The sequence below is a fragment of the Sus scrofa genome, chromosome 5 (genome assembly GCF_000003025.6).
Source record: "Sus scrofa isolate TJ Tabasco breed Duroc chromosome 5, Sscrofa11.1, whole genome shotgun sequence".
NCBI lineage: Eukaryota > Metazoa > Chordata > Mammalia > Artiodactyla > Suidae > Sus > Sus scrofa.
The window spans coordinates 41,391,367-41,535,545 of record NC_010447.5 but is presented as its reverse complement, the minus strand read 5'-3'; the positions used below and the strand labels follow the sequence as shown (position 1 = coordinate 41,535,545).

General features: G+C 38.6%; 1 protein-coding gene and 1 long non-coding RNA gene across 2 annotated transcripts; one reads left to right on the top strand and one right to left on the bottom strand.

Moving 5' to 3' along the window:
• Window positions 25,956-110,859, bottom strand: PKP2 (plakophilin 2). The gene is made up of 13 exons (XM_003126396.5): window positions 110,414-110,859; window positions 96,997-97,109; window positions 95,689-96,371; window positions 87,839-87,974; window positions 70,923-71,130; window positions 58,056-58,233; window positions 44,868-44,985; window positions 42,903-43,067; window positions 41,843-42,016; window positions 36,029-36,182; window positions 31,399-31,588; window positions 28,317-28,404; window positions 25,956-28,164 (listed from the first exon to the last, which is right to left on the bottom strand). Exons 1-13 carry the CDS (start codon window positions 110,634-110,636, stop codon window positions 28,096-28,098), a joined length of 2,499 nt encoding a protein of 832 aa, XP_003126444.4. The 5' UTR covers window positions 110,637-110,859; the 3' UTR covers window positions 25,956-28,095.
• Window positions 111,017-119,272, top strand: LOC106507506. The gene is made up of 3 exons (XR_002344052.1): window positions 111,017-111,126; window positions 118,886-119,005; window positions 119,258-119,272. It is a non-coding gene; the product is annotated as an uncharacterized LOC106507506 (long non-coding RNA).

Below are 144,179 nucleotides of genomic sequence, written 5' to 3'. Positions count from 1 at the left end.
CCTGTTTTCTTCCACTAGTCAGTGAGGACTGTTGGTAGTCTTAATGACTTGAATGAAAGGGAAGTATTCCTTTTTCTTCTCTTCCAGTATGATGGGGGTGTGGACTCTTCCTCTTCATAATCCTGAGTAAAAAGAGGGAAGTCTTCTCAAGCTCTCCCTATTGGGGTGTGGCTTAGTCAACCTTCTCATAAGACAAGAGGGAAGGTCTGGTATGGGAGGTGTCAGCCTAAACTCTCTTTTTAGTGCTAGAGATGGCCTTTAACAAGGGTCCTCCTGACTGTGAAAATGCAGGCTTTCAGCAGAGAGCTCACATACCCACATGTGTTATAATTATCTCTGTGTTTCATAATACAGTAGTAGAAGAGGGAAGCAGATTAGGATTTACTCTTTCATCACAAATATCCTTACATTTAAAAGGCCAATAAATATTAGCTAATGTATGGATAAAGAAAACTGCAGACAAGGACATCAGACTATTTTGTGCAAAGGGTCATAAGGAAAAGTAACAGGTGTATTTTCTGCACTGAGTACTTGTTCTGCACCCACGAGAGATTCAGAATTATTTATTACTGCTTTTGGCAAAAACCCTTTCAAGACTGAAAGCCATTATTAAGTTTGCCTCTGCCATTTCTTACAAAGCTAAATGATGCTAATTTTTTCTGGTTTTATTGAGAAATGATTGACATTTATTACTGTGTAAGTTTTAGGCATACTTCATGATCGTTTGATTTGCATGTGTTGTGAAATGATTACTATAGCTAATATCCACCTTCTCACAAAGATACAATAAGAAGAGAAAAAAAAGAAAGGGAAAAATTCTTTTTTGTGATGAGAACTCATAGGATTCACTTTTAACAACTTTCTTATATATCATAGGGAAGCGGTGCTAATTATAGTCATTATGTTGCACATTGCATCCCTAGTACTTATTTATTGTATAACCGGAAGTTTGTACCTTTTTACCACCTTCCTGCAATTTCCTTTTCCCTGAACCTCCACCTATGGTAACCACAAGTCTGATTTCTTTTCTTTTTTTTTAGGACCGCACCTGCAGCATGTGGAAGTTCCCAGGCTAGGGGTCAAATTGGAGCTACAGCTGCCTGCCTACACCACAGCCACAGCAACGTGGGATCTGAGTTGCATCTGCAGCCCACACCACAGCTCACAGTAACGCTGGCTCCTTAACCCACTGAATGAGGCCAGGGATCAAACCTACATCCTCATGGATACTAGTTGGATTCATTCCTGCTGTGCCCCAGTGGGAACTCCCTGATTTCTTTTTCTATGTGTTCGTTTGTTGTTTTTTTCAGAAGATTCCACATTCCACATATAAGCAAGATCATGCACTATTAGTCTTTCTCTGGCTGACTTATTTTACTCAGTATAATGCCTTCACTGTGCATCCATGTTATTGTAAATGGTAGGATTTCCTCCTTTTTCATGGCTGAATAATATTCCATTCCATATATGTACATCATGACTTCTTTAACCGTTCGTCTAGTGGTGGACATTAGGTTGCTTCCATGTTTTAGCTATGGTAAATACTGCTGCTATGAACATGGCGTGCAGATATCTTTTTGAACTAGTGTTTTAATTTTCCTTGGATATATTCCCAGGCGTAGAACTGCTGGATTGTACAGTCCTTCTATTTTTCTTTTTGGCCATGCCCATGGCATTCTGAAGTTCCCAGGCCAGGAATGGACTTCAAGCCACAACAGTAGCAATGCCGAATCATTAATCACCAGGGCACCAGGGAACTCCTACTAGTTCTATTTAAAAATTTTTTTTCTTTTTAGTATTCTCCATACTATTTTCCATACCAGCTGTACCAGTTTACAATCCCACCAACAGAGCACAAGGGTTCCCTTTCCTCCACATCCATGGGAGCAATTGTTATCTTTTCTCTTTTGGTGATGGCCATTCTAAATGACATCTCATAGTGGTTTCTTTTTCTTCCAGTTTTATTGAGATATATTTAACATATGATACCATGTAAGTTTAAGGTGTATATAATAATAATTTGATTTACATACATCATGAGGTGAGTATCACAAGAAGTTTAGTGAACATCCATTCCTCTCATACAGGTACAAAATTAAAGAAATAGAAAAAAAACTTTTTTATTCTTGTCATGTAAACTCTTAGGATTTACTCTTTTAATAACTTTTGTATTTGATATACAGCAGTGTTACTTATACTTATTATGTTACAAGTTATATCCCTAGTACTTATTTATCTTGTAACTAGAAGTTTGTATCTTTTGACTGTCTTTATCTAGTTCCTCCTTCCTTTCCCCTCTCTACCTCCAACCTCTGGTAACCACAAATCTTTTTTTCCGATGAGTTTGTTTATTTGTTTTTGAAATATAATTGACCTACAACTTTATATTAGCTCCTGAAACACAACATAGTGATTTGATATTTCTTTGGTGATACATTTCAAAGTGATCAACAAAATAAGTCTAGCTACAATGTCATGAAAGATATTATATAGTTATTGGCTATATTCCACACACTGCACATTTCATATCCATGTCTCATTTCCTTTGCAACTGGAAGTTTGTACTTCTTAATCTCCCTTACCTATTTCTTTCATCTCCCTAGGCCATTCCCTCTGGCAAACACCTGTTTGTTCTCTGTATATATGTTCTATTTCTGTTTTGTTATGCTCGTTCATTTGTTTTACATTTTATTGAGGTATAATTGATTTACCCTATGATATGTTTCAGGTGTACAACATAGTGATTCACAATTTTTAAAGATTGTACTCTATTTACAGATATTATAAAATATTGGCTATATTACCTGTGCTGTGCAACATATCATTATAGCTTATTTATTTTATACATAGTAGTTTATACCTCTTAATCCGCTACCCTTATCTTGTCTTTCCTCTCTCCCCCCCTTCCCACTGGTAACCATGATATTGTTCTCTGTATCTGTGAGTCTGTTGTTTCTTTGTTGTTATACTCACTAGATTGTTTTATTTTTTAGATTCCAAATATAAATTATAACATACACTGTTTGTCCTTCTCTGTTTTATTTCAATAAGCATAATACCCTCCAAGTCCAACCATGTTACTGCAAATGGCAAAATTTCATTCTTTTTAGTGGCTGAGCAGTAGAATTCCATAGTATGTATGTATATATATGTGTGTGTATACACTATGTATATATATATATATTTCACATCTTCTTGTCCATTCATCTGTTGCTTTCATATGTTGGGAATTATAAATATTGCTGTTATTATTATCATGTTATTATGTTCTTATTAGTGTTTTCACTTTTTTCAGATATATACTCAGGAGTAGAATTACTGGCTCTATGTTTTTTTATTTTTAGTTTATTTAGGAACTGCCATACTGTTTTTCACAGTAGCTGCACCGATTTACATTTCTGCCAACAGTGTAATAGGGTTCCCTTTTCTCCACATCCTTACCAACATTTGTAGTTGTATTCTTTTTGATGATAGCCGTTCTGACAAGTGTGAGGTAATATCTCATTGAGGTTATAATATGCATTTCTCTGATGATTATTGATGTGCCTATTGGCCATCTGTATGTCTTCTTTAGCAAATGTCTATTTAGTTCCTCTGCTCATTTTTAAACTGGGTTGTTTGTATTTTTGATATTGAGTTGTATGAATTCTTTGTATGTTTTAGATATAACCACTTATTGGATATATCCTTTGCAAATATTTTCTCCCAATAAGTAGGTTGTCTTTTCATTTTTTTGATGGTTTCCTTTGCTGGGCAAAAGTTTTTAAGTTCAATTTAGGTCCAGTTTGTTTTATTTTTGCTTTTATTTCCTTTGCTTTAGGAGACATATCCAAAAAAATATTGCCGCAATTTATATAAAAGAATGTTCTGCCTTTGTTTTCTTCTAGGAGTTTATGGTCTTACATTTAAGTCTCAAATCCATTTTTTTGAGTTTATTTTTGTGTATGTTATGAGAAAATGTTCTAATTTCATTCTTTTTTTTTTTTTTTTTTTTTTTTTTTTGCCTTTTCTAGGGCTGCTCCCGGGGCATATGGAGGTTCCCAGGCTAGGGGTCTAGACATCCAAGCTATAGTTTCCAGCCTACACCACAGCTCATGGCAACACTAGATCCTTAATCCACTGAGTGAGGCCAGGGATCGAACCCACAACCTCAAGGTTCCTAGTCAGATTCATTAACCACTGAGCCACGACAGGAACTCCTCTAATTTCACTCTTTTACAAGTAGCTGTCCAGTGTTCCCAGCACCACTAATTGAAGAGATCATCTTTTCTCCATTGCATATTTTGTCATAGATTAATTAAACATTTTGTGTGGTAGTTACAATATCACCATACAAAGATATTATATAATTATTGACTATATACATATATATATATATATATATATATATATATATTTTTTTTTTTTTTTTTTTTGGTCTCTTTGCCTTTTCTAGGGCCGCACCAGCGGCATATGGAGGTTCCCAGTCTAGGGGTCTAATCGGAACTGTAGCCGCCGGCCTATGCCACAGCAATACTGGATCCTTAACCCACTAAATGAGGCCAGGGATTGAACCTGCAACCTCATGGTTCCTAGTCGGATTTGTTATTCCGACACTTTATAATTCATACATATGTTTCATTTATTTTGCAACTGAAAGTTTATACCTCTTAACTCCCTTCACTTATTTCTTTGGTCACCTACCCCATTTCTTCTGACAAACATCTGTTCATTGTCTGTATCTTTGGCTCTGTTTCTGTTTTGTTATGTTTTTTTTTTTAAAGATTCTATATATAAGTGAAATCATACAGTATTTGTCTTTCTTTGTGTGGTTTATTTCACTTAATGGACTACTCTGTCAGTCCATCAGTGTTGTTGCAAGTGGCAAGATTTCATTTTTTAAGGCTAATATTCCATTGTGCATATATACCACATCTTCTTTATCTGTTCTTCTCTTGATGTGCCCTAAGGTTGCGTCCAAATCTTGGATATTGTAGGTAATGTTGCAGTGAATATGGGAGCACATATATTTTTGAATTAATTTATTTTGTTTTCTTTGGATAGATACCCAGGAGTGGAATTGCTGGATCATATGGTAGTTCTGTTTTTTTTTTTTTGTCTTTTTGCTATTTCTTTGGGCCGCTCCCGCGGCATATGGAGGTTCCCAGGCTAGGGGTCGAATCCGAGCTATAGCCGCTGGCCTACGCCAGAGCCACAGCAACGCGGCCTACACCACAGCTCACGGCAATGCTGGGTCCTTAACCCACTGAGCAAGGGCAGGGATCGAACCCGCAACCTCATGGTTCCTAGTCGGATTCGTTAACCACTGCGCCACGACGGGAACTCTGGTAGTTCTGTTTTTATTTATTTAACCCATGGCATATGGAGGTTCCCAGGCTAGGGGGTGTATCAGAGCTATAGCTAACGGCCTACACCACAGCCATAGCAACGTCAGATCCAAGCCACATCTGCGATATACACCACAACTCACTGCAACACCAGATCCTTAACCCACTGAGCAAGAACAGGGATTGAACCTGCAACCTCATGGTTCCTAGTTGGATTCGTTTCTGCTGTGCCACAACGGAAACTCCCTAGTTCTGTTTTTAATTTTGTGAAGACTCCCTACTGTTTTCCATAGTGGCTGCACCATTTTACGTTTCACCAGCAGTGTACAAGTTTCCCTTTTCTCCATATTCTTGCCAACACTTGTTATTTCTTAGCTTTTGGATAACAGCATTCTGACAGATTTGAGATGATATCCCATTGTGGTTTTAATTTGCATTTCGTGGGAGTTCCCGTCGTGGCGCAGTGGTTAACGAATCCGACTAGGAACCATGAGATTGCGGGTTCGATCCCTGCCCTTGCTCAGTGGGTTAAGGACCCGGCATTGCCAAAGTGAGCTGTGGTGTAGGTTGCAGATGCGGCTCGGATCCCGCGTTGCTGTGGCTCTGGCGTAGGCCAGCAGCTGCAGCTCGGATTCGACCTCTAGCCTGGGAACCTCCATATGCTGCAGAAGCGGCCCAAAGAAATAGCAAAAAGACAAAAATAAAATAAAACAAAATAAAATAAAATAAAACAATTTGCATTTCGTGATGATTAATGATGTTGAGCATCTTTTCATGTGCCTATTGGCCAGCTGTATATCTTCCTTGGAAAATGTCTATTCAGATCCTCTGTTCATTTTTTAATTGGGTTCTTTTTTTTGACATTGACTTTTATGAATTCTCTATACATTTTAGATATAACTCCTTACTGGATATATTATTTACAAATATCTTCTCTTATTCAGTAGGTGGCCATTTCCTTTTGTTGGTAGTTTCCTTCACTGTGTAACGGCTTTTTCAATTTGATAAAGTCCTATTTGTTTACTTTTGCTTTTGTTATCTTGCCTGAGGAGACATATCTAAAAAAAGTAATATTTTATTATAAAATATAAATATTTAAATAATTTAAAATATTTAAATAATTTAATATTTAATGTAAATATTAAATAATTTAAATTAAAATAATTTTAAAATATTAAATAGAAATAATATAAGATACTTTATATTAATATTTTAAGACCTTACTACCTTGTGTTTTATTCTAGGAATTTTAATGTTTCAGGACTTACATTTATGTTTTTAATCCATTTTGAGTTTATTTTTCCACATAGTGTGAGAAGTAGTCAATCTGATTATTTCGTATGTAGCTGTCCAGTTTTCCCAGCACCACCCACTGAAAAAGCTATCTTTTCCCCATGTATGTTCTTGCCTCCTTTGATGTAGATTTGGGTTTATTTCTGGGCTCTCTATTCTGTTTCATTGATCAATGTGCCTGTTCTGTGCCAGTATCATACTATTTTGATTATTGTATCTTTATAGTGGAGTCTGAAGCCAGGAAGCATGATACCACCTGCTTTGTTCTTCTTTCCAAGATTATTTTGACCATTAGGGGTCTTTTTTGTTTCTATACAAATTTCAGAATTGTTTGTTCTAGGTCTGTGAAAAATGCTATTGGTATTTTGATATAAGTGGCACTGAATCTATAGATTGCCTTGAGTATTATGGGCATTTTAACAATATTAATTATTTCGATAAATGAGCATAGTATATCTTTCCATTTCTTGTGTCATCTTCAATTTCTTTCATCAATGTCTTATAGTTTTCTGAGTACATCCTTAGATTTACTCCTAGGTATTTTATTGTTTTTGATGGGATTACAAATGAAATTGATTTCTCAATTTCTTTGATAGTTTCTTGTTAGTGTATATAAATACAACAGATTACTATATTAATTTTGTATCCTGCAATTTTACTGAATTCATTGATGAACTGTAGTATTTTGTGGCGTCTTTATGATTTTCTATATAGTATCATGTCATCTGCAAACAGTGACAATTTTACTTCTTCTCTTCCAATTTGGATGGCATTTATTTCTTTTCCTTGAGTAATTGCTGTGGCAAAGACTTTCAATGTTATGTTAAATAAAAGTGCTGAGAGAGTTTGTCTTGTTCCTAATCTTAGAAGGAAGCTTTAAGATTTTCACTATTGAAATGGTAGCTTTGGGCTTATCATATATAGCCTTTATGAGGTATGTTCCCACTATACTTTGTTGACAGTTTTTATCATAAATGTTGTTGAACTTTGTCAAATGCTTTATCTGCATCTATTGTCGTAATATGGTTTTTATTCTTTAATCTGCTTCTGTGGTGTATCACACTGAATGATTTGTTAGTATTGAATCATTCTTGCATCCTTACGATAAATCTCACTTGATTATTGTGTATGATCCTTTCAGTGAATTGTTGAATTTAGTTTTCTTTTTTCTTTTTATAGGGTTTGTTTGTTTGTTTGTTTGTTTGTTTATTTATGTCTTTTCTAGGGCCGCCCGTGCTGCATATGGAGGTTCCCAGGCTAGGGGTCTCATCAGAACTGTAGCCGCTGGCCTATGCCAGAGCCACAGCAATGCCAGATCCCAGATGCATCTGCAACCTACACCGCAGCTTATGGCAACACCAGATCCTTAACCCACTGAGCAAGGCCAGGGATCAAACCTGCAACCTCATGGTTCTTAGTTGGACTCATTAACCACCAAGCCACGACAGGAACTCCTTTTTTTTTTTTTTTGTCTTTTTAGGGCTGTACCAGAGGCATAAAGAAGTTCCCAGGCTAGGGGTCAAATCAGAGCTGTAGCCACTGGCCTATGCCTCAGCCACAACAATGCAGGATACAAGCCATATCTGTGACCTACACCACAGTTCATGGCAATGCCATCTTTTAACCAACTGAGCCAGGTATAGAACCCACGTCCTCATGGATGCTAGTTGGGTTTTTTACCACTGAGCCAAAACAGAAACTCCTGAATTTTGTTTTCTAATGTGTTGTTGAGGACTTTTGCATCTGTGTTCCTCAGTGATGCTGGCCTGTAATTTTCACACCACAGCTGGATCCTTAACCCACTGAGCAAGGCCATTGATCGAACCTGCAACCTCATGGTTCCTAGTCAGAATCGTTTCCATTGTGCCACGATGGGAACTCCAAGATAAGCATTGTTAATTCCCTCCCCACATTTTGTGTTTTTGATATCATATTCTACATCTTCATGTTTATGCCTATAATGATTACTGTAGTTTTAGTTGATTTTATATTCTCTTGGTCTTTTAATCTTTATACTAGCTTATTTAAGAGGTTGAGCCACAGTCTTTTTTATATATTTTTGCCTTTATCTGTGAATTTTTCCTTTTTTATGGATCCTTACTTCTTATTATAGCATTTTCTTTTCCACTTAGAGAAGATACTTTACCATTTCTTTTAGGTAAGTTTAGTATGGATGAACCTTTTAATTTTTACTTGTCTGAGAAGTTTTTTCTCTCTCTTTCAGTTCCTTTTTATTTTTGGCTGAGCCCACAGCATATGGAAGTTGCTGGGCCAGGGAGCAAACCCATGCTACAGCAGCAACCCAAGCCACTGCAGGGACCACCTCAGATCCTTAACATACTGCACCACAAGGGAACTATCTCTCCTTCAGTTCTAAATGATAATGTTGCTTGGCTTTGGCTGTGGCAGGTGCTGGGGTAGTCTCAGGAAACTGGCCGGCATCCTGACCTCTATATCCTGTTTAGAGATTAAGCATGTCTGTGCTCCTGGAGTCCCAATAGCCTCCAACTAGCTAAAAAGACCTGTGTTCCCAGTGCCAGATCCCAGGGTTGGAGTGCCTAATATATGGCTTGAACCATTCTCAGCCCAGGAGGATCTCCTCTCGTGCAGTCAGCCTCCTCCTCTCAGTCTCCTTCCAGGGGCACAGGTCCCAACCTGCTCCTTCTCTTCCCTTACTACCTGAATCTGTGTAGAACTTTCTTACAGTCTTGGTTGTACAGGAGACTTTTTGCTAGTCTCTAGTTAGTTTTCAGTGAGAATCGTTCCACATGTAATGTAGTTTTGATTGTTCAAGGGGGAAGGTGATTTCCGCTTCCTCATACTCCATCATCTTGATTTCTTCCCCAGTGGGACCATAGAGCTTTAATACAATAATTTAAACAAGCTAGTCAGCCTGAGGTATCTGGGATAGTATGACCAAAATTTGAGTAGCATCCTAAAGGTTGAATGGGAGTTTTTCAGGTGAAGAAATGGACAAAAACTCTTTCAGGTAAGTGGCACTGCATGAGCAAAGAAATAGAATTATAAAAGGATGTGGAAGGAAAATTTGGAGAAGTTACTATGGCTATAGTTAGAGGACTGAGAGTGGTGGCTGCTATTATATTGGCTGATCATAATTCAATTGTTAATAGTTATAACATGTTACTTCCATTTATGATAATGCAAGACTGGAATGTAGGTTGAGAAACAGTGAGAGAGAAAATTTCTATATATGATAGAGGTTATTAAGATAAAATAAGGAGAAGTTCCATAGAGAATGATATAACCAGGTTTATTATTTCCAGAGTTTAAGGAAATCTCTACAACTAAGAGATAGCCAAATGGATTATTTCTCCCTGAAACAGCAGTGGGGAGTGCTTTTTTGAAGACCAGATGAAACTCTGAGAAACTGGAAGCAAAATATCATTGAATAAACAGAAAAATTTGTGCAATCCTCCCAGATTTTCTTTTAAAGAATATGTCTAGGGAAAAGAGTATGGCATTTGAATTTGAAAATCAGGTTTGAATTTTGGCTTTGCAATTTACTAGCTGGTGGCTGTGGAAAACTATCTTCCAGAAGCCTCGGCTACTTCACTTGGAAAATGGGGACTGAAGATGTGCCTTGCAGAGATAATGCAATAAAAGGCCTAGCACAGTTCTTGGCTCATGATGTGAACACTCCAATAAGACAGTTGTTGTTGCTGTGATCTCAGGGGTATTGCTTTGACATATAACTGAATTTGCTACTTTCTTCAAAATAGCTCTAGAGTAAACACTTTGAAATAAGCTATGTTCACCATGAACCATCTGTGTAGGGGAGTTGTATTTGGAGGATGTTTGTCTATGGATATGTGAACAACTGCGAATGAATCTGGGATGAATACATCTGTTGAAATTGGCATTCGATGTTTACTAATGCTTTGACCTAAGATCTCTACAAGTATTTGCTTGTATTTTACTTTTGTGGGTGGTGTTCGAGCCACCTGGGACAATCCTTGTCAGTCCAAATTCTTCTTTCAGAGCACTTTTAGAAGTAGACCTTCTTTTCTTTAATTTTTGTAGCATTCTAGGCCAAATAGCAAATATACGGAGTTAAAACTCTCTTGGGCTGGTCGTGAGTATATACATTCTGCTTCTTTAGCTGTGGTGCCAAGTTCTTCAGGTAGAAACTAAGAGCAGTGCTGGGCCCATCTAAAATGTTTAAGAGAGAGTTTTTCATTAAAATAGTTTTAAAACAAAGAAAAGGAAATTCTACTTTACACAGTGGGTGAATGTCAACTATGACGTGAAGCTTTTTACCACTTGATGTTATATAGTGACTGCTAATTCTTAGTGAAGTCACAGATGCTGTAAAATATAAGCCCCACAAGGGCTGGGTCATCTTCATCTTGTTCATTGTATCCCTCCTGCTGAGCACTGTATCTGACACATTGCAGGTGCCAAATAAATATCTGTTGAAGGAGGAAAGGAATAGTATTGAATGGTTCAGTATGGTGAGCCTTAACATAACCCAAGGGAAAGTTGATAAGTATTTTGCAGATATACTGGCTTCTTTATGTTGATGCTGATGTAACAACTGTCATACCATCCCACTAAATATTCCTTAGTACTATTTTCAAAGAGAATATTTCACTGGATATTTCATCCTTGAGCAGACGAAGTTCTTAGAAATTCCAGGTGGGTACATTTAGAGTTTGCATCTGAATGGACATGGTTATACAAAAAGATTGAAGGAAGGAATCGAAATGATAGTGAGGCTTTACACTCCTTTGACATGAAACCTAAGAGCCTTCAGACTTCTGTACTCTTTTACATTTTCAGCCACAATAGATAGATTCTTTCTCCATCTCTCAAAATTTCCCATTTGTTGCCTAATTTAGGAGCCCCCCTCAGAGCTTGCCTTGTTGTTAAGCAGAAATGACCAAAGGTGATTTTTTTTCTGTTTAATGCAGAGCTTGGAAGTTACCAATTGATCCACAAACAGGGCTGAAAGACAAATGCTGGCATCATTTTCAAGATTTTTTTCCCCGCCTCTAATTCCTGTCTCTAAATGTTAGCCTTTCAATAGCAGCCGGTTGATAACTAAGGTGGGATCATGTGCATTGGTAATATTTCTTTAGAAGACAAAATTAGGCTTTTATATTTTGTTTTCATGACATTTAAGAAAGAATGCTTCACATCTACATAAACAAATAAATCCGGAAATTCCATCTTGGAGTTTCCTATTCAAAGTGTCATGGCATCTTTTTTCACTGTAAGAAATCTCTGATGAAAAATACCTCTGCAAATTTAAGAGGTTCTGGTCAGTATGCAATTTTGATAACATCGTTTTCTAGAATGACATCTGTTTTCAGTGATATTTCATTGTCAATTTTCTCAATCTCAAATATATCTTACATAATGATTTATAGCATGTTTATATCATCGCATTTAAATTTTATGAGGGGCAAAGGATCTGTGGATATGGGCTTTCCTGGGGAAGGGGGTGTTACTTTGGGTTTATGGCTTTCTTTAGCCAAAGGCAAGTCCCAAAGAGGGACTCAGCCAAGAGATGTTGGTTGCAAACCTGCCAGGAGCCGGGAGTGTGTGCTTCAGATTCAGGGTAGGGGATCTTGCTGGCAAATCATGGCCTCTACTAGAGATGGAGGTGAGGAAATATGTTTGACTACTGATAGCTCTGGCCCCTTTCACTTTTTCTTTTTTCTTTTCTTTTTTTTTTTGTTTTGTTTTGTTTTGTTTTTTTAGGGCTGCACTCATGGCATATGGAGATTCCTAGGCTCATGGATTCGTTTCCACTGAGCCACGATGGTAACTCTCCTCTCCACTTTTTGATCATGGCAGCCCATATTTAATTTTAAGTCAGTAAATCCCGGAGTTCCCGTCATGGCGCAGCAGCAATGAATCTGACGAGGAACCATGAGGTTGCAGGTTCGATCCCTGGCTTCGCTCAGTGGGTTAAGGATCCGGCGTTGCCTTGAGCTGTGGTGTAGGTCGCAGACTCAGCTCAGATCCCACGTTGCTGTGGCTGTGGTGTAGGCTGGCAGCGGTAGCTCCAGCTGGACCCCTAACTTGGGAACCTCCATATGCAGTGGGTGCGGCCTAAAAAAAAAAGTAAATCATGACATAAACATACTAGAGAACGTATAAGACATGTATAACCAATAGACCATTTCCAATACCTTGGAAGCCTCCACGAATCTCCTTAATTTTTTTCTTTCCAGAGGTAACTGCTAAGTTCAATGTTAATCATTTACTGGCTACTCTGCTACTCTTCATAGTTTTTTTTTTTAAGATTGGGTTAGAGTAGGCGTTCCCGTCGTGGCACAGTGGTTAACGAACCTGACTAGGAACCATGAGGTCGAGGGTTTGATCCCTGCCCCTGCTTAGTGGGTTAAGGATCCGGCGTTGCCGTGAGCTGTGGTGTAGGTCGCAGACATGGCTCGGATCCCGAGTTGCTGTGGCTGTGGTGTAGGCTGGCGGCTACAGCTCTGATTAGACCCCTAGCCTGGGAACGAACCTCCATATGCTGAAGGAACGGCCCTAGAAAAGGCAAAAAGACAAAAAAAAAAAAAAAAAAAAAAAAAAAATTGGGTTAGGGTATACAATTTAGTCTACAACAAGATTTTTTCTTTCTTACAAACATCTTTGTTACAAGTATTCATAAACACTTCTCTGCATGCATTACAGATGGGCTGTCACTTCCATTCATGATATAAATTGATGCAGCAAGCAAGTAGCTCTCCTACAAACATCTTTTTCACGTGTTAAACACTTCTCTGCATGTTTTCTTTTTATAGCTTTTTAAAGCCACATTAAGTATCTATTCCTCATTAATATATTTTTAAATTTAGTTTAGTTTTTGAACTTTATATAAATGGAATCACCCCACTGTATGTTGTCCTTGTAAAGCTAGTCTTTTTCTGCTTAACGTGATTTAATTAGGTTTATTTTCATGGATGCTTGTAGCTGTTGTTCATTATTATTTATTGCGTATCATTTCATTGTATGATGGTTTATTATGTTCTGTCATTGATTTGTTTCATATGGCCGCCTGTTGTTGATTGGACTTTTGGTGTTACCTTTCCTATGGAAGTTTGTATTTTAAGAGATTCTATGTATAACCAATGCCTTAATCTGTAATTGTTGACTTCCAGGCACTGTGACAAACCAGATATAAATTTCTTATTCAAGTAGGAAACTTTTTAGTAGAAATACCCTTAATCAGACTCCTCTGGCCCACAAAGGATGGCTGGTTTATGTCAGGTCACAGTTAACATTATAAAATTCAACACTTTCAACTGTGACTCTACAGTTGAAAGACTCTATTAGGTTATACTGTTTTTTAAAAATGAGATCAAAAGGGTAGCAAAGAGTCAATCAATAACTGTGGTATATAAAAAAAAAAAGCTTTGTGTATGGGCACCTCATGAACAACTCTGAACATCATTTCTGAGTTTTATTGCTATGATTGTCAAATGTTTGGTCTTAGCCCAGAGCACATCTATTCAAAATAATGAATCATGGGCAGTGAATCAAGAAATGTTGAACTTCAGCCCACAGCTCTAAGAATGAGGAATTCTGCTAATTGCTTGGGTTTTTATATTGTACTTGCCAAGGTTAACATTGCTGGAAATGGCCTTTCTGTATTGATTTTCCTGATGCAGAAGAAATTCTGACAGGAAAACTTGGCCTTCAGTGTAATTTCCAATAGCTAAAGGCAGAACAAATTAATGGCTTTAATTACCTGGTCACCAAAATTTAATCAAAACTTAAAAGCAAAACCCCCAGTAGGGGCTTGTTCAAAAATGATTTTAAACCTCTAAAACTTCTAAATATTCTTGATCCAGGAAAATCTTTTTGAAGTAGGATATTAAAAAATATATACATCCTTTATAAAAAAAGTAATAAAAATTTATAATTTAATTTAATTTTTTATTAAAAATTTATATTTTTAAATAAAATATTAAAAATAAAAATACAAAAATATTTTAATAAGTAGGATATATACCTTTGATTTCCCATGAGCTCAACTCTAGTAAGCTCTCGGGTACAATGGTTTTTACTCAGGAGGAAAAAAGGAAAGCTTTTTGTTTTGCTTTTCCTTTTTTTCTTTTTAAGGAATATTGTTCTCTAATTTTTAATTATTTTAAACTTTTTAAAAAAATCAGGGCCAAAATTCAGCAATGTCTATGTGATTTTAAAAAAGTATGTGACTATGTGACAAAAAAAAAAATCGTGGCTAAGGATAGAGGTAATAGAATAAAGCATAAAAACATTAATCACAGAGTTCCCGTCGTGGCGCAGTGGTTAACGAATCTGACTAGGAACTATGAGGTGGCAGGTTCGATCCCTGCCCTTGCTCAGTGGGTTAATGATCCGGCGTTGCCGTGAGCTGTGGTGTAGGTCGCAGATGTGGCTCAGATCCTGCGTTGCTGTGGCTCTGGTGTAGGGTGGCAGCTACAGCTCGGATTCGACCCCTAGCCTTGGAACCTCCATATGCCATGGGAGCAGCCCAAAGAAATGGCAAAAAGACAAAAAAAAAAAAAAAAAAAAAAATCACTATGTATGTGTTTCCTTACAGAATTCAATTAACTGTAATCAGGCAGGAAAGAGATTTGCAGTCTTGCTTGGTGTGCATGATTGTGTATGTGTATGAATAAAGAATTCACCCCATCTAAGATAATAAAATGTTAGAAATTGGGTAATGGGTCTAGGTAGCAAGAAAAAGCATGTGCTCAAAATTCCTACACTCTAAGAAGGATAATCTGTGAGAAAAGGCAGGGAGTGGTAATCTGTGGTCTGTGAGGCTTGGGTGGAATCAAATGGAACCAGAGCCCGGACTCCTTGTCTAGATCTGGAATCTCTAACTATAACCAGATTAGAGATGGCATTTTGACCTCAAATTTCATACCAAATAAACTGAGCTGTCTTGAAATGGTAACTCTGCTTTTCTTAGCTGCATAAGTGCAGAGACTCAGAAACTAGCATAGAAATGATGACATAAATCAAAATATAATTTTATACTTTAATTCTTCTATGTGTACCTGGAAGTAAATTTTAAAATCACCATTATAATCTGCCTATATTTTCTATTTAACACATTTAATCCATTTAAGAGAAGCTGACATTTTTTACTCATGATTTTTAAAATAATTTTTATGGCTGCACCTGCAGCTTATGGAAGTTCCTGGGCCAGTGATTAAATCTGAGCCTCAGTTGAGAACTATGCCACAGCTGTGGCAACACTGGATCCTTTAACCCACTGTGGCAAACTGGGGATTGAACCTGCTCCTCTGCAGTGATCTGAGGCACTGCAGTCGGATTCTTAATCCATTGTGCCACAGCAAGAACTCCTATACTTGTGATTTTAATTTGAAATGTTTAATTAATATTAGTCTTGTGATTTTTATGAAAAATATATTTGTTTTATTTAGTTTATGCATTGTATTTGAATGTTTAAAGAAATCAGATATTTTAAGTCTCATGTCCAGGTTTCTAAGCACCGTTTAACAGCTTAGGAAAGTTTAGTTTGCTAAATATCTAGGTCTACCCTGTTAGATATATGGAGGCCCTGAAATACATTGATATTTTGGGATTACAGTTTACCATGATTAACTAAATATAATTAATTAAGGTGTTAATTAGTTGGGATTAATTATTCTATTAAACGTATTAGTCTTTAGAATATTAATCAAAAATCAATTAAATGCTTATAGAAAAATTACTAGATTTATATTGAAAATGACCAAGATATTTAATTATTCTTATGTTTAAGAAATACAAATCTGGAATTCCCCGGTGGCTCAGCAAGTTAAGGATCTGGCATTGTCACTGCTGTGGCTTGCGTTCAATCTCTAACTCGGGAACTTCCACATGCTATGGCTGTGACCAAAAAAAAAAACAAAAAAAACACTTTGATTTATGACATACACTTTTAACATTCAGCAACTCAGTTGACAAAATTAGGCTCTTCTGGAAAATGAATTCCCCCAATTCTTAGAAAACTAAGTGATTGGAATACTATATCAGGGTTCAGTTCAGAAAACAGAATTCACTCTAGCTATTTGAGTAGAAAGGACTTAACACAGGAATTTAGGTATTTATACAGTTGTGAAAGAGCTGGAGGAACAGAAATCAGGAGACCAGCTGCCATCACATCTGTTACTGTCGGAGCTGCCAACTCATAAAGTGGTGACTAGACACTGGTACACCTGCTAGGACCTGCTTGACCACAACAAGAGCAACTGGAAAACATCTCCGCCTTCCTGCCCAACTATATCATCTTGTAGAACCTAAACTGTATCCAAAATCCTAGCTATAAGAGAGTCTGAAAGATGCAGTTTTTTGTCTTGCAGCTTATATGATACAGGAAAGAATTCAAAAGAGGTGGGACTGGGTGCTGAGTCCCTAACGATAAGACCCATGAAGCAAAAATTCCACAAACCCTTTTGGTCTATTTATTATTATGACTTGGTAATGTTTCCTCAGTACCATGATACGTAGGTCAGAAATTGGATACCTTTCATCAAACAGAGCCCCTGTGAGATACATGGTATTAGGCAGCTGTGGATGGTTTTCCAGTTGACCTTTTAAATATGCTTACGACTTAAGTTAGGTGTCGACTTAAGGCTCTTTTCATTACTTAGAAACTGTTTTCTCTTGACATTTGCCAGCAAATACATTGTAGAAAATAGGCTTTACTAGTCAGATTTGTGGATTGTACTTCAGGCACTACATTCCCCCCTAGGCAATATGCTCCTGTGGAAATCTAACACAATAAGGTCAAGCCAGAGCCTTTATTTATTTTTCAATTGGGTAGAATTAATTCCACAAGATGGCTGAAGGGGTGTGAAGTTCAAAATTAACTCACTGAATTCACTTCCCTTTCTCTGTACTTCGTTTTTGTTTGTTTGTTTGTTTAGGGTTGCACCTGTGGTGTACGGATGTTCCCAGGCTAGGGGTTGAATCAGAGCCACAGCTGCTGGCCTACACAACAGCCACAGCAACTAGGGATACGAGCTGCATCTGTGACCTATGCCACAGCTCGTGGCAACCTTGGATCCTTAACTCACTTATCGAGGCCAGGGATCAAACTAGTATCATGGATACTAGTCAGGTTCATTACTACTGAGCCACAAGGGGAACTCTTTTCTCTGTATTTTTGCTAGCAGTTTAACCTTGTAGTTTGCATTTTGATCTAGGACAGAAGCATTTTATCTTTCAGTTTGAATTTTTCTTTTTCTTTTTTTTGGCCATGCCTGCAGCAAGCCCATTCCTGGGCCAGGGAATGCTGTAGACCCATGCTACAGCAGTGACCCAAGCCACAGCAGTGGCAACGCCAAATCCTTAATCCACTAAGCCAGCAGAGAACTCTGAAATTTTCTTTTTTAAAATTTTATTTTGCTCTAGATAACAATGTCAAGAAGTAATAGCTAGAATTAAGTTTGTAAGTTATAAAAACTAAAATAATGGCATAAACCCCAGACGATTCTATTTTTCTCTCATGTGGGCAATGTATGAATGTAAGAGATCTTAAGCTGGTATGATCAGGTTCCATTCAGGTCACTGTGCTGCCACACCAGGGTGTGGCCTTCATCCTTGTGGTCCAAGTGGAGAGCATCAGCCTTCCAAGAAGACTGGATAAGGGGGACAAAAAGAAGGCAAAAGACACATGCCCACTGACCCTTAAGGTTTTGAGGAGCTGTTGGATTACACTTCACTTACCTTCCACTGGCCAGCACTTAGTTGCAAGTGAGGCAGAGAAATGTGGTGTTTATGCCAGGTACCACGTGTCCTGTTAAAAATCCTACTGTGTTGGAAAAAGGTGAAGAAAGGTAGAGTAGGTGATGAGCAGCCTGTGCTACACCCAACTTGCATTTCCCTTTTTTTTTCTTTTTAGGGCCACAGTTGTGGCATATAGTTGTTCCCAGGCTAGGGGTTGAATCAGAGCTGCAGCTGCCGGCCTACACCACAGCCACACTGGATCTGAGTCACATCTGATTCTGCCTCATCTTAGCTTGGGGCAATGCCGGATACTCATCCCACTGATCAAGGCCAGGCATTGAAACTGAGTCCTTCTAGATACTAGTCAGGTTCTTAACCTGCTGAGGCACAACAGGAACTCCTGAACATTTACTTTTGAAGGGTATCAGAATACTGTCCAAAAAAAAATCACTTTTTTTTTTCACAGAAAGAAATTAAGCTTTACTGTTTGACTGACCTGACACATTATTTACCCTGGGTCGAACAAATTATTTTCATAGAAAAACATTCAGTATTTCCCCTTGGGTTAAGAACACATTGTCTCCTATGGCAACCCAAACAGCAAAGAGAGGAGTCGTTTCATTTTGTGCCCCTGGAGGTCTCCCCTAATTTGAGTGCCTCAGGAGGATGTAAGTGTGGTATAAAGATGGGCAGAGCAAGGGACTGTGGGTTGGGGATTTCAGGTCTGCAGAATGACTGAGCAAAAGCTGGAGGCAGGAGTAGAGGCTGGTGGGGGTACAGAGACTCAGCAGATAGGTTTGCCTTCCTCTCTCTTATACCTTCCTGTTTTACCACTACAGAATTTGCTTTCCACTCTAAGGTGATCCCTGGGACACTGTGACAAGCAGAGGAATAAAAGTGAAGGCAGAAACTGAAGCCTGGCTACCTCTAGGCAGCAGCCAGATCTACAAGAGGGAGGAAGTAATTGCTCCCTTTAAAAAAATGCCTAGGAGTCAGGCATTTTGAAAACATCTCATTTTATTCCCTCGACAATCCTGTAATCAATAATTATCAACTCCATTTTACTAGTGAGGTAATACTCAGAAAGCTAAAGTAACTTCCCAGGAGTTCCTGCTATGGCACAACATGATCAGTGGCATCTTGGGGGTGCTGGGACTCAGGTACCATCCCTGGCCTGGTACAGTGAGTTTGACCCTATATGGCTGAAGCTGTGGCTTAGGTTGCAACTATGGCTTGGACCTGAGCCCTGGCCAGGAACTCCATATGCTATGGGGTGGCCAAAAAAGAGAATAATAAATAAACAAAAACTCTCCAGATTCACACAGCTATGAGAGGTAAATTCAGAAGCCAAACTCCATTTTCTCTATGCAGCTAAACTGATATCTCATTGAAGTGACTCAACATTATCCAACAACCTCAAGCTCACTTTCTTCCAAGATAATGTAGTCAGAGAAGTACAACTCGTGTTCCATAATTAGTAGTTGAAGGTGAGGAATGGAAGATGTCAAGAGAAGGAGCTGCAGTAGTTTCCTTTTTTTTTTCTGCAGTAGTTACTGAGATGATTTTATTCCACTCCTATTGTTCAATTGAGCATCATCTTTTTTTTGTTATTATTTTCCTAGAAATCATGATTATTGGCTTAACTGCAGTTCTTAGCTCTCCCATGATTCTTTAGCCATAAACTTTCATGGACTTTGTCCTAATTGCAATGCAACGGCCATTGTAGGAAAACTTGCTCTTTCATTTGCAGCATTTTAAAGAACAGTTGTCTTTAAAACGCTGGTGAATGCCAGGTGAAACCAGTATGCTAAAAAACGTTGAATTCTTTTTTTTTCCCAAGGGTCTCCACATAAGGGCAGGCAATATGGGCTAACTATTCTGTAGCCCCCTGCCCTTTACCTTGCTCAAGAAAACCCTGACTCTGTTCAACTATCCACCATTCCTGAGTCTTACAGAAGGCAGCCCCAGCCTTGGGTGAAATATGATTTGTGTAAGAAAGTAATAGTAGTTTTGTTTTTCTCACCAGAATTGATTTGGGAATGGAATTGATATAATTCTGGCAATATGAAATGAGGGCTGTCTGACAGAGGCATCTAGGAAATTTTTCATTATTTTTAAAAGGATGGAAAAAGGAATGTTTACTTTTCTGGGCTTTAGACATGGCTCTGTGAAGATGGGATGTTTGGAGATATTGCAACCATTTTGTCAACATGAAGAAGTCAACCTGGGGATAAAACCCAATATGGTGAAGATGACAGAGCAGAGAGATGCAATGAATCTGTGTTCTTGATGACTTCAGTGAACTGCTAAAATAACCAAATCTGTGCCCAAACCTGGTGTTCATGAGATACAAGAGATAAAAACATTTATGGCCTAAGCCATTTTGAGTTGAACTTTTTGTTAGTCAAATGCAAAAGAAGCATCTTAAGTGATAAAATAAAACAGGAGAAATAGAACATGAGATGAGGAATTAGGTCACTTGAGGTATGAGCCACCAAAAGAGGGAATGTGTTAATATGCTATTTAATATATTCACACATGATTCTTTTAAAAAGCCACTTTGGGAGTTCCCGTTGTGGCGCAGTGGTTAACGAATCCGACTAGGAACCATGAGATTGCGGGTTCGGTCCCTGCCCTTGCTCAGTGGGTTAACGATCCGGCGTTGCCGTGAGCTGTGGTGTAGGTTGCAGACGCGGCTCGGATCCCGAGTTGCTGTGGCTCTGGCGTAGGCCAGTGGCTACAGCTCGGATTCGACCCCTAGCCTGGGAACCTCCATATGCCGTGGGAGCGGCCCAAAGAAATAGCAAAAAAAGACAAAAAAAAAAAAAAAGACAAAAAAATAAATAAATAAAATAAAAAGCCACTTTGACAATACCAGGAAAATAGATTACTCATATTCCTCAAATTAGGAAATGCAAAAATCTCCAATTAGAGCAAAGAGTAAAAGAAACAAATTCCTGAGGAAAATAAATTCTGTCAATTTTCTAAATATTAGAATTTTCATGCACTCTTATTACAGGCTGTCAATTCTGACTTAAGTCCTTCTGGCTAAAAGTGAAGGTATCTCCTTAATCATTCTGTTTCCCACTCTAACCATTTCTTTTTATCAGAGATGTCTATTCTGGAGGACTTGTATCAGTTGAGAGTGACTTAACCCTCACCACACAGTTCATGACTTTATTTCCTAGGTGAAACAAGGGCCAGTGTAAGCTGTGACAGTGTTGCAGTGAAGTCAGTTTCATGAAGAGCTGTGACTGCTTCCTCAGAAAGATGTATCTCATGTGTCCTCAGCTCTAGGAATAAGTGCTTAAAACATATATGGTGAAAGATATCCAAATTGAAGATGGAAATCTCTTAACTTTTCTAAAACAAGAAAACACCCAAAGGACTCATTGTTACTGGGAAGAACATCCTGCTATGATGCTAGGAAAACCTGCAACAGTTTGGGCTTATTTTTTAGTCCTTGCCAGCTGTATTGGGTGTTAGCAGCTTACAGGTGAAATTCAGGCTCCTGAGAGATTTGGCTGTGGCTTGAAGTGGGATTGATGAAGAGATCTGATCAGCCAGATGTGGGAATGTCTGTCACTGCCTCGACTTGCTCCTCTGGGCTGATACTTCCTCCTTAGTTATCATCCCATCTGCAGATGAGCAGCACTCCACGTAGGAATGAGACAAATGTTCAGGAATCAGTCCTGAATCTATTGAAGTCACTGATTTTCAGATTTTACTAAATCATGACTAAGCCCAGGTTGGTTTACTAGTAGTCCAGGCTTTAGCAGGATGACCTGGACTAGACTATGAACAAGATAAACACTTTTTGTTCTCTTGTCTGTGGCTTAGATCACTGATGATCACAGTGTTTTCAGCAGAAGCACAGTTTCAAGAGTCATCTAGGAAAAAAGGGGTTTATTGATTCAAGCAAAAGACTTGTGACATGTATACTCTTTCTCTGTTAATTTCACCATGTACACTGCATATTAGGGACTCTGAGGAGTCTCGTAATCCAGATCATTTCAATCTTTGTATAACACTATCCTTGAATTTATGTGAGTATGGAATATTTATTTTCTCTTATATAAATACCCCCAAAAAAACTTAGGTCTGAGGAAGAGACATTCAGAATCACTTGTTTCTACCTGGTCTTCTTTTACTTTTATTTTTTTAATATTTTTGGCTGCCCTATCGCATGAGTTCCCAAGCCAGCAATCAGATCTGAGCCAGAGTTGCAACCTACACCACAACTGCGGCAACATTGGATACTTAACTACTGTGCCAGCCAGGGATTGAACCTGCATCCCAGCACATGAGAGATGCTGCTTATCCCACTGAACCACAGCGAGAATTTCTCTACTTGGGAGGGATGGGTCAGGTGTGTGTGTGTGTGTGTGTGTGTGTGTGTGTGTGTGTGTGTGTGTATAAAATGGTGACCAGGGGGAAGATTGTGGGTATTAACTAAACCAACCATATCTGAAAAGAGAATTTCAAGAGATGGGTTTAAAAAGAAAAGCAAAGGCCCCCAAACCAGGGAACTCCAAATAATTTAGTCAACATTTATTTTTTTGGTTTTTGGCTGCCCCCGTGGCATGTAGACATTCCCAGGCCAGGGATCAAACCTGTGCCACAGCAGCAACCTGAGCCACAGCAATGCCAGATCCTGCACTGCAAGGGAACTCCTAGTCAACATTTATTGAGTATATTGTTAGGCACTGTTTTAAGTGCTTTATAATTATGAAGCCATTCAATCCTTAAAACCCAGTAAGGTAACACTACTGTCATTCATGTCTAGCAGATATGGGAAGCTGAGGCCGAGAGAGTAAGAAACTTACCCCATCTAATAAGTAGAGCAGTTACAACTTGAGGTCAGGCTGGCTGGTTCTAGAATCAATCCTCCTAACCATTATGTCAGATTGTCCTCTTAACTCTCCAAAGAGAGATAAGCCCAAGAGAGCCTCACATTTCCCAGCATGGAGACACAGGCCCTCCATTCCTGGCTCCCAGGGAACCCCAGTGAGAAGCCATCCCACCTGGGATCCCCATGCTATGCAACTTCGGAATGTGACTTAACCTTTCTCTGCTTCATCACATGCAAAATGGAAAAAAAGGAAAGAAAAGAAAAAGACAAAAGTGTATACTTCATGAAGAGGCTGTGAGAAGTGCTCAATATAAGTCCATTCTTATTCAGTCAAAGCCAATCAGACAAGCCTACACCCACTGACCCTGGTCTGTCCTTTACCATCAAAGGAAGACCGGGTCATCTTCTAGGCTGAGGTCTTTCAGATATTTAAAAACAGGTAACATGACACCCTTCTCTAAGCTGAAGATTGCTGGGTTCTTTAACTGTGTGTCCCAGACTTTTTACATGCCTCCTCTTGTTGTATTTAAAATAATTCCTAAGCTATCATGTAGCATTTTGGTCTCTTTCCTGAATAGATCATAAAAAGAGTTTTTCTTTTAATTTAGTCCTTAAAGGTTTGAAGTTCATTTCATAAGAGATGAAACTGTCCGCACCACCATAAATAAAATGTTAAATCTAAAGCATAATTTTACTTCGTAAAGTCTGTTTCCTTTTTTATCTGTTTTCACTCTCACAACAAATACTTTAAAATGCAACAGTTACTGAGTCATATAATGGGCCATTTACACCATCATGTTGGGCAATAGTTGAATGAATGATTGCATATTTTTCTTCTTTGTCACTTTAATAAGAACTGTCTTTTCTGATACAAGATACTTCAAAGAGGACTTGACGAGATGCCCTCTAAATTCCCTCCTAATCCTCAGTGATTTGAGGCTTCTGCAGTTTTGTTCAATGTACACACATACTGAAGTCCTCCTCATTCCAGTGCAGTGCCTTCATTAGACACTGTATTTAGAGGAAATTTCATTTGTAACTACAGTATATGTTATATAATTATGATACATAAATTATATAATCTATGTATATATAAAGATACACACATATATATATATTTCACATTTCCCTTTTTTTCCTAAGGAATTGCTTCTTCATAGGGTGATTAAATTGGTTTTAAAGTGGTTTATCTACCCATGCTGCTTATTTTCCTATTTGACATGTTAATCTCCTCTCTATCTTCAGATAACCCTTTGGTTATTTCCATCAAGTGTAAACAAAGTTTCTAGCTGATAGAAATCCAGGGCAGCAATCCGCCTGTATTCCAGAAGACCATTAAGAATTCTTGACAGGGCAGCAAGGCCTTTTGAACTCTGAGCACAAACGCATGCAAAGGCCCAGCTCAGCCTGTCTGTTCCTTTGATAACATGGGTACAGTCTGGGACACAAACAGAAAAGAAAAAAAGATTTGTGTATAGACCTGTGATCAAAACTGATTCTCAACCACATAAGGACCTCACTCAGAAGTGTTCACAGATATTCAAGTAGGTTTTTATAAACAGATTGGACAAAGCAGGACACGGGAATCAAATGTGGTCTATCTTTTCATGGTCAAAGACCCACTCAATTTACTGAAATCTAACAATGACTAAATTTGAATGTCTCTCCATTTTTACGTTTTAGTTATTAGCTAATCCCATCTTTCTTATAGAAAGTGCTTCTTGGTAAAAAATTTAGGACTAATTTGAGAAGAAATATAGGCAACTATAAAGCATTAAACCGACGGAACCAGAGACTCTCATACTAAGTGAAGTTCAAAAGAGAAAGACAAATACCAAATGATATCACTTATACCTGGAATCTAATATACAGCACAAACAAACTTTTCCACAGAAAAGAAAATCATGGACTTGGAGAACAGACTTGTGATTGCCAAGGCGGGGGAGGAGGGAGTGGGATGGACTGGGATTTTGGGGTTAATAGATGCTAACTATTGCCTTTGGAATGGATAAGCAATGAGATCCTGCTGTATAGCACTGGGAACTGTATCTAGTCACTTATGATGGAGCATGATAATGGGAGAAAAAAAATGTATATGTGTGACTGGGTCACCTTGCTGTATAGTAGAAAATTGACAGAATATTGTAAACCAGCTATAATGGAAAAAAATAAAAATCATTAAATAGAAAAAAATATAAAGCATTAACCCTTAGTAATTAAGGTGATTTTTTTTTTTTTTTTTTTTTAAGGGCCATTCCTGTGGCACATGAATGTTCCCAGGCTAGGGGTCGAATCGGAACTATAGCTGCTGGCCTACACCACAGCCACAGCAATGCCAGATCTTAGCCGAGTCTGCTACCTACACCACAGCTCACAGCAGTGCTGGATCCTTACCCACTGAGTGGTGCCAGGGATTGAATCCACATCTTCATGGATACTAGTCAGGTTTGTTACCACTGAGCCATGACTGGAACTCCTAAAGCTGACATTTATAAGGTCAAATCCTCAAATGTCATGTCAATCATACCACATATACCAAGAAAAACAAATATATCAGATATACACAGATACCAATGCAGGCAATATTTTTGCCTCATTTTGTGTTTAATATTGTTGAAGCCTCTACTAATGCCTTAAAAACACAGAAATTTCTTGAATATACATTAATTATCTGGAGGAATAAATATACTCCAAATGCTTATCATCAGAATTCTAGAAAAAGATATAATTTCTCTCTTCAAAATTATAAAAATTAGTATCTAAATAATTTCATTTTGAACTAGGTTAGTAACCTAAGCCTTTTTTATTGAGCTTTGAAAACTGAAAAAAACTTTTTTAAGTTCCAAACAAATCGTACATATCGCAACACAATAATGGGAGGAAAAATTATGCATACATGTATGTGTAACTTGGTCCCCATACTGTACAGTGGAAAAAAAACCCCAAAACTTAAGTACACATTCAAATTCAAAATGGCAATTTATTTCCTATTACACTTTTCTGGCCAAAAGGAGTTGAAGGATTTTTTGTTGTTGTTCTTACTTTTCTTATAACAAATATTTTTTAAAAAAGCAAAATATAACAATTATAGTTAAGAAGACTAAATCTATATGAATGATATGAATCACACCCCAGTTAAAATAACATTTAATATAGATTCACTTCAATAGATGATGTTTTCAACCTTTTTTTCTTTCTTTTTGGCTGCACCCATGGCATATGGAAGTTCCCAGGCCAGGGGCTGAACCCATGCCATGGCAGTGACCCAAGCCACTGCAGTGATAACATCAGATCCTTAACCCACTGCACCACAAAGGAACTCCATCAACTTTTAAACAGTATTTCTTATATCACTTCTGGATGGTCTAGACACATTTTTCTCAATATATCTTCATTTTTTTTTTCTCTAGTATTTCCTTGACTTAAAATAATGACCTGAGGAAGATCACATGAGATTTAGTGGTTCTGTAGGATTTTTTTTTTTTTTTTTTTTTTGCTTTTTAGGGTTATACTGTGGCATATGGAGGTTCTCAGGCTAGGGTTGAATCAGAGCTACAGCTGCTGGCCACAGCAATACAGGATCTGAGCCGTGTCTGCCACCTACACCACAGCTCACAGCAATGCTGGTCCCTTGATCCACTGAGCAAGGCCAGGGATCTAACCCGCATCCTCATGGATACTAGTTGGATTTGTTTCCACTGCACCACAATGGGAACTCCCAGGATTTTTTAAATGTTGGGCAAAGTAGGGCTGGTTGATAATGTAATTCATTAAAATGAGCTGTGTTTTCAGGGCCCTGGCTAGTGCAGCAGTCTGAGAGGCTGGGTTCAAAAGTAGCCAAATAGTTGAGTCCATTCTTCCACCGGCCCACTTCAGTGGCTGAAGAAGTCCAGGAAATAGATTACACTGCATGCTACTGTCAGAAGAGATTTGCATTTAATGGTGTTATAGGTAAAGCACTTCCTTGAGCAAAAATCCCATTTGCTCAGGGTTTTACAGGAAACACTGAATTTCATAACCATAGGTGCCTTAAATTTTGCTATGATCACTTTTCATTTTTACTTTTTTGGCTCCCCTGAGGCATAGGGAATTCCCAGGGCAGGGATCAGATCTGAGCCACAGCTGAGGTGGCAACACCAGATCCTTTAACCCATTTTGCTGGACTGGGGATCCAACCTGTGTCCTCATGCTGCAGAGATGCTCCCAATTCCATTCTGCCACAGCAGAAACTCCAATTACTTCTTTTCAATTTCTTTTGATTACAGTCATGCATGCTCTGTGATCTAAATTTCTTAAGTTCATTGAAAATCAGAGAAAAAAAATTCAAGAGTATAAAAACAAGCACAAAGTAAACAAACAAGGAATTCTGCCATTAAATTTTTTTTCTGGATAACTCCATAAATATTTCTTGTTGTTTCCATTCTGTTTCAGCACTGCAGAACAATATACTCATGGCTCAATGGTGAAGCATCATGCATGTGAGTGACAAAATATGGAAACCAGAAAAGGAACACAAATGAAAATCAAACTTTTAAAATCCTAGTAATATAAGAGCTTCCTTCCTTATTCATTCTGTTAATGTCCATTCCACAGTAATTCACATTTTGATTCTAGGAGGCCATGCCCCGTCAGCCCTGATCAAAAAGACCACTATTTGTAGAGGGCAAAATCGAGCCTGTTGCCAGTATCTACTGGTGGCAAACTTGCAGAAGTCTTCTGGAAGACTAAAAAAAATTACATTCTGCTTATGTGTTTTCTGGATCCTGGGGGCTATGGAAATAGAAAAGGATAGAAACAGGGCATGCGTTTTTAAGGTTTCTTGGGCTGGGCAGTAGAAAAATAGGTGTTTTCCTTTGGGGCTTTTTGGGACTGAGAATGATGAAGTTCATGTTTCTGAGAGCACTTTTTCATTCATGTTCTTCAGTCTTTCAGGGAGTGGTAGGCTTTGGCCGTCCGGCTGTTGACAAAATCTGTCTTCTTAAATTGAGCCTTTGGAATAAGCAAACAGAAATGTGAAAGGTAAAAACATTTTCACACAAGAAAATGCAGTTTTTAGTGATTTCTCACCAGGGGTCAAGTGGAACATTGTTATCTAGCTCTTTTTTTTTTTTTTTTTTTTTTTTTTTTTTTTGCATTCTTACCTTCTTATAGGCATTATGGAGCTCTGTGTGCGTCCATAGAGAATATAGGAGAACAGAGGCAGCTTTACTTGCTTTGTTGGTGGAATAGCTGAAAAGATAGAAAAGGACATTTTCCCAAGATCAGTGAGAACATCTGAGGCTTCCGGATGCTGTCTTTGGACTGTCCACACATCTTCTTTAATTGCTTTTGCTCAGGAGCCATCAATTAAGTCAAGCCACTTACCATGACAAGAGAATTAGACTAGAACTTTTGGAAGCCAGAGGCCATGGTGGCATTTTTGTTTTGTTTTGTTTCTTTTTCGGCTGCCCCTGTGGTATACGGAAGGTTCCAGGCCAGGAATCGAATCCAAGGCAGAGCTGTGACCTACGCCACAGCTGCAGTGACTGTGGATCTTCAACTCATTGCACTGGGCTGGGGATCAAACCAGCGCCTCCAAAGAGGCAAGCCAGATCATTAACACACTGCACCACAGTGGGAACTCCTGGTTTTGGTTTTTAAAAAGTTTTTTTTTTTTTTTTTTTTTTTTTGTCTTTTCTAGGGCCACTCCTGCAGCATATGGAGGTTCTCAGGCTAGGGGTCCAATCGGAGCTTTAGCTGCTGGTCTGCACCACAGCCACAGTAACGCGGGATCCGAGCCATGTCTGTAACCTACACCACAGCTCACGGCAATGCTGGATCCTTAACCCACTGAGCAAGGCCAGGGATTGAACCGGCAACCTCATGGTTCCTAGTTGGGTTTGTTAACCACTGAGCCACAATGGGAACTCCAGTTTTTTAAAAAGTCTTTTTAAGCCACTAGCCAAGTGCTGACAAATAAATAGTTTGAGAAGTAAATTCCTGATATTTATAAGGAATATATCCTTATAATTTTATAAATCCTTGAATTTATAGAATAAAATTTATAATTGTACATTTATGTTATATATTTGTAAAATATAATTGTATATTTATAATACATATTTATTGAATACAAATGCATGAAAGTATTATTGAAAATATATATATACCTCTTAGACCTTGTAACTCCATGAATATAGGAGTTATGTAGCTTTTTCAAATAAATTCTTGTTGGAGCATTTGTTAAAACAGTTTCAAAATTTCTTTATGTTTTTGTATGTAACAAATGGAAAACATGTTGCCATGACAAATCTGAGGCACAAGTGAACTTGACATTGTACTTAGTTTTTGATGCTCTGCTTTAAAATGTGTTGCAAACTTCCTATTTTTGGCTAAGGATCAGTGCTTCCTTAGAGTTCTTTCTCTTCTATCTCTTGAGTTAGCACACAGCTAAATTTTTTTTCTTTTAACAAAGAAACAAAAATTTTATTTTTCATGTCTTAGGAGTTTGTAAGCATGCAACCAAAAATAGAGGATGCAAAGCTGTATGGTAAAGCCCACACTGGGCTCATTCGTAACCTAAAAGACTTTCTCTTACATACCAGCATTGTAGGGAGGGTAAGTCAAATCAGCACCCTGTACATTTTTTAGTGCTGGAGGGACTTTCCAGAGTCACTTGCTATTAACTGAAGTACTTATAAATCCATGAAAGTTATGGGTCTCATATTCAAATTGGAAAAAGTTCTTAAATTGCAGGGGTGTTTGTTCTTAAATTGGTTGCTGAGCACTTGGAACTCATTTATTCAAAGATGAAATGTAAATGGTGATTGGTTATCAGGCTAGCTCATAAATTATGGGTTAGATATACAACACACAAGTAAGGAAGGGGTATAGGAACAATTGGTAGACTGGCTCCTTGTTGACCTTTTTTTTTTTGTGAGACAGGGCATGGGAGGACTGGCTTACAAATGGACATTCAGTACAAGAAAAAAGCAACAGAAAAGTGCACCTCCACAATTTGCTAGGCTACAAGAAGTTTCCAAAATTGATGGCATATTCCCATATGCTTATTACATCTGAACACTGGAATAATTACTTTTACTGTCTTATGGAGATTTACTTAGAAGTCTGGATGACTACTTAGAATAGTCATTTCTGCTTTGCAGCAATAATTCGCTCTTTCCACAAAGGCTAAACGACTGTTACCTGGGAAGAGGTGAATAAAATATTCCCTGTTCTTGGGAAACTTACATTCTAACTAGGGCTCCTTTTAGTCATGTGACTCTGAATATAGCCCTCCTTCCCCAGGGGCTTTGCCAGAGGGGAATTGCAGAGCACAAGGGACCTAAATTGGGTGGGGCTGTGGGGAGGGGAGGACTTCTTTCCAGAATACTAGAGATCCCACTGCTAGCCTTGGAGCAGCCAAGCACACAACTGTCTACTACAAGTGAAGCCTGTTTGCTCATTAGAACTGGGCTACAATAACATTTCTTTTAGGCTACTTATCAAACTAACTCAGGTCAAACGACTCACAGATGTATAAAGAGAAAAAATAAACTTTGTATCTCCTTCAGATCACATCACTCTAAATGAACTAATAGTAACCATTTGGTTACCCAATGTTTTTCATTCTCATCTTCACTTTTTTTTTTTTTTTTTAAATGGGGAAATTGTGAAGACGCAGAAACAGGGATGTGGAATGACTTATATGCATTAAACCTTCTATTCTCAAAAGAGAATACGAGGTGGAGGAGGTGTGATAGAGAAAACCGAGAAAACAGGAATTTCTTGTTATGCCGCCTCTTCCTTCTCCTTGGTGCTATTACCTGGGGTGACATCAGTTTCACATATTTAAGTGTGGAGAAGGGCATTCTTTGTCCACAGGACTCCAATTTACCTACATTCTTCTCTTCTTAAATCATAGCTGTGGCTCTGGGAAACATTAGGTCAATAAAGTGCTGGAATGCATGACCCAGTGTTTGCCTATAGAGTTTGACTATTGCTGGATATTTTAGACTAGAAGGAGCAGCTATTTGGCTTAGAGGATCAGTTTTTCACTTGCGGATCCCTGGATCCCCAAGGACTGGATCAGATGATCTGGTCCAGTTTTATAATCTTATTTTTGGCCATAGTACCCATGCCCACAGTACTCACTGACTGGACATTCACAACTGCATTATTTACATAAGGGACTGGTGATGGGGAAAGGGGAGAAGGCTGACAGGCAGATGCTAAAGGACTTACCTGTCACCAGCACTTATGGTCATAATTTTCTGTAGGCCTCCAGTGTTTAGAAGATCCCGTGCATTCTGGTAACTATTTTGGATTATGTTATTCAGTGTGTAACAGGCAGAGGCTGTAGTTTCAATGAGAAGGTCAGTACTTGGGACTGTGTCGGGAATTATGGAAACCAAATCAGGCAGAGTTTCTTTGGCTACAAAATGAAAGAAAAAAGAATACTTGATTAAAAAGATTATTTAAGATCAAGACCCCCAATAATATTTTGGCTAAAGAACATTTAAAAAGAAACATTTGGTTAACAAACATGGAAAGATGTAAACTCTCTACTACTTAAAAAAAAAAAAAAAAAAAGGATTTTTAAAAAGATAAGTGCACTGGAAATCTTTCCGGAAAGCAATTTGACAGAAATGTCAAAAACTAAATTTTCACAGGAGTTCCCCTCATAGCTCAGTGGCTAACGAATCCAACTAGGAACCATAAGGTTATGGGTTCGATCCCTGGCCTTGCTCAGTGGTTTAAGGATCCAGCATTTCCATGAGCTGTGGCAAAGGCCAGTGGCTGCAGCTCTGATTAGACCCCTGGTCTGGAAACCTCCATATGCCAAGGGAGCGGCCCTAGAAAAGGCAAAAAGGCAAAAAGACAAAAAAAAAAAAAAACCCACAAAACTAAATTTTCACAATCTTTTATTCAATATTTCCACTTCGAGAATTCATCCTGAAGACATAACTTGAAAAATAGAAAAAGCAGATCTTTATTATAGTATTATTTATAGTAGAAGTTTATAAAAAGCCTAAACATCCCAATAATAGGAATATAATTAACTAAAACTCATCTGCAAAGAGTACTATATACCCCAAAACATATCTATGAAGCATTATATAATAACAAGAAAATATTTGTTAAAATTTAACATATGTTAATATTAATATGAAAATAACTGATATACTTAAAAATATATACACAAGAAACCTGAGAAGAAATACACTAAAATATCAAGAGGATTTGTTTTTCTACAACAGTATTGATGGTGACCTACAAATAAACAAGAGGTGTTAATATTTGATGATGTCATTACAAATTGTCCTATGGTATATATTTTAGGCAATATGAATTTGTACCTAATATTTTACAAAAATTCTTTTCATGTGTAGTTTCTTCTTTTTTCCTCTAATTAGTTTGGACCTAAAAGATAGTGTGCTTCTATTGCTTTTGTTTTTCCTCACAGCTCTTGAATACAATGTTGCATTTACATGGTTGTACAAATACTTCTGCCTAATTTTATTGTTTCTTCATCTGAGTTTATGCAGCACCATGAATTGCATTCTCTCTCTGACACTGGATTCTAATTATGTGCCTGTCTAAATTCCAAATGGGGCTGTGAATTCCTTGAGGACAATTAGCGAACTTGTTTCTGGATTTCCAGCATTGATCGCTATGCCTAAAATAGAAAGGTTCTCAATAAAAGGGGCTGAATCATCTCTCTTCCTTTGATAACACCTGGACCTGACTGACAGGAAAGACATACCTTCTGCTTAAAGGCCTGAAGATTGCCTTTTTTTTCTTGTTGTCTAGGTGTTATAGAATAGTGTTAGCAGCTTACAGCTCAGTCTCTGAAGCTACACTTTTTTAGTTTTAGTCCTGTCTCTGCCACTTAATGGCTGTGTGGCCTGGGCCAACTTTTTTATACTGCCTTCCCCCAATCTGTAAAATGGGATATTTGGGAGTTCCTATTGTGGCTCAGTGGGTTAAGAAACTGACTAGTATCCATGAGGATGCAGTTTGATCCCTCGCCTCACTCAGTGGGTTAAGAATCTGGTATTGCTGTGGCTGTGGTATAGGCTGGCAGCTGCAATTCCAGTTCAACCCTTAGCCTGGGAACTTCCATATGCTGCTGGTGTGGCCCTAAAGAGAATAAAATGGGATATTTACTTCACAGGACTGTTCTGAGGGATTAAATGAGTTACTATGTGCTAACTACCGTATCACAGTACCCGGCACAGATGTGAGTTATTACCAGAAGGTTTTTAATGCAAACCACAGAATTAAAGGCCTTGAGAACCTGAAATTTCCTTTTGTTGCATTTTGGTCAACAGCAAGAAAATAAGTCTGAGACAATCACAAGAGAAAACGCCCAATCAATCTCTCTGCAGGATGCAGCAGTGGCTGGCTGAGACCAGGCAGCCCCCACTGACCCCACTGAGAGTTCCGTCTCTCCTCCCTCTGCACGACCAACAATTCTAGATCAATTTTAAGGTTGAAACTTCAGGCTATGTCTGAGGAGGAGTAAGAATTGGAGGAGTTAGAGACTTTAATATTTCATATATCATGTTTGTTTTTCTTAGAAAAACTGCATATATAACTGTTGACGTTGACAAAATACTACAGTAGAGCAGGGGAGGGTCTTTCAGTGTCGCTCTCTGCACACACACACACTGTGGGCCTGAACACATTTGCCTTGAGACACTTAAAATTAGATCTTTAAATATAAAATTATAGGCCCTATCTTGATATTGGAAGGTTATAGCTCAATGTCATATGGTTGAGGGAGATTTTATTTAATGCTCATGCTTGCACATATATTACATTATCTGACCCCTGGAAAAACACTGTTAGGTAGTGATAACTAACACTTGGTTTAGAGCAGTTAGGTGACTATCCAAGGTGACACGAGGCAAAGCAGCATTGTAGGATGCAAACCAATGTCTTCTGCATGAGACCTATTATTCTGTCCCCATGCTAAGTTGCCTATAATCAAATTTTTAAGAAAATATAAGTTTCAAGTTTATTTCTATGAATCTAAGGAAAATGGGATGGTCAACACATGACCTAGAAATCTCTCATGAAAAACACAAAGCATATATTTCAAACTGATTTTCATTTATTTCCAGCTATTAATACCCTGAGTCAAGTGACTGGGACACCTTGCTGTACAGTAGAAGATTGATGGAAAGCTGTAAACCATCTATAATGGAAAAAATAAAAATCATTATTAAAAAAATAAACTTATATATATGGAAAAAAAAGGAACTTTCACTCAAATTAAATATTTGACAGAACGCCCGTTTGGAATTCAAAAATTGTATTTATCTTGCTGAAGCCTCTTCTCACTATTGTCTTTAACATGAGGTGAGATTTATCAGTGAAACCATCTTCTGTAAACAGTGGGGCTATACAGCTATACTATCCCAACACCTGGAGGATGGAAGAGCCCTTGACAACTGCATTTATGCCCTGAAGGCACAGGTGTACCAGGTTAGAGTGCAGCTCCTCTCATCAGCCATGTTCCAAAGAGGGAGTCAACACTTCATTTGAGGAAAAAAAAAAAACAAAACCTCAAAGGATAATGTATCTGACTGAAGCATAGCACAGTCCATGAAAGACAATGAGGAGAACCACTTTCATAATTTTGAGACAGTGCCTTCGGCAAGGTTTCTTTCAGATTCACTGAAAAATTTCCAGGCTCTCTGTATTTATGGGCACAAAACCATTGTGTGAAATGTCCCATTCAATGCTGTGCTGTTGGCTGTTGGAAATGACATTATTAAAACATAACCTCGGACTTCTGGACTGTGTGTGAGTGTGTAGGTGTGAATTCCAAAATAATCCGATCCACTCAGAAAGGAAAAAAAAAAATTAGCAGAATTTTGTGAAAACCTTTTTTTTTTTTGGCTTTTTAGGGCCACACTCATGGTATACAGAGGTTCCCAGGCTAGGGTTTGAATTGGAGCTACAGCTGCCGGCCTACACCATAGCCACAGCAACTTGGGATCTGAGCCATGTCTGGAACCTACACCACAGCTCACAGCAACACCAGATCCTTAACCCATGGAGCGAGGCCAGGGATTGAACCCACATCCTCATGGATACTGGTCAGATTTGTTTCCACTGCGCCACAATGGGAACTCTATGAAAAACTGAATTTTAAATGGTCAGAAATGACCAATTCATGGAGCATTAGGAAGCATGATTAATTTTAGCATTATCTTCCTATTATTTCATAGTTTTAATTCACACTTAGATATGTCTAGGTACAAAGAAAGTGAATGAAGAATTATGTTACTTGATAGTGTAAAACAGTTATCATCTTTGTCAATAATATAGACACAAAAAAGAGCAAGTATGTTTGATCATATTTATTCTAAAACCATTTATACCAAATCTGCTATGTTCAGTGATTCCTTCCTTTTGTGATTATCTGTCCATCCACTTTTTTTCTAACACAACAATGGCCAAACTTCTGAAGTGAACAAACCATGTCTCTGGGTTTGAAGTTTTAGAAGAGTGGTGCTCAAGCAGGCCATGTGGAGAACACTCTGAAAGACAAAAGGCTATGCTGGATGGGCTGCACTGGATGGCACAGCTGAGGGCTGAAAAATATCCTGTTAATTATTACTGTGGTCCAATATTTCCCTTCAGAAGGAATTGGAACAACAAAAAAGCTGGATATTAAGAAAAACCCTATTTGAGACAAGGAAGCCTATCCTTGATATCTGGGTATACAAAAACCTGTTCCCTTTGTCATATGTTGCCCTTTATTCACACTTTCAGTTCATCACTGTAAACAGAATGTGATAAGGACAATGATGCATTTTCAACATATACACGTTACCTGAAGACACTTAGACTGACTTACCAATTTCATTCTGCAGAGTAAGATTCCGAGACAGATTCCTCAGCAGGGAGACTGCAGTCTTTCTCACACTTAGATCACCAACATGCAGCATCTTTCGTGTATGCTGAAGGCCATTTTCCTTCTGGACAACTGTCTGAGCTACCGATGTCGGCATCTGTTTTGTGAGACATGTCCTGTAAATTCTACTGTATTTTGCTTTGTGGTAAAATTTCTAAGTTTCTATAGATTATTAGAGATTGAGCAAGATGTTTTAAAAATTAGAGCTGTTTTCTTTAAATTCTTAGGCATTCAATTTAATTACTGGATAAAAACATTTCATTCAGTATTTTAAAATAAAATATTGCATTTGGTTAGCGACTATGATTTTGCATTTGTTTATACATAAAATGGGTCTGTCTTTCCCTTTCTTTTTATCATTCTGATTTTTATTCACATTTTCAATTCATCACTGTGAAAAGAACAGTGTTTTAAAATCAAAGTTACACTAACATCATACAGTTTGTTGAATAAGTGGTTTTCCTTTTTCTACTTTCTTAAACTATTTGTGTAATACAAGAATAATCTCAGCTTTGTGAATTTGGTAGAATTTAGCTGTAAAGTCAACTGGGTTGAGAAAAATTTTAAAGGGAGGCGTCTTTGATTACTATTTCAATGTATTTACTGGTCATTGGCTTATCTTTTGTTTTACTCTTCAGGTTTTGTAATACATATGACATTTTACATATTGTAATACACTTATTTATTTCTAAAAAGCCAGTTTATTCTGAAAAAGACATTGAGTTTTTAAAGAAAGGAATGTCTGGCTGGTCAGCTTAAGTCTGTAACCAGAGGCTGCATGGGCAAGTTGTTGGTCCAGGTCTGGGTTCACCAGAGGCAAATTTTATTCGGAATTAGGCTGGCTACCTACTTTCACGGGGTCTGAGTACCAACTAGGTACTGAGTTCCTAGCATCAACAAAGCTGTAATGATACTGGGGCCTTAGCCTGTGTCTGTAACTTTATGTATATACACCACAGCCACAGCAACGTAGGATCCGAGCCACATCTGCGACCTACACCACAGCTCATGGCAATGCCAGATCCTGAACCCACTGAGCGAGGCCAGGGATCAAACCCGCAACCTCATGGTTCAGAGTCAGATTCGTTTCTGCTGAGCCACAATGGGAACTCTGACTTTACATATTTTTATTTGATCTCTGTGCCGAAGATCCATATATTACTGACCATTCTTCAGAATCTTCTATCTTCTCTACCTCATCTAAACACTGCTTGCTTCCCCTACCTCCTGCAGATTGCTCTCCTTATATTCTCCACTGCACCTTCTAGAAAAGGGTTCTTTTTCTTTGGCTTCTTAGGGCTGCACCTGCGGCATATGGAGGGTTCTCAGGCTAAGGGTCAAATTGGAGCTATCTATAGCTGTCGGCCTACACCACAGCCACAGCAACTCAGGATCCGAACCACGTCTGCATCATAGCAACACCAGATCCTTAACCTACTGAGCAAGGTCAGGGATTGAAACTGCATCCTCATGGATACCAGTCAAGTTCATTAACTGCTGAGCCACAAAAGGAACTCCCTAGAAAAGGGATCCTTGATATTGGGTCCAGGAAAGGTTCAGGGAGGGAATGGGAGGTGCTTAAATTTTTTTTTTTTTTTTTTTTTGGTCTTTTTGCCTTTTCTAGGGCCACTCCCATGGCATATGGAGATTCCCAGGCTAGGAGTCTAATCGGAGCCATAGCCACTGGCCTATGTCAGAGCCACAGCAACTCAGGGTCTGAGCCCTGTCTTTGACCTACCCCACAGCTCACGGCAACACCGGATCCTCGTCCCACTGAGCAAGGCCAGGGATCGAACCCGCAACCTCGTGGTTCCTAGTCGGATTTGTTAACCACTGAGAGATGATGGGAACTCCTATTTTTGTGTTTATAATAATCTTTTCTCAGGGAAAGAGTCCATGATTTTTATTAGATACTCAGTGTCAGTGACTCAAAGAAGTTGAATAGTCACTGTTTTGGAATATTTGTTTTATTTGTAAACAAGTTATACATTGTCTTTCACTACTTGGCAGAACATTCCATTAGACTCCTCTCCTCTGAGAATTCTTCCTCTGTAGCCATTCTCTACAACCATTCCGTGCCCTGAACATGGAGGCAGGCCTAGCATTCCTTTCTCTTCCTAAAGACTCATCTAGGTAATCATGTCTTTCCTCATAGGAAAAGCTGTGTTCTTCTGAGTCACTGCCATTCAGCTCTATCACTCCCACAGCACTATCTTTGTCATCTCAAGGCCTAGTATATATAACAATGATCCCTGGAAACAGGAATTCTGATTCTCTGAGGAAAATGGGAGAGGCTGATGTGGAATGGTCTTTGGAATTTGCTCATTAGGAAAAATAAACAATCAAGTTTACCAAATAGAGATTTCATATTCCAGCTTTAGGGGAATTGTGAGAATGACTGTTAATTAGTCAACTATTTACAAATAGCACTTCCAGTTTATAGTGTCCTGATTATTAATAAGATTGAGTACCTTTTCAAATGCTTAATGGACATTTCTGTATTATCTTTTGAGAAAAGGGAACTCTCCTGCACTGTTGATAGAAATGGAAGTTGGTACAACTACTATGGGAAACAGTACGGAGGTTCCACAGAAAACTAAAAATAGAACTACCATATAATCCAGCAATCCCACTCCTGGGCATCTGTCTGGAAGAAAACATAATTTGAAAAGATACATGTACCCCAACGTTCATTGTAGCATAATTTAGAATAGCCAAGCCGCAGAAACAATCTAAATGTCCATCTACAGAGGAATGGATAAAGAAGATGTGGTACATAGATATAACGGATGTTACTCAGCCATAAAAAAAAGAACGAAATCATGCCATATGTAGCAACATGGATGGACCTAGAGATTATCAAACTGAGTGAAGTTAATCAGACAGTGAAAGACAAACATCATATGACATCACTTGTACATGCCAAACAGAAACAGACTCACGGACACTGAAAACAAATTTTTGGTTACCAAAGGAGACAGATGGTAGCAGGGGATGGACTGGGGGTTTGGGATTGGCATATGCACACAGTGGAATATGGAATGACTGGCCAGTGGGAACCTGTTATATAGCACAGAGAATTCTACCTATTATTCTGTTATAATCTATACTAGAAAATAATCTGAAAAAGAATGGATGTGTATACATGTGTAACTGAATTTATTTGCTATACAACAGAAATTATCAAAGCATTTTAAAACAACTATACTTCAATAAATTTTTAAAAATGAAAAAAAGTATGTGGTGTGTGTCTGTGTGTATACAATGGAGTATTACTCAGCCATAAAAAAGAATGAAATAATGCTATCTACAGCACCATGGATGGACCTAAAGATTATCATACTAAGTGAAGTAAATCAGACAGGCAGACAAATATCAGATGATATCACATATATTTGGAATCTAAAAAAAAAATGATAATATGAATTTATTTATAAAAAATGAATTTATTTACTCACAGACATAGAAAACAATCTATGGTTACCAAAGGGGAAAAGGGAGGAGAGATGAGTTTTGGATTAATAAATGCACACTACAATATATACAACAGATCATCAAAAAGTATATTAAAAAAATGGGATTCCTGCTGTGGCACAGTGGGTTAAGAATTCAACTGCAGTGGCTCGAGTCCCCAGCCTAGAACAGTGGGTTAAAAGGATCCAGAGTTGTCACTGCTGCAGTGTAGGTTGCAACTGCAGCTTGGATTTGATCCCTAGCCTAGGAATTTCCATATGCCATGGATGTGGCCATAAGAAATAAAATAAAATAAAATAAAACAAGGACCCACTGTACAGCACAGGGAACTATATTCAATATGTAGTAATAAACAATAATGGAAAAGAATATGAAAAAGTATGTGTGTGTATACTTGAATATACATATATATACTTGAATCACTTCGCTGTCCATCTGAACCTAACACAATATTGTAAACTAAGTATACTTTAATTAAAAAAAAGTAGCAACATAGATGATTTTAAAATGAAAGGATGAAAAAAAGTAATAATGCAAATAGAAACAAAAAGTTAAATCATGACTCGAAAAGAGGCATGTACTCCAATGTTCATTGCAGCACTATATGCAACAGCCAAGACATGGAAACAACATAAATGTCCATTGACAGAGGAGTAGATAAAGAAATGTGGTACATATACACAATGGAATATTACTCAGCCATTAAAAGGAAAGAAATAATGGTATTTGCATCAACATGGAGGGACCTAGAAATTATCATGCTAAGTGAAATTAGTCAGTGAGACACCAATGTCATATGCTATCACTTACATGTAGAATCTAAAAAAAGGACACAGTGAACTTCGCAGAACAGATACTGACCCACAGACTTTGAAAAACTTAAGGTTTCCAAAGGATACAGGTTGGGGGGTGGGGGATGAATTGGAGGTTTGGGATGGAAAGGCTATAAAATTGAGTTGTGATGATTGTTAGGCAACTATAAATGTAACAAAATTCACTAAGTTAAAAAAATAAAAAAATAAAAATGAAAGGATGATGAAAAGTAATAGAATAGAAACAAAAAGTAAAGGAAGAAATACTGAATTTCAAAGAAATGATAATTCAAGACAAATCATTAAGATAATTTTAAATCAACAAGTATGGTTTATAATGATGATATAATAGTCATGAACCATCTTAGAATATATAACCTTAAAATATTTCATGTAAAAAGGTGTTAGGAATATACAGATGATTTTATAGAAACAATAATTGTGGAATATTATAAAATGCTCACCTAACTAAACAAGTTATACCCAAAGGCCAGATATTTGTATAACAAAGTCAATCATTTTAAAACATGTATACATTTAAAAAATAAGTTCCTATGCACAATCACCTAAATTACTTTTGGATGTAAAATAAAATAAAATCCAAACTAATCGGAGCTGTAACCACCGGCCTACGCCAGAGCCACAGCAACGCAGGATCCGAGCCCATCTGCAACCTACACCACAGCTCACAGCAATGCCAGATCCCCAGCCCACTGAGTAAGGCCAGGGATCGAACCCACAACCTCATGGTTCCTAGTCAGATTCATTAACCACTGCGCCCTGATAGGTACTCCTCCCTGAATTCTTAATGGAGCTATTGGGAAAATAGTAGTTTCTTGTGGGGACATAGGGTTGGATAAAAGGAAAGACATAGGGTTGGTGGTTATCTTTGCTATAATAGGAGGACAACCTTTGAGAATGAATCCAACAGAGGAAAAGAGAGTCCAGAGAGAGTCATAATTATAATCATGGGGGCATCTTTATCCCACATGACAGAAGGAAGACTCACCCTGGACTTTTCAATTCTATGAGCCACGAAATTCTTCTTTTTTTTGCCTTGGCCAGTTTAGGTATGATTCTGAGACTTATAACTAAAAGAGCTCTGACAAATACTCCTAAATACCAATGCATCTTTCACTCACAGTTTGACTTGGCGTTGCAGATGCTGAGGCTGGAAGTTCTGGAAAGCTGGAACTCTGGCAATTCCTGAGAACGGTCTTGACTGAAGAAAGAAGACTTTTGTTCTCCCTTCACTGTCATTTCTGAACTTAAGATAGGTGTGTCTACAATGTCACTATTTTATTTATTTATTTTTTGGCTGTGGTGTGCAGTGGCTTCATGTGGGATCTCAGTTCTCAGACCAGGATTGAACCCAGGCCACGGTGGTGAAAGTGCCAAGTCCTAACCACTAGACTACCAGGGAGCTCCCTGTTATTATTTTTAAAAGTGGAAGAACAGGCATGATACTTACTGGTCCACTTCCAGCTGTGAGATTCTGGAGAGCTCCCAAAGATGCTTCCTGGGTGTAGTTTCGGGCGCTCTTGGCGATCAGGGACAAATACATCCGTATCACAATGGAGTGCCACAGCCACTCCACACCCTTGGGGTTGCTCTTTTCCTCTGGCATTGGCATGTCTTGGTACTGCTAACCACACACATGATTAAATCCAAAGTTAATACCTTCAAGTGATTTCTACAAATCCACACCCAAACCAAGAGATCAGAAGAATTGTCTCGTCTAGACAGACTCATAATCTACATAAGAAGAAGCTCTTAAAGTAAACATGAAAAAGCAAATATGTATGATTTCCAGCCACTTAACTTCCAGCCCATGATGATTATTTCTCTCTCACAATACCCCGTACTCAGAACTTTATATTTCATAGTGAGAGAGAATGCAGAGAATTAAGCATAGCCTGTTATAGAATAGTTTTCAGGCTGCTGTTAAGCTAAATTAGTCACAACTGCTCTGAAGATAAGACTTTTCGCTCAGAGTCTAGTGAAGTTGTCCAGGATAGCATCAGGATTCTAAATTTACCAGTTGTTCTCCAAGTCCACAAACACCATGATACTCTGAGGAGTAGGAGAGGTCACATTCCTCCAGTTCTCATGAAATGCCAGTATGGACAGTAGTCCTTCCTATGGGGTTTGTTTTTAGAATGTTTCAAGCTGAATATGAGAGCAGCTTTTAATGTGAAGAGAATGCCATACCACTAACTATGGGACATCAAGCTTATTTCCTACTCTGTAGGGCAGAAAGCAGTATGGTTTGATGGCTAACAATATAAATTGGGCCAGAATGCCTGGGATTGAATTCTATCTCCTCCACTAATTTGCTGAATCACTTGGGGAAAATTAATTAACCTTTCTGTACCTCTATTTCCTTTAATAAATGAGGGTGTTAATAATCTCTCAGAGGGTTAATATAAGGATTAAAAGAACTTAAAATAGATTTTGTCATATACTAGTACTCAGACACACACACACACACACACACACACACACATTCTTTCAAAGACCTCCCAACATACCTCTTTTACTTTCCGGCTTCGACTGCCAAAACACCCAATACTTTTGTTGTTGTCAGGCTGGATATTCCGGTTTTGAATATAGATACTCTGGGAATATTTTTCTGGGAGCTCTGCCTCCAGCTGGTAGGAGAGGTTATGAAGAATGCACACACAGTTCTCTGTGGCCTGAGAAAACAGGACATGAATACTGATCATATATATATAGATATCCCTTTGCAGGTGTATTATCACAGGACTTCTTAGGCTTTCCATCTTAGAAGGTTAACTGGGAGTTCCTGTTGTGGCGCAGTGGTTAGCGAATCCGACTAGGAACCATGAGGTTGCGGGTTCGGTCCCTGCCCTTGCTCAGTGGGTTAACGATCCGGCGTTGCCGTGAGCTCTGGTGTAGGTTACAGACGTGGCTCGGCTCGGATCCCGCGTTGCTGTGGCTCTGGCGTAGGCCGGTGGCTACAGCTCCGATTCAACCTAGCCTGGGAACCTCCATATGCCGCGGGAGCGGCCCAAGAAATAGCAACAACAACAACAGCAACAACAACAAAAAGGCAAAAGACAAAAAAAATAAAAAAATAAAATAAAATGGGAGTACCATTTAAAAAAAAAAAAAAAAAAAAAAGAAGGTTAACTGGACGTAACAGAGTGTGTCTGGACTGCAGGGTGCCTGGAGGTGTGCAATGAGCATGGCTAGAAAGGCTATGGCTAAATCATAAGTGGTCATGAGCACAATGCTAAGAAGTACAGGCTGAATTTTTTTTAGTTCACTTTTTTTTTTTTTTTTTTTTTTTTTTTTTGTCTTTTTGCTATTTCTTGGGCCGCCCCTGCGGCATATGGAGGTTCCCAGGCTAGGGGTTGAATCGGAGCTGTAGCCACCGGCCTACGCCAGAGCCACAGCAACGCGGGATCCGAGCCGCGTCTGCAACCTACACCAGAGCTCACGGCAACGCCGGATCGTTAACCCACTGAGCAAGGGCAGGGACCGAACCCGCAACGTCATGGTTCCTAGTCGGATTCGTTAACCACTGCGCCATAATGGGAACTCCTTTAGTTCACTTTTTAAAGAATGTTCAGAATGACTCTTTGTCTTAGTAGATATGTTACTTAGTAACCATGTGGAAGTGGAATATAGGAGGAGATTTGCTTATAGGGACCAGTAAGCAATCATATCTAACAGTCAGTATGAAAGATGCACAACTAGGACAGCAGCAGTAGCATTAAAGAGGAGTGGTTAAACTAAAGGGCATTTTGGAAGTGGAATGCATGTGATTTGTTGCCCAGTGGATGTGAAATGTGAAGGAAGGAGGGCAAGTTCAAGATTACTCAGATTTCTATTTTCATTTACTAGATGGTAATGATTATTAAGTAGGATTATACAGAGGAAGAGCAAGTATGGCGACGAGGGAAGAGATGAATTTCACTGCTGAACATGTAGCACTTAGGCTCCTTCCAAATATCCATGGAGTGGTTAAACAGTTCGAAACTCGGGTCTGGAAAGTAGAAAGCAAAATGGGACTAGAGAGATTTTACTATTTATAAGCATATATGGGGAATTCCCATTGCGGTTCAGGGGTAATGAACCCAACTAGTACTCATGAGGATGCGGGTTTGACCCCTGGACTCACTCAGTGGGTTAAGGATCTGGTGTTGCTGTGAGCTGTGGTGTAGGTTGCAGATGTGGCTTGGATTTCATGTTGCTATGGCTGTGGTGTAGGATGGCGGCTGCAGCTCTGCTTTGACCCCTAGCCTGGGAACTACCATATGTCACAGGTGTGGCCCTAAAAAGACTATATATATATATATATATATATATATATTCGCTGTGCATGTATATATATGCATATATGGAAATCTTAAGCCCAGCAAATGAGTTAATGAATAAAGCCAAACCTAAATAGCTACTTCAGGAATACTTGAAGAGTCTTAGTAAGACAGAATAAGTAATTAAATATGTGAGATTAATTCTTGAATCACCTTGTCATCTGGCTGGTAATCTGCAATGGTTCCTCTGACATAATGGACCAGTGAGTCAATCAGTCCTTCACACCTTCTCATCACTTTCCTCCCTTCAGGGCCAGCTGAACTCATGTTTCTATCAGGAAAAACAAACAACAAACAAAAATCCATAAGACTTAGGCTATGTCTCTAATAGGTTTTCTTGTTTCAATGCTTCTTCCAAGGGTTTGGAAAACCAGCAAATTTGTCAATATAATAGACCTGTCCTGGGGTCAATAAATCATCAATTGCCTCTGGTCACCAAATCTGGGCACAACTTGGAGTTCCCATCATTGCTCAGCTGTAATGAACCTGATTAGTATCCATGAAGATGTGGGTTTGATCCCTGGGTTTGCTCAGTGGGTTAAGAATCCAGGGTTGCAATGAGCTGTGGTGTAGGTCACAGACTTGGGTCAGATCTGGTGTTGCTGTTGGTTGTGATGTAGGCTGGCAGCTGCATCTCAGATTTGACCCCTAGCCTGGGAACTTCCATATGGTGAGGGTATGGCCCTAAAAAAAAATCTGGACACAACTTATAAATATATTCATAACACATCATTGTCTTAATGAAAGTCTTCTACTTTATTCCAAGTACCATGGTCACAGCATTATTTACTTAATCTTCACCCCATTTTTGAAAGAGTATTGAGGATAACATTTTGCAGTTAAAAGGAGAATGAATGGCACATTAGACATAGCAATACACTAGCTGTCCAAATCCCAACTAGTTCCATCCCTTAATTCCAAGTAACCTAAAGTTACTTAAATTTTCCGGGCCTCAGTTTCCTCATTTGTAAATACCGGTGTGAGACTGCAGTATTTGGAGGTTTTCGTAGGTTTCAGCATACATTGCTATTGATAAATATTAAACCAAATACTCTAAAATGTGATGATTCTATGGTTAAAATGGCAGAGAGATATAACAAAAAATGCAGTTTCACAGTGTGTAAGACCTAAGTTAAAAGCATGACCTATAAATATCTTTGCACTTAGTCTATTTCTAATTTGGCTAAGCCATGACACCTTTCTATAAACAGTGACTAAATCTACAAGTGAAAGTTGCTTCCCCATAGAGAATTGAAGCTTATTAAATACATCAAAGTATTGCATCTGGGGATCTTGTTTCAGATTCAGATCATGTTCATATTCTGGTATTATTATTATTATTATGTTCCTTTGCAGTAAGTTTTTCTTAACCATTTAAAAATATTTCCCCACCAAATGTTAACAGCTCTCTCAACAAGAATGGCAAAAGAACAATGCCTTCAGGTTTTTAGAATTTTGAGAACCACCCTTATTCCCTTTTGCTAATTTAACTTGCTAAGAACTATTCTTATAAAATTTAACAGACCAGTTCCTTTCACTGGTAGGTGGAACATTCAAAGCAAATTTAAGATAATTTGTCTTCTTGTATTTAATGTCTCAGTGTCATACTGAACATCAAAAGAACTACAACTCTGAAATTCTCTCATGGCTCAGCAGGTTAAAGATCTGGTATGTTGACAGATGTGACTCTGGTTACAGCTGTGGCAAGGGTTTGATCCCTGGCCTGGGAACTTCGGTATGCTGTGGGCATGGCCAAAAAAAAAGGAAAAAAAATTACAATTCTGAGAACTTTCTGGGTCATACTTTTTTCATCTTTAAAAGTAATATATTGCACTGACTTGAAGCCTTTCTTTCCCCAAATACTGCTTTTAATGTGTACTGTCAAAAAGCAAATGTGCCCAGCATTCTATCAAGATCTGCAGGGAGCAAGGGGGAGGTACCCAGCATTGCACTCTGATATCAGAGAGATTATATCTGTAATAACTATTTACTTTTTTTGGGGGGGGGCATTTTAGGGCTGCACCCATGACATGTGGAAGTTCCTAGGCTAGGGATTGAATTGGGGCTGCAGCTATAGGCTTATGCCATGACCACAGCAATGCAGGATCTGAGCTGCATCTGCAATCTACACCACAGGTCACAGCAATGCCGGATCCTTAAACCACTGAGCATGGATACTAGTTGGATTCGTTACCACTGAGCCACAATAGAACTCCCTATAACTAACTGTTTTTAACCTATGAAAATGCAATGTTATAACCCAACCTAATAGTTGAGGCTGTAAGACAAATACATCTAAAATTAAGGCTACACTAATAATTTAATGGTTGCTGAACTGATACAATGAATTTATTTATTTATTTATTTACTTCTTTAATCTTTTTAGGGCTGTACCCATGGACCATGGAGGTTCCCAGGCTAGGGGTTGAATGGAGCTATAGACGCTGGCCTACACCACAGCCACTGCAATGCAGCATCTGAGCTGCGGCTGGGACCTAGACCACAGCTCATGGCAACAGTGGATCCTTAACCCATTGAACGAGGCCAGAAGTTGAACCTGTATCCTCATGAATGCTAGTCAGATTCATTTCTGCTGAGCCAGGATGGGAACTCTGAATTTTTTATTTTAACAAAATCCCTTCCATGACTTTGGTTCTCATTTGATGTTTCTAATGTAATTATTCACTTCCTTATTTGATTTTCAATGTACCTGAAAGACTTTAACACTTTGTCCATTGAAAAAAGATAATAAATAGGCTCATAAACTGTAAATAAAACCTAGAGCTTTTTTCTCAAGAAATAATCATTTGAACCAAGAACCTTGATCTCTCTGAGTAGATCATGGGATCAAAAACACTTGACAAAACTGAAAAAGCATCTTTTATGGTCTTATTTTACACATGGAAAAACTGAGGACCAAGGAGTTTAAGCTACTTTTCTTGGGGAGATTAAATGAGTGGTAAAATCAGGAGAGAAAAGCTGTTCTTTTTTCTGTGCTGAGGGCAAACCTCACCTAACATTCATTCAGTCTGCCATTTGCTTAGCAAGTACCATATGTCTCCCAACTCTGAGACAATGTTATCGCATTTTAAAGCTTCCCTTTGACCTTTTCAACCTCTGCCTTGGAGAAAGGGCAGTAGTTTAGTTACTTCCCTAGTATGCCCACTACAGACCTTGCAGATGGATGACTCAGCTTTGTTTAACTTTAGGCTATTTATTTTGGGTGAGAATTCAATTTGGCAGTACTGCCTGTTCACACACACTAACTGTTGTCCTGTAGTTTGGTATTATCCAGACTCTACTGGCTTGAAATGGACTTATCAGGGGTTCCTGGCAGTTGATACCTTTGCTGACAGAAAGTGCACGGAACCCCACTGCTTCAGTATTTGCTCTTGCATATCAAAAATAGTTCCTACCTTACTCAACTACCCAGAAATATGAATAAGGGTGGATTATTTTACAGCAATACATCCACAAATAGAGGTCACTAATCAAAAGGAGTTTGTTACTGTATCACTCTGAAAATAACCACTAATTTTTAGAAAATGATACTTCCATCTTAAATACTTTTCAACCACTAATACTTGAGTTTGTGGGAATCAGAGAATTAACATGACTAATCTTAAGCAGAACTGATCCTTTTCCCTCAGTCCTGAGAAATATTTATCTGTAATGGTTTCCTGTATGCAGCCCAATAGAGGTTTAATATAGAAAATGATCTCAAAACTATACATGAAATATATCAAAACAATTTTCTTGTTGAAAAGAAAAAAGAGAGCATGCAGACCACAATAGTTACTCAATAAAAGTTCATTATCAGAGTTACCAATGACATTGGAAATGTTTAATTTAGTGTCTAGTTTGAATTTGATTAAATGATCTTTATTTCCCTGGTATGATCTAGCAGAAGTCTGAGTACATCTGTGAGTAACTTTTGGGAAATTAAAACTGCATGCTTTGTATACTGAAATTTTAAAATCAGGTCCTTGGGGCCTCAGGAAAAAGTGGATAGAGGAGGGCAAGGACTACTCTAAACATAAAGACAGGACTGTTTGAGGTTCTTCACTTCCACTGGGCCTGAGCAGGAGGATGCCAGCTGGAACTGTGGCTTGTGTTCGATATTCGCAAGAACTTTTCTGGTGATATGACTTTGAAGGTGTGTTAAAAAATAGAATCTGAACCTCTGTATGTCTCCAAACAAAATTTCACATATTTAGGAGGCTTCAGGTGCTTTATCTTAAAGCAAATCAGTGATTCATGACTCTCTGGGACCACTTATCTCATACATTCCTGCGTGTCACAATGAAAAGGAGAAAAGAAAACCAAACATTCTGGACTTTGCTGGAATTAATAAAATTGTCACTGTTAAGATTAATGACAGTGTGACTAAACCTTAAATTTATATGGTAAACTAAAGAATGAACAGTGTCAAATGATAAAAATAACTGCAATTTAGCGTATGTGCTAGACCGTTTGCAGATAATGTTTTCACAAAATTCCTGGAATTAGGATATGCTAGAATCTCATTCAGAATCCTAACCTGTGACTGTTGTTCAAAATCAGAATTACCTGCTTCTAATGGGATTTTAAATGACCCTGCCATAAAAATTTATCTGTGTGTGGCTATGTGCAGGAATACTGTCAAAATACAGCTAGTCTGCCAGCAGTGATAGGAAGTTTGTTACAATATGGAATGCCCAAACTTGGTGTAAGGACAACTGGCCTGGGGAAATGATGAACTAATATGAAATGTTTAAAGTAAAAGACTATAGTTAGTTACCAGGGCATGAGAATGGCAGGTAGTAATAGGGTAGGAGTCAAACTTTTCAAGACATTGTAGCAATAAGTCGATCTAAGAGTTAGGGTTTTTTTGTTTCTTCTTAAATGGGGCTATTTCTACTAACACACTATTTATTAAAGTATAGTTGATTTACAATGTTGTGCCAATTTCTGCTGTACAGTAAAGTGACCCAGTCATACCATATATACATTTCCTCTCTTATATTATCTTCCATCGTGGTCTATCCCAAGAGACTGGATATAGTTCCCTGTACTAACACATAATTTATATGTGCATTATATGTAAGACCTACTGCCTATGGAGCCAGTCTTCAGGGTCTAACCAGCATATTGAGATAGTGATCACCACAATGGTTTTAAAAAAAACTGTGGCTGCATCTTCACGTTTACCAACAATTAATTACAGGCTTCCTAATACTGTGTGTTGTAAATTATACCCTAAGTGGTACCAGTCAATTAAGTGCTGGGTCTGAGTCCATTCTAAGATCCAATAGGCACTTGATAAGACATCGGCCGATAAGGAGGCATCCTTCTTCCTCTTGTTATTCGAGATTTAGGTCTGGGCTTTTGTTGAACTCTCAGCTGACACATATCAAACAGTGGGGCCTTGTCTGTGATTAACCTAGAGAAAGCCAGAGGCACCCTGTGGTTGCACAAAACAAAAGAGGAGCCTCATTTGAACTGGCAGAGGAACAAAAACTCTGTGCCAAAAGAAGGGCTTGTTTGTGACTCTGAAGTCAACATCAGATCCTGCAGGTATCCGCAAATATCAGCCAAAGTCAGCTGTTCATTCTGCAAACAGAAGCAACATTGGGAGTAGAACAAAGCTCACAACCTACACGTCTTATTCCTTCCAGGACAAGGAACATTAACTGAACAGAGATATGTCAGCATCAATTACGGATTAAGACACTAGAAGGTGGAGGAGGAGAAAACCTATCCTTAAAAATCCTTCAGTTCTGCATTCCTACATTTTCAGGTCTTCCAAAAGCATTCTAAAGAGTCAGTTCAGCCAGAGATCCTCTGGTTGATAGGCAAAAGTCATTTCCTCTTGATTTAGGCTGTTCAAGGTAGAGTGCCACACTCCATTTTAAATGAATTATAGACAGCAAACTAATTTAAACAATATGCCCAGGAGCCACTGGAACTTGAGCAGACATTCTTAACAGCTAAAAGAGAAGTTTGAGATGGCAGACCATGATGGATGAAATGCTCAAGACCTAGAGTAGCATAATACTCTGTTAGGTGCTCAGATAGCCTATACCTCCAAGATAGCATACATTTTTAAAAATTTATTTTTTATTGAGGTAGCACTGGTTTATACCAGTATAGAAGTTTCATGTGTACAACTTATACTTCCACTTTTCTACTTCTATATACACTACAGTGTGCTCACCAACAAAATTAGGTTTTCATCCTTCATACAGTTTACCCCCTTTATTCATCTACCCTCCCCCATTGCCTTCCCCTCCGGTAACCACTACTCTGTACTCTGTTATCTACATGCTTGATTTGTTAGGTTTGGTTTGTTCACTTATTTTGGGGTTTTTTTTGTTTTTTGTTTTTTTTTTTTTGTTTTTTTTTTTTTTGGCTACACCCGTGGCATGTGGAATTTCCTAGGCCAGGGGTTAAACCTGAGCCACAGCAGTGACAATACCAAATCTTGAATTGCTAGGCCATCAGGGAACTCCCTGTCTGTTTTTAGTTTTTCAGCTGAACTCATGGCATATGAAAGTTCATGGGCCAGGGATCAAATTCAAGCTGCAGCTGCAACCTATGCCACAGCTGCAGCAACACTGGATCCTTAACCCACTGTGCATGACTGGGGATTGAACCCGTGCCTCAGCAGTGACCCAAGCCACCACAGAGACAACACTGGATCCTTAATCCCCTGTACCATCACAGCAGGAACTCCCTCCTTGTCTGTTTTTTATGAGTGAAATCATATTCCACATATAAGTGAAATCATACAGTTCTCTGTCTGACATTTTACTTAGCATAATACCCTTAAAGTCCATGACAGGCATAAACTTTAACCACAAGATAGCAATAAAGTCATCAGTGGTTTTATCCAAATATATCAACTCATTTAATTTTTTTTGATTATGAATTAAAAAAAATTAATAGTAGTTCCAACTATGATGAAGATAGTATTATTATTTCTTTTTGGAAAAAGACTTTGTCATAAGATATAGCTAATAAAGCACTACCTCCAATTTAAGACATGCACATAACTTTTAAACATGAGGATGCGATTAAAAAAAACCTCTTGCAGGAGTTCCCATTGTGGCTCAGCAGTAATGAACCTGACTGGTATCCACAAGAATACAGGTTTGATCTCTGGCCTTGCTCAGTGGGTCAAGGATCTGGTGTTGCCATGAACTGTGGTGTAGGTTGAAGAGGTGGTTGGGATCCTGAGTTGCAGTGGCTGTGGTGTAGACCGGTAGCTGCAGCTCCAATTCAACCCCTGGCCTGGGAACTTCCATGTGCTGTGGGCGTGGCCCTAAAAAAAGCAAAAAAAAAAAAAAAAAAAAAAAAAAAGGAATTTCTTTGGCTAAGGGAAATGCCATATAATTTCTGTGAAGTACAACTTTTAATTAGAGTCCATCTGTTAAGGGAACAAATAAGATAGTGGAAAATTTAGTCACAAGAGTGTGTGGGGGATGCTTTGCAAGGGGACTGCTTAACATTTCTATTGAGATACCCTTCAAAATGCTGGGTTCAGGGAGACCAGAGAAGGGTGACCAGGTAAGCCTGACCATATTTGCCTTCTCTGCTTGCTTTGTCTGCTTTAACAACTTAATTATTGTTGAGAGATTTAAAAATAATGACCTAAAACCCATGAAGCTTAGTTTATAAAACAATAATTTAAAAAAACCACTTCCACCTTTTAAAATTACTTAAAGAGAAATTTACACAACAATTTAACTCATTAAGCCACACATTTGTTTGTATATCTCAAATACTGAACACATCAAATATGATTATGACGGATAGAATAACATTACTAGAAATATCACCAATTCCATTATTTATGGACTTTATATTGGCTATGTTTATACATCAAATGCAAAGGGTTTAAATAATTAACCAAGTAACTGAGGCTGAAGTTGATAATTCAATTGCTTTTATATTTCTGGAAAAATCATTCTCCAGAATGAACTATTTGGATACTTCTATCAGGTTTCTCTGTCATTTTTACTGTCTTAGCTAACAGTCTTCTAGTTTATGTTAAATTATTTTCTAGAAGTACATAACCACATTAAGATTGTGGTTTTAAAAAATAAGTTCTAGCTTGCTTTTAAATCTAGCCTTACAAAAAAGAAAAATAGTTACTTGATACCAGGGGAAATTAGACCCTCATTTAATTATCAAGTTCTTAATTATTTAAATTGGATTATGCACAGAAATAGACCAAATAAATCCTTTTCTGTCAGGAGTATACAGAATAAGGGATAACTGAGCAAAGGTAAATATAATGAAAAGCATAATTAAGGAAGTACAGGTTCAGCAAAGTTCTGAAGTTTGATATCCAGACATCCATAAAAAATGAAATTCAGGAAACAATGATATGTTTTATTACACATGAATAGATAGATATAATTGAATATACTAAAATTTTACATAGAAATATTCTTTTTTCAGAGAGTAGCAAAAAAACTTGCCCTTAATGCAGAGGCTCATCAGGAATAAGACTGATAATTATAACTTTTCTTCCTAAAGGTACAAGTTGCTTCCTCTGACCACCTTCTACCTCAGCTAGATTTACAGTGATAAGTGACAATGCAAGTTTCTTTCAAGAGAGTCATAAATTTTAGTACAAAAAAATCACATCATATATTCATCAAATCATGTGTAGGGAAGAGTGAAGTTTAAGTCACTTGGAGGAGAACTGCATTACCAATTGCTTTTCCTCTTTAACTGGTATAAACTATAATTAAGAAAAAGAAATATGTTTCATAATGTGCTATAGTAATATTTTGTCATTTTGTCCTATTATCGTAAACACAACAGCAAATTCTGGGGTGGCCTTTCCAACACAGAAACAGTCTTTTCAAACCTCTTCTGTATTTCTTATCATGTGGATTGTGATTATCTCTTCCGGTGCCTTTCTCCTACTAAACCTGGAGTTTCTTTGAAATTTCCGAGATTTAAATAGTGCTTTGGATGTAGCAAGCACTTGGGGCCTGGATAGGATTGGATAACGACAAAGAGAAAAGACAGACCAGAGTAAAATCCCAAGAGGGATGGATTAGCTGCTTTTCTGATAACTGCTCCTATCACTATGGAAGAGTCACTGGCACTTAATTTCTTCAACTGAAGAATGAGAATGTAAACAGAGGTTGCCTGAGAAGAGTCTGGGGTTGGCCTGAAGTGTTTTCCAGAATTTTGAATCTCACTGCTTTGGGGGTAAACATTTCTTTCTCATTCTCTAGTCTGATAGCAACCCTGACCATAGTCTCAGAAGGTCCACTTAAGTGCCTGCCTGACCCCTGGAGGCATTTAAATTTTTGACCTCTAACCGGTTTCCACCTTTAAGAGAACAAAGAAGATTGAGGGGAGTGAAGGGAAGAAAGGAAAGAAGGAAAGAAAGAGAAGGAAATAAACTACGGGGGAATGGAGAAATAATGATAAATCTTTAGTAGAAATTTTGAACATATACCCTGATAAGGACATTTGTTTTATTTATGTCACATCCAAAAGTTTTCCAAAAATGTGGTGATCAGTGAGGAAGAACACAGAGATTTGAGAGCTAGGCCATACCAACTCCCAATGAGTTACCCATACTAAACAGGAAAGCAGGGACTCACAATAAGTGTGTGTGTAGGAGGGGTGTGTAATCAAAGAAGGCAGCTAATGCTTTTTGGTAGTCACAGTTCTCTGATTGTCACATAAATATTTTGGAGTTTGAAATATTGGGAAGAATATCCTACTACTCACAACAAATTGCTAAATATTTTGACTGTTATAATTCTTGCCCTAGGTAAACGAAAATAATTTTGAAAAAGGGAATGGGGCATTAAAATGCTAAAGCAGGTTTTTAGCCATTAAAAAAGAAAAAAAAAGAAAAAAAAAAAAGGAAAATATTGAAGCTTCCTTCAACATGATACCTTCCAAGAAAAGAAAAGAATGATTTTTTTGAAAAGGAAAAATACGCTTTTACCCTAATTATCCACATCTTGATGTTAATCAACTAGTGGAAATTCAGTGCCAGTGGTGTGTTGGTTTAACAACCAGCTTTCTGGAGGGTGGGGGAGTGGGGAGAGCTCTGATTTGCAGCATTTGCCAACTTCCATGGTGTAAATACTTTCTTTGACCATGGCTGATTTAAACTACCAGCAGGATGTCATTTTCTGTGGTGTAAATCCTTCCACCTTGGCTAATTTCAAGCTACCAGCAGGATGTCACTGCATTTTGAGGTATAAAGAGATGCTGACAATTGCTCTTGTTGGCTCCAGCACAAGCTAGAGTGTATAAATTTACACTTGATCTTAGCCAAAAGGCCGAGAAGCGATGGAGTGTATAAATTTATTTTTCCTCTCCTAATTTGGATTTTGCTTTTCCTTTGCCAGTATAATATTGTTTAATAAAAAAATTGAAACTTGCAGTGAAGATTGTTTTCCCTATTGCAAAATGTGCATCACTTATTAGTGAGAAACTTCAGTCATGAAATGTATGGAATTCCAAAGGGACCTGAAGAAAGCACCAAGGCCCACGGTAAATGCTGCTGCAGGCAAATGCTAACTAATCCTGAAACAAATAATCTGATACCTGACAGATATGGTGTACCTGACAGTTTTTGAAGGATAAGCTGTGCATGTTCTCCTGCCTGAATGTGATCTCACTGCAGCAGCCCCTAGAATGGGCAGAACTGGAGTCATTGCCACCAGTTTGTTAGTGAAACAAACATTTTACCTACAGAGCAGATTCACTTTGCACCATTGCTAAATAAAGACCAGGGAAGACCCTCTCAGAACTGATCTCACTGTCAAGTCAGTAAAGGGACAAAGTGACTGGTGATGCAGAAGTTTTACTCCAAAGCAGACTTAAGGAATTTAGATACACTAACTAGCCTAACTTAATCACAATGCCAAAACACTACTCATGTTGCCAATTCTTTATTGACTCTAAACCCAGTGGGGGAGATAATACCTCCAACGAACTTGTAGCAACCAAGATATTTGCTAACATTTATGACCTTTTTCTATAGTTAAGATTCGCTCTTATTAGAAAGTCAAAACCTGTCTTAAAATCTTTTTAGAGTAACCTGGACTCATAAATATGCAACTATTCAGAAGACAGATCTATTGTCACAGAAACAAACTATTGGATTGCAGGTTCCCTATAGGTCTTTTATTTTTTTTCCCTTTTAGGGCCACACCTGAGGCATACGGAAATTCCCAGGCTGGGGTTGAATCAGAGCTACAGCTGCTGGCCTATGCCACCACCTCAGCAACACCAGATCTGAGCTGTGTTTGTGACGTACACCACAGCTCACAGCAACACTGGATCCTTAACCCCCTGAGCAGGACCAGGGATTGAACTGGCATCCTAATGGATAATAGCAGGGTTCCTTTCCACTGAGCCATAATGGGAATTCCCAGCAATAAAATATTTTTAAATTAAGGTATGCATATTGATTTTTTTAAAGATATAATTCCATTGTACACGTAATGGACTGTAGCATAGTGTAAACATACTTTTATGTGCACTGGAAACCAAAAAACTCATGTTACTCACTTTAATGTGATGGTCTAGAACCAAATTCACAATATCTCTTAGGTTTCCCAGTAAACAGAAGGAGACCAAGGGGCAGGGATGCTTAAGTTTTTGTCCCAGTCCTTGAGGCCATAGTTGCTGGTGCACTTCTTTCACTTCCACAAGTGACTATCAACATTTCAGCCATATGAGCCACTTGGATTAAGCAAGTTTTGTTTTGTTTTTTTTTTTTCCTTTTTTCTTTTCTCTTCTTTTTTTTTTTAGGGCAGTACTCGTAGCATATGGAGGTTCCTGGACTAAGGGTTGAATTGGAGCTACAGCTGCTGGCCTATGCCACAGCCATAGCAATGCAGGATCCAAGCTGAGTTTGCGACCTACACCACAGCCCATGGCAACACCAGATTCTTAACCCACTGAACGAGGCCAGGGATCAAACCTGCAACTTCATGGTTACTTGTTGGATTTGTTTCCACGGTGCAACAATGGGAACTCCTGGATGAAGCAAGTTTGAGTTGTGTATCTGCCATTTTCAAATGAAAGAGTCCTGACTGATATATCTGCCACACTAAGATGCACACGGTAAGTTACAGAAAAATTTTAAGATGCAAAATGTTTTTAATGAATCAAAAATACATTAAAAAGCAGTTCCAGTGCACCGAACAGCAGATATGTTTCAGGGGATACCATTTAGAGAATTTCTGACTGTTGAAACGGTCCACCAAGGCCAGTTCATTTGGCACCTTCGATCCCACTCAGCTGGCATGAATGGTCCTTTGTTCTGCATTTCTGCAGCACTTTACTTGTTCCACTGACGTGTGGTCCTGAAACTTCGGCATGCATCAGAATCACTTAGAGGGCTTGTTAAAACTACGTTGCTGCGCCCCACCCTGAGAGCTTCTGATTTAGTAGGTCTGGGGTAAAATTCAAGAATTCTAACAAGTTCCAGGTAGTGTACATGCTATTGGTCTAGTGGCCACTCTTTGAGAACCACTGCTCTAACATATTTCATTGTACTCTGGTTCATTTGCTCATCTGCATCCACTGCTATATTGAAGGTTCCTTAAGAATCTTCTTCATAAAACTCTCATTGGCTAACATAATGCTTTATAAAACAACTGGCATTTGATATGCATTATTGTATGATTAACTATAGAGACAAGATAAACATTTAACTATAATGAATTCCCTCTGTTATCATCCAAACAGATTCCCTCAAAAAGTGAACTGTGTAACAAAAAGAAAAAACTAATATTTCTTCCTCCTGCATGTATTTCTATTTCCTCTCAGTTTAGCTGACATTTGACAGCCCAGGGGAGGAAACAGTGCAAGTATTTTTTCAACCCAGTATTTAGAAATGCTGATCAAACTAACTTCTTTTGTAGAGGTACTTATAGAAAGACATTCTGTTCCTTTAGGCTTTCTTGTCTAATTAAAAACACCAGGTTGCAAACTATTTTTTAAACCACATCATTAAATTATATTTTTGTGAACTAAAAAAGCATGAAACCTGGCTTAAACCCTGTGAGATGGGTAAGGCCATCTGCATGGACTTCTAAGTATTCAGATTGGATTTCTAGTTTCTCTATGGGAGCTGACATGCTGTCTCTCACAAGCTAATGTGGATGCCTTCTGGAATCAAACATGTCTGGAGAAAAACACTCCATTGACATTTGACCTTTCTCATGGTGCTTCTAGTATTTAGAGTGATCTTTATAATTCTTACAATATCTCCAGGTAATTGGGTAGAGTTTTAGACAGAACTAGCTACAGTAGTTCAGGCATGTAGAAAAAAGGTTGGGGGTGGGGGTTGTAGAGTATTACCTTAGGCATCCTGTGACATTGTAGAATATATCGAAATCAAGCAAACCATTCGCTTTGGGGTAGTCTCCTTCTGGCCATCCCGAAAAGGGGATGATGATATTCTCAGTCATGGTAAGCAAGGCTTCTGTTATCATGAGATTCTTAAGTTTGTCGTTAGAGGACAAATTCCACAGCAAACCTAGAAAAGCAAAGAGTATCATCAAAACAGTGCATGGTTGGGTCAAAACGACTGCCAAAAGATCAGTTAAGACTATCATTCTCAGAGCTATGCCTAGTTATAGAAAGAAAAAAAATAAGGAAGGGGGAAACAGCTCTTTTTTCAGCAGAAGGAACGCACTTGTATACATGTGTGTATATACACACACATATATACAAGAGAAGAAGAAAATTTACAATATAAAGCTATGCAGGTTTACATTAATCAAGAATGTGAATGAACACCAGAAATCCTTATTGCTGTTTCTCTTAAAAGACCCTACCACAAAGCTGACCTCATTGGTATAATAAATTCTGGGCTCACCAATAGGAAAGCTTGAAATGATCCTACTGTAACTAAGACTTCAACATTTTTTCTGGCTAGGCCTGTGGCATGCCTAAATTCCCAGGCCAGGGATGGACCTGGGCCACAGCAGTGACCCAAGCCACAGCAGTGATAAGGCCAGATCCTTAACTGCTAGGTCACTGGGGAACTCCAAGACTTCAACATTTTGAGCAACATATTTTTCCCCTTAGTTACATGGAGAGAATATCTCTGTCTGCCTCCTACTCCCCACCTCCTACTACTCCCACCTGACATTTATCTTCCAATAATAGTAGCAAGGGTCTGTAAAAAGCCTTTGCCTATACCTGCTAACAGCAGGCTGATCAACATCACCAATTAATATTTATTTATTTATTTATTTACTTATTTTTGTCTTTTTGTCTTTTCTAGGGCTGCTCCCACAGCATATGGAGGTTCCCAGGCTAGGGGTCTAATCGGAGCTAATCGGAGCTACAGCTGCCAACCTACACCATAGCCACAGCAACGCAGGATCTGAGCCGAGTCTGCATCCTATACCACAGCTCACGGCAATGCTGGATCCTTAACCCACTAAGCAAGGCCAGGGATCAAACCTGCAACCTCATGGTTCCTAGCCAGATTTGTTAACCACTGTGCCACGATGGGAACTCCCAACCAATTAATATTTATTAACTCCTACCCAATGACAGACTTTATGTCCTTGAGAATTTATGCCACCTATTTCTTATATTCCAGTTTGGCAGAGATGGAGAGATAAAAGTATTTTAACTGCCAACTTGCATGGTCTGAGAATTGTTCTAAGACTGCTACCACATTTACTCAACTTTCCTTTTCTTCTTGAATCCTCTCCACCCCTTTCCCCAACAATTAAAGAGAAAGGCCATATAAGTCAATGTAGGAAGACATTAAGAGAAGAGAATACTGTACTTATCAGGGCATTTGTGAGACTGTGACTTAAGTTGGGAACTGAGAGAATACAAAGTGCCATATACATTTAGTATTTGGTTTTCTCACAAATTTGGTCCTCAAACACTTTTTTTTTTTTTGGTCTTTTTAGGGCCACACCCGAGGCATATGGAGGTTCCCAGGCTAGGGGTCTAACCAGAGCTGCAGCTGCGGGCCACAGCCAAAGCAACGCCATATCCAAGCCACATCTGAGGGCAATGCTGAGCAAGGCCAGGGATCGAACCTGCAACCTCATGGTTCCTAGTCAGATTCGTTTCTGCTGCACCACAACGAAGGGAACTCCTCAAACACTTCTGATTCAGTGGAAGGACTGTATACCTATTGCTCGCTATTCTGTGACTCCCAACAGGAGTCAAGCTGTTCTGTCATCATTCCTCAGTAAGTTAATTCTAACTCATTATCATCCAGAAAAGGAGAAAGAGAGGGGCAGGAAGAGATGGGATCTTTATTTCTTCCTATTCACACCCTCACCCCACCCCAGTCAGTAATTCCTACTTCTTTAATTTCCCGCTTTGTCTGCTTGAAGGAAAGAGGAGCACAGATATACAGGATGTGAAAAATGCAAACTTGGTGGTCTTGGGAGAATTATGGGGTAGGTGACATCACCTCCCCTGATTTTAATGACAGAAATAATAATCTGAATGGTTAAATCTGGGTAATTACTCAACAATACTTGTATTTGGCTCATCAATTAGAACACTGTAGGCCTGATGCAGTCTTTGGGGCTTAAACAGTTTACTTTGGCTGGGTACAAGTAACTAATTTTTTCCTGTTAATATGTCTTTTATTAGTTTAATTCACAGGTCCCCAGTATAGAACGTGAGGTAGAGGAAAAGGTTTTCCTTCCCAACACATGAATTCACTCATTTAATTCTCCTAACAACCCTACTAAGGTAGGTGCAATTATCTTAATTTTACAGAGGAGGAAGCAGGCACACAAAGAGGTTGTGTAATCTGCCCAAGGCTGCATGGCTGGTAAATTGTGTAGTTTGTGAGATTTAAACTGCTGAGGCATTCTGATTCAGTGGTTCATGCTCTTAGCCTCTGCTAAATGATAAGTAGTTTTTACATTAGCTAATAATAAACTGTAGTTATTTTCAAGGTTAAGAATCTATACCTTTGTTTACCTATTTATTTTTATAAAAGTATAGTTGATTTACAATGTTTCTTCAGTTTCTATTGTACAGCAAAGTGCTAATTTTTTAAAATAATCACATTTCCACTGCAGCCTACACCCACCTTCTATTACCTACAACAATGCTGGGTCTAGTGTCTAGATTCTGGCTGATGAGGAAATAACTGGCATTTGGGGTAGTCATGAGCAGTGTGCCTCAGCCACAGATTTTGCAACACAATGACTTCATTGGTCCCACCTCATCTTAAAAGGCCTTGGAAGGGGGAGAGACAGAATAAAACTCCAAAAAACTCCTAAGGTGGTTGAAAATAATTTAAAGGCAGGTCTGAGGTTGAGTTTTGGTTACTAAGCTACAAAAGAAAGCAAAAAGAAAAGAGAGAAAAGGGGGAAAAAAGCTTCCTGTTCTAAATAAGCAAACAAATTAACAGTCTCTGCCTGCCAGGGGCTTAAAAATGTGAAGCATAATGACATTTCCTCTCTTTAAAAAGGACCACACAGAGCACTCAAAGGAAAAGTACACCTTACAATAAAAACCAAAGAGGATTAATTTGAACAAAGGGTGTGGAATTTTCCTTCAACAGTCAATGTCCTTTGTAGCTTGGCATGCTATATTATTTCCACAGAAGTATAAGGTTTGGGAAGTTTTAGTGTAATTTTTGAATTTTTAATGTAGGATGCTGTATAGAAATGTCATGCCTGCCAAATTTCTCTATGGTACAAAGCTAGGAAAGAGCTTAAATGTTCACTAGAGATTTGGTCTTATATATACTTATACACACACATCCTCACACACATGCACAATAAAATCAATAAATGGCCAATTACAAATTGGGACAATGTGATGCCAATATGGGACAAGGGGTTAATGCTCTTGTTCTTTTTTTTTTTTTTTTTTTTTTTTTGTCTTTTTGCCTTTTCTAGGGTCACTCCCGCAGCATATGGAGGTTCCCAGGCTAGGGGTCAAATTGGAACTGTAGCCCCCTGCCTAAGCCACAGCCACAGCAACACCAGATCCGAGCTGCGTCTGCAACCTACACCACAACTCATGGCAATGCTGGATCCTTAACCCACTTAGCAAGCCCAGGGAGTGAACCTGCAACCTCATGGTTCCTAGTCGGATTCGTTAACACTGTGCCACGACAGGAACTCCATAATGCCCTTAATATGTAACAGTTCTTATAAATTATTAAAAATTCAAAATTAACCCAAAGCGTAAAAAGTCTAATATACACAGGAATGCAGGCTCTCTAGTAACTAAAGAAATGAAAATTTAGCAGCTACATATCATCTTCTGTGGAGACAAAACCAGAACCAATGATTGGAAATTCTAGGGAAGATTTTTGGCTCCCTGAAAGTATAAGCTTCTAAGAGAACTTTGAAGAAAACAGAAAGATCAGTTGTATGATCTAATACTACCTCTAGAGCCAATAAAAATGAGTTCACCTTTATCAAAAAATCGACAAAGGGTTTATCTTGAAACTAGAGTGTTAGATGAGACTAGTAGTTTCTTTTTTTTTTTTTTTTCTTTCTTTTCTTTCCTTTTTTGCTTTTATGGCCTCACCTGCAGCATAAGGAAGTTCCTGGGCTAGGGGTGGAATTGGAGCTATGGCTGCTGGCTTACACCATAGCCACGGTACCACCAGATCTGAGCTGCATCTGCAACCTACACCACAGCTTGTGGCAATGGGATCCTTAACACACTGAGTGAGACCAGGGATGGAACCTGCATCCTCACAAACACTATGTCGGGTTCTTAATCTGCTGAGCCATAATGGTAACTCTGAGACTAGCAGTTTCCAAATGAGCCTAGTGGCAAATCAGAATCATATATTCCTGGCCACAACCCAAATTTACTAAAAGCCTGACTCTCAGGATGGGTTCCAGGAATTTATATTTTTAAAATGATTCCCATTTATGGCATTGAGAAGTTGATGATATAGATAATCCTAAATAGATAGATGTCCCTTTCAAAATGACTAGATTTATATTCCCTGATAGACTGTTTAGCATTTAGGTTTTCATTTATCTCACCTTTAATTTCTGATCAATTTATTTATAGGGCCTAAATTTCTATTATGGTTCTTTGTTGTAGCTGTTCTGTCTGTAATTTCCTATCACTAAGCTCTCATTCTGGCCAAAAAAGAAAGGGAACTGGTTTCTGGTATGGGATATATTTTGAATAATCAGCAATTATAAGAGAGAATTATAACTGCATTATCCAGGAACTTATTGCCAATTGATATTCACAAAATATAGCTTCCTAGTAAAGGGATCTTATAGATATTAAAACCCATGTTTTATTAATATTGTCCTTTAGAGCTAAATCAACTAAATCTTCATAATGTTTAGTAGCAAAACTCGTAAATTTTGTGATTAAATGAATCCCTATCTTCAGTACAGATGAAGGAAAAGGAGGAGCAGGAGGAGAAGAAGGAGAACTAGTTCTTTCTTTCTTTCTTTTTCTTTTTTTTTTTTTTTGGTCTTTTTAGGGAGGCACCCAAGGCATATATAAGTTCCCAGGCTAGGGGTGGAATCAGAGCTGCAGCTTCCGCCTACAGCACAGCCACCAGCAATGCAAGATCAGAGCTGGGTCTGGGACCCACACCACATGGCAATGCCAGATCCTTAACCCACTGAGCAAGGCCAGGGATTGAATGCATATCCTCATGGATACTAGTCAGGTTCATTACTGCTGAGCTACAATGGGAACTCCCCACACCACCTATTTTTGTATGGTCTGTGAACTTCGACAGGAACTTCAGAACTAGTTCTTTTCAATTTCATTGATCAAAGTGATTACAGAGCAGGAGGAGTATGTTTTTACAATTTCTCTTGAACGGACATACTTACTCCTCTTTTCACCCAGAATATTGTATTATAGCAAAGGCCATTTATTCAAAAGTTATAAATAAACCCCAAAAGAACTTGTTGCACCATTACAAATGTAGAATAAAATAATATACATTTAAAGAACATGCATGGAATTCCTGTCGTGGTGCAGTGGAAATGAATCTGACTAGGAACCATGACGTTGCAGGTTCCATCCCTGGCCTTGCTCAGTGAATTGAAGATCCAGCTGTACTGTGAGCTATGATGTAGGTCGCAGATGCAACTTGGATCTGGCGTTGCTGTGGCTGTGGCATAGGTCGGCGGCTGAAGCTCTGATTGGACCCCTAGTCTGGGAACTTCCATGTGCTGTGGTTGCAGCCCTAAAAAAAAAGACCGGAAAAAAAAAAAAAAAAAGGACATGCATAATGAATATTTTACATAGTAAAATGTTTTTAATATTTTATGAAAATATAGAAATGCAATGAAATATTTCCATAAAATATGCAGAGATCAATTTGCATTTTCAACAAATTTCACTGACAATCATCCCTGACTCTTCTTTGCGCCAACTGCAGAAGAGGGACAAAAATCCCCTGCTTCATTCTTATCATGACCTGTTTTAACCCAAGGTGGAACCCTACTCACTCCAGTAAGTGCTCATTTTCAGTGACCTGAAAGATGAATTTCTGAGACTAGTAAGTACTATTCTCACTTCAGCTAAAGAAATTACCACATTCACTTTGGTAAGGGAGGGGGAACAGTCTCATGGAGGAACAGTCTCATGGAGGAACAGTCTTTGATCCTGAAGTCTTTCCATCAGAAGAGGGAAGAGTTTTCCTCCTAGGCTGATACTGAAAATGCTGGAAAAACATTTCGGGAGTTAACCTTCTTTTCCAGTGAACAAAGCTCTGGTGCTGAATTTCTTATGCATGTACAGAAACACATATTTTTTTAAATATCTTGGCCAGAAACATAAGGGTGTTATGTGAAAACACACCCGATTTTCTTATCTGTGTGTAGTTTAGATATTCCTAGGCCCTAAATCTCTCTCTCTCTCTCTTTTTTTTTTTTTTTTTGGTGCGGGGCAAGTCTGCATCCAAGGCATTGTAGAAGTTCTGGGGCAAGGGATTAAACCTGCACCACAAGCCACAGCAGTGACAACAATGGACCCTTAACCTGCTGAGCCACCAAGGAACTCCTAAGTCTCTCTTTTATATTCAGTCAGGTATCCGCAGCTGTTGACAATTTACATGAAGAACCACAGTTATTACTGGAATTACATACTAGCGTGAAACTAAGTGGCAACAATAATAAAGGATGCAAAGGTAGTTAAGGGAAGCCCTTTTCTTCAAAACTCTGCTGAGAGGAGGTAGGGGACTTCAAGCAAAGTACCAAAGGATAGTATTAGAAAATGTTTCAGGAGTGCCTGTCATGGCTCAGTGGAAATCAATCTGACTAGCATCCATGAGGAAACAGGATCGATCCTTGGCCTTGCTCACTGGGTTAAGGATCTGGCATTGCTGTGAGCTGTGGTATAGTTCGCAGATGTGGCTGAGATCCAGCATTGCTGTGGCTGTGGTGTAGGCCAGCTGCTACAGCTCTGTTTCAGTCCCTAGCCTGCGAACCTCCATATGCAGTGGATGTGGCCCTAAAAAGACAAAAGACAAAACAAAAGCTTCAGAAAGAAGTCATATTTGAGCAGCTATTGATGAATGGGAAGGTCTACCAGGTAGTCTAGGTGTGGTAAAGGGTTCCACTCCAAGACAACAGCAGAGACAAAGATACCAAGACAGAAGAGACATGGAACAGACCAATAAATTCTTTAGGATTTCAGAACCTGGGCTAGAAGGGGATAAAAAGAGACACTGCTGCCAATGGTCACCACTCACATCATAAAATCTTTGTGTGGGATGCTACAGAGTACAGGTTTTGGGAGTTCCCATCGTGGCTCAGTGGTTAACGAACCTGACTAGCATCCATGAGGATGCAGGTTCGATCCCTAGTCTCTCTCAGTGGGTTAAGGATCCGACATTGCCTTGACTTGTGGTGTAGGTTGCAACCGAGGCTTGGATCCCATGTTACTGTTGCTGTGGCATAGGCTGGTGGCTACAGTTCCCACTGGATCCCTAGCTTGGGAAGCTTCATATGCCTCGGGTGCTGCCCTGAAAAAAAAAAAAAAAAAAGACAGAGTACAGGTTTTAAGTATAAGCTAATGGAGAACATAATGGGACAGTATTTTTATTTTAGGAAGAAATCACTAGAAGTGGAGTAGTGGATAGATCGGGAATGTGCATCATTGAAGGACAGAGCCAGGCACAAAGTACTATAAGAGTAGACTAGGGTGGGGAAGAGGGTTTGAACTAAGGCAGTGGCAAAGGGAGAGAGAGCAAGGGCTGAGGAGGAAGAAGAGAGAGCTCTTTGATCTGGCATGAAAAAGGCAAGCCCTTTGCCAAGGAAGTGTAAAATGAGTAACTCTCTGCCCCAAAAGTAGGAGGTAGGAGCCACTCTGACATAGCAAAGCACTCAGACAACACTGGGTTCAAACTTGGGCTTTGTTTTTTGCAACCTTTGTGCAACTCTGGGTAATTCACTTAACCCCCCACCCCTCTAAGCCTCACAATGATCACATGTAAATAATTAATAATAGCATAATTTATGGAGGTGTCAGGAAGAACAGAGCTAAAATATAGATAGCCCTAGCTTATGACTAGCACTAGCCTAAAGGCTCAATGAAAAGATGTTTACAAAACAGGCAAGAAAAGATTCACATATAGGGTTACTTGTTTTGTGTTTCTTTTTTTTTTTTTTTTTTGTCTTTTTGTCTTTTGTTGTTGTTGCTATTTCTTGGGCCGCTCCCGCGGCATATGGAGGTTCCCAGGCTAGGGGTTGAATCGGAGCTGTAGCCACCGGCCTACTCCAGAGCCACAGCAACGCAGGATCCGAGCCGCGTCTGCAACCCACACCAGAGCTCACGGCAACGCCGGATCGTTAACCCACTGAGCAAGGGCAGGGACCGAACCCGCAACCTCATGGTTCCTAGTCGGATTCGTTAACCACTGCGCCACGACGGGAACTCCCCTGTTTTGTGTTTCTAAACAAAGTTAAACACATCTAATGGAAGCATCCTAAATGTCCATCCACAGATGAATGGATAAAGAAGATATGGTACATATATATGATGGAATATTTTTCAGCCATAAAAAAGAATGAAATAATGCCATCTGCAGCAACATGGATGGACCTAGGGATTATCATACTAAGTGAAGTAAGCCAAAGACAAACTTATGAATATCAAAGGGAAAAGGTGGATGAGGTAAGGAATACATTAATTAGGAGTCTGAGATTAACATACACATTACTATAGATAAATAACCAACACGGACCTACTGTATAGCACAGGGAACTATACAGTATACTCAATATATTGTAATAACTCATAAGGGAAAAGGATCTGAAAAAGAAAAAAATATATATATATTATATAAAACTGAATCACTTTGCTGTATACCTGAAACTAACACAACATTGTAAATCAACTGTACTTCAATTTAAAAAAAGATATAGGAGTTCCCATTGTGGTGCAGTGGAAATGAACACGACTAGTATCCATGAGGATGTGGCCTTGCTCGGTGGGTCAGGGATCTGGTGTTGTTGTGAGCCGTGGTATAGGTTGCAGATGCAGCATTGTTGTGGCTGTGGTGTAGGCTGGCAGCTGTAGCTCTGATTCGACCCCTAGCCTGGGAATGTCCATGTGCTGCAGGTGCGGCCCAAAAATAAAAAAATAAATACATTAATAAAAAGACATAAACAAACATATCTGTATTAAGTAAATAATTTATTTATTTCTGAGGCCTATAAAGCACTTCTTTTAGTGCTTCTATCAATAAAGTTATTTAGAAGGATTTGTATCAAACATTCATGTATTGACTCCATTCAATTAATATGTAATGAACACCCTCTGGTAGGGATGTTTGGCTTGTACTAGGAATCCTGGGAATTGTACAATCAACCTCCATTTATCGGCTCTATAGATTACCTAAAGATGACTGAATGGTTTCTATGGCATCAATACAATAGAAAATTCTCTCTTCTTGTTTCCTATTGCCTATACAAAAGAAGAGCAAGTTCATAAACAATGGATTATTTCCTTGACACACACCCACACATTCTCCCAAGCTTTCTAACCACCATGCACTCTAACATCAATCACTTTGTTTCCCAAGTTTCCTCTAAATGATCAGTAGCTTCTTTGCTTTGCTGATGATGTATGTTCACTTTGTTGGAAGTACTTTCATTCTTCAAAATAAGAATCCAAAGCCTAACTCTCTTTTATGGTCCACTTTGAAACTTATCTCAGTAATAAAGTCCTTTCTCACTGTAAAACAGGATAGTGTTTTTCTTTTGTGGTTCATTATTGTATTTTAATGAAGAAAACATTAAGTTCTAAATGTGAGGTTTGGTTGCTATTTTTTGTTTTGTTTTTAAATGCCAACCATCACATGGTTCGCAACCAATCATTCATGTTTCAGTGGATGGAAAATAAAATCTGCATCTTCCTAGACTATGATTCACCCTACTTGGCACTTGGAGGCTGCTCTGAAAATGTTGGCTGAATAAAGGAATGAATAAATGAGATCACTCTTAATTTCTACAGGTATTTTAATATAAGTCATAGATATGAAAGGAAATCTCTCATGGGACATGGCATCATGGTGGCAGAAGGGTAGTATTGTGCCACCCTTCATATACTTTTATAAAATTGAAATATATCAAGGTAGAAACTCAAAATGGCTTAAAGACTTAAACATAAGATAAGACATCATAAAACTCCTAGAGAAGAACACAGGCAAAATATTCTCTGACACCAACCACACAAATGTTTTCTTAGGTCAGCCTCCCAAAGCAATAGAAATAAAAACAAAAATACACTAGTAGGACCAAATCAAATTTACAAGCTTTTGCACAGCAAAGAAAACTATATAAAAAAAAAAAGATAACCTACAGAATGGGAGAAAATAGTTTCAAATGATGCAAACGACGAGGGCTTAATCTCCAAAATATACAAACAACTCATACAACTCAATAGCAATAAAACAAACAACCCAATTGAAAAATGGGCAGAAGATCTGAATAGACATTTCTCAATAGAAGACACACAGATGGTCAACAGGCACACGAAAAAATGCTCAACATCACTATTAGAGAAATCCAAATCAAAATTACAATGAGGTACCACTTCACACCAGTCAGAATGGCCATCATTAGTAAGTCTACAAATAACAAACACTGGTGAGGGTGTAGAGAAAAGGGAACTTTCCTACACTGTTGGTGGGAATGTAAATTGGTACAACCACTATGGAAAGCAGTATTGGAAGTACTTCAGAAAACTAAATATAGAACTACCATATGATCCAGCAATCCCACTCCTGGGCATATATTCAGACAAAACTTTCACTGAAAAGACACATGTACCCCTGTGTCTCACTGCAGCACTATTCACAAGAGCCAAGACATGGAAACAACCTAAATGTCCATCAATAAATGAATGGATTAAGAAGATGTGGTACTGGAATTCCTGTCATGGCGCAGTGGTTAACGAATCTGACTAGGAACCATGAGGTTGCAGGTTTGATCCCTGGCCTTGCTCAGTGGGTTAAGGATCCAGCGTTGCTGTGAGCTGTGGTGTAGGTTGCACATGGCTCAGATCCTGCGTTGCTGTGGCTGTGGCGTAGGCTGGAGGCTACAGCTCTGATTCCCCCTAGCCCAAGAAATGGCAAAAAGGCAAAAAGACAAAAAAAAGAAGAAGTGGTACATATACACAATGGGATACTATTCAGCCATAAAAAAAGAACAAAATAATGCCATTTGCAGCAACCTGGATGGAACTAGTGAAGTAAGTCAGAGAAAGACAAATACCATATGATATTACATATCTGGAATCTAAAATATAGCACAAATGAACTTATCTACAGAAAAGAAACAAATTCATGGACATGGAGAACAGACTTGTGGTTGGTTACCCAGGAGGAGGGAGAGGGAGTGGAATGTTCTGCGAGCCTGGCGTTGGTAGATGCAAACTATTGCATTTGTAGTGGATAAGCAATGAGTTCCTGCTGTATGAAACAGGTAACTATATCTAATGTGATTAGATATGATGGGGGATAATGCGAAAAAGAGAATATATATATAGAACCGGGTCACTTTGTTGTACAGCAGAAATTGACAGACCATTATAACAAAAATTAAAAATAAATAAATAGCTAAGGCAAAAAAAGAAAAAGTGTGATAGTTTGGGATATAAATGGATAGAGAGGATATAATGGCGACATTTTTTTTTGCCACTCCTATGGTGTGAGGAAGTTCCTGGGCCAAGGATCAACCCACACCATAGCAGTCCCAAGCCGCAGCAGTGACAACTAAGCACCAGGCCACCAGGGAACTCCCAATGACAACATTTTATAGAAACAAAAGAAAACTGTTGGATAACATAGGATGGCAGAAGTGCAACACATATTCAATTCAATTTAAAAGAATATTTATGGAGTACCTCTTTTAAATAAGTATGAACACTGTCTACTATTACCATCAAAAATAACTTTTATATGATACATTAAAAGGGTTAACTTCCACGGACCTTATTTCCTCATCTATAAAACTGACATCTAATACCCAATAATACCTAAAAAAACCCCTCAAAACCTAAGGTTTTTGTGAGAATAAATTAAAAATGTCTTATCACCTGGGATACTGAAGATACTTAGCAAAAGTTTCCCCCAGACAATACCACTAATGATTACACTCAGTAATGCTTTGCGTACTCTTTGTAACGTGTTCAGGGAGCTTTAGCAGAGAGGTGATGAACCATTTTCATTTCATTTTCAATGAACCACTTTCTCTCCACCACATGCACTATTTGTTTAAATGAAACCTGGCCTCCTTCCTCATGCTTCAAGAATTACTAGATAGAACCATTGCTTTAGTTCTATCTGAATATTTTATTTTTCCAATCCATGGACAGAGAGGAGATACTTATTTGTTCAAATCAGATTTGAACAGAAATATGAAGTGAAAACTGAAAAACATATTCAGTATGCTTTTTGGGGGGGGGGAGTGGAGGGACAGGTGAGCTAAGGAGCTGGTATTGAGAGGGTTCCAGGTGATGGAAGGTACACAGAATTTCCAATTAAAAATATTAGCCAAAAACCTCAGAATAATTTCCCCTTCAGAAAAAAAGGAATTCAAACTTGACTTGAATCTGGGGTCTAAGCCAGCAGTGCTAAGGTTCCTTGAAAGCCATCTTTCAGATAACAATGAGCCCATCAATCATTTGTTCCAGGGAACTTTAGAAAAACTCATGATACAGCACATATGGCTGGGGTGCACAGTGCCATGCCCTGTAATAGTCATTAAGCACTACCTGTTATCTGCTTCTTAGTCTCCAAGTCTCTGGTTTGCTTCAGCACCTGGAGCAGCCGAGGTACTCCATTGAGCTCAGCTACCTCCAATTTGTTGTCATTGTCTTCAAACACCAAGTTTCTCAAGGCCCCACACACAGCTCGCTGGACATCTTCATTCTGAACTTTTAGGAGCTGTAGAAGCTTGGGGATGCCATGAAGCTGATTAACCTAGGGAAGAAGTAGATGCATATTTCAGATATTTATTAATTTTGATGTGACATTAAAGGTATTCAAATAACATGAACAAGCAGATGAAATTCACTGATTTTGATGCTAAGTCTTATCAATCAATGTGTAGTGCAACCTGAGACTCAATGTATAATACATCCTGCTATAAGGCAGTATCTGTCATCAAGGAGCTTAGAATAAACCTGGGAAGTAGGGAGTTCCCGTTGTGGCACAGTGGATTAAGAACCCGACATAGTGTCCATGAGGATGTGGGTTCCACCCCTGGCCTCACTCAGTGGGTTAAGGATTTGGTGTTGCCACAAGCTGCAGTGTAGTTTGCAGATTTGGCTTAGATCCAGTGTTGACTTGGCTGAGGTGTAGGCCAGCAGCTGTAGCACCAATTCGACCCCAGCCCAGGAACTTTCATATGCCACAGGTGCGGCCCTAAAAGAAAGAAAATTAAAAAAAAACAAAACCCTGGGATGTTAAGACTGAAACCTATGAAAAAACTGAAGGGCTAAGTTAAGTGAAAAAAGGTGGATAAGTGATAATTAAGTGAACAGAAAGAGTTAAATTAATAAAAGCCTTAATCATAAGAAAGTTGAAGAGAAGAATGTATATTTTCCACTTTGAGGATGGAAGGTTCTATAAATATCAGTTAAGTCTATCTGGTCTAGAGTGTCATTTAAGGCCTGTGTTTCCTCGTTGATTTTCTGTCTGGACGATCTGTCCATTGATGTAGGTGGGCTGCTAAAGTCCCCCACTATTATTGTGTTACTGTTGATTTCTCCTTTTATGGCTGTTAGCAGTTGCCTTATAGAGTGTGATGCTCCTATGGTGGGTGCACCCTATGTTCATTGCAGCACTATTCACAAGAGCCAAGACATGGAAACAACCTAAATATCCATCAACAGATGAATGCATGAAGAAGATGTGGTACATATATGCAATGGAATACTATTCAGCCATAAAAAGGACAAAATAATGCTATTTGCAGCAACATGGATGCAACTAGAGATTCTCACACCAAGTGAAGTCAGTCAGAAAGAGAAAGACAAATACCACATGATATCACTTATATGTGGATTCTAAAATATGGCAAAATGAACCTCTCTATAAAACACAGACTTACGGACATAGAGCAGACCTGCAGTTGCTGGTGGGGAGGGGGGAGGCAGTGGGGTGGACAGAGAGTTTGGGGTTAGTAGATGCAAACTATTACATTTAGAATGGATAGGCAATAAGGTCCTATTGTACAGCACAGGGAACTATGTCCAATCTCCTAGGGTAGGACATAATGGAAGACAGTATGAGAAAAAGAGTACACACACACACACACACACACACACACACACACACACACGGGACTGGGTCACAAAGCTGTACAGCAGAAATTGACACAACACGGTAAATCAACTCTACTAAAAAAAAGAAAAAAGATGAAGAGAACTGGGAATCTGAGGAATAAAGGAAATTTTATGGAAGAATTCTGTATTACATGAGCGTTTTTTTCTAGGACAGAACTTTATAGTCAATATAAGCTGAACAGACACCACCTTCATCAATAGTAGAAATAAAAATTCATTTAACATAGCAATTGTAGTAGCAATGCAAAACTAACCCTAAATGCAAGCTATTTTTTAATTGAGGTATAGTTGACATATAACATTTTAATACTTTCAGGTATAAAACCTAATGATTCATTATCTGTATATATTGTGAAATGATCATAACATCTACTCAATATCCATCATCATACACACCTACAATTTTTTTTCTTGTGATGAGAACTCTTAAGATCTATTGTCTTAGGAACTTTCAAATATCCAAGACAGTATTATTAACTACAGTCACCATGCTGTACAGTACATTCCCATGACTTATTTATTTTATAACTGGAAAAATGCAAGCTATTTTTATTATCAATTGCTTTGAATATTTAAAAACAGTTAAATAAATTATGCAAGCAGTTCATGTAGCTTAACTTTACACTTTTTAATGTGCTATTTAAAAAAAATTTCTTCTATACAAATATAAGGAAGGGAATGCTATTGGAGAAAGAAGCACAGGGTCAGAATCAAACAAAAAGTAAATGGTTTTTGACTCTGAGACCTATGGCTGTTTAAGAAGAGGCCAAATAATGGCAGTCTGACTTTGTGTCTTAGTCTGAAAATATTATCAAAAGAAATCAGGAGGTGGATGTAGCACTGCTGAAGAGAATTGTTAAGTTGCAGACTGAGGGCTTTTTCTCTCAGAGGCTTTCATCAGCACCTGATTAAATTTTTTTTAACTTGGTAAGTGATTTTTGGTAAAGATCTCAGTCATTTTCACCATCTTAACACAGAAATTTTTAGGAGTTGCCGTGAATGAGCAAAACTTTCATATTCAGATGAAGGTCATCACTTATGAATGATACCCTGACTGCACAACAGCTCACTGCACACCTGTTCCAGTGGCACATTTCACATTTTCTATGTATCTCATAGACAGATAAATGCAATTTAAGATACTGTCTTCCAATCTTACATCTTTCTTTGTTAGGACGGGGAGTAAACTAGCAAGTTAGGAATAAAAGTCAAGGTTGTAAGGTAATCTACATAGTAAAAAAAATAACCACAATAATAGTGATAATCACAATAACAATAATGAAAATAACAACTCTTGCTCCCACTTCTACCATTAGGTGGTATTGATATAGTGTTAAGAATTTTATATATATTATCTAATCAATAGCTTGCAAGAACCTGAAGAGGAAAGTATTCTTTTGGTCCCTTTAAGGATTCATTGGCAGCAATAAGGAGAAATACCTCCACTTGCAGCTCCCTTCAGAGCATATATTTGCAGAACAAGGAGACCGGCTAGAGCAATTTTGTTGGGTTATGGCTAAAGCTATTCTAATGTATTTGTATGAAAAAGCTATGAAAGATATCAATTAAATCTGGTCCAGAAGATCATCTATCTGATGACTTCATCTATTCCTATTATTATACCTCCCTAAAAGCAGAAAGGCACAACTTATTTGAAAACAGCCTGTAACTCACGTGTTTCCCTAATTCTGTCAATTTCTATTTCATAGTTAGCTAGCTTTTTAAGTTCAGCCTTTAGCTTGTTTATTTATTTATTTACTTACTGGCCATGCCTGCAGCAAATGAAAGTTTTCAGGCCAGGGATTAAATCCGCGTCACAGCAGTGACCCAAGCCACTGCAGTGACAATGATGGGTCCCTAACCCACTGTGCCACCAGGGAACTCTCTGTAGTTAGCTTTTATGACAGTTGAATTCATACTCTATAAACTTCATAAAGAGAAGCTAGATTATGGAAATATCTTAATATTTAATTTATATTTATATTTATTGGCTTCTTCAAAACATGATGTGGTATGGCTTACTGGCCAAAAGGCATTTCCAACTGTGATGATAGCATGAGTGAGAAGTAGACACACGGAAGCCTCCACTGCCCTGACTGGGAAGCATGAATGGCCAGCTTCTACTAACAGACTTTTGACCCATTCCCTGACCCTGTCACCTTTATCCCTAGTGGCTTTCAGCACTTGCTCCAGTTGGGAAAGAAGGAACTGCAGACACACCGTACTCAGATAAATGCTGAAATTCAGCTATAACTCTACTCGAAGTAGAATTTGACTCCCTAGTGTCAAATTCTCTGGCACCTGCCCCACACTTAAAAATAGATTTTAGATATTTTTATCCATTTTATCAAACAAATGGATATAAATCATATTAAATGCAAGACATTGATGATATCCTCCTCACTACCTATGACTAGGGCAACTGGTAATGCCTTTTGTATGCATTTGGTCCAAATATGTTGTTCTTGCCCCTTTAAATTCAGGAAAGCAGGTGGGACCAGAGAGGTTGTATGTGTTTCCTCTATACTGAATCCTCAGGGGATTTATTTCTCCTTTGAGGAAAAAAAAAAAAAAAAAACAGATTAACACGAACACCTCAGAACTTCAAAAAAGCTTCATTTGAAATAGTTTCTAAATATATGAAAGGACAGAATCACATATTAGAATTTTAACTTTCTCCTTTATTATCCTAATTCTTTTCACTATCAACTCTAAAAGAATTAAATGGTGAGGGCTTCTGGTGGCAAATAAGAAGAGAAAACAGACCAACTCTGTTGGGACACAAAGGTGCCTTCGTACCCTGGTGCCTTTGCTCTCCCTTCCCTTCCTGTCTGGAGTGCTCTGCTCACTCTGCCTTTCTTCTGGCAAGCCCTAGTCATTCTGCATAAGCCAGTTCAAATGTCACCTCCTCTATGAAGTGTCACTGCCTTTCTCTCCATTCCCTCCCATCAGAATTAATCACTCCCTGTAAACTGGCATAATCTTTCAGGAAGGAAACTGGCAATACGTGTTATAAACTCTTTAAAATGTTCACTTTTGGTGAACTTCATTAGGAAATAATTTGAAATGCAGACACAGTCTAACATGACAAAAGCAACTATATTATTTATAATACTGAAAAATAAGAAACCATAAATTAAGATGGGGGAGGGCTGGTTAGTGATTGTCACTTAGCCATATATTGAGGTATCCACGTGAGAGGCAGAGCAATGTTTGAACTAAGAGACGTTTTATTAGTCATACAGTTCCCTCAGCAGTCAAATCAGGATTGTGTAAAATCATCAATTGCCTGCTAGACCCAGAGTAGTCATTCAACACATGGTAGCTACTAGCCTATGCTGCAGCCACAGCTTGTGGCAACATCGGATCCTTAACCCACCGAGCAAGGCCAGGGATCGAATCCACATCCTCATGGACACTATGTTGGGTTCTTAACCCATCGAGCCACAATGGGGACTCCTGTATTTTTTTTTAAACAACAAGCATGTATTTATGCATGCTTTTTAAAATCAAACAAAAAATCCCCATAAACAAAGCTACATATTCAATTTGACTACAGTTATGAATATGTATGCATTAAAAAAAAATCAGAGAAAAAACCAAAATGATAACAATAGAGGGATTGTGGGTCTTTTCTTTCTTAATCTCCCAAATTTCTTATAATAAATTTGTATTAGTTTCATAATAAGATTTTACAAGACAGTTATGGTAGTCACTGCTTCAGGGATGAGATCTGAAGCAAGTATGGAAATAAAACCAGCTCAAGAAGGGTCTTGCAGATTAAATTAAGGGATTTTTTTTTTATACTACAGGCAAGGCAGGTGGGGCAGGCAGCTATGGGAAAGGTCTCACTGGGTGCTGTGAGGAAAGTGGATTGAGCCTGGGTAAGAAAGGAGGCAGGGAGATTAACTAGCAGGCAGCTGGACTAACAGAGAGGATGGTGAAAGGGATCAGCACAGAAGTACTGGGTAGGGAGGGAAAGATGTGGGTAGATTCAGGACACTGTTTTTTTCCTTTTTACAGCCACACCTGCAGCATGTGGAAGTTCCCAGGCCAGGGGTTGAATTAGAGCTGCAGCTGAGGCCAAAGCCACAGCAACCCTGGATCTGAGCCTATATTGCAGCTTGCAGCAACTTGGATCCTTAACCAGCTGAATGAGGCCAGGGATTGAACCTGTATCCTCATGGACACTATGTCAGGTTCTTAACCCACTGAGCCACAATGGGAACTCCAGATTCAGGACACCGTTTTGTTTTGTTTTGTTTTTTGGTCTTTTTAGGGCCGCACTTGCAGCATATGGAAGTTCCCGGCTAGGGGTTTAATCAGAGCTGTAGCCACCCACCTACGCCACAGCTCATAGCAACACTGGATCCTTAACCCGCTAAGTGAGGCCAGGGATCAAACTCACGCCTTCATGGATACTAGTCAGGTTTGTTAGCACTGAGCCATGACAGGAACTCCATTAGGACACTTTTAAAAGCAGCATTAATAGGACATGAAGATTGCATGAATATGAGAGGTAAGGAAAAAAGAAGGTTCAAAGTCTCCATTCATATTTTGGTGTTAAACTACTTGGGTGAACTGAGGAAATAATATACTAGTCTTGAGTTATTATTTTAGGGAAAGCATTGTATGATTATCTGATTGCATTATCACAACAACTCTTGGTAGTATGACTATTATTTCCATTTTAAAGGTAAGAAAGCTGGAGTTCCCGTTGTGGCGCAGTGGTTAACGAATCCGACTAGGAACCATGAGGTTGCGGGTTCGGTCCCTGCCCTTGCTCAGTGGGTTAATGATCTGGCGTTGCCGTGAGCTGTGGTGTAGGTTGCAGACGCAGCTCGGATCCCGCGTTGCTGTGGCTCTGGTGTAGGCCGGTGGCTACAGCTCCGATTTAACCCCTAGCCTGGGAACCTCCATATGCCGAGGGAGCGGCCCAAGAAATAGCAACAACAACAACAACAACAAAAGACAAAAGACAAAAAAAAAAAAAAAAAGACAAAAAAACCCCAAAAAACCAAAAAAACAAACAAACAAAAAAAATAAAGGTAAGAAAGCTGATGTTTAGAGAGGTAAAATATCTTGCCCAAGGTCATCTAGGTAATTAGAGTCCTAAAAGTCAATGCTTAAACCAACACATGTACTGCCTCCCAACCCAGCAGAAAGAACAAGTTTAGAATAGGACAGTAGACAGATTTATGTGTATAAAATTATTTGTGGAGTTCTGCCATGGCTCACTGGTAACAAATCCGACTAGTACCCATGAGGACACAGGTTTGACCTCTGGCCTTGCTCAATGGGTTAAGGATCTGGCGTTGCTGTGAGCTGTAGATTGCAGATACAGCTTGGATCTGGCATTGCTATGGCTGTGGTGTAGACCACAGCAGCTGCAGCTCTGATTTGACCCCTAGCCTGGGAACTTCCATATGCCATACCCAAGGGCCTTAAAAAATATATATATATATATGTAGTATTTAAAATTTTTCCTTTTGATATATGCAAGTTCTGTAGAGATATTCCCTCTTCCACCCAGATGTTGATAATTTGTGTCTTATTTCTTTAAAAATTTTTTTAAATTTATTTTTTATTATTTTATTTTCTTATTTCTTTTTTTTTATTGTTAGTCTTGCTAGAGGCTTATCAGTTTTTTAAAATCTTTTCAATAAAGATCAACTTTCCATAAAAAAAGACTAGGACAGTAGAGAAAAAAAAAAAAAAAGCAAAGAAGATAATGTATTCTTTTTTAGATAAGTTGATAAGTTGATAAGTTCAGCAGGATGTCCAGGAAATAGCTGGACATGTGGGTTGGAACCTGGGGGAAAGATAAGGGCTGGAGATGCTGTGAGTTGTTGGCACTGAGATCACACATTAGTGGAAGCCAGGAGGGATGGGTGGGTGGGTGAGGTGGGTGAGATGGTGTCCGATAAGAAAAGTCCCAGGAAAGCATGTAAGGAACATAAACATTTAAGGGACAGGTTGAGGATAATTTTTTTGTTGTTAAACAGAAGGAACCTAAAGGAGCCAGAAAGATGAGAAAAGAGCCAGGAGATTCTGGGCCAAAAGAGGTTTCAAAAAGGAACAAGGGATTAACAGTGTTAAATGCTGAGTCTTAAATAAGGATTGAAAAGTTGTCATTGGCTTTAAAAGTTCATGATTTAAAATTTTGACCTTAATATCCAAATTATAATTGTTTTTTATAGACTCATTAAAAAACTATGGTACCACTGTTAATATTAATTGGATTTTGACACTGCCCTTGGGTTATAATATCACAGTTCTTAGATTTTTCTACCAAGCATATGTGTGTTTAGGTTTCGTATAATTTTCATGTTTCATTATTCTCAAAACCAGTCTTTGTTCTAGCTTTATCACACCAAATAAGAGCTAAGAAGGCAAGCACAGGTTTAATCCTATATGTAAGCTAAATGATATGTATGTTCAAACTAGTAATTTAAAAGATAGTGGAAATCTATCCCAATTTGGGTAACAAGGAGAATTTCATGTAATTCCACATTATAAAATTGAAGCATATATCAAAATGCCCAGTTTAGGGAATTCCCATCATGGCCAAGCAGAAACAAATCTGACTAGGAACCATGAGGTTGCGGGTTTGATCCCTGGCTTTGCTCAGTGGGTTAAGGATCCAGTGTTGCTGTGAGCTGTGGTGTAGGTCACATATGTGGCTTGGATCCTGCGTTGCTATGGTATAGGCTGGAAGCTGTAGCTCTGACTGGACCGCTAGCTGGAGAATCTCCATATGCTATGGGTGCAGCCCTACCTAAAAAGCAAAAAAATTAAAAAAATTAAAAAATTAAAATGCCAACTTTAAACATCTGATTTAGCCATAAAAGCACTAATTTTAGCCCAATTTTTCACCTCTATATATAAAGAAAGTTTATTACTAGCTAAATATATTATTTTTAAAAGTCCTTACTTCTTTTTTCCATGGAATAAATACAGGCAAAGGGTCACAAGAATTGCGTAACTTTAAAACTAAAAAAGATGTGGGCACTTTGCTGTACAGCTGAAATTGACACAACATTGTAAATCAACTATAATAACAAATTTTAAAAAAGATATGGGGAGAGGTCTTTCGAAACAATTCATAAAATCGATACCATGAAGAAAAATGTTGACAAATTTAATTCACAAGAATTTCTTTTTTTTTTTTTTTGTCTTTTTGCCTTTTCTAAGGCTGTTCCCGCGGCATATGGAGGTTGCCAGGCTAGGGGTCGAATTGGAGCTACAGCTGCCGGCCTACGCCAGGGCCACAGAAACGCCAGATCTGAGCTGCACCTGCGACCTACACCACAGCTCACGGCAATGCCGGGTCCTTAACCCACTGAGCAAGGCCAGGGATCGAACCCGCAACCTCATGGTACCTAGTTGGATTCGTTAACCACTGAGCCACGACGGGAACTCCCTCACAATAATTTTTAAATCATGCATATGAACGATATCATAAACAAAGTCAGAAAACAACATTGCCACACGTGTAGCCATGGATTCATATGCATAATAGATAAAGAACGTCCACAAATAATTAAGAAGACACATATCTTAGAAAAAAAGTCAATGAATTTAAAAAATGACAACCGACTGAATAAATACAGTCAACAAAGTACCAAAAGATGCTCATCTTTATGAATAATTAAAGAAAGGCAAATAAAAAAAAAAAACAGTGGAAGCTCTTTTATCTGACTAATTGATCTGCGAAATCTTTTCCTCTGTGAAATCTTCTGATTTTGAAAACTATCAAAACTGGTAGGTTACTATACATTGGCCTTTGCACTCTTCTTTCTTCTAGTTTACCAAGAATAACTTAGGTTTGTTAGCCAATACGTTTATGTCAACCCTACGTGTTACTATAATTATGTAATTTATTTACTTATTTACTGAAAAAGCTCTATCTCTTTGAAAACTTCTTTGAATGCTTTAGAAAGACCTGATAAAGGTGAAGAGTTTGTAACAACTCTGTAATGAGTTGTAAAAGAAATTAATCTAAAAGACTAGGTAAAATATAAGAATCTAGAAGGATGTGAACTCAGATGAATTAGTGCCATTATGTTCTCATTTCGCTCCAAAAAAACTTAAACTAAAAACGGCAAATGAGGAGTCCCCGTTCTGGCTCAGAGGATTAAGAAACTGGCTAGTATCTATAAGAATGTAGTATCTATAAGAATGTGGGTTTGATCCCTGGACTCGCTTAGTGGGTTAAGGATCCAGGGTTGCCACAAGCTGCAGTGTGTGTCACAGACGCGGCTTGGATCTGGTGTTGCTGAGGCTGTTGCATAGGCCTGCAGCTGCAGCTCTGAATCAACCCCTAGCCTGGGAACTTTCATATGCCGTGGGTGTGGCCCTAAAAAGACAAAAACAAACAGTTGCCTTATATATTGTGGTGAACCTATGTTGGGTGTGTAGATATTTAAAATTGTTATATCTTCTTCTTGGATTGATCCTTAGATCATTATGTAATGACCTTCTTTGTCCCTTAAAATATTCTTCATTTTAAAGTCTATTTTGTCTGATATGAGTAGTGCTACTCCAGCTTTCTTTTGATCCCCATTTGCATGAAATATTTTCTTCCATCCTCTCATTTTCCATTTGTATGTGTCCCTAGAAGTGAAGTGGGTCTCGTGAAGACAGCATATATATGGGTCTTGTTTTTGTATCCATTCAGCCAGTCCATGTCTTTTGGTTGGGGAGTTTAGTCCATTGACATTTAAGGTAATTATTGATATGTATGTTCTTATTGCCATTTTACTAATTGCTTTGGATTTGGTTTTGTTGCTCTTTTTTCTTTCCTTCTTTTCTTGTTCTCTTCTGGGTGGATGACTATCTTTAGTGTTGTATTTGAGTTGAGTTGATTTTTCTTTGTGTATCAACTGAGGATTTCTGGTTTGCAGATATTCTGAAGTTTTGATATAAGAGTCTATATGTACATGAGATTGTTTTAAGTTGTTGTTATCTTAATTGCAAGTTCATCTCCAGTGTCCTGCATTTGTACCCACCTCTTCTCATGATTTCTGATTTTGGTAGTATAATTCAGCAGAAGATCTAAACAGACAGTTCTCCAAAGAGAACACATAGATGGCCAAAAACACATGAAAAGATGTTCAACATCACTCATTATTAGATAAATACAAATCAAAACCACTCTGAGGTACCACCTTATACCAGACAGAATGGCCATCATCCAAAAGTCTACAAACAATAAGTGCTGGAGAGGGTGTGGAGAAAAAGGAACCCTATGACACTGTTGGTGAGATTGTAAATTGGTACAACCACTGTGGAAAACAGTATGGAGATTCCTCAGAGAACTAGAAATAGAACTGCCATTTGATCCAGCAATCCCACTCCTGGGCATCTATCCAGAGAAAACCATGATTCACAAAGACACATGTACTCCAATATTCATTGCAGCACTATTTGCAATAACCAAGATATGGAAACAACCTAAATGTCCATCAACAGAGGAGTGGATCAAGAAGATGTGGTACATATACACAATGGAATATTATTCAGCCATTAAAATGAACAAAATACCAGCATTTTTAGCAACATGGATAGACCTAAAAATTATCATGCTAAGTGAAGTCAGCCATACACTGAGACACCAACATCAAATGCTTTCACTGACATGTGGAATCTGAATAAAGGACAGACTGAACTTCTTTGCAGAACAGATGCTGACTCACAGACATTGAAAAACTTATTGTCTCCGGAGGAGACAGTTTGGGGGGTGGGGGGATGTGCTTGGGTTATGGGATGGAAATCCTGTGAAATTGGATTGTTACGATCATTATACAACTACAGATGTGATAAATTCATTTGAGTAATAAAAAAAGACAAAAACAAACAAAAAAAGCAAACAATACATAATGGACATAATTTATGTATGGAAGACAATGACAAACTCTATAGGTGTAAGTATGTGCATAATTTAAAAAAAGATTTCCTCTGTAACTCTGATTACCTGATCAGGTATTAGTTTTGATTTAAAAAATTATGAAAATTTCTACTATAAAGAGATACCTTTCCTTCTGGTTATCAGATTAACAAAAAAGAATAAATAACTTGCAGTAATGGTACATGTGAGTAGGCACTTTGACATCATGTTGCTGGGAGTGTAAATCTGTATAATTTTGAAGAAGATTTATATTTATCAAAATTAAAAATGACTCAATAGTAATGAGGACTGGATTTACCTACCATCTGAAACAATTCTGAAAGCCAGACATAAATATGTATATATATATATATATATATATATATTTTTTTTTTTTTTTCCTGCTCTGTAGGACCCCCCCTAGGCATATGGAAATTCCCAGGCTAGGGGTCAAATTGGAGCTACAGCTGTTGCCCCACACCACAGCCACAGCAACTCAGAATCTGAGCCACATCTGTGACCCATATCACAGCTCACTGCAACACTGGATCATTGCAACACTGGATTCCTGACCCACTGAGCGAGGCCAGGGATCAAACTGCCAGCATTCTGGATACTAGTCAGATTCATTTCCACTGCACCACAATGGGAAATCCCCAGACATATGTTTATACAATGGTTTATAGAAAAAAAAGAATCTGAAAAGAATGGATATATGTTTGTGCATATAACTGATTCACTTTGCTGTACACCTAAACTAACAGAGACTTATAAATCAACTATACTCCAATAAAAATGTTTAAAAAGACCTAAAACCATAAAGATCCTAGAAGAAAACAGGCTGTAAGCTCCTTTACATTGGTCTCAGTGATATTTTTTTGGATTTGACATCCAAAGAAAAGGCAACAAAAGCAAAAATGAGTAAGTGGGACTATATCAAACTAAAGAGCTTTCGCATAGCAAAAGAAGTCAACAAAGTGATAAGGCCACTTACAAAATAGGAGAAAATATTTGCAAATCATATATCTGATAAGGAGTTAATATCCAAAATATACAAAAACTCATATAACTCAACATCAAAAAAACCCAAAAGGACCTGATTTTAAAATGGGAAGAGGACAGGAAAAGAAAGAAAAGAAAGCATGCAGATGGCCAATAAACACATGAAAAAGATGTTCAACATCACTAATCATTAAGGAACTGAAAATCAAAACCACAATGAGATTATCACCACACACCTGTTAAAATGGCTATTACCAAAAACACAAGAAATGACAAGCCTTGGCAAGGATGTAGAAAGAGAAAACCCTGTGCACTGTTGGTGGCAATGTAAATTGGTGCAGCCACAATGGAAAATGGTTTGGAGGTTCCTCAAAAAATAAAAAATAGAACCACCATATTACCCAGCAATTCTACTTTGAGGTATGTATCTGAAGGAAACAAAAACACTGACTCATAAAGATATAGGAATCTTCCATCTTCACTGCACCATTATTTATAAGAGCTAAGACATGGAAACAACCATGTCCGTCCGTCAATGGACAAATAGATAAAGAAGTTGTGGTGTATGAGTATGTGTGTGTGTTTGTGTGTGTATGTATATAGTGGAATATTTATTTGGCCATAAAAAGGAAGGAATTACTGCTATTATGACAATATGGATGGACCTTAAAGGCGTTATGCAAGTGAAATAAGTCAGGCAGAAATAGACAAACACCCTATGATCTCACTCATGTGTGGAATCTAAGAAACAAACAAAAAACTAAACCAAAACAAAAAAACTGAAATCAGAGGTACAAAGAAGAGATTGGTGGTTGCCAGAGGTGGAGTTTGGGTGGGGGGATGCCGTGGATGAAGAGGGTTAAAATGTACAAACTAACAGTTATAAAATAAATAAATCCTGGGAATGTCACAGCATGGTGACCATAGTTAACGATACTGTATTATGTTTGGAAGTTGCTAAGATAAAGGATCATAAAAAGTTCTTATCACAAAAGAAAAAAAATTGTAACTATTTGTGATGAGGAATGGTACCAGATTTATTGTGATGGTCATTTCACAATATATACATATATCGTATCGTATACCTGAAACTAATATAATGTTATATGTCAATTATATCTCAATTAAAAAACAAAAGGCAGGAGTTCCTGTCGTGGCGCAGTGGTTAACGAATCCGACTAGGAACCATGAGGTTGCGGGTTCGGTCCCTGCCCTTGCTCAGTGGGTTAACGATCCGGCGTTGCCGTGAGCTGTGGTGTAGGTCGCAGACGCGGCTCGGATCCCGCATTGCTGTGGCTCTGGCGTAGGCCGGTGGCTACAGCTCCGATTCAACCCCTAGCCTGGGAACCTCCATATGCCGTGGGAGCGGCCCAAGAAATAGCAAAAAGACAAAAAGACAAAAAAAAAAAAAAAAAAAAAAAAAAAAAAAAAAAAAAAGGGCAGGAAAAATGTTGTTAAATATACTAATTGTAACCTTTTTTCATTTCTTCCAAAAAATAAGAAAAGGAAAAGAAAAACCATAAATATTCCCCATATTAAATACCTCAAAAACAAACAAAAAAGCCTTATAGGTAGCATCATACTTAATAATGAGAGCATGACTGAATGCTTTCCTCTAAGATAAGAACAGGACAACATGTCCACTCTCTAACGTCTTTTTAACATTGTACTGGAGGTTTTAGCCAATGCAAAAGAAAAAAAAGAAATATAAGTCATCCAGATTGGGAAGGAAGAAATAAAACTGTTTTTATTCACAGATGACATGACTGTCTATGTAGAAATGTGATGAATCTACAAATATGCTCTTGAGCTAATATCACAGATATAAAATCTGTGTAATATCACAGATACAAAATCAATTTATAAAAATGAACTGCTCTATTGTATAGCACAGGAAACTATATCTACTAACTTGTGATGGAAAATGATAGAGGATAATGTGAGAAGAAGAATATATATGTACACACACACATATGTATATATACACACATATACATGACTGGGTCACTTTGCTGCACAGCAGAAATTGACAGAACATTGTAAATCAACTATAATGGAAAAAATAAAAATCTTAAAAAAATCAACTGCACTTCTACTTACTATCATTGAGCTATCAAAAACTGACCAAACCCCCCCCTCTAATCATTTATAAAGTAGACCTAAATAAATAGTGAAATATACTATGTTCAGAGGTCAAAAGACTCAATGTTGTTTAGACATCGATTCTCCACATATTGATCTATAAATTCAATGCAAACTCAAAACAAAATTGAGGCAGCTTTTTAAAATATAGAAATTTTTTTTTTTGTTTTTTAGGGCCACACCCCTGGCATATGGAGGTTTCCAGGCTAGGGGTCTAATCGGATCTTTTGCTGCCAGCCTACACCAGAGCCACAGCAATGCCAGATCTGAGCTGCATCTGCAACCTATACCACAGCTCACAGCAACGCCAGATCCTTAACCCACTGAGCGAGGTGAGGGATTGGACCTTCGTCCTCAGGGATACCAGTCGGGTTCATTACTGCTGAGCCACAAGGGGAACTCCCCCATAGCAGCTTTATTTGTAATAGCCAAAACTCAAATGTCTACCAACAGGTAAATGGATAAACACATTATGGTGTATCCATACAATGAAACATTACTCAGCCACACACACACACACACACACACACACACACACACACACACCCGTTTGATACATACAACATGGATAAATCTCAAAAGATTTAAGCCCAGTAAAAGAATCCAGACAAAAAAATGCACACATACTCTATGATTCCATTTATATTCAATTCTAGAAAATTCAATTAATCTATAACAGAAAGCAGGTCATTGGCTGCCTGGGGATTAGACATGGGTTGGGGAGGGGTGGGATGTTCTGATTACCAAGGGGCACAGGGAAACTTTGGAGGCAGTGGATATGCACATTATCGTGATTGTGACGATGTTAAAACATACGTCAAAACTTTTACATTTTGTACCTTAATAAAACTATTTAAAAAATGAACAAAACTGGTACATTTGCACAAGAGAAATCTAAGCAGTAATTTTATTTTATTTTATTTATTTTTTTGCTTTTTAGGGCTGCACCTGCAGCATATGGAGGTTCCCAGGCTAGGGGTCGAATTGGAGCTACAGCTGCCAGCCTACACCATAGCCACAGCAACGCCGGATCCTTAACCCACTGAGCAAGGCCAGGGATAGAACCTGAAACCTCATGGTGCCTAGTCGGATTTGTTTCCACTGCACCACGATGGGAACTCCTAAGCAGAAATTTTAAAGAATGAAGTAAGGCTAATATATATGGAAGATTTCCAAGATGCAGTGTTAAATGAAAACGAAGAACTGTAAGTAACCTGCTACCATTTGTGATTTTATTTTAAACAAAAAAGGATATTCAACTAACTCATCCAATAGTTGTTTCTACATGCATAAACTATCTCTGAAAGATACCCTCAAACTGATGAGAGGGACAGAGAGACAGAGAGAAAAGGAGGAAGGGAGGGAAGGAGGGAAGGAAGGAGGGAGAATGGGAGGTGGAGAGAGAAAGAGGAAGATGGGTGGACTGTGGTTTGTGGCAGGAGAGAAACTTACTTTTCACTGGACACTTTTTGAACTATGTTTTTCACCCCTACAAGTATACGACTTTTTAAAACAAACATAAAATGACCTATTTGGAGGATCTATCCTATAGGAACACCTGAGGAAATGCCAAAAGACATACGTACAAAGCTGTCCATTGAACCATTGCTATAATATGTTAATGAAACTGTTAAATGAAAACAAAAACTGGAACATACTGCTTACATTTAATATAATTTTTAACTATTAAAAAAATAGCCTAAAATGAATACTCACTTTCTCTCGCAGAAAAATCTGAAAGTACAGACTGTTATAAACAATTATCTCTGGAGATGGTTCTAAAGGGAGAGGTCAGATAAAGAAGGGAGAGGTTTGTGTAGTGATTTATTTTCTAAGTTTCTGGATTGCAAGAAATTTTTTCATAACGAGTGCGTATTTCCTTTAAAAAAAAAAGGCTCAATAAAGATTTTTAATTTTTTTAATTTTTTTTGGATCATTTTAGGGCCACACTCTTGGCATATGGAGGTCCCAGGCTAGGGGTCAAATTGGAGCTGCAGCCTCTGGCTTATAGCCACAGAAACACGGGATCCGAGCCTCATCGGCAACATATACCATAGCTCACGGGCAACACCAGATCCTTAACCCACTGATCAAGGCCAGGGATCGAACCTGTTGTCCTCATGGATGTTAGTCAGATTTGTTAGCCAAGAAGGGAACTCCCTATTTAATCAAATTTTAAATTGAGTTATGATTGACTTATAACTCCATAAAGATCTTCAAAAATTAAAATTGGTTTCGGTTTGCAGGATCACCATGATAGACGTGTAAGTGTGCTAGTTTTGCACTGGACTTTAGATGATATACTCACCCTTTTCCGTGCTTCAGATTTCTGGAAGCACTCATGCTGTATGAAAGTGGCTGCAGCAGAAATCCTGGATGGTAGCGTGTGGTCTGCCTCAAGCATACTCACTGCTCGCTCCAGAGTCATCTCCACGTCTGCATTCCTAGACAAACAGTCACAGATTCAGCAAAATTCCAAACTTGCTCCTTCTTGCCTGTCAACCTGATCCTCTAGAGATGATTTAGCTAATATCGGAAACCACCTAAACATCTAAGCCTTGGCTCCTCTTTAGCCAAAGGAGAATCAGCCTCTGAGGTTAGAAGGTATAAGAAGGTAGTTGCAGAAATACTCCAGTCCTGGTCAGACCAGCCTCTGAAGGTACCACTGAATTGAGAGGAAACTTAGCTCTGTTTAAGATAAATATGTATAGAACGATAATTACATCTTATAAAGTAATTTTAAAGGTACAATAAGACTTTACATGGAATTTAAAATAAATTTGGTCACAAAAACTAAAAATTATTTCCCTGGTAAATGCCACACCTGTTAGGTTAAACGGTTTCCTTCAAAAATCATTAGGTTTTCTTAAAGCTGTTCCGAATCTGTTATTTCACCTGAAAATAGGTTTTAAAAGCAATATTGTAAAAGTGCTCTTATTTTATGAATATAGTCATATGTAAACAGTAAAAGGCAGGAAAATGAGTTTGGCTAAAATAAGTCATGCTGGTGTGGCAGAATCCATCAGGAAAGGTAATGATTAAATGCAATTATAAAAAGCCTATATTTAAAAAATAATTTTAAACACATTCTGTTACTGTTTGTTTTGCCATTGTGACATTCAGTTTATGTCTATCTAGTAGCATCCTTTGTCCTCTACCAACTGCAGGTACATATAGAGTTGATGAAATCTGATTCAGTTTGATACAGGGGACAAATGAAATTGCTACGTGTAAAACAATAATTCCCAGAGTTCCCATTGTGGCTCAGAGGTTACGAACCCAACACTTGTATCCATGAGGATTCGGGTTCCATCTCTGGCCTTGCTCAGTGGGTTAAGGATCTGGCATGGCTGTGAGCTGTGGTGTAGGTTGCAGATGTGGATCTGGTATTGCTGTGGCTGTGGTGCAGGCCAGCAGCTGCAGATCCAATTCTACCCCTAGCCTGGGGATTTCCATATGCTGAGGGTGCAGCCCTAAAAGCAAGCAAGCAGACAAACAAACAAACAAATTCCCAAATGCCTCACAGAGCTGGCATTTTTTCCTCACCTTTACTTCTGCCTAGAGGGTAACTAGGTTAGGCAGCCTATTACCAAGGTGGATGTTAGCACATTCACACTTCCTTAAGTATAGCCTCAGAGAAACCATACCAAGGGTGGCTAAGGACATGCCTTAAAGGTGAACAACAGCTCTTTCTGGCTTCAAAGAGGTTAACACCTGATTCATTCCAGGTAATGGAGATTCAAAAGACATTAAAGGAGGGTGTTTTCCAGTATCTGCTAGTAAGCACCATGAGTCAATTCTTTCTTGTGTCAGGCTACCCCTGACATATGCACCTGTGTACAGAGCTGAGCGTGTATATGTTGCAAAAGGCATGTCTGTGTATGGGTGGATGTGGCACAGTGAAGGAATAAAAGCAATAGGTCTCATGACTAAAATCGAATTCCCACTGCTTCTGAAACACATGTTCAAACATAGAAGTGTTACCTCATGAATATAAAGGTATTAAAAATGAAGCAGAACAGTTCTGGCATCTATATGGAGAATTATATAATGATCTCATATTTTAAAATGTTGTGCCTCAGGAGTCAATTTAATTGGTAGAAAAGTAGGCTATTACCGTTAAAACCAGAATTTGAATCACTTGAATTTAATATAAACACCCTTTTTAAAAGAGATGGAACAGAATGTATATATGTATGTGTGACTGAGTCACCTTGCTGTATGGAAGGAAACTGACAACACTGTAAACTACCTATAATGGAAAAAAATAAAAATCATTAAAATAAAAAAAATTTAAAAAAATAAATAAAAGAAATGGAAGTATTTCCCATGCCTGGACACCAATGGATACCTTTACAGAGAATTCAAAAGTCAAATAATTTTGTCTTTCACCATCTACCACTACAGGTGTTTTAAATGATGAAAGATCATGCATAACATAAGAACAACCTTCTATTTAACACTTTTTTAAAAAAAAGATTCAGTCATTAATCCACTTCATAAGTCATAAATGACTCAGGAAAGTTTGAATTTCCCAAGTCTCTAACACCCACAAATAATTCCATTACTCTAATCATTTATTTTGCTGAACATGATTCACAAAAAAGCTTTACATTTGTTACTAATGCTACCTCACTTTATCCCGAAAAACAAATCCCAAACAGAACCAAGACTTCTTCAACAAGGTCTGCCACAGCTGTGAGGGCATCAGTTTTCTGTTTTGGTATTTTCTGTAAAGTCCAACTCTATAGCCAGGCCTGAGTTCTGACCTCAGTCTGATTCTATTTCCTGCCATTCTCCACCCATCTCTTCCCCCTCTTCCAATTGACCAACCCATCTTCCAATCACATTGGACTTTTCATTTTTCTCTAAACACTACACACCTCTTCACAAGCCACTCTCTCTGATTTTTCCAGAAAGCCCATCCTTCTACTTCTTTCTTATCCATTCTTTAAGACTCAATTCAAATATCATCACTTCTGTAAAATCTTTCCTGTGCTCCTATCCCCATCCAGTGCTATTCCTTTCCCCTGCTATTCTCCCACAGCATTCCTCCCCCCTGTTACCTGAACTAGAAGTCTGTTTGCTCAACCAAATCACAGAAGCCAATATAAGGACACCAGGTTGTGGTGAAGGAAAGTACAGCATTTATTGCAGGGCACCAAGCAAGGAGAGTGGGCAGCTCATGTTCAAAAGACTGGATGGCTTTCAGAGAAGGGTTTTTAAAGGCAATATTAAGGGTGAAGGTTTCAGGGTGTCTGCACTCTTCTCATTTGGTTTGTGGACATTCTTCTCATTGGCTGGTGGTAAGGTGACAATCCAGGAATCTCAACAATCAACCTTCTGGTTCTGACTAGTGTGATGATCGGCAGGTAGACACCAGCCACCAGAGGTAAGAGTCTTAGTTTCTACAGAACAACTCAAAGATATGAGTCAGAGTGTTATCTATATCCCTTCAGGAGGAACTAGGAGTTCTGTGACACTGCTGTCTAATGATTAACTGCTAGAGCCAGTTCTTTGGAACTCAGAGAAGGCTTAGGAGATTAAAGCCTTTTTTTCTTCAAACAAGAAACAAGGGACAAGGAGGGGATTTTGTACCCAGGTAAGGTCCCAGAGAGTCCTGCTTGGTTTCAACTCAACCTCTCTCTTCCTCTCTACTTCCTTCCCTGACTCCCTTTCCTCTTTCCTTCTTCCCTTCCCATTTACTCATAAAACACTACCTGAAGTCTGTAGAAATGTGGTTTGGGAGATGGAGTTGGGGAGGGGAGGATCAGGAAGAGCAGTTGCAGAAGTGAGTATTTTCAACAATTTAAAAAGTTAAAATGATATCAGTTTACACAAGAAATGTTAAGAAGAAACAGTGTAAAACATCATTGTCAGAATATGAAATATTACAGGAAAAAATTTAAAATGGTATTTTTTTTAGGTGTTAAATTCCTCATCAACTGCATTCCTGACAGTAACAACACAGCACTACACCAGCCAGTTCCCAGATACATGAATAGGGCTATAGAGCTCTGAAGATCAAGCAAACATCAGATGATGAATGAAGAGCTCCTGAGTGTTGTCAGATGTTTAGGAAATGAAAATCTCCCTACTTCACCAAGATTTTAAGTGTGATAAAAGAGTTGCTTTGGAAAGATGACTTTGGAGCAAATATGTGTTTCTAGAGACAGTTTTGAGTGCACTACAAGAGTCTTAGCTGAAACAATAAAGTTGTGAACTGGGCCATTAATGGAAATGGAAAGACAAGTTGAAAGAGGCTTGATGAATCAAAGAACTAAAGTTGGTAATTAAGAGGATGTGGAGGGAAATTAATATGACATCTTTTCTGCTCTGTGCTGCTCTATGTCACAAACTTGACTGATGATAGTACCAGAGATACAGGCTCTCACTTCAGCCTCCCTCTATTAATCCTAGAGTGCATCATTCTTTTGTTCTCTGAATTCCTATAGACACTAGTACAATCTAGCACTTGATATGTCATTTTCATTTTTGCTGATCCTCCTTAGACCTTCATCTACTCCACTTAATTTGTATATCTAAGGTGCTTACTGCACTATTGGGTACACTGGAGGAACCTAATATTCATTTCCTGAACCACCAGTTGCTTACAGATACAGAAATCATATTTTCAGAAAAATTGATCTAGAATGTTTTACTCGATGATTTCTTAAAACTTTTTCATTAGTCTGATTTAGAAGAGGTATTCTATATCTCTTTTATTCCAATGTCTTGATTTTCAGCTGCATTAGTAACTATCTGACCAGCCATTCTTCTTTTGGAAACAAAGATCCATTGTTTAATACCTTATATCATTATGTAGGTGTAGATATGTTCCATAAATGTGGAAGAATACTTCTTTACACATGGGACTTCCACTAGATATAAAAAAGTAGGTTCCAAATATAGGGATTGGATAGAGTTTGAAATGTGAAATGGTGCTAGGCAAAGAGCACAGAGTGTACTGTCAGGAGCAGGGCTCTTGGGGCAGCCTGTCGAACTGAAACAAGCCATGAGACACAACAATGGAGAAGAAAATCAGGCATGGATGCCACCTTCATCATTCTAGGAAATATACCTGACCCCCTTTCCTTTCCATACACAGCAAAATTGTCAAGAAACGTTCATGCCTATGATTTCTGGTGTCCAGCGTGTTATCTTTGGGGATCATCAGGAATAGATTTCTTGCCTTTTTAAAATTAATCAGTTAATTAATTAATTAAAATGTCTGTCTTTTTAGGGCCATACTCATGGCATGTGGAAGTTTACAGGCTAGAGGCTGAAATAGAGCTATAGCTACTGGCCTACAACACAGCCACAGCAACGCAGGATCCGAGCCGCATCTGCGACTTACATCACAGCTCATGGTAACACTGGATCCTCAACCCACTGAGGCAGGCCAGGGATTGAACCCACATCTTCATGGATACTAATTGGGTTCATTCCTGATGAGCGATGACAGGAACTCCATTCTTGCCCTTTATTTTAAATTTCTTGACCCTAAGTATTTCTTCTATTCTTTGAAATATGATTAATTGTTCTAATAAAATCAGCCTATCTGTTAAAAAAAAACTAAGTCAAAATAATATAGTTAATCTTTCCAGAATTGGAGCAACAAAAGAACCTAGATAGTAAGAAAAAAAGTTTATCTTTGGTTTCTTCCTTCTTCTTCTTCTTTTTTTTTTTTTTTTTTTTTTTTTTTTTTGCTTTTTAGGCCCACACCTGTGGCATATGGAAGTTCTCAGGCTAGGGGTCGAATCAGAGCTACATCTGCCAGCCTATGCCACAGCCAAAGCAATGCAAAATCCAAGTCACGTCTGCAACTACACCATAGCTCACAGCAATGCCAGATCCTTAACCCACTGAGCGAGGCCAGGGATTGAACCCACATCCTCATGAATCCTAGTTGGGTTCATTACCACTGAGCCACAAAGGGAACTCCGTCTTCCTTCCTCAATTTCATTCTTTCACCACATATTTATGTAGTGCCTATCATGGACCTGACTCTGTTTTAAGGAACTGAAAATACAGAGATAAGACACTCACAGCAGCTCGAGTCTAAAGGGAGAGCAGGTAAGTTAATGAATAACCACAATATGTTATTCTGGTAGAGACATCCACACGATGCAGCTCTCTGAGACACCTAGATTGAGAGGGGAGTGGCCAAGGAATCACAAGTAGCCAGGCAAAAGCATAGCTACTGGGAGGAAATAGATGAGAGAAAGAGGGAGAGACAAAGGAAAGAAGGAGGAAAAGGAAGGTAGGAAAGGAAGGAAGGGAGAAAGAAAAAATGTGAACAAATATTTTTCACTAAGGAAAGTGAAAGAGATTCGAAAGATGGTTTGAGTGTTTGGAGGTGTGTTGGGGGATGGTGATGAAGGGTGAAGGAGAATAGAAGGAGATGATGCTAGAGTGGTAAGCAGAGGTGAAAACACGGACCTTAAGTGCTATGCTAAAAAGAGCCCAAATTTGGTGGAATTATGGAAAGGTTATAAATTGGAGAGAGAAATCATCAGATTTGGAAAGATCATTTTAATAGTCCTAGAGAATGGTTCTGAGTGAGCAAGACCTGAGGCAGAGAGACCTGTGCAATAGAGACAGAAAGAAGGGTAAAAATGTTAAGACCCATTAAGGGAGCACCAAGACCAGAAGAGAAGGGTAGCCAAAGATGACTTCCTTGGGCATGCATAAAAGTCTTCTCAGAGAAGACTGGGACATGGCTAGAGAAAACCAAGAGAAGCTGGTGCCCTGACAACCAAGGGAAGACAGACTTGCACAGACAGTGGTGTCAAATACTATCCACAGACAGAATAACAGAAGGACTGAATATGTCTCTGTTTCAGATGTAGCTTTAAGGTGGTCATTGGTAGATCTGTGGAGTGACTATTTCAGTGAAATGGTAGGGACTAAAGCCAAACTTCAGTGGACTGATGATAGACTGGGAAGTGCCAAGGTGGCTGAAGCAACATGGGGACACAGAGATGGAAGAAGAGAACGCCAGCTGCACAATTTCATTTAAAGAGATGATAAAAGGTAATAACTTCCATTAAGCAACTTTAGAAATTAAAAAAAATCACATATTTAGTGTTTTACCACAATGATACTACATCATTATTTTAGGAGTTACTGATGTAATCATTCATTCATTTCTCAATCTCTCTCTTTCTCTCTTTTTTTTTTTTTTGCCTTTTCTAGGGCCACTCCTGTGGCATATGGAGGTTCCCAGGCTAGGGGTCCAATAGAAGCTACAGCCGCTGGCCTATGCCAGAGCCACAGCAACTCGGGATCCGAGCTCCATCTTTGACGGATACCACAGCTCACCACAATGCCAGATCCTCAACCCACTGAGCGAGGCCAGGGATTGAACCCAAAACCTCATGGTTCCTAGTTGGATTCATCAACCACTGAGCCACGACGGGAACTCCTCTCAATCTTTCTCTTAGTAAGTGCCTCAGTTGATGAAATTTATGCTCTAGCATTAAACATGAATAAAGGTTAAATTCCAAAGATTAGATTAGTCAATAATCTCTTATTCATAAAGTAAATAGAAGAGGCAAAAAAATGACTTTGAACTTCAATAATTTTAGTTTTACAAAAACAAAAATCTCCAAATCACTGATACTGGAATCAAAAAGTAATATTATCAGGTATCAAAGAAAGGAAAGAGACAGCTAGAAATTAGCTCTCTATCTTTTTATGGTAGTAGTTACCAAAAGAGAAGTCGAGGGTCACTCTTAGCATCAGAAATAAACTTTCACTTTTTTTTTTTTGCCCTTTTCCTTCCTTTATTTCAAGAAATGACTGAGAAAAAGCATGCAATGATCATTTCTTAGTCTACTTTGGAGTTAACTCTCATTCAAAGCAGATTTTCACACAGCCAAGGAGTAGCCATCCCTTTAGCCAGCAACTGATTTGGAACAGATGGACTAAAAGTCACATTTCTTACAAAGCTGCCCTGGGAGCAGGTCGCTTGGCCCCTGTCCCTGAGGTAAATAGGCTAATCTGTCAATTAGGCGGCTGCCTGAGAAGTCATTTTAATCACTTATCTTGGGAAGCCTTTCTCTGCAGCCCCAGAAGCGCCAGTTCACGTGGTGAGGGCTTTGGGAACAGAATGTGCTGGCATCCACAGCGCCACAGATTGAGAAGCGGACTCACCCAAGCTGAGCATCGGTGAAAGTGCTTCTCTCAGAGAGCATGTTCCCACTTCCTCCTGCTGCCACTTGGCCCACGGTCATGTGCGTCTTCCTGTTGCCCGACTCCACGGCTGTGGCCTCCCTTAGCGTGCGCGTGCTATGGAAGGAGCTCTGGTGCCAGGACGACCTTGCCGCCCGGCTCTGCGTGCCCCCCTGCGAGGGCGCCGGCCGGGCCTGCCCCGCGGCCGGCCCGGAGGTCACGTAGTTCTCCTTCTCCAGGAGGTTGCCCAGGCTGTGGCTGGTGCCGGGCCTAGGGTGTGTGAGCACCATGGGGTGGGCCGGGGCGCCGTCCAAGACGTCTTGAAAAGCCCCATAGTGGTACCGCCGGTGGTAGGTGTCGTAGAGGCGCTGGCGGCTCGCTGCCCCCGAGTGGCTGAAGCCCACGATCTCCGAGCGCGCGTATCTGGGCGGCGCGAGAAGGGTGGACCTCCGGTTCTCCTGGTGCCGCAGCGTGAGCCCCGCCTGGCTTCTCTGGCTGTACTGGTGCTCACTGTGAGGGTACGGAACCCTCTCGGGGCTGCTGTCCGGGGAAATCTCAAGCCTCCTCAAAGGCTGCCTCAAGGACCTCTCTTCCACTGACTTCTGGGAACTGTACTGTGAAGTTCCTCTCCCCCAGCGACCTTCGTAAGTGGCGGCCGTGCCTGTCTGCACCAGAGAGAAATACAGTTTAAATGACACATGAGGTGGTTTACATCTTTGTGGAAGATTCGCTCTTCCAGGACTACAACACAAGGTGTTGGTTTCTCCGAATCCCCTGGAGAAGTCGGCTCCTTTCTGGGTAAAATCTGTTTTTAAACGAGACTTGGTTGACTGCGTATTTGCACCAGGATTTGAGATTGTTTAAAGTTTCCAGTTTTCTGTGGTGTTCACACAAAACCAGTCTTCTCATAATTCATTTAGGAAAAGGTAATACTTGAGAATGGTCAACATTAAAAAATAATCTAAGAATGTTTTAAAGTTTATTTATTTAATTTTTATTTTATTCTTTTAGGGCCATACTTGCGGCATATGGAAATTCCCAAGCTAGGGGTCTAGTTGGAGCTGTAGCCACTGGCCACACCAGATCCCAGTGGCATCTTGACCTAAGTGTCAGCTTGCCACAAGGGCTGGATTCTTAACCCACAGAGTGAGGCCAGGGATAGAACCTGAATCCTCACATACACTGTGTTGGGTTCTTAACCCCCTGAGCCACCATGAGAAGTCTAAAAATGTTTTTAAAAATGTTTTCTTGGTAATCTGGTAACTGGGATTATATTCTTTTGTATCCTACCTTTAGCACATCATAAGTTTGAGTAACAGGGTAACGCCCACCAGCAAAATCATTTTCAACCAAGTGTAGATTGTAGACATATTCAGGAACACTGCTAGTTCGGTGAAGATTTCCTGCAATCAAGCAATATGAAAATAATGTAAGTGAGCCAATCACTCAAAAAAGACTGTATAGCAATAGTATATTTTAAATTTAAATAGGTAAAGTCAATGACAGGTACTGGATTTATAATAGTGTTTTTTAAATTCTACGTTAACATGACCCTTGGATGTGGCAAATGGTTGCAGGTTATCACAACATTCTTCACAAGCTTTTCAAAATAAAAGCTGAATTAAAAAATCTTAATTTTTTTTTTTTTTTGAGGAAGGGGAAGAAAGGAGAGAAGAGATTTTCACAAAAATCTAAAAACATTTGTTACAATGCTGAAAAATTGGGAATCGCTCAACTGGCTTAGGTGGTCAGTACTATGAAAGTTCAGTTTAAGTCAGAGTAGGAACTCTGAGGCTTCCCAAGAAGGACGTAGGCGAAGGCAATAAATATAATGGGTTGGTAGGGTCAAAGAAAACATGGATCAGCTTGACAAAGACCAACCCTGGGCCTGAGGCACTTGGCAATGTGAGAGTTAGGCAGGAAAGGGAATCAATTTCTGCACTACAAAGGAATCCATCAATGGCTCATTCTTAATTTGGGATCTAACAGTCAGCCCACCTGCAGACACTGCACAGGAGGCAGCCCTTCCTGCTCAGCTTCGTGGGGCCTGCAGGGAGTCTCAATTGAGGTAAATCTTAAAATGCTCCTCTTTGAGGAGGGGGCAGCAGAAGATGGGGTTGAGATGCTCTTCTACCTGCTTTATCCTTCCTCCATCTTTTTATTTGTTCTTTTGTAACCACCTACTGCCTTACTAAAAACAAAAAACAAAAAAAACAAAAAAACAAAAAACAAAACAAAAAAAACAGCTAATCAAAGTAACTGACGATCTCTAAAACCTAGGTAACTTCTAGTAACCAAAATTACTCTCACAGAGCGTTCTTTTATAAATCAAAGGAAAAAATAAAATACTCATTTAACTCTTCTAGGCTTCAGAGACGTGTGAAAGATGTTGGGAATAAAACAGAGAGACCCTTTCCAATACAATTGGAACATACCAACATACTTTTCCAATAAATTGTTATTGAGTCTAGTAATAAATTCACAAGTTCTTTTGAGACTAAAATAGATTCACAAGTTCTTTTGAGGGGGAGGGGGAATGGAGAATGTTGTTGTCAAAAAGCTGAAAAGAACGAATCCATCCCAAATTTTGTTTGTACATGTGTCTTATTTCCTGAAGCCAAACAATCTGGCTGGTACACAAGTTTCAGGCCTCAAGGGGTCCTGGGCGAGGCAGCTGCAGGCTTGTAACTGTCACCTTAAAGACCAAAGGAGTTGAGCTAAGCCAGGCATCTCCTGTTTCGAGGGGCCTGATTTCTTCTCAAGGATTAGCAAAAGGTCAGGCAGCCCCTTAATTTTTAACCTCAATAACAGAGGATGCCTGGAACTTGGACACTGAATGAGGGAAGGAATCTTCTGTACAACCCCACAGCAAAAGTTGTGAAAGGCTTATGGACTCAGCTCCCATTGCCTGCCTGAGGTTCCTGCTGAGGCTGCCCAGGCTGTCTGAAGCCCCCACCGCTGGCCCCACAACTTCTCTCACCCCACCCCCATCCCAGGCTAACAGGGAGGCAGGGCTGCAAGGGTCCTGCTGGTGTGGGAAAGGAGGCTAAATGTTTAATTTACATTCTTTAACTCACATTGTTGCTGGTGGTGGTAAGGCTTTTTAAAACAACTTGGATAACTCCTTACATTTCAATATTACTTTTCTTTAAGGAGCTCAAATTATTTTATTTTTCAATATTCTGTGATGCAGAGTTAGCTATTATCCTGTCCCTTAATAAAGAGGAAAACTTAAATTACTTGCTTTAAACTGGAAAGAGATTTAATATCAGATTTGACCTCTGGGTTCATCCTTCCACAGATCTCTGCTATTTGACTGCATGTGTTTCTTCTGAAACTGCCATTTATCAAAGACTTGGAGAGTTATTATCATAGTTGTTGATATGAGAACCCCAAAACAGTCATTCTCATTCTCTTTCCTCTAGAACCTTTACCTGGGCAACTCCAAATACTCTATGAATTTAATTCTTTATTTGATGACATAAATCCTTATAAGGAAGCTTCTTCAGTTTTCAAACAAATGAACTGATACTGGGTTCCTAAAATAACTACAAGGTAGTTGGTAAGAGGGAATAAAACAGGAATAGATTTTTATACCATGGACTCTTGTGCAAGAAAAGCTGTGACTCCTGATATTTAACCTGCTGGATGTGTCAATAAATAGAAGTTTCTCTGGTTAAAAGGCCAATATTAAACAACAAATAATGCACATTAATTTGCCTAAGCAATCATGAGTTTGATATAAGGACAGTGGATCAATGAATTAGCAGCTGTGTTCTAAGATTTTTTTAATCTTTTGGGCCACCTTGTTGCATATGGAGTTCCCAGGCCAGAGATCAGATCTGAGGTGCAGTTGCAACCTACGCCACAGCTGCAGCAATGTCAGATCCTTCACCCCACTGTGCTGGGGCCAGGGATCAAACCTGTGTCCCAGTGCTCCAGAGACACCACCCATACTGTTGCGCCACAGTGGGAACTCTATGTTCTAAGATTTTAAAGAAATTTTGAACTGGGTGGAATTAAAAAATAAAAAGGAAAATATTAATCAGGATGGAAACTAATCTCGTAAGGAAAGCCATTATTTTCTGTTCAACTAGAGAATAAAATATATAATTATTGAAAATATAAAATAACTCAGCTATGGCCTTCTTCAAAAATAGAAATAAGAAAGTAACGAAAGAAAGATTCTTTGTGGCACAGCTGGTTAAGGATCCAATGTTGCTGCAGCTGTGGTGCAAGATACAACTTGGCGTGGCTTCAGTCCCTGGCCTAGGAACTTCCATATGTCATAGGTGCAGCCAAAAAAAAAAAAAAAAAAAAAAAGCAGCAAGGAGTTCCCACTGTGGCTCAGCAGAAACTAATCTGACTAGCATCCATGAAGATGCAGGTTCAATCCCTGGCCTTGCCCAGTGGGTTAAGGATCCAGTGTTGCCGTGAGCTGTGGTGTGGGTTGCAGACGTAGCTCAGATTTGGCGTGGTTGTGGAGTAGGCCAGTGGCTACAGTTCTAATTTGACCCCTGGCCTGGGAGCCTCCATATGCCGTGCGTGTGGCCCTAAAAAGACAAAAAAAAAAAAAAAGCAACAAAAACATATTCATTCAGGCACATCCAGCTTCAAATAAATCCAACATAAAAATCCATATTTTCTCACATGGAAAATTAAGGAATGATTATATTTCAAAGGGTTTGTTTACATCACAAAAAGAAGTAGGTATTTTCCCTAAACTGAAGAAATCTGTGGACTTGGTCTGGCACCTCCAAATCTACCACTTTCTGTGTGTCTGGACAAATCACTTAGATTTATTTCCCATAATTTTGCAGAGATACTGAGAGAGAGGTCTACCTGAGAAAGCAAATTGTAAGGCAAAAATGAGATATGGTCTTAAAATAAAAAATTTAGGTCACAAAATTTGTTTTTTCCACATATTTTCATGAATTAATCTATTGTAGAAAGAGGGATAAACTGGTTTGTAGGCTTTAATTTACGCTGTGTTGTATCTCCAAGTTTTTATTCTTGTAATTTTACCAGTGATATAGAATTTGGCTTTTTGTGGTTATTTTTGATTGACCCAGCCACTGAGGATGATCATAATGACATTATTATGGTTTTAGAGGCCATTCATTTCACTTACCAGTGCATAATGTGCTCTTGCTGTTTCCTAAAGAAGATGATGATTTATAGGGAATATTTCAAATTACTGTTGACTCAGGCAACATGATCTAAACCTTTTCTTCTAAGAACACTGTGGATGTCAATGGAGCCCATTTAATGGGAAATGAAGGAGGTAGTTACAGAACTCCAACTTCCTCAAATAACAAGCAATTCAGGTCAAAGCGACTGTGGGAGCAGGGTTGGAGTTGGGAGGCTGAGAGTGAGGGGAGTTGGTTTGATGGTAGAAGAATTCCAAATTGCTCAGGAGATAGCAGACGTGTAGACCCCACAGAACGTTATTTTCTCCCTTTCCAAGTCAGAATGTTAATCTGCATGATGTGATTGATCCCTGAGCAGCTGTTTTGTAGGAAAATATCTTCGTTTCTGGTCATCTACGAAAATATTGTCCAAAATAATGGAATATTTTTAAGGTTAAAAATAGTAAATTAATTTCCATAATCAGTTCTTTCTTTGTAAGTTTTGTGACCAGCTTTATTACCTAATTGGTTAAATTTGATACATTTATGAAATCAAATGGACAAGCCTCTTTTGTGACTCCATTAACAATATCTGGGCTAGTTTAAAACATCAACTACAGCTTACCTTAAGGTATGTAGATGATAAGAGAAATGCTAAACAAACAAGACCTTTAAATTATCTGCTTATATTAGAGAGAAGAGAGTAGTATTCGCATTCAGAAAAGCATCTTTTCTTTCAAGTCCCTAGCACTCTGAGAAGGGTTAAAAACAGATTTGGTTCACTCTAAGCTCTAAAAGGGGAAGGTGTAGAGATGGCAGTAGGCAGTATAACAGGTATGGTTAAACGTAGGCATAGAAATCAGTAGGTGTTCACAACCGCTACTGATTTAAATGCTACACTTAATTGTGCTCACAACCACAAGCAGCTGCCTTCACAGTGTGGATTCACAATGGTCTTTTTGATGGAAAGAGACTCCGGAAGTCTGAATGCTATCGTCTTTTATTTGGTCTTTCCACAGCAACCTCTGGGCAACAACAGCTCTTTTCCTCTGCATACCTTAAAAAGATTTAACTTGGTCCAATAAAGTAAAACTGGGGACATGTTATTGTAGGTGAGACATGACATCTTGAAACTTTTAGAAGGAATCTGTATAGCAATTCATATTTAAATAGATCCTCAAAATCATTTACTAACAAAAGGAGGTACTTAAAACATGAAATATGCTGGGACCATAAACAAGGACTCCTGAGTTGGTGAAGGATTTTTTTTGCCTGCGTGGGCATATAACATGAGTTCATTTCCCTGGACTTAACTTTTTTTAAAAAATTCTTTTATCTTCTACTTTTACTTTCTAAGAAAAATTATCAGATATTAATGGAAACCAAAATTCCACAACTCTGCATACAACTGACGTAAGCACTTGCTCAGGCTGGAAGACAAGCGGAATTTATTCTTTAAAAAACCGTGAGGGAGGTTCCCCATTGTGGCTCAGCGTTAATGAACCCTACTAGTATCCATGAGGATGTAGGTTCCATCCCTATCTGGCATTGTGGACAGCTGTGGTGCAGGTCACAGAGCTGGCTTGGATCTGGCCTTGTTGTGGGCTGTGGCGTAGGCTGGCAGCTGTAGCTCCAATTCGACCCCTAGCCAGAGAATTTCCATATGCCACAGGTGCAGGCCTAAAAAAGCAAAAACAAATTAATAAATAACTAACTGTGGGAAGAATTGTCTTAAAGCAGATTAAAGCCTATAGTGTTTTGCAATATTGAAAAATTAACAAAAAGTGTGCAGTGCTCTAAGTGACCAGTTAACCAACAATGAGAAACAACTCAGTGTATTGAGTGAGTATAAATGTGTAAATGCTGGCTGAGTTCTCACAGAACGGAATATGCCAGGAGTCAGTGTTGGTGGTACAGCAGTGAGCACAGCTGACTGCTAAGAAAGTTGAATGTGCCAAGGATGGGCCAACTCTCCTTGCAGAATGGATCACACACTCCATGTGTCACTGTGTCAAATGGTCAATGGCTATCACCTACTAGCCACCAGAAGTCCTGATTTTTCAGGAGCCCCTTAAGCAGTTTATGACGTCAGTTTATGACATTTTGGGGGTAATCCTCAAATTATTGCTTTAGACAACCACGAAACATATTAAAAAGGTCCTTTTATATTGCAGGTGTCTATATCATGTACTTTGAGTAGCCAGAATATGCGGTTCTAAAATGTGTGACTATAAACTGGTAATTTAGTACTAAATTGATACATCTTGGAAGTTTCCAAATCTATATTAATTCCTACAATTTATCTCCTTATTTTGGCATTCCTGCTAATTCATTTGCTAAGCTATCTCATAATGATTACTTGTAAGATTTCACAACCACAATGACAAAGCACATTACACTCACAATGACACAAAAGAGTCAAAAAGATGAATTTATAGAACTTACAAATTGAATTACTTTGTTGTTTAAAAAAACTCAGTTTTTTGTAATGACTCTCAAGTCTCCCTCTCACTGGCCAGTGTTAACCTCTTCTCTCCCAATGGATTCCCTTCTTTAAATCCAACAAAGCTGCCAAATGTATTTTCAGAAAACCCCTGCATTTTTCATGTTTCTTCCCTGCTGAAATATCTTGTGTGACCACAATGTTCAAATATTTACCTTGCATTCAGTATCTCCCTCTATACTAAGAGGAGGAAGACGGATGAGGGAAGGCTGCCTATACAAGGGCACAACTGAACTGAGTTTTGAGGGGCTTGTAAGAGTTAACCCTGCCAAGGGGAGGGAGGGAGCACTGAGGGCAGTAGGGGTAGGGACAGGAATTCAAGCAAGATAAGCCTGGTTGGGTTGGGGAGTGGTGGTGATAGGACAAAAGTTTGAGAAAATGCAGGCATCGGATCACGGAGAACCGGAATGCCATGTTGAATGAAGATTTTACTCCTGTAGAGAACAGCAGGAAACTGAATGAATATGAATCATATTCATTTGATGCTCTAAGATTTGAGAAAGTTTATTACCTAGGTGGAGAATGGACTGGAGTGAGGCCAGATTAAAGCAAGAAGAGGTCTTATTTTCCAAGTAAATTTTTACCTTGTTGACGTAAAGAATCACATCTTTTTTTTTTTTTTTTTTTTTTTTTTTTTTTTTTTTTTGGCTTTTTAGGGCTGCACCTGAGGCACATGGAGGTTCCCAGGCTAGGGATCTAATCAGAGCTGTAGCCACTGGTCTACGCCACAGCCACAGCAATGCCGGATCTGAGCCAAATCTGCCACCTACACCACAGCACACAGCAAAGCGGGATCCTTAACCCACTGAGTGAGGCCAGGGATTGAACCCGCAACCTCATGGTTCCTAGTCGGATTTGTTTTTGCTGTGCCACGATGGGAACTCCATATGTGGATTTTGATGTAGGATACCACCAGGGAACTCCCATGTGAATTCTTTTTTATCTTTTTTTTTTTGTAATTACAGTTGATATACAATGTTTCTTCAAGTTCTGTTGTACAGCAAAGTAACCCAATCACACACATTTCCCTGTGCTGTACAGTAGGGCTCCACTTCCCATCCACTCCAAATATAACAGTTAGCATCCAAAAACCACCCCCCAAATGCCCATCCATCCCACTCAGTCCCCCTTTCCCCTTGGGAATCCCAAGTCTACTTTTAATGGTAACTGTGAGCTGGGTTCTCAAGTGCTCAAGGTTTATTGTTTCTTAATATGCATTTTCATTTAAGTCTACATATTGATTGGGCCCCTAGCTCATCTTTAAGCATTTCAGTTAGGAATAGAGGAATTGTTTTCATGCCCTATATTCAGTCACCATTAATAGTATTTTTCTTTTAGCCACACCCGCAGCATATGGAAGTTCCCAGGCCAGGGACAGAACTCGATCACAGCAGTAACTAGTCACAGCAGTGACAACACCATATCCTTAACCCAAAGAGTCACCAGGGAACTCCACCATTAATGGTATTACACAAAAAAGATACACAATAGATTTTTTTTTAATAATTCTAAGAGGATCTGAAATTCTGCTTATTGTTCTTACCCTAACAAGTCAGAGGAGTGAGATGGCTCACTCTAATACAAAGGTTAAGTTTTCTACGAATTGTGTCTATTCCCACTGCCTTTTACTGTTTACTTCCCCAGAAAGAATATGGTATTTATATCTTCATACATTTGTGTACATGACAAAAATCACTGGATTCCAACATTTATCTCAGAATTGTGTAATTTAAAATTCTTGAATGTCATCTGAGATGGAACCAAATGATCTTATTAGATGCCATAGTAATCAAGTCTGATTTATAAATTCCAAAGGTTTTAGCAACATATTTATTATATTTCATTATTATCATAGATGGTTTGCCAATAATATGCTTGTTCTCTCAGAAAAGAAAAAAATAAAGCTTTTAATAATTTCTGTTGATCAGACCAGAAATTCAATTGGAGTGTAAAATTAATGTTAACTTACTTTAATACATGGTAAAAATATTTAAAGCTAATATCTAAAACAACACTTCAGGAGAATGAGCCAATGTGAGCAACAAATACCTAGAATATCTAATTCAAGTGGGCTATCCTCTGCTGCCATGATTGGAACCACTAGCACAGCTATAGATAACATTAACACAGTCTTTTAAAGTCTACTTGAACCGTTCTCTTCTCTTAAGGTAATATCCTCCATCTTATCTGGGACACATAGATCAATGTACTTTTATAATCAAACTCTGTAACAGTTCCGTTGATTTTCTGTTACACTCTCATTCAAGACCTTATCCATAAAAGATATGTTTTCACCATTTCTAAGGGTAGGGAGTTAATTTTTCTATACTCACCATGTTAGTATTCTATTTCTTTTGACTAATTATAATCACAAGAATTAAGAAAACACACACACACACACACACACACACACACACACGCCCCCTCATTGCAACTGATCTGCTAGACACTGGGCTAGATTAGGCAGATATGCTGGTACATTAAATCAGGTGGCACTACTGACACTTTGCATTCCCAGCAGCATGGCCATGTACCTGCCACCCCACCATCTAACTTTTTTTCCATCTCCCCGATTTTTTCTACTTTCTAAATGACTAGTCACCCCACTCCCGAAATTTCTTCTTCCTGGAATTCCTTTTTGGCAACAAATAATTCATACGGGATTTAAACAATGCTAACTCACCTCCCCGGAAATACCTATTAATTGCCTTTTTTGCTACCTTAGCCAATTTTCAGTCCTTTCTCCAGAATTCCTTCTAATCACAGATACATACAACATCTTGGCCAGGAAAATAATTTAAGTAAATGGCATGCCCCAAGTTTTTATGGTAGATTTCCAAAGAAGCTGCAAATTTTATTAGGATATTGTTTGTTTTGTTTTATAAAAGTATTACACACAACAGTTTAAAATATGACTTTCTTCCTATGCAGGCACCCAAGGGGGAACTATGTAATAAATAAAGCAGTAGTACTTTCAAAGGAGTAATAAATAGGAAATGACACTAAAGATTTTTCCCTTTGCTAATACCTGCAATTCTTAAATGTCGTCTATGTGATTTTTATAGAATTTAAAAAATTTCCTACAATACAGACTCATTTCATAATGCTTCTATGCACCTCCTTTCCACCCCCTGTACCTCCCAAGAGTTACAGCTAACTTTAAAATGTTTAGCACAATTTATAACAACCACAAAGTTAAGAGAAATTTACAATGAAAACCACTCACTTACATAAAGGCATTAGGGAGAAGTTGATGGGTTAAAGACACTTGCAGGGTATTTATCAACAAATCAGTCCCATTTATCTCATCTCTGTTTTCAGCAGATTATCTGATGCCTCAATCTTACAGGTATGTCAACAATTCAGAATTCTTCAGGGCCCTGGAGCTAATAGCAGTTAACACCAGGGTCCTTTCTTCCTGGAATTTCTTATGTTGATACAGGATTCTTTCCAGACCCGCACAGTTTCAACAACTGCCTGTCTGTTTCAACTTTAGAGACAGGATAGTAACACCGGAAATAATAAAAACAATACTCACAACCATAAGGAACCCCCAGACTCTTTTTCAAAGAACTTTAATTAAACAACATCCACAAACCACCCCTGGTAATTGTTCCATGGTGTGCTAATGTTAAATTCCTTTGAAGCCAATTTCCTCTTTGAATCTCAGAAAGCTGAGTAAGTAGGTGTTGTTTGTTGCCTTATCTCTCTGCCTGACTTGCACTTCTGTGTAGGTTGCTGAGTGTATTTAACTTACTGAGAAGCTCCTGTTGTAATAAAAATATTTCAAACACTTTGTTCCTTAGTTGGACTTAGGCAGTTGCCTTGAGCATTAGAGCAGAAGCATCACGGCAATGCCCTCTGTTCTATCATTTGTGAACTAGGAAATATTCCTGCTGTTCCCTCCTAGAATGCTCTTCTTCCAGCCCCTTTCTCTCCTATGTCCATCCTACTGAATTTTTGAGACCTAAAATCCCAATCCCTTCAAGAAGCTTTTCAAATTTCCTTCAGCTAGTAGTCTAACTCATACTACTAAACTCCATCATTTGTTGGCTGTTCTTCTTTTGAGTAGCTTACCATTGTTTCCTTGATAACACTTTTTTTTTTTCAAAGAGGGCAGTTTCCTTCTACAGACTTTAAACTCCATGCTTTAAAGCAAAGAGGCTGTATGTTTAATTCAGCATCTGCATAGTGCCCTGCATGAAGAATAGACTCACTTGATAGTTTTTGAATTCACCAAGCAACATGAATGCACCATTGTTGAGAGGACAAATCACGTGAGGGCTTGGGACTAAGTGTCCAATAAATGTTGGACACGACACATTCTTCATACATAAAATGGCTCCTCATATCTATCTCATATAATTGTTTTAAGGATATAATGAGATGCAAATATATTCCTGAACCGGGTTAGGCACATAGTAGATGTTCAGCAATGCTCCCTTTCCTTCTGTTCATTCCATGCATTTACTTAATAGCTGATGTCTGGCTGCTCTTCCTGGCTACCCATGCTCTTCCTGGCTACCCATTCTCAGAGGGTAGGAAAGAATATTTAAGGTGCAGCTCTTGTGTCCCCCATGCAGAAGCAGCTAGTTTGGCTCTAATTTAGCACTGGACCTGCACAGACTAAAGGGGTACAATGAACTTGCTGGTCAAATGTTGGACTTGGTTGTCTCACAGCTAAATTTTAGGTTCGTTTTTTCCATGTGCCGTGGCACTTCTGTGTCATTGAGACCTTACCAATCTCTCAGAACTATCTCAATTTTATTTAAAGGAAAATAGGAAGGGGCTATAAGGGGCTTAAGATCTAATAAAAATCCCATTTCATATTAATTACCAAAAAGCTTAACAATATAACTGATGAGTGGTTTAAAAATTCAGGCTTGGAGTTCCCATCCTGGTGCAGTGGTTAAGGAATCTGACTAGGAACCATGAGGTTGCAGGTTCGATCCCTGGCCTTGCTCAGTGGGTTAAGGATCCGGCGCTGCCGGGAGCTGTGGTGTAGGTTGCAGACGCGGCTCGGATCCCGCGGGTTGCTGTGGCTCTGGCGTAGGCCGGCGGCTATAGCTCCGGTTGGATCCCTAGCCTGGGAACCTCCATATGGCGCGGGAGCTGGCTCTAGAAAAAGACAAAAGTAAGTAAGTAAGTAAGTAAATAAATAAAAATTCAGGCTTGCAGAATTCCCGTTGTGGCTCAGTGATAGGAAAGGATCTGGAATTGCTGCAAGGTTCGGTGTAGGTCACAGATGTGGCTCGGATCTGGTGTGCTTGTGGCTGTTGGCATAGGCAGCAGGCGCAGCTTCGATTCTACCCCTAGCCTAGGAACTTCCATATAACAAGGGTGCGGCCCTCATATTAAAAAAAAAAAAAAAAAATCAGGCTTGGGATTTTAAATACTACCAGTTGCTACAAAATCAGGCTTGGGAGTTTAAATACTATCAGTTGCTGGAGTTCCCGGCGTGGCGCAGTGGTTAACGAATCCGACTAGGAACCATGAGGTTTCGGGTTCGGTCCCTGCCCTTGCTCAGTGGGTTAAGGATCCGGCGTTGCCGTGAGCTGTGGTGTAGGTTGCAGACGTGGCTCGGATCCCGCGTTGCTGTGGCTCTGGCGTAGGCCGGTGGCTACAGCTCCGATTCAACCCCTAGCCTGGGAACCTCCATATGCCCTGGGAGCGGCCCAAGAAATAGCAACAATAACAACAACAACAACAAAAAAGACAAAAGACAAAAAATAAATAAATAAATAAATACTATCAGTTGCTACTTAAAATCTGTGGGAACTTGAGTGTCACTTAACTGTTTAGTTTCCTCATCTGTGAGATGGGGATTAAAGGACTACCTCACAAGCTTTTTTTTTTTTTTTTTTTTTTTTCCCCTAGAAACGTAAATAACACAATGAATGCAAATCATACAGTCCAATTCCTGGCACATAGAAAGCACACAAGTACATCAACTATAACCATTAAATATCTTCTCTTTACCCTTTAAGTAATTAAGTCTTGATTGCCTGATTCTTTTACACAAAGGGAAAACAATAGAGCCTCCCAAGGTCGGCTGTTTTAACTCTCTGATCTGGTCTGCAAGCATTTTTCTTTTTCCTTATAGGCTCTACATTTACCATTGCCCAGGTTAACTTCCCAGAGAAACAGTTCAACACTGCAGGAAATAACAAAAAACCCAATTTAATTGTTCAATTTCTTTCCCCTTCTCTTTTCCACAATAAACTTATAATACTTTTAAAATGAAAAAATAAACACCTAATATAAGGACTACTATTTTTTCAAACTCGTTCACCTCCAAGCTTAATTTTTTTGGAGATACCAGCGCTGTGCTTACAAGTGCGTTGGTAGGGCGCAGCGAGGCGGGAGGGGCTGCTGCTGGCGGGGCCAAAGTCCCCTTTCTTCTCCTCCTCCTCATCCGCGGGGTGGTGTGATTGTTCCCCAGCCCAAAGCCTCCTACCCAATCTTTTCATTTCCTAGATCAACCACTCGCTCCGTACACTGGGTGGAGTGCCCCCAGGTACCTGGGCGAGGCACCACAATCCCAATATACAGCTTGCAGAAAACCAGTACTTTCAGGTTTTCTTTTTAAAAAATATTTATGGGGGTCATAGATCCTTTAAAATTTTAAATAAAAGCTAGAGGCACTTTCTTCCAGAAAAATGAACATACCACATTTCTGCACAGAATTTCAAAGTGTTTACAGACTCTCAGAGCCTACAGATGAAGTCCCCGGGGTGGGGGTGGAGGGCTTAGGGAAGCAGGTTAAGGGAGGGGTGAAAATCTTGGACTGAATTCTTTCCATACATACATATGCATTTAATAGACATAGATGACAAGGGTGAGTAAGAGGTTATTTTTAAAAAAGAAGAATGCTTTCCCCAAGTAAGCTGGTCTGAGTCTGAAGGCGCGACAGGTCGTACAATGGGCTGGCGAGCAACAGGTGGGCAGAACACCAGGTCTCGCACCTTCAGTAAGAAGGGAGTCCAAGCAACTGGGCACTGAGGGTGAGGAAGGAGTAGGGAATGGGTAAAAGGCACGGTGAGAGCGATGCAGAAGGCGGCAGGGCTTTACTCACCGTTGCCCACGAAATTGCGGCCCTTCCGGGCCAGGGTCTGCTGCACCTGCTCCTGGATCCGGAGGCTCTTGACCGCCTGGCCGCTGCGACCGCTGCTTCCTGCCAGCTTCAGCTTGGCCTCAGAGGGCAGGGCCAGGCTGGAGCTGTCCAGCTGCCCCAGGATCTGCTGGCCCAGGACCGTCCGGATGTAGCCGCACTCAGCCGGGGAGCCAGGGGCTGCCATGGGGCTGGAGAGGGCGACCGAGCCGCTCGCCTGCTGGAGACCTGCAGGGGAAGCTGCTGCGGAGTCCCGGGCACTGGGCGCGAACCCCGCCCCGCCGGCCCAATCCCGCCGGCCCAACCCCACCGTCCCAGCCCCTCCTCCGGCCCCGCCTCCCCGCCGGTGAGAGGCCAGAGCTCCCGGGAGCGCGGCCTGGGGCGCCAGGCGCCCGGCCTTCACCCGGGAACTGGGCGCGGCTCCAACCGGGCAGGCGCACTCGGCTGGGGAGTGGGGGGCAGGCCGGCCGCGCGCGCCGACACCTGGCGAGATGAACTCACCGCAGGGAAGCGGGAGAGGGCTCAGTCCGCCCCTGGTCGTGCACACTCTCCAGGTCACCTTGGATCCTGCGGGTCCGGCCTGCTACTACTGGCTCTCAATGCCTTGCCGGGCCTCGGCCCTGCCCTACGAATCCTTGTAATTTCCGCTGGATGGACGAAGGACGACCTCCAGGCAGGTGCGCCCTGGAGTCACTTCTGCTCTCGGGCCGAGGTTTGCCTCTGGGATCCCCGAGTGAGTAGTCTGTCTGGTTTGTCAGGCTGTCAGACTGTTCGAAATGTTTCATGGACCTGAGGTGGGAAAGGGCTGTTTGATCAGGCGGACAAGACAGTAGGAGGAAATATGACAAAAAGATGACATGTGTAAAATAAAAACTTTTTAAAATAGGGTTTTTATCCCCCTTAGCACAATTTCGGGGACCGTGTCTTTTTTGCACAGATGCACTCCTAGAAACATATGTTATTCCTCATTGAGAGTTTCGGTATTCTCTTGCATATACACAAATTGTACCCAGCACACTCTCTTTCTCACCCACTCCTCTCTTAGGATCACACCCACATAGAGAAACTCCAATAAGAGGTGCTGGGAAAGAGCACACTTTCAGTAGGTGATACTTTAACAGTCCTTCTAGAGTTGATTAAGCCCTCTTTATGGTAGGCTCTGTGTAGGGGTCCTGCTGGTGGAGCTCTTTCAGTCTTATCTTCCATAAGGTATACTTACCTTGCTATTTAAACGTTTCACATTTAGTTGACTGCTGAGAGCTATGCTCAACAGAAAGAGTCCTTAACCTTAAGGTTTACAACCTAAGCCACTGGTCCTTCTTCCCCGCTTTGGACCTGAGAGGCAGAAAGAAAAACATCTATCCCCAGTATTAAGTAAGATAGCCTTCCCTTTGATTGCTTCGGGTTGTATGTCCACTTTCCTTCAAATCACTCGGTATTTACGGAACCCCATTTATTCAAGTTCGACGTGGCTGGGGAACACAACTCCCCCATTCCCCGTTTTCCTGTGACATACCCTTCTATCTTTACACACACGCTTACTACACAGGTATAAGGCCTTACAGGGAATGAAGAGGCAATCAAGGGGCCAAAAGCCTGGACAACTGGAGTGGTGATAGTTCTGTCACTCTCTCTTGGCTGGCCACATGGCTTAAGTGAAGCCATGTGGATGGTGGTTCTTGGAAGCAATTCCTCCTATCACAGCAGGACCAGTCTTGAGGTAGATTATTCCTTGTAAAGAACTCAATTATATAGCCAGATGTAAAAACTCAAACGTGGTGCTGAGAGTCAATTGAAAAGAGAGATGAGGAGTTCCCGTCGTGGCGCAGTGGTTAACGAATCCGACTAGGAACCATGAGGTTGCGGGTTCGGTCCCTGGCCTTGCTCAGTGGGTTAACGATCTGGTGTTGCCCTGAGCTGTGGTGTAGGTTGCAGACGCGGCTCGGATCCCGAGTTGCTGTGGCTCTGGCGTAGGCCGGTGGCTACAGCTCCGATTCAACCCCTAGCCTGGGAACCTCCATATGCCGCGGGAGCGGCCCAAGAAATAGCAACAACAACAACAAAAAAGACAAAAGACCAAAAAAAAAAAAAAAAAAGAGAGAGGTGAACTAAAGAAGTGATGGTAGAGAATTCCAACATCAAACTCCCTCTATTCCTGCCCCCTTCTTCTTCCTTTCCCCCTCCCTCTGGCAGCCTTGAGAAAGTGGCTTTGAAAGAGAATTTCAGTACCTGTTCCGCAGGATCAGCTGGTAGATTCCTTTTTTGTGTGTGCCTGCGGGAGTCCTAACTTACAAGGACAGCTCTGCTTCCATCTAGATTCTTCACCAGGAGAGTGGAGAGGAATTTTTCTCATTTATTTGATTGAGCCAAAACTCCATTTCCGTTTTTCCTCTCAAGTTGATTTTTTCATTTTAAGTGTGATGTTGTAATTGACTATTACTGAGCTCGAGGAAGTCTTCTGGGAAGTTGGGTGATTTGACAGGAGGAAGACGGTTAAAAGTGCAACTTGTGAGTAAGGCAGATCTGGGTTCAAATTTTAGCTTGCCCTTTGCATATAGTGTGGCTGTTAGCAAGTTTCTTCACATTTTTAAGCCTCAATTCTTTTACTTGTAAAATGGGAGCAATAAAAGTAACCTGCTGCTGTGAGGGTTAAACAAGTGGTTCATAAGGAGGATTCAATGAATACTTGTTCAATGCTTTTTAACACATATCCCCCTGAGATCCAATTCTGGATTTCCTTACCTCCTTCTGTTCTCTGCTCATATGTCAACTTACCATTTAGATGAGATTCTCCCCCCGCCCCCACCACAGAGTCACTCTCTGTCTCACATCTTTCGTTCGTTTTTCTTCATAGCATTTATTTTCATATTTGTACTTAATTATTTAATTGTTGGTTGTTTCCTGACTGGAATGTAAGCACCATGAAAGCAAGGATTTTGCTTTGTTCACAGCTGTCTCTAGGACTTAGAATAGTGCACATAGTAGACAATAGATGTAAGTTGAATGAATGAATGAGTTATGTATGAAAAAGCACTTAGTATATTACATGGTACTTAATGAGTGCTCAGTAACTGTTAACAATAATTATTTAAGCTTTCAAACTCTTTTGGTAATTTGTTCTCATCTTTTAAAAAATCACAGGAGTTCTCACTGTGGCAATGGGATCGGTCAGTGGTGTCTCTGCCACTCCAGGACATAGATTCAATCCCTGGCAGATCCTGCATTGCCGCAACTGCACTGTAGGTCTCAGATATCGTGATCCCTGGCCTGGGAACTCCGTATGCCTCAGGGTAGCCAAAAAAGAAAATAAATAAAGAAAAAAAAAGTCACATAGTGGAGTTCCCCTGTGGCCTAGCGGGTTAAGATCCAGTGTTTTCATTGCTGTGGCTTGGATCACAGCTGTGGTGTGAGTTCGATCCCTTGCTCAGGAACTTCCACATGCCACAGGCATGGCCAACAAAAAGTCACATAAATACCATGATATATTCTAGGTATTCTATTAATTAGTCATGTAGTAGTCTCTGTAAATAAAAAAACAATCTGAACTGAGATAATTTTTTAATACTTTCAGAATTCAGTGATTCACTAGAACCATCCCTTTGAAAATAAGGTAAACGTAAAAAATAACTAAAAAATAACCTTTGGAGATGAGAATCCCATTGCAATAGCAATAGCTAATTACAGGGTAAGGAGTGAAGACTCTGGAATTATGCCCCAAAATGTAGTCTAGATGTGCTTCTATTCCAAAAGGGTGCATGCCCTGTCATGTTCTTTGCATTTCCTGGGAAAGCTGCCTAGATGACTTCCTAAATTGTGAGCAATCCTTGAGATAATTGCTAAACATAGTTTCTAGCCAACAAATTGAAGCATGGAAATTAAATGCTACAAATACTTTTGCGGTGTTTGGCTGTTCTACAATCTGCTACTTTTTAGTATTTAGGTTCAGTTTTGAAAACTCTTCCATTTCTTTTGTCTTCCATTGACCAACAGAATCTGATAAAAGGAAAAAAAAAAAAAGCAAAACCACAGGAATATTGAAGTGGAATGTAAATAACAGGTAACGATTATCAGGCTACAGTTTCTTCTGCTGGAAACCTGCAATAAAGATTCAAAAATTCTTGAGTTTTAAACTTGCGTTGTTATTTGATTTACACACACTAGCCTTAAAACACAAATCTTGTATTGTTTTCAAACCTATGATTGGCTTCCTCAGTGTAATCTTTATTCTCTTTAACCATGTATAGATTCTAATATGCCAAAATCTAGGAAGTTACTAGAAGACTAAACACAGTATAAATTTTAGGAGTTCCCATCATGGCTCAGCAGTTAATGAACCTGACTAGTGTCTATGAGGATGTGGGCATGATCCTTGGCCTTGCTTAGTGGGTTAAGGGTCCAGCATTGCTGTGAGCTGTGGTATAGGTTGCAGACGCGGCCTGAGTTCTGGCATTGCTGTGTCTGTGGCACAGGCCAGACCTATGGCTGCAATTCGACCCCTAGCCTAAAAACCTCCACATGCCTCGGGTGCAGCCTTAAAAAGACAAAAAAAAAAAAAAAAAAAAAAAAATTAGAGCACAAATAGTATTTTAATAGAGAACATTAAAGAACATTAATAACACCAAAATTCTTTGGTTCATATTTAAAAAAATAAACACATTTTCATGAGTATGAAATATTTTCCTGTTACTCTTTGTAGGCTCCTAATATCTATTGCTTTTAAAAGGTGTTTCCTAAATTAGTGTATGAGACCTGGCAGATAGAAAATTTAAAATAAACCATGGATTTTATTTCCTCTTTTAGTAAATGGATATGTTGCCAAGGCAATGATAGCAGGTTTATCATCAGCCACATGTGACAAAACTGGGTCAAGACTGGAAAAGGAAGCTCTAAACACATAGGTGCTGAACACCTCACTCTAAAGGGGGCTTTCAACAGCAGTGAGGGTTAAGGTCTTTATCTTTAATGCAGATGTTCATTTTGTCTGGTCTTTTGAATATATGGTGAATGTGCAGATCTGAAAGTTATTCTTTTTAAAAGACCCCAAATATGGTGTGGGAGGTGGAAACCAGGTGGGCAGCCATGCGGACTGGCAATGAGCAATTTGTTCAGTCAGAGGCTTTCAAGATAGTTCTTTTCATGACTCATGGTCTTGTGTGCGCTCGGTACCATCAGTTAGAACAATTACCTCCTGGGTGGATGACTGTAGCTGCTCCATTGATGGTTGTCAGATTTTTCATTTTTGGCTGGAGAGACTGAAGGGAGGGAGCAACTTGGTCCATTTCCACTATTTATTCTTGGCTTCCTAGGAGACAATGTTTCTCATCTCTTTGTCTCTGCCACAGAACCTTGCAATGAGATAACTAGCAGGTGCTCAATAGGTAAATGAATGTAACCTCTCACCTATAGGCATTTTGATTAGTTTACCTCTGAGTGGGCCAAGGAACACCTGAACAAAAGGAGCTTGGAGGAGGTGGTGTGGCATGAAAAAAAATCTCAAAGTGACTTGAGTGCCTATGGGAGCCCTATGTTAGTGTTTTTAAAGCTTATAAATGTATCAGAGAAATTTGGTATAATTTTTTTTTTATAACTTTGTAGTGGATCTAGCACCTCAGTATCATGCATTGTTTAAAGTTAAAAATTTTTTGCACTATACACTTTTTGAATTGTTCGGAAATCATTTGACTCTAAGATGTTGATTAAGATATGTGTATGTATATTCATTCACGTATAGATTATTTTTATTTTTAATTTGTCTCCTTTTTCCATACACATTATTATTTTTTGCAATTTCAAAAACTGAAGTTTTATATTCCATATAGAAAAATAATACTGGCTTAGATTTTAAAAGCGTTATCACCCACCTATTTTCCCTTCACAAACGTTATCATAAAATGGTATTTTAAAACATCTGCATAAAACAGTAGAGTGATGTAAATAGGTTTTTGAGGCCACACAGAGCTGGACTGGACTGTTGCTTTACTGTGTGACCTTGGACAAGTTACTTAAATTTACTGAGCTTCAAGTTCTTTAATGTGGTGTCTTTCTAAATTGATTTTATTTTATTTTTGCTTTTGAGGGCTGCACTCATGGCATATGGAGATTCCCAGGTTAGGGGTCAAATCGGAGTCAGCCTATGCCACAACCACAGCAATGCCAGATCCGAGCCATGTCTACAAACTACACCACAGCTCACGACAATGCCGGATCTTTAACTCACTAAGCAAGGCCAGGGATTGAACCCACAACCTCATGGTTCCTAGTGGGATTCATTTCTGCTGTGCCATAATGGGAACTCCCTAATGTGGTATCTTTAATATTGGCCTCACAGTGTTGTTAAGAAAATTCTTAGATACTAAATATACTAGTCCTTGTCCATACTTAGGCTAGCATTCAGACTATAGTTGCAAAAAACCTATCCCAACCTTTGAGAGCTTAAAAAGATTTTTTTCCCATGATTTTTGTTGTTGATTCCACAATTCTTCTATGGGTCTTGTGTGGGTTCATTCAGGTGACTGAAGTCAACTGATGACTTGGCTAGGGCTAATTGTCTAAGACAGCCATTCTCCTGAGTCTGGGGCCTCAACCTGTTTGGCTGGAACAGCTAGGTTGGTCGACCCTCTCTTTCCATGTGGCCTCTCGCCCTCCAGTAGGCTAGTTTGGGCTTTTTTATAGAGTGGTCTGAGCAGCATTCTAAGGGAGCAAGAGGAAAAGCAATAGGTTTTTTAGGCTTAGGCTCTGACACTTGCCCAATGTCACTTGACCACATTCTCTTCATCAAAGCAAGTCACAAGAACAGCCCAAAATCAAGGAGTGGTGAAAGAGCCATTTTTTAAGAGAAGGTCATAAAGTTTTATTGTGGCTATTTTTGCTAACCATCTAACATCCTTACTGCTCAATAATCGGTAGCTACATTATTATCATCATTGTTTAGAATTGGCTTATCTCTTTAAGGTTGGCAGAATTTCTTGATTTTGATGGCTGGAAGAATGAATTTATTTATTTTGTTTTAAATTTTTAAAATGATAGTTGATTTACAATGTTCTGTCAATTTCTGTTGTACAGCAAAGTGACCCAGTCACAGACACACAGACACACACACACATATATATACACATTCTTTTTTTTTTTTTGGTCTTTTGTCTTTTTTGTTGTTGTTGTTGCTATTTCTTGGGCCGCTCCCGCGGCATATGGAGGTTCCCAGGCTAGGGGTTGAATCGGAGCTGTAGCCACCGGCCTACGCCAGAGCCACAGCAACTCGGGATCCGAGCCGCGTCTGCAACCTACACCACAGCTCACGGCAACGCCGGATCGTTAACCCACTGAGCAAGGGCAGGGACCGAACCCGCAACCTCATGGTTCCTAGTCGGATTCGTTAACCACTGCGCCACGACGGGAACTCCCACATTCTTTTTCTCACGTTATCTTCCATCATATTCTATCACAAGTGATTAGATACAGTTCTCTGTACTATACAGCAGGACCTCATTGCTTATCTATTCTAAATGTAATGGTTTGGATCTACTAACCCCAAACTCCCAGTCCATCCCACTCCCTCCCCCCTCTCACTTGGCAACCATGAGTCTGTTCTCTATATCTGTGAGTCTGTTAGGAATAATGAATTTAAAGGGAAGCAATCTTGATTTACCCAAAATTAGTGGATACATGTAGCTTTATGCCTTTTATATCAGTGTAATTTAAACTCTATTCAGAGAAATCTTGGATATTCTTAGAAATGAAGTGTGGTTAATATAGACCTACTTCATTGGATGTGAAGGATTCCCTGCCAGTCCTCTTCTCTTTTAAATGTGGAAGAAATTCCAGTTTGTTCACCATCTAAGTGATGTCACTAGTGTTCCAATAATCATCATCATGGATTATATTTAGAGTACAATTGTTAATTTTTTTTCCCTTTTTTAAGGCCACACCTGCATAAGACTGGGCATATGGAATTTCCCGGTCTAGGGGTCAAACCAGAACTGCAGCTGCTGACCTACACCACAGCTACAGCAACACCAAATCTGAGCAAGCAGCATCTGCAAACTACACTGCAGCTTGTGGCAATGCTGGATCATTTAACCCACTGAGGGAGGCCAGGGATTGAACCCACATCTTTATGGATACAAGCTGGAGTCTTAACCCATTGAGCCACAATGAGAAGTCCAATAATTTTAAAATTAATAAAAATGCACAATTGAGCCTAAAAAGTGACTTGTAGTATAATTTTATCATGGTATTCCTACTTATAATGATAAAAGAAAAATACATGACACCCTTATAACAGTAAGAAAGAAAGTGTACTATTCATTTGGAGTATAGTTGCTGTAGTCCAAAGAATAGCAGTTGCCAAGAGAGTATGTGGATGAGAAAGAATAGACAATTGTTAATCCAGTTGATGTGCAATTGCTATTTTATATTGTTTTTCTATTATTGTTGTAGTCTATTCAGGCTGCTACACAAAATGCTATAAAAAGGTGGCTTGATAACAACAAATATCTACCTCTTATGTTCTGGAGACTGGGAAGACGAAGATCAAGAAACCAGTGGATTCAATGTCTGGTGAGGAACTACTTCTGGATCACAGAAAGCATGTTTTCATTGTGTTCTCACATGACAGATAGGGAAGGGATCTCTCTGGGCTATGGCTTATAAAAGTACTAAACCTATTCATAGAGGCTCCACCTCCATGACCTAAACACCTCCCAAAGGCCTCACTTCCTCATACCATAACCTTGGGCATTAGTTTCAGCATATGAATTTTAGGGGGGCATATTCAGACCATAGAAATTATGTTCTGTTCTCTTTTTTTAGGTCTGAAGCATGGACCCCAATTTAAAAATTGTCCAGGTGAGGTTGAGCGATGGAGTAGTATACTTTTTTTATTTCTGACGAAATACACACGTGCATTAGTTCTTTCCTCTTCCTGGGAGACGCTTCATGGAACTAACTTCTTTCTGCCATTAGGATTTGTTTAAATAACTCCTCCCCAGAAAGAATTTTCCTGGCTAACCAGTCTGAAATACCTAGTCTGTCACTCTGTACAAAGCACCTATGAAGATCTGATAGTCTTTTTATTTACAGAGGTATATATGTTCATATATGTTATTTCCTTACTAGAATGAAAGATTCACGCAGGTAGAAAATTTTCCTTGCTCACCAATTCATCTGTAGTCTTAGAATCCATAATACATAGGATACACAGTAAGGTCACAGGATTTGTTAAATGAAGGCATAACAGAAATACATTTTAATTTTAGTTCTCTCCTAAATAGTTTAAATGTGGGGACATATCTTGTGTTTTTCTGAAAAAGAGATGTCTATAATGGAAAATGGGATCCTAGACTTACTTATTTTATTTCACTGGATTGAACTAAACTATTTCAAGTTCAGAACATGTTCAGGTCTGCTCTTTTCAAGCTCTTTTCATGCCTTTTCAAGCCTAAAGATAGCAGGAAACCCTTTGAAGAAATATTCTGGCCATAGAATCAAAGTCAAATAAGAAATCTAGTGATTGCCCTGTGAGACAGAAGAAGGGATAAAAGCGGTCCCTCTGAAGTTGTGACTGTGGCAAGAACTTCTGATAAAATGGCTCAGAATGATTTGCTGGGTGGTTTTTTTTTTTGCTGGGTGTTTTGATTGACTCTGCTAATATTTCAATGTTGTATATTTCAGCAGAAATATCAAGCTTTAGGGATATAAATAACAAGACAATAGTTGACTCAAATCAAGTTTCAAAGATGTTATCAGGAAAGTTATTAAGTGAAGAAACAACCCCATTAATGATGGGTTGCATAAGGGGATCAAAACTGTTAATTATCCTGGCATTCTAGGATCTTCCTCACTAATCTCATCTTACTAAGCTGACTTTATCTCATAGTATGGAACTCTTCAGCACAAACCTTCTAAAGCAGCCAGGTTAAAATTCTTATCACATCTTAAAAATTGTTGGTGCTTATTTCCTCTTATTTTCAGTGGCTGCCTAGTTTATTTCTACCTATCTTTTGAGGACCAGTTCATGCTTCATCTCCTTAGCAAGACTGATTTCATTTGCCCTCATGCCCTCAATACTCTTTGCCCCACCTCCCAGACTCTTTAGATCACTTGCTGATCCTGAGGATGAAATGAGATGGCATTTTTAAGAACTTGATCTCTTTCCTGAATAAAGATAACTATTTTTTGTTCATTTATATATATCATGTACTTAAAAAAAATCTTAGGATAAAAAAGTGAATAGCAAATGTATGTATATTTATAGAAATAGAGCATAATTATTCAGAATTTAGCCTCCAGAATTAGATAAACCTGGGTTACTTTTCATACTCTGCCGCCTAATACTTATTTAACCTTGATCAAATTGTTAGACTTCTCTAAGCCTTAGTTTCTGGCTTGAAGCGAGGGCTAATAAATACTACCACATTTAATAAGGCTACTGTGACAAGTGAAACAACAGTTATAAAAATTGTTTATGAATCATAAGGGGCTAATGTGAATGTTAAATCATCTTGCATATTTTAGAATTTTTAGCTATGTGCCATCATATAACAGATTGTTTTAAAGCTAGCAATATGCAAGATAGTAGCTGGGAACTTGGTATCCAAAAGAATATGGCACATTCTTGCATTGGAGTCCTTTCCATTGTAGAAGTGAAGATAAAACTAAAATATGTGAAAAGTTAAATAATGATAGAATGTCAAAACATTAAAGGAAGTGGTACAGGATGATGTGCCAATAAACCAGAAAGATAAAACCGTATTGCTGAAGCCCCAGGAATAAGAGATTGCTTTCCAGTTGGTACAGTCAGGAAGGAGATTTATAGAGACTATGATTATTAATTGAGATACATATTGAGGGTGGGTAGGATTTGATTAGGTGGAAAGTGAGCAGAGGACATAAGAAAGTGGCCAGCAGACAAGTGGAAGTGGAAAAATGTGATAGTTGGAAGGCTGACTAGGAAAGCAGTCCAACCGGAGTAACTCTAAGCTCATGTTCCCAGAAATAGTTGAGCATTAGAATCAAAGAGAGAACTTTAAAAATTATATAGTTTCCAATTAAAATTTAATTTTAGAACACCAATTAAATCAGAATTTCTGAGGGGTGACAACTGGAATCTGTAGCTTAAAAAGCCTTTCAAGGTGATTCTGATGAACAGATAGATTTGTGAACCACAGGTAAGAAGGATTAGAGAAACATAAAGCAAGACATTTAGTTAAGATACAAATTCCAAAGGCCTTGAGTGTTAAGAGTAACTCTTGTACTTTATACAACAGCATTTCTCAAATTAATAATGTATAGTTTTTTTTTCTAAGGAGAAAAATGTCTCTAGGGACTCTGAGAAAACTTCAGGATTCAGTGGGGAATCAGAAAATGCCACCAACTATCGAGAAGTGAATTGACAAAAATATCATTATTCAGATTTGGGTAATTGGCAGGTATTTTCTTTTTCTTTTTTTCTTTTTTCTTTCTTTCTTTTCTTCTTTTTGCTTTTTCTTTTCTTTCTTTCTTTCTTTTTTTTTTTTTTTTTGCTTTTTTAGGGCCACACATGTGGCATATGGAGGTTCCCAGACTAGGGGTGGAATCGGAGCTACAGCTGCTGGCCACAGCCACAGCCACAGCAACACAGGATCCCAGCTGTGTCTTTGACCTACACCACAGCTCATGGCAATGCTGGATCCTTAACTCACTGACCGAGGCCAGGGATAGAATCTGCAACCTCATGGTTACTAGTGGATTCATTTCTGCTGTGCCACAATGGGAACTCCTGGCAGGTATTTTCTTAAATGGACTCTGCCAATTCAAGGATAGTAACTACAAGTGTTTGATGAAAATGACAAGATTCAAGATTTAAGTAAAACTTACAATTTTGGTAAACATGTACCTGCCACCATCATGACACTGAGACCTTCCCATATTTTCTAATGACATTTATGGCAATATTAAGAAAGATGATTTTTGGAGTTCTCCTTGTGGCTCAGTGTTAACGAACCCCTCTAGTATCCATGAGATGCAGGTTCAATCCCTGGACTCGCTCAGTGGGTTAAAGATCTGGTGATGCTGTGAGCTGCAGTGTAGGTCACAGATGTGGCTCCTATCCCATGTTGCTGTGGCTGTGGCATAGGTTGGCAGCTGCAGCTCCAATTTGACCCCTAGCCTGGGAAATTGCAAATGCCATGGGGTGCAACCCTAAAATGATCAAAGAAAAAAAAAAGAAAAAATAAATGTGATTTTTTTTTGTTATTGTATAATATGATGTATCAACATTTGGAGGAGATATATGTCAGTAAACCAATATTTATAATATTAAAATCTTGCATGTTTGAAAGAGCTATTCAAAGTTCTTAAATAGACAAATGGATATTAACATGACCAACTAAGAAAAATTCATTAATATAGTTTCTAATACCACATCACAACTAACTTTTTAAATTCTACCATTTGTTAAATTTTAATATGTGCCTGTAAATATATGAAAAAACTAATTAAACCACTCCATTCTTTTCTAACTACATATCTGTGTGCAGTTAGATTTTCTTCCTATACTTCAATAAAACAACTTAACACAACAGGTGGAATGTAGAAGCAGGAGAGACTCCAGCTTCTTACCTTAGCTGAAAATACATAAAAATTCTAATCTTGTCACAAATATTTTCATTTTTAGAAAATACAATTATTTTTCTAAGAAATATATTATTTATGTTAATTTATATTGGCTCCATTATTTTAAAAAATTCCTGGTTTTAATGTCTAATACAATATATATTGATAGACATGGCCAACACAATCGAAAGCTCTTGCAGTTCTTCAAAAATGTTTGAGAATGTAAAGAGTTATGAAGACGAAAATGTTTGAGAACTGCTGGTTTAATTGAATTTGTCCCACAAACTCCTACAGTTTTCTGTCTCAGTGGTGGCTGATGGCAGCAGAAGGGGTGTGCTACAAAAAGTTATTACATTGCTCCTCAAAGAGTTAAACATAAAATTACCGTAGGATCTAGCAATTCCACTTCTTGCTACACCAAAAAAAATTAAAAATTGCTACTCAAATATAGGCACACAGGTTTTCATCGCAGAACAGCATTATTCAAATTAGCCAAAAGGTGGGAAAAAACCTAAATGCCCATCAACAGATGAATGGATAAACAGAATGTAATAGGTATATGAATTCAGTCATAAAGAGGAAGGAAGTACTGATGAATTCTTAACATTTATAGACCTTGAAAACATTATGCTAAGTGAAATAAGCCCGACACAAAACAAATATCTGGAATAGGTTAATCCATAAAGATAGAAAGCGGATTGGTGGCTGGCAGGGCCTGGAAGAGAGGGGAATGGGGAGTAAGTACTTGGTGGGTATGAGGTTTTTTTTTTGGGGTGTTGGGAATGTTTTGAAACTGCGTTGAAGAGGTGGTGGTTATTCACCATTGCGAATGTAGTTTATGACACTGAATTGCTCATTTTAAAATAATTAATTTTATGTTTGAATTTCACCTTAATTTTATTTTATTTTATTTTATTTTTTTTAGTAATTTAAATAAATTTACTTTATTGGTTTGTAAGAAGTGTGTTGTAAAACTTAATTATTCACATACCTTTCTTGAAAAAATTGTTCCTAGGGTTTTCTTTACACTTAAATGATTTTAGTGACTTCTGCTAGGAGAAAGAATTTCACCTTAATTTTAAAAAATCATGGCTGAGTGATCACTAGATATAAGAACTGGCACTTGGCGTGGATTCGAAATCTCTTTTTCAGCTTTACTCAAGTAAGTAAAGTAAACAATGTCTGTTTTCTTTCTGTTGGCAGGGTTTCAAGTATTTGGTGCTAGTATAATCATTATTTTGGCTATTATCAGAATTAGCAACACAATTTTTTCTTTGATGTTCTTCCTAGCTGTTTTGTAAGGAAAAAGGCAGAATTAGGCAGTAAGCTAAAATCAAATCAGTATTTCTAATATAAATGATTGGTTTGGGTGAGTCTGTTTTTAGTCAGAAATCTCCTTTGAAATCTAAAAGCAAGCAAGAAACTTGATATTGTTGATATTTTTAAAAGAAGAGCTGGAGAAATGCACTGAGTGTTATTGAAAAACACAAGAAAACATAATCTTCATGTTATCAGCCAAAGATGGGGCCATTAAGTTCTTTGTCCAAAAGATAGGTTCTTCTATCCCTCAGTTGGGAAAATTTTGGGAAATGTCCTATATTTGTTGGATTGGGGCAGAGTTGCTGGCTCACAGTTCTGGGGGTTGCCATCTGGGCTTCTTCTCTGGTAGCTAGAAACAATATGATTCATTAAGACTGCATATTATACCATTATGTAGGACTCCTTATTTTTAACTTGTAGTCTAATTTTCCTTGAAGTCTGCACACTGGGCACAAAATAAATTGGTCAGTAGCAAAGTGATTATATTTCCGATAAGGCAAAGCAGCATCTAAAGGAGAGTGCAAAAACCTCAGAAGTTATTTGAATTAGGATTTCTGACCTTCCAACAGAGTAGGATGTTGGGGTAGAGGAGGCAATATTCTGTCTTCAGTTTCTTCATTTGTAAAGATATGTTAGTTACTACTGTAATGTTTGCAAGGTTTTATGACATTTAACAATGTATAAATTTGTTTGGGTTTGTTTTCATTATTAGGAAAATATTGGAACTAGGATAGTGCTTGTCCTAAAAGGGAGGATCAAATAGCAAAGGGAGGTGGGAGTAGCTCAGCTTTCCTTCAGTTGAAAAATAGGTATATAAGTACAGTAAAATATGAAATTATTGCTTTTAAGGGAATGTATGCTGTGTAATATTTAAAGAAGGGAAAAGTAAAGAGACCATATGCCAAAAAGAAGATGAAAGAGGAAGTTCCCTGGTGACCTAGATGTTAAGGATCTGACCTTGTCACTGTTGTGGTTCCAGTCACTGCTGTGACCATAGGTTCAATTCCTGGGTGTGGCCAAAAAAAAAAAAAAAAAAAAAGATGAAAGAATGTTGAATGAGAGATGAAGTGCATCTAAAAAGTTCCTTTTGAGTGACAGAGGAGGATTTGAAAATGTAAAATTGTTTTAATTATATAGAATATCAGGTCAGTTTATGTTCTCTAATATTATAAATTAGGAGAAATGTAGGGTAAAGTGGAAGAGATTTCCAGTCCTTACTGATATTCAGGATCACATTCAAAAACTTATAAACTTAAATCCCTATGCCCCACGTCAGAGATTCTGATTCTGTAGTTCTTGCATAGAGTCCAGTGGCCTATGTTTTAAAAAGATCCTCAGATGAATTTTGATGCATGGTTCCATTTGAGAACTGCAGACGTGGGAATGGAATATTTGTCTTTGTCCAGTAATGTCTGCTCAGTCCCTTCAGGTAATCACTTCTTTCTGCAGAGCAAGAAAAAGAAACAAGGTGGTATAACCCAATTTAAAATGGAAACAATCACTTCTTTTAAAAATGCCCATAAAGAACCCTCCTGCACTGTTGGTGGGAATGTAAACTGGTTCAGCCACTATGGAGAACAGTTTGGAGATACCTTAGAAATCTATACATAGAACTTCCATATGACCCCGCAATCCCACTCTTGGGCATCTATCCGGACAAAGCTCTGCTTAAAAGAGACACATCACCCACATGTTCATTGCAGCACTATTCACAATAGCCAGGACATGGAAACAACCCAAATGTCCATCAACAGATGATTGGATTCGGAAGATGTGGTATATATACACAATGGAATACTACTCAGCCATAAAAAAGAATGACATAATGCCATTTGCAGCAACATGGATGGAACTAGAGACTCTCATACTGAGTGAAATGAGCCAGAAAGACAAAGACAAATACCATATGATATCACTTATATCTGGAATCTAATATCCAGCACAAATGAACATCTCCTCAGAAAAGAAAATCATGGACTTGGAGAAGAGACTTGTGGCTGCCTGATGGGAGGGGGAGGGAGTGGGAGGGATCGGGAGCTTGGGCTTATCAGACACAACTTAGAATAGATTTACAAGGAGATCCTGCTGAATAGCATTGAGAACTTTGTCTAGATACTCATGTATCTAGACAGAAAGGGTGGGGGAAAAAATGTAATTGTAATGTATACATGTAAGGATAACCTGACCCCCTTGCTGTACAGTGGGAAAATAAAAAAAAATTATTAAAAAAATGCCCATAAAAATATTAAAAAAATATTTGTCCAATTTTTCTTTTCTGTTGATTTGGGAAGGAGGCAACTTGTATGGAGACGAGCTGCAGCAGTGACATCAAGTGGTCGTTATAGGGTATTTTTCTTTTTATTTGAGACTGATATTTAAACAAATTAACTTCAATAATGTGGTTTTCCTTTATATGCTCCCAACAATTAGAGAATACATTCTTTAGTTCTTGCACATTTTACTTGTCAGAAATGGTAAAAGGATGAAAAAACAACAAACAAAATTCTACCCTGACATCCTTTGAGTGATCCTTTGAGTGCTAATAAACACCTTTATTAGTTGTTTATAAAACCAGGTGGTTTCAGCAAAGTGAAAGAAAGCCTAAACTAAACTTTACATGCAGAAACTATGATAATGCAGATGGAACTGTCAGTGTATTTAAAATAACTTGAATCATAAGTAAGAGAGCACAACAAACTGGACTAAAGTGAGAATACTCTGAGCTGATGCCAAGAACTCAATAGACTATCACATAGGTGAAAGCTCCCTTCATAATGACCTATACTGAGCCAAAGCTTGGGTTTTCAAAGAATAACAACATTTAAAATATCTTAATTAAGCAAACAAACAAAGTAAAAGCAGATCTGGAAAACTTTAAACTCTAAAGACCAAAAATGTTTATTGATACATACCTCTTTATGCAATGAGTGGAAACCAGATCTTATAGGAGAGAAATTAAGGAGTGGCTCTCGGGATTTTTACTTTACAATAGCATTCATTAAGGATTCCCTTTAAACAGCTACCTCATCAGTGTATTTCCAGTATGACTAAGTTTATAAAAATTTTATATACACACTTTAAATAAAAATACATTTGTTAAACAGAGTAAGACACACCCAAATTACAAACAAAAGAAAGAAGAGGAAGTTAGGCAATTGTTTGCCAGGTAGACAAGAGAAATGTACTTAGTTACGCTGACTGTGACTCTTCCAAACACTGGCAGAGGAAGAACACTTAATTATAAAGAAGAGAGTATAAAGGAAATGGGATTATTCTTGGTCTCAAGGACCATTTTGTCTATGGAACCAACCAATGTATTTGGTTAAAGAATCAACAGTATGCATGTAGCTTAACCACTTGTCCCAGGCTACCCGTGCCAGTGTGAGAACTGCAGAACAAAGTCACCAGTTTATAGAAAGTGCTCGTTACATTTCCTCCTGTGTTTTTCAAATATCATTTTTCTTAGTTTTTATTCAATATGTCTATCCTATAGTGAAAATATGAAAAGGAAAGGAAAGATGTTTTATTTTAAAATGATAGATTTAACCATCTTCTAAATTTGGAAAAGGACTGGCCCTCAGTTTAATTCCTAGATGCTTACTCATTTTATTTTATTTTTATTTTTATTTTTTTATTACTCAGTGAATTTATTACATTTATAGTTGTATAATGATCATCACAATCCAATTTTATAGGATTTTCATCCCACAACCCCAGCGCATGCCCCTTCCCCCCGAACTGTCTCCTTTGGAAATCACAAGTTTTTCAAAGTCTGTGAGTCAGCATCTGTTCTGCAAAGAAGTTCAGTCTGTCCTTTATTCAGATTCCACATGTAAGTGATAGTATTTGATGTTGGTGTCTCATTGTATGGCTGACCTCACTTAGCATGATAATTTCTATGTCCATCCATGTTGCTAAAAATGCTGGTATTTTGTTCATTTTAATGGCTGAGTAATATTCCATTGTGTATATGTACCACATCTTCTAGATCCACACCTCTGTCAATGAACATTTAGGTTGTTTCCATATCTTGGTTATTGCAAATAGTGCTGCAATGAATATTGGAGTACATGTGTCTTTGTGAGTTGTGGTTTTCTCTGGATAGATGCCCAGGAGTGGGATTGCTGGATCAAATGGTAGTTCTATTTCTAGTTTTCTGAGGAATCTCCATGCTGCTGTCCACAGTGGTTGCACCAATTTACAATCCCACCAACAGTGTCATAGGGTTCCTTTTTCTCCACACCCTCTCCAGCACTTATTGTTTGTAGACTTTTGGATGATGGCCATTCCTGCTGGTGTAAGGTGGTACCTCAGAGTGGTTTTGAATTGTATTTATCTAATAATGAGTGATGTTGATCATCTTTTCATGTGTTTTTTGGCCATCTGTATGTGTTCTTTAGAGAACTGTCTGTTTAGATCTTCTGCCGATTTTTTGATGGGGTTGTTTGTTTTCTTGGTATTGAGCAGTAGGAGGTGTTTATAAATTTTGGAAATTAATCCCTTGTCTTCTGCATCAGTTTCAAAGATTTTCTCCCATTCTGTGGGTTGTCTTTTCATTTTGTTTAGGGTTTCCTTTGCTGTGCAGAAACTTCTAAGTTCGATTAGGTCCCATTTGTTTATTTCTGTTTTTATTGTCATTACTCTAAGTGGTGGATTGAGAAGTTGCTGTTGTTTATGTCAGAGAGTGTTTGGCCCATGTTTTCCTCTAAGAGTTTTATAGTGTCTGGTCTTATATCTAGGTGTTTAATCCATTTTGAGTTTATTTTTGTATATGGTGTTAGGGAGTGTTCTAATTTCAATCTTTTCCATGTGGCCGTCCAGTTTTCCCAGTACCACTTATTGAAGGGGCTGTCTTTTCTCCATTATGTATTCTTGCCTCCTTTGTCATAGATTAGTTGGCTGTAGATGCTTACTCATTTTAAGTCACTGGTAGAAGACTGTCACATTTAGAAAATTGGCAGGGGAAAAATTTTTATAAAAACTGAAAACAGCTGTAGGCTGATACAGTGGGTACAAACTTGCTGCCATAGACAATTTAACAATCAGAAATTATAAGCAGGGAGAGAATTTTTAGGAGTTATCTTCTATTTTTGAGCTAAATGTTCTAAAATTTGAATGACTAAGTGGTGAGGCATCCCTCTGTATTTTGCATTCATATGTGAATAATAGAGAGAGATTAATGAGTATGTTTCTTTAGCTTCTGAGTAATAAACAGTTTCAAGATGAGAAAGAGTGATTTGCCTTGCCTTAAACCAAGAGTTTCCCTGGATTGAAATAAAGGGAACTTTTATAATTCTCTATGGGAGTTCCCCTTGTGGCTCAGTGGAAATGAATCTGAGTAGTAACTATGAGGATGCAGGTTTGATCCCTGGCCTCACTCAGTGGGTTAGGATCTGGTGTTGCCATGAGCTGTGGTGTAGGTCACAGATGTGGCTTGGATTCCATGTTGCTGTGGCTGTGGCATAGGCCTGCAGCTGCAGCTCCAATTCAACCCCTAGTGTAGGAATTTCCATATGCTACAAGTGTGACTCAAAAACAGCAAAAGCAAAAAAAAAAAAAAAAAAAAAAAAAATCCCAAACCCCTTAAACTGTACGAAATTACCTAAAGGCCCCATATTAGAGGATGGCATTTTGACATTAAAAAAAATTTTTTATCGGTGCATAGTAGAGTTACAATGTTGTGTTAATATCAGGCATACAGCAAAATGAATCAGTTATACATACACACTCATTGCTTTTCAGATTATTTTCTCATACAGGTTGTTACACAGTATGAGTAGATTTCCCTATGTTATACAGTAGGTCCTCGTATATAATGTATATAATGTATATACATTATTCCCAACTCCTAATTTATCCCTCCTCACAATGTTTCCCCTTTGGTAACCATAAGTTTGTTTTGAAGTATGTGAGTCTCTTTCTGTTTTATAAATGTTCTTTTGTATTATTTTTCTCTAGACTCCATGTATTAGTAATCTCATATGATATTTCTTTTTCTTTGTCTGCCTTACCTCACATAATCTGGTAATTTCTAGGTCCATCCATGTTGTTGCAAATGGCATTACTTTTTTTTTTTTTTTTTTTTTTACAGCTGAGTAATATTACATTTTATATATGTACCACATCTTTATCCATTCCTCTGTTGATGGATGCTTAGGTTACTTCCATGTCTAGGCTATTGTAAATAGTGCTTCAATGAATATTGTGCTGCATGTATCTTTTTAAATTGTGGTTTTCTCTGGATGTATGCCCAGTAGGATTACTGGAGAGACAGTAGTTCTATGTTCAGTTTTCTGTTTTCCATGATGGTTGCATCAGTTGTAGGAGTGTTCCCTTTTCTCCACTCCTCTCTAGCATTTATTGTTTGTAAACTTTTTGATGATGGTCATTTTGGCTGGTGTGAGGTCATACCTCACTGTAGTTTTGATTTGCATTTCTCTAATAATTAGTGATGGTGAGCATCTTTTCATGTGCTTTTTGGCCATCTGTCTGTCTTTGGAGAAATGTCTAGATCTTCTGACCATTTTTAAATTGGGTTGTTTGTTTTTTTGATATAATGCTATATGCGATGTTTGTATATGTTGGACATCAGTACCTTGTTTGTTGCTTTGTCTGCAAAATTTTTTTTTTTCTCATTCTGTGTTGTCTTTTGGTTTGTTTATGGTTTCCTCTTCTGTGCAAAGGATTTTAAGTATAATTAGGCCCCATTTATTTATTTTTGCTTTTTATTTTCATTACTCTAGGAGGTGGATCCAAAAATATATTGCTGTGATTTATGTCAAACAGTGTTCTTCCTATGTTTTCCATTGGAGTTTTATAATATCTGGCCTTATGTTTACGTCTTTAATCCATTTTGAGTTTTCTCTTTTTTTCTTTTTTCTTTTTTTTTTTTTTTTTTTTTTTTTTTTTGCTTTTTAGGGCCACACTTGTGGCATATGGAGGTTCCCAGGCTAGGGGTCTAATTGGAGCTACAGCTGCCAGCCTACACCCCAGCCACAGCAATAGCAACGCCAGATCCAAGCCGCATCTGTGACCTACACCACAGCTCATGGCAACAGTGGATCCTTAACCAACAGAGTAAGGCCAGGGATTGATTCGTTTCTGCTGAGCCACGACAAGAACTCCCCATTTTGAGTTTATTTTTGTGCATGCTGTTAGTGTTCTAATTTCATTCTTTTACATTTAGCTGTCTAGTTTTCCCACCACCATCTAGTGAAGAGAATATTGTATATTCTCCATTGTACATTCTGACCTCCTTTGTCAGAGATTAATTGACCATAGATGCAGGGATTTATTTCTGGGCTTTCTATCCTGTTCCACTGATCTGTATTTCTGTTTTTGTGCCAGTACCATACTGTTTTTTTTTTATTATTTATTTATTTATTTATTTATTTATTTATTTATTTATTTTTGTCTTTTTAGGGCTGTACCAATGGAAAATGGAGGTTCCTAGGCTGCTGGCCTATGCCACAGCCACAGCAATGCCAGAACTGAACCGTGTCTGCAATCTACACCATAGCTCACAGCAATGCCAGATCTCTAAAACACTGAGTGAGGCCAGGGATCAAACCTGTGTCCTCATGGATACTAGTTGGCTTCATAAACCTCTGAGCCATGATGGGACCTCCAGTAGTTTTGATGACTGTAGACTTGAAATATAGTCTAAGGTCAGGGATCCTAATTCTTCCAGCTCCATTTTTCTTTCTAAGATTACTTTAGCTATACGGGGTCTTTTGTATTGCCATACAAATTAAAATTTTTTTTTCTAGTTCTGTGGAAAAATACCATTGGTAATTTGATAGGGATTACACTGAATCTGTAGATTGCCTTGGGCTGTATAGTCATTTTGACATTACTGATTCTTCCGGTCTAAGAGCATGGTATATCTTTCCATCTGTTTGTGTCATCCTCAGTATTCTTCATCAGTATCTTATAGTTTTCAGAGTATAAGTCTTTTGCCTCCTTAGGTAAGTTTATTCCTAGATATTTTATTCTTTTCACTGCAGTAGTAAATGCGATTATTTCCTTAATTTCTCTCTCTGATCTTTTGTTGTTAGTATATAGAAATGCAAGTGATTTCTGAGTGTTAATTTTGTATCCTGCAACTTTACTAAATTCACTGATGAGCTCTAGTAGTTTTCTTGTAGCATCCTTAGGATTTTCTGTGTGTAGCATCATGTCATCTGCAAACAGTGACAGTTTGACTTCTTTTCCAATTTGGATTCCTTTTATTTCTTTTTTCTTCTCTAATTGCCATAGCTAGGACTTCCAAAACTATGTTGAGTAAGAGTGGTGAGAGTGGAAATTCCTGTCTTATTCTTGATCTTAGAGGAAATGCTTACAGCTTTTCACCATTGAGAATGATGTTAAAAGTGGGTTTGTCATATATGGTCTATATTATGTTGAGGTATATTCCCTCTATGCCCATTTTCTGGAGAGTTTTTTTTTGTAATCATAAATGGGTGTTGAATTTTGTCAAAAGATTTTTCTGCATATATTGAGATTATTATGTGATTTTTATTCTTCAGTTTGTTATTGTGGTGTATCACACTGATTTATTGGTGGATATTGAAGAATCCTTGCATCCCTGGGATGAATCCCACTTGATTATGGTGTATGATCCTTTTATGATATTGCTGGATTTGATTCGCTAATATTTTGCTGAGGATTTTTGCATCTATGTTCATCAATGACATTGGCCTGTAATTTTCTTTTTTTGTGCGGTATTTTTGTCTGATTTTGGGTGATGGTGTCCTCATGGAATGAGCTTGGGAGTATTTGTTCCTCTGCAATGTGCGTTTTTACTTTTATTTTACCAGACTATATGTTAAAATGCATTGAACAAAACTGTGTCTACTTGGACAACAAACGTACCACAAAAATTTATATTGTGCCATTAATAATTGTGCTTTTGTCAGTCATTATATACTCCTCCCCCCCCAATAAGTATGTATGAAGCATCAACTGATCATGAGATAAAGCTGAAAGAGTAGACTGGATCAGAACATGATTGGCATATTTTCTTCAGCAGTAAATGGGTATTATCAAGAAAAAAAAAAACAGTTGATCAAGTCTTGAGAAGATACAATGGTAGTGGTGTGTAAGACATATTGGTGGAGGATGAGACCAAAGGTAGGGAAACTGGCTAATATCATTGCTGGAGAAATGGAGAAGAGGGTAGAATTAATGGAGTTACATTGTGTGAACTACTGCCATGTAGTTTTTATTTAATTTAAGAAGAATGAATCCTCAAAAAAAGTTAGTTGAATACATGTTGGTCACTTATGGAAAAAAGGAAACAGTGAAAGATGATAGAAGTTCCCTCAAGGCCTAGCAGTTAAGGACTTGGTGTCACAGCTGTAGCTTGGGTTACTGCTGTGGCTTGAGTTCAATTCCTGTCCCAGGAACTTCTGCATGACAGGGGTATGGCCAAAAATAAATAAATAAATAAACAAATAAAGGGTGAATGCTCAAAAAAAAAGTTAGTTGAATACATGTTGGTCATTTACTGAGGAAAGGAAATATTCAAAGATGAAATATTCAAAGGAAATATTCAAAGGAAATATTCAATAAAGTCTCAGTCCTAACTGGGTTAAAACTAAGCTCATTTAATTCCTGTCAACACTGGTACTGTTGCTTGTGCTACTGCCAGCCTATGAAATTTTTGAATGAATTATAAAAAGTTATATTTTTAAAAAAATTGTCCTAATATAGTGATATTCTTTGGACAAGATCATTTACTGTTATCAGTGGAAAAGTCTTATAGTAAATGCATAAATGTGATGTCTATGATTGGAATATGCCCTTTGAATGTGGTGGGTTGGGCAAAACCCATGATACACTATCATATGCAATGGTCTTAAGAGTTGCTTGCTCTTAAGGAAATCACGACTTTTCATTTACATCAAGGGAAAGAAGAAAATGTGGTCAAGAGTGACAAATGCTTCAAAGGCAAAGGAAAATGAGTAATGACTAGAGAATACTATGTATAACAATTAAAAGGTTTATTGGTGATTTTTTTGAGATAGAAATTTCATAAAATTATAAATCTCTGGGGCTGAAAAATACTACAGAGTTCTAACTCCCCTTTTCCTTCCAGTTTTAAAAGTGGAAAAATAGAGACCCAGTAATTTGAGGGAATTGCGCATTCTCTAGCAGCACTACCTGCTACTCCACATTTCTTTTGGTTTTGAACTTGTGTCTTGTATTCTTCTATCTTTATTAATCTACCATAAAGATTCTTCTAGGCTAAGAGGTTTTCCTAATCACTTCAATATAGAGAATGTGAAAGTCTAAATTCTGATAAGCAAAACTGGCACTGTGGAATGAAGGAGAACATTACTGACAGCATTGGATATACCAAAGGTCATCTATACATTTTGGGGAGGAACTTAGAATTTCTTCCAACATCACCTTTCCTCCAGAGAAAGGCTTTCTTGTACATCTTACTGGAATAAGTTTATATGCCTTAGTGTAGATGAACTAGAGAAGAAGTGGGTTGTAGACTGACTTCCAAGAATGTTTTCTTTTCTGTTCTTGTCTGGCAGAACAATGAAGACAAAAGATAAATTTCCCAGAATTGAATAGTCACTAGGAGGTGAGAAGTGGAGGCAGTGGGGAGTGACTATTTATAAAATAAGTTTGTTAGAGAATGACAAGAGGTTGCTAGTAGAGGAAAATGATGACATTAAGGAAAAACTAAGAAGGGGTCAAAACACAATATTTACTGGACATTCCTGATTCTATTTCAGTCCTTCTCTGGGTGTTCTCCTCATTCATTTCCTTATTTTTTTTTTCTTCATGCTCCTTTTGAAATTTCACATTTCATAGGAAGTCTTTCCTAAAAATAATCATCACCTCATAAACTACTATACCCCATACATGCCTTTTTAGCTATAAGTTTTAATTATTCCATACCTTTATACAGGTTGTATATTTTTACTCAGTTTAGAAAAATTCAGTCTTTCAAAGATCAGTGTGACTCATGTATTTAACCCTAATACCTCTTATTGCACACAAACCCCACACATGTAGGCAATAAAATATTGTTCCTGTTTTTTTGCCATTTTCCTTAAGTCATCATTAAGGCTTTCATCCATTCAAAATATTACTGGGCACCCTGTGTGATGAAGGGATGGATACAGAGTGAGGCAGATAAGACTCTGGCTGCCATGTTGCTGGTTCCTTCTCCTGGAGGCTTGGGTGACTTTGTGGGCAATGCAGCTATTCATCTACCCAGCAATTGTTGTCTCTCTGTCTTCTTGCTAATTGAATCTTGCTTTTGTTGAGGTATTAGACAGGCAGCAATAGGCTCAGGGAAATTATGCCTGTCCCTTGATGCAAGAAGTGAACCATAATTGATTAAATGAGTCACATTAATCTCATACTTCTCTGCCAGTGGGAAGATGGTGGGCTTAGTTCTAGTTATGGGAAAAGAATATATTTGGTGCAGAGGTACTTTCTTATTCCTCTCTATTGGTACACCAGTGGGAGGAAGTACCAATTGGAACTATACTCTCTTGCGGCTTAGCCAAGAGAATCTCCCAGACTCTAACCTGAAAAACTGACAACTTGAATCACTAAACTGCTTGGAACAGCTTACTTCTAGACTTTTTGTTAACCATAAGTTATAACTTTGTGGTTTAAACTTCTGCTTGTTAATCAGATTTGTTGTTGTTGATATTTGTATCTGAAATCTTAATAGAAGCTCTGATAAATACCCTGTCCATGAGGGCAGGATAGATAGGTGGGAGAAAGGCAAGTTCTAAAGATGAGTCAGTTGAGGGAAGTTGTTTGTTAAGGAAAAGGTGAAATAGTGCAGCTCATAGTGGAGGAAGAATAATTATTGAGGGCTGAGTAAAGAGACATGGAGACTGTCCCCCAAACTGAGCCACTGGAATGGAAGTTCATAATAAATACTTATTAAATCTTGAATAAAGACAGTGCAGATTGTCAAATTTAGCATATGTGATAAGGATAAGGAAAGTCAGAGGCCAGGAAAATAAAGAGCAGGATGACTGAATTTGAATAGACACTAATCTCATCATATGGGCTCCATTTTCACGAACTTATCCAAACCAATTAACACTCAAAGGCCCCACCTCCAAAGAACATCACCCCGGTGGGGGTGGGGTAAGGGCTTCAACATATAAAATTTGGGGAACACAACATTCAGTCCATAACACTCTTCAAGTTTTAATTTTCTTGGGAGTTTTTGTAGTGTTTCAGTGGGTTATAAACCTTACCAGTATCCATGAAAATGCAAGTTTCATCCCTGCCTCACTTATTGTGTTAAAGATGTGGCATTGCTGTGTAGGTCAGCAGCTGCAGCTCCCATTTGACCCCTAGACAGGGAACTTCCACATGCTGTAGGTGTGGCCCTAAAAAGCAAAAAAAAAAAAAAAAAAAAGTTTTAGTTCTCTCATCTGTAAAAAGAAGTAGCTAATAATAGCTACCTTACTTACAAAGTTGTTGTAAGGATTATTGAATTAATATATGTAAAGTATTCAGTCAAATAGTAAGCAGTCAATACACAATAGCTATAGTTATTATTATTATTAAAAATAATACGATAATTATTTTAACCTTTGGTGTTGACTTTTTGGTATTTGGCCTCTTCTTATCTTTCCAAAGCCACATGACCCTGGCTAGCATATCTCAGTCAAGAGGTGGTAGCTATTGGCAGATCAATTAGCCGGGAATCTGGGACTTGGTTCAAATACTAATACTAGTATTCGGAATGCTTACTTTGGGCACTTTATTCAATATCATCTTCTTGGTCATATCCCTATATACATTTTGATACAATTGTGTAGGCTGGGCCAGTAATAGTTTATCCCATACACAGCAACAAATATGTACTAAGTGGGGTCTGCTACATAAAGAACTCAGTATTTATAGATGTTATGTGTAAATAGCTTAAAACTGTACCAAGGTAGAATAGAATGAGATTTCAATTCACTTTAAGTCAAAACCAACAATAGCAAAATTATGGAATATTTATTTTGTGTTAAACATGCTAAAAGACACTAGGAATATAAAGATGTAAAACTGAGAGCTTATTTGCAAAGAAGCAACAATCTGAAAAAAAAGTGAAACATGCAAACAAATGATTATGATGAAGGATTGCAGGCATAGGGATAGGAAAAAACATTACAAAGTAGAGTGACACCACATCATGGGGCAGGGGGAACAGATTGACCATCTGGTCAGGCTGATGAGGGCTTCTTAGGGATGGCGACATCTGGTCTCAGAAACAGATAATTGGGCATCACATGAAAGAAATTCCCGAGAGTTTTGCATGTATACGGGGTTAATAGGGAGATGCCAGCTAAGAAACTGGAAATGAGAAAATAGATGGCTGTTTTAAATTTTAGTGGTAGATCAACACATAATGAATTAGAGCATAGATTCAATTGAATACATCTGGGATGGATTCTGAGATTATTTTTTTTTTCTTTTTAGGGCTGCACTTGCAGCATTTGGAAGTTCCTAGGTTAGGGGTTGAATTGGAGCTACAGTTGCTGGCCTATGCCACAGCCACAGCAATGCAGGATCCAAGCTGTGTCTGTGACCTACATAACAGCTCACTGCAATGCTGCATCCTTAACCCACTGAGAGAGGTCAGGGATTGAACCTGCTTCCTTGTGGATTCGTTTCCACTGAGCCACAATAGGAAATCCCTGGATTCTGAGAGTCTGAATTCTGAAAAATCTCCCCAGGTGATAGGGATGCTCTGTGCTGAAATAATCTGATGTACCCACCCCATGGAATAATCTTGCTCAGTATTTTCCAAGCCACTGTTCTACAAAAGACTGATCCTTAAGCTATGATCTGAAGGAAGGAGAAGGGGCAGGGTTAGGGGCTTCAAAGGGAAGGAAGGGGGGGTTCCCGTGTGGCTCAGCAGTATTGAATCTGACTATTAACCATGAGGATGTGGGTTCGATCCCTGGCCTCATTCAGTGGGTTAAGGATCTGGTGTTTCTCTGAGCTGTGGTATAGTTCAAAGACATGGCTCGGATCCCTCCTTGCTGTGACTGTGGTGCAGGCCAGCAGCTACAGCTCCGATTTGACCTCTATAGACTGGAAACTTCCATATGCCACAGGTGTGGCCCTAAAAAGACAAAAGAAAGAAAATATAAAGGGAAGGAATGCAATTTATAGGAAGATGAGAAAGAGCAAATGTGTGGTAGACGTTTGCTGGACCATGCTGAGATAGTAGGACACAGAGAGGACTAAATTTCCCCCAGTCTACCACACCCTGTTCATATTATACTTTAGTTATATCTATGGTGATAGTTCTTCTTTTTGGGATAGGCCCTGTATCCAAATTATTTTAGGCAATTAAGGGAAAGAGGTAAACGCTCTTCGAACCTTTGTTTCTTGAAAACTATCAGCCCCAAATAACTCTTAAGGCCAAGAGATATGTTTTGGCGTGGCAAGTTTTGTTCCCTCCCAGTGTCTGTGTAAGTTTGTGTATGTCCACCTGCCTCTATGTGTGTATGTCTGCCTGTGTGGGTTGTCTCTATTTGGTGCATGTGTGTACCCATGTATGAGGTTGTGTCTGGATGGAAGGGGAGGAAAAATATTTTTCCTTCTACCCTCCTAGGTTGTCAATGGCCTTTAGCTCAAAGCAATCAGTATGTCACAGAGGCAGTTTTTGGAGTGACATATTCTCGTATTGTTCAATGTGTTTCTGTTTGTCCTAGGATGATATCTGAATGTACATACGGAGGAGGCCAAAGTGAAATAAAGGTAAAAAAAGGAAAGCAGATATCACTATGGATCTGGAAAATTTCAAAAGAGTATTGTAAAAAGTAAGATCGTATTGAGTGAAATGGGTTAGATGTTCAGTATGTTTTGACTTAAAATGATAATTCAGTCAGTTCATTGAGTACTATGTGGAATGATATTTTTCTTTCTAAAACTAAACTCGGTTTCCTTAAGTATGATAAAGTAATTGGTCCAAAAATAAACAAACTCACTTCTCCGAATAAATATTCAACAAATATTTATTGAGTGTTACTATGTTAGTCATAGTTCTAGATGTTGGCTATATTCTAATAAACAAGATAAATCTCTTGCTGTCGTAAAGCTTGCTTTTGTAGTGGGTAAAAGGGACAGTAATCCAATAGTTATAATAATAAAATGTGGGGTTAAGTAGTGATAGAGCTGTAAAGAAAATCCAGCAGATTAAGGGATACGGAGTTCCAGAGTTGCTATTTTATTTATTTAAAGCATTATGTGGTGTCTTGGTATAATTTTCTTCATGTTTCTTTTACTTAGGGTTTGTTGAGGTTTCTGGATGAATGAGCTTATAGAGTTCAATAGATTTGAAACAATCTTAGCCATTATTTAAATAATTTTTCTGTCCTCTCCTCTCCTTTAGAAACTTCAATTACGCATATATTAGGCTGCTTGAAGCTGTCCTGCAGTTCATTGATGTGTTGTTCCAATTCTTTTTAAGCTGAATTGTAATTGTCATATAATATCTGTTCCAATTTTTTTGTCTTTTTCTCTGTCAGTGATTCATTTTAAATAATTCCTATTATTATATCTTTGTTTACTAATGTTTTCTTTGTCAGTGTCTAATCTGCTGTTAATCCTAAATTGTATATTTTTTACTGAAGACATTGTTTCATCTCTTAAAATTTGACTATTAATATATTTTTATTTCTCTACTTAATGCGTTTCATCTTTTCTCTACTTCCTTGAACATAAGTAATATATAATATATTTGACATTTTGTTTAATATCCTTTCTACTAACTCTATTACTTGCATCTTTCTGAGTCTTTGTACTGATCGAGCTCCTTATTATTGGTGGTATTTTTCTGCTTTTTGGATGTATTGGAATTTTTTTTTGGCTCCACCCATGACATTTGGAAGTTGCAGGACCAGGAATTGAACCCATGCCACAGCAGTAACCCAAGGCACAACAGTGACTGTTTTTTAGTTATTTTTCCCTTGATCTCAGGTATTTTCCTCATATCAGATCCTTAACCTGCTAGGCCACCTGGGAACTCTCATCATGTATTACAATTTTTACTTGATGTCAGACATTGTGAATTTTACCTGTCCGGTGCTGGATATTTTGTATTTTCTATTAGTACTCCTGAGCTTTATTCTTGAATGCAGTTAAATTACTAGATACAGTTTAATTATTTTGAAGTTTGCTCCTAGCCTTTGTTGGGTTGGACCAGAGCAACACTTAGGCCAGGGCTAGTTTGGCTCCATATTGAGGGTTTTTGTGCACTCTACTAGGTGGGAACATGAACATTTCCCAGCCCCGAGTGAGCTCTGAGAATTGTTCCCTCCACTGTTTTTTAGTTATTTTTCCCTTGATCTCAGGTATTTTCCTCAAACACATGTGCTGATCAATATTCAGCTGAAGGTTTGAAGAGGTACCTCCATAGATCTCTAGAGTTCTCTCTATGTAGCTCTCTCTTCTCTGGTCCTCTGGCCCTTGAGCTGTAGCTGCCTTGGCCCCCCTGGATTCCCAGCTCTATCTCTTCAACTCCAGATAATCCCTAGGCTTCTCTTGGGTTCCATTTCCCTGTGTTATGGCCTAGAAACTCTTTAGGCAGGAAACCAGGAAAATTATAGGGGAAATTCATTTGCTTACCTTCTTTCAGGGGTCACTGTCTTGGACAGTCTGGTGTCCAGTGTCTGCAAACTGTTGTTTCATATATTTTGTCCTTTTGTCTCTTGTTTCAGACAGGAGGGTCAATCCAGTCTCTGGTCATAAGGACTCTCAGAAGATTATGGAGAGGTTCGTATGGTAAGGGACTGAGGCTTCCTGCCAATGAGCACAGAACTGTCAGCAATGTGGAGTGTCTGTTGTGGCTTATGGATAACAAACCCGCTAGTATCCATGAAGACGCGGGTTCAATCCCCGGATTCACTCACTTGGTTAAGGGTCTGATGTTGCTGTGAGCTGCAGTGTAGGTCACAGACAAGGCTCCGATCTGGCGTTGCTGTGCCTGTGGTATAGGCTCTCAGCTGCAGCTCTGAATAGACCCCTAGCCTGGCAACTTCTATATGCACCGTGGCCCTAAAAAAGAAAAAAAAAAAAAAAAAAGCAGACAAAATTGTTAGCAATGTAATTGGGCTATCTTGGCAGCAGACTTTCCAATCTCAGTCAATCTTTCAGATGACTATAGTTCTATCTGATAGCTGAACTGTAATCTAATGAGATATGGAGCCAAGATCACCATGCTAAGCCACTTCCAATTACATGACCTATGGAAACTCTGAGATAATAAATATTGACCATTATTTTAAGTTGCTGAGAGATGGAATAATTTGTTATGCAGCATTGCATAACTATTACATATTTGACTACTTAGAAGTAGAGTGCTATCATAACAAAACTTAAAAATGTAGGAGTGACTTTGGGACCTGGCTGAGGGAAGAAACTGGAAGAATTCTCAGGAAACTATAAGTGAAAGCCTAAGGGGTCTTGAAGAGACTGTTAGTAGAGGCCTGATTACCTTTCAGAAGGTTGCCAGTGTAAAGGAAATGAGGAAATGTTTTTGGAAACTGGATTAAAGGGATCCTTGTGTAGTGGCAGAAAGGTCAGTAACACTGGCATCTGAGGTAATGTGGAAAGTAGAAAATATACCTACAGGGGGAAAAAAAAAGAAAATATACCTATGAACTGGGTGATCTAGTTAAGGAAATTTCCAGGCAAAGTGCTGAATGGCTTCCTTATAAATTCAAGGGTAATAGAAGGGAGAGGGGAGGGGTGGGGAGAGAGAGAGAGAGAGAGATGACTTGCTGTGATCCATGGATCTTGGTGGGGCCTGGACCTAAAGGTATAAGCCTGGTCCTTGCTCTTCTGGATTAGATAGAGAGAAGTAGGAAGACTTCACACTTAACCAAATTCTTCTTTGTCTGTCTAGGAGTGTGAGAGAGGTAAGTTTGTTATTATTTGGTAAATAGAAACTGAGATTCAGCTCTCCCTTAGAAGCTTCAGGAATATCAAGGCAAAGGTCTGTAAAACATAAAGTGTGTTTGCGTGTGTGTGTGTGTGTGTGTGTGTGTGTGTGTGTGTGTATCTGTGAGAAATAAAGGCCATTTCTCAGTGATATAATTTTGAAAAGAAAAATGTGTCTATCCCCTATCCACCTTTCTCCACCCACATTGACAAAATGGATTTTCCTAGATGTTATAGTGCTTTGCTTATGAATAAACTAATTTTTGCAATATTTATGATTTCAATTCCATTATGTTCTTTGTGTTTGGAAGATGTCTACAACCAGAATGAAGTGTGATCTGTAGAACTTTATAAATGTTCTAGGTATTTATAGTGGCAAAGTTCAGATCACGATATGTAGCCTAAATATATAACTTCCTGATTATTTTAAGTTCCCTAGTGGTCTAGAGGTTAGGACTTGGTGCTTTCACTGCTGTGGTTTTGGTTCAATCCCTGGTCTGGGAACTGAGATCCCACAACAAGCTGTTGCATGTCATGGCCAAAAAACAAACAAACAAAAACAAAAACAAAGTATTTTCTTTCCTACCTGCTAATAATATAGTTGGAGAACGGAAGTCACCTTGACAGTTGGTAATAGTCTCCATTCATGTTAACTGGGGATCCAATCTAATGTGATCTTGGGACTACTGATTACCAGAAGAGATGTCAGAGTTACAAAACACCGACACAGGAGTCATAGTTTCTCTGTGGAGGCTACTGCTTCTGATATTGAAAAGAAATTTTCTTGGGACTTTTTCTCTATACTCTATGTCACACTCTAAGTCCAAGTTATGTTTATCACAAACCGTATGAAATTAAAAAAAAAAAACAACCATAGATTAGATTGTTGTATCTTCCTCAATCCAAGGGGAAATTCTTTATTTCTAAGACAAAAGTTGAATACTTCCACTTTTCCTTTGAGCCCACATGGAAAGGCCATTCAACAAGTGGGCCATTGACCCCATTTTGACAATAAGTGTGTGAGATTCCTGACAGCTTAAAACTGCCCATGAGCTCTGTCTCTGTAATTGCCTCTTGTAGGTTAGGTTTTGAAAGTTGTTCACAACAAGGTTAATATGTGAAAATAATTCTTGAATCAAAGAATTCAAGTCAGCAAGATATTAATATGCACCTTGATTTTTATTCAAGCTATTGGTGCCTTGGACATCAGTCTGAAAATTATGCAAGAGGAAATTACTCCTCAGCAGGTGCTTTGTGAAAAGGTTATGTCACATCAAATGAAATAGGTAATAGATGCTGCATAAATTTTAGATTCAATTGAGCCTTGGGTCTCACTGGGAAATGGAAATGCATGGATGACAGAATGATAAGTTACTGCATTAAGGATTTAAATACTTCATTTTTTACCAAGGGGAGTAAGCTAGATAATCATGCCTTCTCAACTGCTATTGACTACCATTGATGACACTGTTTTCTGATGATGATTTCACATGGAAGTGTATTTCTCAGTCATAAGCCATTCTGATATATGAACATCAGTCCAAATGGAAGAAGTTGTAAATAAATTAAGCTGCAAAATCATCTCTATTCCTGCCAATAACTGGTATCTCTAAGTTATGGTTCTCTTTTATATACTACTTAATTTAGAATTTTGATAAAATACTTCGTCTCATGGAGACATGAACACACTCTTTTTTTTTCTTGGTCTTTTTAGGGCCACACCCTTGGCATATGGAGATTCCCTGGCTAAGGGGCAAATCAGAGCTACAGCTGCCAGCCTACACCACAGCCACAGCAACGCAGGATAGGAGCCACGTCTGTGACCTACACCACAGCTTATGGCAACACCAGATCCTTAGCCCACTGAGCGAGGCCAGGGATC

What these genes read in the sequence shown, in the direction of transcription:
- PKP2 (XM_003126396.5), bottom strand. Translation starts at nt 110,636, where the DNA reads ATGGCAGCCCCTGGCTCCCCGGCTGAGTGCGGCTACATCCGGACGGTC. An exon ending in GACTAAGAAGCAGATAACAG is followed by an intron (nt 58,234 to 70,922) that starts GTAGTGCTTAAT and finishes TTGCTTTTCTAG; the next exon opens with GTTTGCTGTGGAATTTGTCC. An exon ending in TCACAGCTGGAAGTGGACCA is followed by an intron (nt 36,183 to 41,842) that starts GTAAGTATCATG and finishes CTCACAAAACAG; the next exon opens with ATGCCGACATCGGTAGCTCA.